Source organism: Trichophyton verrucosum (assembly GCF_000151505.1).
Source record: "Trichophyton verrucosum HKI 0517 chromosome Unknown contig00271_1.f1.exp, whole genome shotgun sequence".
Lineage (NCBI taxonomy): Eukaryota > Fungi > Ascomycota > Eurotiomycetes > Onygenales > Arthrodermataceae > Trichophyton > Trichophyton verrucosum.
The window spans coordinates 1-102,980 of NW_003315474.1; the positions used below are offsets into that span (position 1 = coordinate 1).

The following is a 102,980-nucleotide window of genomic DNA, read 5'->3' on the forward strand; positions in this document are numbered from 1 at the left end:
ACTTTTCTGGGTTATTTTCTTCTTTCTTGTCCCTCTTCATGGGCAACATCCCCCTCGCTGAAAAGGATGTGAAGAACCTGGAAGCCATATCCGATGCTCTGGACTCTCATATTCCTTGAAGGAATCTTCTGCTTATTGCCCGTTAATACCTTCTTTTACCTCTTGTTTTTAATAATGAGTAACTAGTTTTCAGCATACCTTCTTTTTTGTTTCCCTTCTCATCTGCCTGGATGCATATATCAGTTCTCCCAACATTAAACACCACATTTTACGGGCCTTCGTGATACTACTGTTCAGGAGCACGTTAACTAGTTTATCTGATTTGTCTCATCATCAGACACACCAGAAATGAGGCGCCACTCAAAGGGCCGGGAACCCCGCGCAGCTCCATTTGCTTCGAAAGATGGCCTCTCTTCTATGTTTTCTCGAGTCCCGCTCCTTCATGGCGTCTCTTCGGTCGAGGAGTCTCTGCAGAACTTAACAATGGGTGATCATATCCCGGGGCTTCTTATTCCAATTGGTATGCCCCATTGAACTGTGTAAAAGACGATGGTGACCCGCCGTATTTTCGGGCTAACGTTTAGAATGCTAGCTTTCCCTTCTTCTCTAAGGACTAATCTACAAATATCTACTTTTCCGGATGATGCAAGCTATAACCCGTACTCTCCTTATGGTATTTCCATAGAGAGCAATCTTGACGCATCGTGCACCTCCCTTTATGGTTCATCAGGAAGCGAGGAAGGCTTACATTCACCTTCAGCTGTCCAGAGACAGGCACGAAGAAACTCCAGAGCCACAAAGCCTCCGTGTGTTGATTCAGCTGGTACCCTACCTACCGAATGCCACCTCCCTGTATACCCTACGCAGTCCGAGGAAGAAATTACATCTGCCCTTGGGCTAATCTCAGAGAGTGTCTCTCAGCAACGGATACTGGCCGTCAGAGCCATCATTTCACACCCCGCAGTGATTGCGGCTGGAATATTATTTTTCTTATCGAGTTCTAAATTTATTTACTCGGGTTCGCCCGCTGGCCTTATCCTAATCCTCAGCGTTTGGACGTTGAGCCTCCTCGTTCTGATCCTGGTGATCCGCTTTATGGTCAAGGGATATATGGTCCAAATCCGGCAGACTCGGGATACTAAGTGGCTTTCACAAGACTCTGTTCATGGCCTATCACATAGACGCGATGAGGTATTCATTGCTCGGGACCCCAACACTGGCAACGGCGATGAAGGTGGAGATATCGTTGGTGTCCTTGTTATGAGGATCTGTAAGACTGTTACCGACGCCAGTACACCGGGTGTACGACCACGGTCAACTAGACGGAAGAGCTCTGCTAGATGGACGGGTATAATTCGTGCATGGACGGTTCGACAGTCCGCTAGATCAAACGGAGTGGGCACAAGGTTACTGGAAGCAGCCATCGCTAACTGTCGACTTCGGACCCTGGATGGTCCCATGTTTGCTGACGATCATGCCCATTCGAAGCGCTTTTTACCAGGGATGTTTAATATCGGTTTTGATAAGCAAGATGCATGGGCACGGAGCTTTCTGGAGCACACTGTTATAAAGGAAAGGAACAAGTAACACACTATATACTTGTTCTTCCATTCTTTTTTCCCTTTTTTTCTTTCTATTTTATATCTCCTGTCTTGGTGGTGTGGGATCGGGATTATCTTTCCTTATACATTCGCTGGTTAGGCTCTACTCTGGTTTCTATGTTGGATTCGCTATATACCCTCGTTCGTTAGTCACACTTATTGAATTGTCACTATTACTGCCATTCGTTTATATTGTATGCGCGATGTCTGTCTTAACAGCCATTAACTATCGATAACCAACCCGCCCTGCCAACTGAGATAGTAACTTGAATTCTCGGCCACATACCGCCCCTTAAGCACCACTACACTTGCCTATACAACATCTACTCTGTAGCAATGTAGTTATTCAAGTTGACCGTTACATTGAACGCGCGTTCATGCACTGGATGCAAACCATCCAAGAGAGGTAATTATTACACTGCAAAGTGGACCAAAGTCAGCAAGAATGATCAAATCGGCTTCAGGGTTTTCTGCGGGTCAAGCCGCTCGGCCGTGGGCCACGATATCCATTAGTTATCCCTGCTAGATGCGTGCCTAACTCGCTAGCTAACTCTCTCTCCCTTGCTCCATCGACAACCCAATAGCCCCGTCACGCAAAGACGTTAGCAAAGTTACAAAAGGAGGATTCTTGGTCAAAATGTGAAGCCGTAGTGGTCAGAAAATAGACAGTTAGTGATTATCAAAACCGTAAACGGTCGTCCCAAGCTACAAACAGAATGATTAGCTTTTCACTCGGGCATATGTATACTATGTGTCTACTTCGTAGAGAGAGGCTCACCCTCTTTAGGACAAAAACAATCTAGCCATCGGTACGGTGTTAGCTGCCAATGATAACATAGCCAATACGTCTGAATATGAACTCACATCGGAGGTAGTCACTGTCTGTGATAAATGTTAGCTGCTTTACAGAGTATGAAAATAAGAAAACATAGCGATGCTTACCTTGCGAGTCTTAGCAGGCGTGTCAGTAGATTCGAGGAGCATGACCACTTGTTAGCATGTCAGTAAAAGACTTTCATATACAGGGTCGTATTAAGCTGGCTCTTCCTTACCGTCTGGAGACGAGAGACAACAATCTCTCGGACCGTCTTGTAAATCGCCTTTTGTATGCGTACAACGCCCCCACGGCGTGCCAGGCGGCTACAGTTTGGAGGAAGGGTTAGTCCCAGCATAGAATGGTAGTAAGGAGCTATTATATGAGATGCCATGAAAGTCTCCATACCGGATTGCAGGCTTGGCTGTAGTAGATACATTGTTAGTTTTTTCTATAGTAATATCCAGTCTGGGTGTTGACAGGTATAGACTTCTTCGATATACTTACTTATACCCATGATATTGTCTCGTTTGTTCTTTCTGCAGCCACATTGAATGATTGATAAGACTTCCTCGAAGTGTTGGATCTCAATCAAGCTTACCGGTATCTTCTGGGTAAATATTTGGCAGTATGGTTCTTCCTCTTGCTCAACTTGAGTGGTACCTCCATATTTGAGCGGAAGAGGCACGATACTGGCTGTGAAATCGCGGGTAGAAATATAGTTGACTCGATAAGGAGCCAGGAAGGCGGATTTATGGAGGAATGGATTAGTTATGGAGAAAATGCGATGCGGTTTGGAAGGGAGTGTAGATGCAGAGAGTTGCTTTGTGTTGTGTTTTTATGTGTTCTTCAACCTAGCGTTACTGGGACAATGGACAACACAAAGCTGGGCCAGCAAAAAGAAGAAGGAACTCTAGCTTTGGCTGAGTTCTTTTGAGGATTGAATTGGCTCTTGATGGCAGGTATATGTATATTTGTGGCTGCCAGGGTCACTGGTCATAGACTCAGAGAAAGGGAGGGGGATTGTCTTTCGAGCGAGTCCTGAGTCCACAGCTGGAGTTGAGAGGAAGCACACAGTATGTCCCTGGGCCACAAAGCCGGGAATTGGGATTAATGACTATAGATAGGAATTGATGATATGTACGTGCGTGCGTATATATAAACATATATACGTGATGTGATGCCAGAATTTAGAGGCTATTCTGCCATTGACTCATGACATGCCAGTAAATTTTGGCCATTGAGCGAAGGGACAGAAGGGAAATCAAACATATATGCGATAGAGACAAATGAGGGACAGCAGAGTAAAGCAGCAGAACCTTCCGGAGCCACACCTGAGCGAACGCCAGTCGTAGAAAGAAGATAGAAAGACATGACATATCTCACTAGGAGATAAAGGTAGCCTCCATTAAAAGGGTACCTTCTTCTGTGATCTCCTCTTCGTCTCCAACTTTAATCTTGATGGGCAGCTTGTGCGATGGAATGAACTGTTAGGAACATAATGTCAGTTCTGGAGAGACATGCATAGAATAGACGATACAGAAGTCGAAAACTGACCTGATATACATATGGTCGTGTTCCAGCAACACTGCCGACAAGAGACTTGATCAAGCCTGGTACTTCAGCCATAACATCAATTCGGTCCATTCTCTGGCCCAGGGAACCTTCGATTATGGCTGTGAAGGGTTTACCATCTGCCGTTTTGCCAGACCAGGTGATCTTTAGAGCAGTTGGTTCAGGCCAGTCATTCTCAGAATCCTGGGTGGCTTCAGTATGAGTTATGGAATTTGGAGCACCGGCATATATAATTTCTCCATCCTTTGCTACGCCACCCACATTCACGATGGTGGAGCCGTATGAAGGAGGCGTCGTGTATTCCATCATGATAGCAGAGAAGGTGGGTGATTGAAAGTCAACAAAATTCCATCTCGCAGCTATGAAGAGAGATCAGATGGTCAAAATTGGTGTCCATGACTTTTAAGAAACAGGATTAAGTGGTGTGTGTAGCATACCAAGGTGATGGGGCTTCATGCCCTGGAGTGCATGAACGAAAAATCCCTTTCCGGCGAAGTCGATTTCTCTTTCACGGGTAATGATTGAACCTTCAACCTTGCATCGTGGCCAGAAGGCATGTCTCATACTGCCCCATGGATTCATTGGATCGGTTCCAAATGTCGAGATTCCGTCCTTACCTGCGACGAAACCTGGAGCAGTGCGGGTGATGGTAACATTGACTAGACTATCTTCGTTGATAGCCGACTTGATGGTATATGCGGTCCCTTCTTCATTGAGAGTGATGGCAACGTTGTCGCCGCCAAATGAGAGCATGTCTTCAGCAAAAATATGGTTCTGGACGGGGTCGGAGGCCCATAAGTGAGGTTTCGCTGGATCCTTGGAGAACACTTTGCAATTGAACTGGCAAGTTGTATGGAGGCCACTAGAGTGCGAAATATATCAGCGACTCTACTAAATGATGAAAGAGTAGATAAAAAGGAGGGGTGAGTGGCTAAGAAAAAGATGCGCTCCGACATCTTCATCGCCGAACAAGCTCACACGACATTGTTGTAGATCAGCTGGAGTGAGGCAACATCTCCGTTATCCGAGAACAGATAGAAGGTCTGGGTCTCGACGCAAGTCGACTGCATTGCTGCCCATCGTAAATGATCCTTATGCACCTCCGTGTAGGGTATCGTCTTTGCCTGGTCGACCACCGACTGTATAGCCGTGGGGCCATAGATCGGCTCCTGTGTCCCGGCAACGTTGGCCAGGCTATAAAAGTAAACACATCAGTATATGCTAACTACATAGTTGGCCACGGAGAGAGATAGTACATACGTCTGTTTAAACCAGTTCATTGTTGAGTCTGTCAAAGGGCGGTATTCGACTTGGGGATTGTATCTAGACCGGATGGGAGGGGAACCAGCAGGAGGCGCGCGACCAAAGGCCGAAGCAGAAGAGCGGATGTGGCGGATAAACGATGTACCGTACTGGTTGGCCACAGGAGGTAACCTACTGTGCGCGTTAAGTTACAAGAAGACACAGCAGCACAAATGTAAAATGAAGCGTCAAAAGATCTTTCTGGCTTCTGCTTGCTTGCTTGCTCGTCGTCGTTTTTCTTCTTGTCGTCGAAAGGATCGCGGCTATTTTACTATTACGCGCGATTCCGGCGGTTACGACCAGGACCTGCGGCTAGCGCTAATATTGCTACTTTGAGTTTAGCGCACGCTCGGAAGAACTTTTTGATCTTTTGAGAGAAATCGAGAAGAAGAAGAAGAAGAAGAAGAAGCAAACGATTGACGGTGACCTGACGACAGGAGATCTCGAAAGAAGGGGAAAAGAGGACGCCGCTCTATCACTCACTCGGTTTCTGGCTTGTTTCTGCAAGGGCAACCACAACAATGGCCGCCAAAGCTATCCCAAAGGACGTCGTGGTGAAGCTCATCGTGGGCGCCGGGCAGGCCAGTCCCAGCCCTCCAGTTGGCCCAGCGCTGGGAAGTAAAGGTGTGAAGTCGATGGACTTTTGCAAGGTAGGCTGGCTGTTGACTCAATTGTTGTGAATTGGGACTTGTATGTATAACCCGACGAGAGCAGGAATTCAATGCGCGAACGGCACACATCAACGTCGGAACTCCGATACCTGCACGAGTCACCATCCGCCCTGATCGATCCTTTACATTCGACCTCAGAACTCCGGTGACATCCTGGCTCCTCCTGCAAGCGGCGAAGGTTGAACCAAGGAAAGCTCGCATCCGGGGCGGCGAACGGCCGGGCCACGAGACAATCGGGAACGTCTCTTTGAAGCATGTGTACGAGATTGCGAAGATAAAACAGACTGAGCTTCGATTGTCCGGTTTGAGCCTCCAGGGGCTATGTATGAGCATCATAGCCCAGGCAAAGTCCATCGGCATCAAGGTCGTGCCGTGAACGCGATATGTTCTAGAAGAACAGAGGAAAGGGGAAGCATCGAAGAACATGTACCGAGGTAATCTACTTTCTGCAAGAGTTCGACCAGGCTGGGTGGACGGATCGAACGGGTTCTGCGTGGTCATTGCATGGCGTTTTTGCGGGTGGGCAATCCTACTTCTTGGGCTTCTTTCTATATATATTTATTCAGCAGCCTTCCCTTTTTTTTTTTTTTTTTTTTATTTTTTTTGCCTTCCTTTGCAGAGAGCTCCTGGGAATGCCCAGAGAGCAGTGTACAGTATCGTACGGCAGCCACAGTGTATGATAGACCAACGACTTCTTCTCTTCTTCTCTTCTTCTCTTCTTCTCTTCTCCTTCTTCGCTGCTGCTGTCACTCGCTGACTCAGCTACCTCGGCCGCTGCGCTTCTTGGTCGCTTTGAAAACTTCTCGACGGGCTGGAAGACAACAACGTCGTCGGTAAACGTCCAGCCGGGCCAGCAGCAAGTCTCCCGGGGATCAGCTTCCGTCTGCCGTCTAGCGGCTCGCGCAGCGTCATCAGAAGACACAAGCCCGGCATATCAAAACGTCTTCCCGCCGAGTTCCGGAAAAAGTTGAGTTCGAACAAGCTTTGCCTGGCCGAAAATCGATTTCAACCGCAACATTTTCTTCGTCGACCTCGTCCTCCTTCTTTTCCTCACTTCCAAGTACTTCATCTCTCATCTATCATCCTGATATCACCAGCCGATACGGAGTCTTTGGCTCTCTGTCATCTGCTTGACGCCGCCGTCTCTCCCGACCTGCCGCGATTCGCATGCCTGGCGCGCATCCTTCCGACTTCCGTGCCCCTCCTATTTGTTCGCGCCCTCCCTGGCTTGGCCTAGCTAGAAGGCCTCCCCCCCTCCAGCAGGAGCATCCCAACCTGCGCTGCGCCTAAGGACGCTCGCCGTTGCATCTGCGCCAGTAGACCGCCGGATGCGACGCGTTGGGAGGAATGATTCTGTACCCACAAGTCCGTTGAGAGAGCTTGCCCTAGGCCCTTCCCAGTTAACAATCTTGCAACAACACTTCCATATTATAAAATATAAAATAAAAGGATAAACGCAGCCGAGGAAGCATAGCGAGCCAGAAGAGCGCCTGAAGCGTGCTTTGAAAACTGCCTCATCGTCATCATGGCTCCGCTTGCTAGCTCAGGTTCGGCGGAGAAGAAGGCCCAGGAGCCAAATACAGTTCGTTTTGCCGCGCAGAACCAGGAGATCGAGCCACCACAGAACCTGCTATCGTCCAGTGGTTCTCCAGATACAATTGTCAAGGGAAATGCTGACCCTACACCTGCGGGCCCGGGTGGTGAATTCGTACCATTTGATTCTGCGTTCCAGAAATCCAGACTTCAGGAAACTAGGCTACACAACTTTGCATTTGATCCAGTTTCTCTGCCTGCTTCAAGGGTATGTGACCGATAGATCTTTATTGTTCAGATAACAGCTTTGCTTTCATCATATTCTGATCCTATAATTAGACAGCATTGCTAACCCTATGTTTATAGGTTCCTTCTCAAAATTCAAGTATCCGTGATTTCAACAGATCAATAGCGATATCTCCTCCTCCATCTCAACCCCAGTCTCCTGCCTTTGGGCCTATTGACTTGCCGGAACACCCAAAAGATGGACATAACCGTGCATTACTAGAGACTACAGAGATGACACCCGAAGCCTCCTCATCCAGTGAACGACCCTCCAAGCACTACATCAGAAACCAGACCTCCTTTTCTTCATCCCGGCCTTCCTCATCCTCTACAGCACCCTCAACACGTCCGGTTTCGGGCCACAGCAATACACCTCCGCCAAAACTATCAAATTTAAACCGTGGAAAGTTTTTCGTCGGTCCCTCAGAAGAGAGCCCTCCAGGAACTCCTCGGTTTGAAGTCAAACGGCCTGCCTCTCCTCTCCTGGGATCAGGCACAATAACCCCTTTGGGGGACGAAAATGACCCGTATGCCCGGGACAAGAGACCTCCACAAACCAAAAACCTAGCGAATCTTGATCAGAGGTTCATTTTTGGAGGAGTCGATGCCAAACGTCGCCCACATAAATCACATTCCACTACTTCATTATCAACGCACAACATTCCACGCTCTGCCCATTCATCTGAAGCCAAGGATCATCACCATCATAAACATCCCCACCTATTCGGTGGCAAGAAAGATCGACATCATGATGAGAAATTTGATGCCAAACATTCAGGCTCGATGTCTGAACTAAGACGCTTTTTTAGAATAGACCGCAAGCATAAACGTGGAGAATCGCCATCTTCCATGAAGTCTTCCCGGTCCTCCATTAAACATGTTCCCTTCCAGTCTACTGCTCCTAGTGTGCCATTTGCCGATGACCATGGCCTGCAATCAAAATATGGAAAGCTAGGTAAAGTTTTGGGCGCAGGCGCTGGAGGCTCTGTCAGGCTGCTCAAACGTAGCTCAGATGGAGTTACTTTTGCTGTTAAACAGTTCAGGGAAAAGCATTCATGGGAATCAGAGAGGGAGTACGCGAAGAAAGTTACAGCGGAGTTTTGCATTGGCTCTACCTTACACCACGGAAACATCATCGAGACCCTGGATATCATTCGCGAGAACGGCATCTGGTATGAGGTTATGGAATTTGCCCCTTATGATCTTTTTGCCATTGTTATGACCGGGAAAATGACAAGGGAAGAGATTGCGTGCTCGTGGCTTCAGATTGTGAACGGAGTCAGCTATCTCCATAGCATGGGTTTGGCCCATCGAGATCTCAAGCTGGATAATGTCGTTGTCAATGACAAAGGTATTATGAAGTTGATAGATTTCGGTAGCGCTGTAGTATTTAGGTATCCTTTCGAAACAGGGACCGTTCAAGCCACAGGTAAGCTACCACTCCGTTTCGCCATCCTATAAACAAACAAGATGAAGACCGCTAATGAATCATACAGGTGTCGTTGGCTCAGACCCATACTTGGCTCCTGAGGTCTATGATAATAAAAAATATGACCCTTGTGCAGCAGACATGTGGTCACTAGCAATAATATTTTGCTGTATGATCCTTCGTCGATTCCCATGGAAACAGCCCAAGGAAGAGGATAATTCATTCAAACTGTTCATCGCCGAACCATCTCCCAATACCCCACCACCTGAAGAATTTGGCAACCCTTCTAGAGGTCGGCCGAGATCCGTGGCAGGAGAACCAACCAATAGTTCCATACCTAACGGAAACAAAGGTGACGGCCACCATCATCGACGTAGATCAGATCACAAAGAATACCCCAAACATGAGCATGTCGCCAATGACCCTAAGGACGAAGCTTCTGCGAAGGGGACAGCCAGCACAGAGAAACAGCAGGCAACAGGCCAACGTCAAGAACCTATCAAAGGACCTTGGCGGCTATTGCGAGTTCTACCTAGGGAATCCCGTCTACTTATCAGTCGTTTACTGAAGCTCGACCCTAAGGAAAGAGCCACCTTACAGGATGTATTGGACAACGAGTGGGTAAGGAGCTGTGAGGTCTGTAGGCAGGAAGAATCCGGCCAGACTATCAATGCCCCCGGACATACCCACATATCAGAGCCTCCCACACCCCCACCCGCAAAAAAATAACTATTTAATAGATTTTATTGTGAATCACGTAAATGTTTTGGAGGATTTGGTCCCTTGTGGCTTGCTTTGGTTTGTTTGGCTTCATGTTTATTTCCTGTTTCCCTTTTCTAATTCTACTTTGTTTTTCCCGTCCTGCTTTGGCCTGGGATGGAAAAGTCTGCCTCCTTTCGATATGCAATTATAAATGTGGACAGTTATTTGGTAGGAGTTGGGTCTTTGTTTGTTTCCTGGCCACATCTTTCCCCTTTGGCGTTATGCAAAGGAGAAGAGCGTGGATTCTTGATACCTATGACCTACATAATGTACAATCAGATGCCCTATTGTTTTGTTTTATAGTATATATATACCTTGGTCATAGACTTATGCCACGGATCCTAATAATTACAGTTGACATTTTCTATTATGTACTGTGCCATGATCCAATATATACACAAACCTCTAACTGGTTAAAGCATCCGCTAATTTATATGATGCACGACGATATCATTCGCCTACGACGCTACGTCCGATTCAGGTGGTGATTGAGCCAGCGTCGCTCCAGTTGCATCTGTGTCAGTGTGTTTTCCATTCACTTGTGGTCTCTGGTCAGCCCCTGTGGTTTCGGTGCTGGAGAGATCAACTCCGACTTTCTTATCCTTAGCCTCGCCATCTTCTACAGGAACTGGAATCTTTCGCTTTCCGTTTGCCTTGTACACAAGAACCATATCATTTCCTGTTCTCCATAGGTGAGTACGTATGGTGGCAAGGGTCATATCCATAGGTATAAGCTACATAGATATATTGTTAATGTTTTCCATTTCTTTCATTTCATACACATATTCATTTGAGGTGACTTACCGTATTCTGACAGTATAGTTCGAGATACTCCTCGGGTTTTAGAGCATCCTCACTTGGAGTTTCGGCATTCTGCGGATCAATTCGTTCTGCAACATAGGCAAGAATTTTCTTCGCACGGAGCATTCGATTTGCATTGAGGCGAGATGAATTATTTGGGGCGGCTCTGTACTTAATGTCAGTGTGCCCCCCATTGATACCCATTGATAATAAAAACTATGTATTGCAAAACCAACACGTTCCAGGAGATGCACTTACGTATCAGGTTTAACAACCTCTGGAAGAGAATCCTGATATGGTTTCAAGGAGAATGCGATTTTAGGTATCTCTTTAAAAGGGACAATATTCTTCAAGGTATGGCGATCAGCAATGCATCATTGAATCCAGTGGTGAAGAGGAATTATAATAGAAAATCACTTACACGAAGTAGGAGGTCAGCCAGCCAAGCAGGGGCAGCTTTCTCAAATATTTCAATATCTTGACGGACAGTCCCAACAGTACCCCTGTATAGGTCTGCAGCAACGGCTGAATCTGGATTTTCTTCTTGGATAAGGATACCTATATGAGGTGGAATATTCAAAACTGGTGCCTCATTTTCTGGTGTAGGGGTGATCAATGTTTCTATTTCTTTGCAAGGATTTGCTGCCGAATAAGCATCATAGTCGGCATGTATCCTGTCGATAACTCCGCGAAAATTGTCATCAAATGGGCGTTCCTTTTCAGATGATTTATCCGATTCTTCTGTCTTCTCTTCCGCAATTGGTTTTGTTTCCGTAGACGTTTTAGATTTCTTCGGGAACGTCATTTGGAATTTCTTGCCAAAGAGGGTTGTTCCTTTTTTTGATCTCTCTTCCTTTTCTGGCTCTAATGGGCCTGATATGGGTGCAGCAGGTGGTGGCTGTTCGTCAGAGGATCGGGATTTTGCAGTTGAATCTGCTGCATCCGTTGATGGGCGTTTCATCGCATTGGTGAAATAATCAGAAGAACCCGTGGGGTCCTTACCACCGTCATTTGTGAAAGGCCCATTGCTAGAATTATGCAATTCGGGGAAAGGCGAAGTCATGTTTGGTGTACCGATGCCGATTGACATACCTGGAGCCATAGCTGAGCGGGTTGCTCCCGCCCCTTTCATCCCAGGAGAGCTAGGAGGAATTGGTGTCTCAGGCGAACTGGGTGTCGCAACTGTTGGAAGCGCTATATTATCCAAAACATCATAGTCACATTCTCCTTTCTGTTCATATTTTAATTTAAGGGTTTGTCTGTAAACCTCATCCCGCCGGACTTCTTCTTTGACAATTCCATCAAAGAGATACCTCAATATCCATTTCCCAAAATTGACTATGACAACGGTTATTAAAGATTCCTATTTATAGCATGATAGACCATAACTTACTTCTCTGATCTTCTCGATATGCATTGGTATCTGTGTCAGGGAGATTGGCCTGATCAACGTATATTTCCCCATCGAAGCATCTGTTTTGTTCCAGAATTACAGACAGTCTCCCGGTTCTTGTATGTAAAGTACACCAATTCGCAATTGTTTCAGTAGTATTCACTTCTGATGCAACATCATCCAGATGGCGTTTACCGAAAAACTTTATAGGAACACACTATATGCCGTTAGTATTTCGGAATAAGAGAACTACTATGAAAGCTTACCCTAAGTAAATCCCATAGCACCACATCCCCAGCGGTATCTTGGGTCAACGCCCTTTTTCTATCATTCAGAGCGATGTGCTTTATCATGCCATGCTGCCCTTCTATTGTCTCTTGAGGCAATGACTGAAGAGGGGTTGCGAGAGTTATTCCCTCATCCAAGAGAATATCAGTGGGAGCTCGTAAGCTAGAGACGGATAAGCTCACAACATCAGCCTCACGGTGCATAGGGTTAGGGAACGTAGCAGCGTTTGACAAAATCAGGATAGAACTGGCAGGGATTTTCTGGTTTGAAGACAGCGGGTCAATTTTGTTGTCATCCGAGGGTGTTGGGGATGCCACGCTTGGAGTGTGTCGACAGAGTGGCGACGGTGCGGACGCCTCAATCTCCGCAGTTATATCAACATCACTCCAACGATGGATACTAGATTTTGGTGTCGCTGTCCAAATATGACCCCCAGCGGCCACAACTTTGAACACGCCGTCATTTTCCTGCAAGGCAGCGACGCAAATGCCCTGATCAATATCTGGAGCATTTCTGGTATCTGTTTTCGCCACGAGGCCAGATCTATCGCTTGAATAAAAGACAGATAATTGGGGGTGGTCCGAGTATAGTGACCATACACTATCGTTATGCATGGTAAGAGTGTGCATACATCGTCCAGCTGCCATGGACCATACTTTGACGGTTTGGTCAGATGATGCTGTCAAAATTGTATCGGCATCGCGGTTAAGAAGGATACTCCTAACGTTATCTGTGTGGCCGACAAATTTAGTGATTAATTTCCCCGTTTTAGAATCCCAGATTCGAACAATGCTATCCGGGCCGCCACTGGCTAAAATAGACCCTTTCGCGCTCAAAGCATACACTGAGCCTTTAGGTGTCTTGTCATATTCAGAAACATCGATTTTTAAACGTTCCCCGCCGCCATTTATATCCCAAAGGTATATTTTATGGTCCAAGCTACCAGAGGCAACCCAGTCAGCGTCTGGTTGCGGAGTTGCAAGGCATTTAACGTAATCAGTATGCTTTCCAATAACGGCAGGCGCATGGTCATCGGCTGCCGGTCTCCATGCCCTTACTGTGGTATCTGAAGAAGCGGAAACGAGGGTCGAATTATTCCGAGTCAAGATGATATCGTTGATCCAATGTGTGTGCGCTTGGACTTGGCTTCTGAACGAGGTAGCGGTAGAGGAACGGGAGGGTGTATTATTTTGTGTGAAATCGTGTAGGTCATTACGTGTCCGGAGGTTGAGATTCAAATCCCAGGCACATATTACGCCATCTCGCCCAGCAGAATATCTGGAAATGTCAGCAGACTAGTTCTACTCAAAATCGCTGATCATAGTAGAATCGTGGTCCACTGTCGAATCAACAGTTTCACAAGAGTCACTCACAGAGTTGAGCTTGTGGTATCAACAGCAAGGCCATTCACACCCAATCTGTGGCCGCCAGGCGCATCTGGTGGTGACAGCACTAACCGCAATGACAAGTCAATGAAATTGCTCTCGAAAGGCATAAATATATCAAGTTTCAGTGGGGAAGCGCTCACCGTAGCTGACCCGTTGGGTTGACTTCCTAGCCATCCAGAAACCACAACCCGACACTGCACTGCTCGGCCGTTATCACGGTCCGGCGCAGGGAATGTTGGTCGCCCACGGAGTTTCGAAGGTAGTAAGTACTAGTGCGTAAGATAGCTAGACTTCTTCAGTTGGCAAACCGGCCGAAACCCCATGTGGTAGATCCGGAGTACGTCTACCACTGAGATATAGAGTGTAGAGGCTGCCTTGTAATTTTTCACTTCTGTCGGTCTTGAAAGAGTCGTATAATTGTTAAATGTTGGAGTCTTGCGAACATGCGGAGGCTGTCACTAAACACTAAACTTAGCCGCGATAGCTTATCGGGTCACATGATTTTTGAATGGTCTCTCTATAAATAGATATCGATGAGTTGAAAATAAATAATACAGCCAGTCAAGCCTATTAGTCGGGAAGAATGCTGCAGAGCCCCTACAGCAACTCTGACTGGAGCTTCTGCTCGGTGTGATGGCCTTCCATCAAGTTCCACGCTCTCTGGTAGCTCCCAAGAAAAATCGCTCCTCCAATACCAATCCAGGCGACTCGAGGTCCGATCCCTTTCCAAAATGCGCTAGCACCTTCATCTCTCCATATTCCTTTGACTATGTCCCTGACTCTGACTTTTCCCATACCTGACTCAGGATTCCCGCCACGCCGGGCCAGCATCACTCGGGTTTTAACGACATCCAGTGGTGTTGTCAATCCCGCAGATATAGCCCCGGCAATACTTCCAAAAATTGCGCTCGACGTAGCAGATATACCAATTACCTTCGCACCTGGGTTTTTCTCTTTCTTCCAGGAAGCATACGCATCTTTCATCCCTTCCCACATAGTGAACTGTAGTATGGTAAAAGGAATTTCTCGGGCAATTGTTATAGAAGTTCCTCGATATAATTCACGGATAACCAGGAGTGACCCATTCTGACTCCCGTTTCCATGGCGTAGAGAGAGAATGTCCTTGAGGGCTAGCAAAGTCGAGCCTCCAAAGAGACCGGCTTGCGCTCGCTGTTTTATAACCTCCGTCGGTACGCGAACAGCACAAGCAGCAACTTCGCCTAAAGACGATGCAACGGAATGTGTAAGGAATGTGTGCTGCCATGGCACAGTCGAGGGCGAGGTGGTTGGGGGTAGGAAATATCGCTTTACGCCATCATAGACGACGAAGAAGCTCGCAGCTGATGGAGCAGATCCGAGCAGAACGGAGGGCAAACCAGCGTATATTCCGCGAAACGTCTGTCGTAAAACTTTTAGGCCATTGGCACTCCCATTCAATGAGCGCGCAACTGAAGATCCTTGTGTCTTATGTCGGGCTTGCTGAAGTCTAGTCTTGATGGTATCGAGAGGGAAGAGAGAAACGTCTACGGTGAGACCAGCCGCTGCTCCAGCCTATAAAATGAAAATCCAAGTCAGTTGGTTTGATTAGAGAATCGTGGATTAGTTAATATACTCACCAGAAGGGACCTAGTCCACAGAGCCGATTGTGTCGCGTGCGACTCATCCTTCTGACCTGCCATTGAATCTCAGGGCCTTTCAGTGGTCAAATATTACAATAGCAGCCCTGCACAAATGTTCATGTTGCCTACAGCATAGTAAGCCGAGCGAACATGTAAGGTAAACAGCTCTTATCCACTGTTGCGCGCGTTTTGATCCGATTCGATCAATTTCAAAGATTTTTTGTTCTTGAGATTTTGCCAGGATTTAGTTCACTCGTTAACCAGTTAGCCGCGAGCAAAAAGGGGGTCAAAGTCTACAGCCGCCGCACGCCATGAAAAGAAAACATTATCCGGTAAAGCCATGTATTTTATGGTTTGTTCCTAATGATACCCAATAAAGATCTTGGATTATGGGCAGTTACGTTCTCTTATCCGGATTGCCGAAATGAGCGGCTAAAGGTGTTTCCATAAGACTTTTCCTGAACCTTTAAGCGATCAACTATTTTAAGCGCGTGCGGGCTGGCGCTTATTTATCACGTGATATTAACCTACCCGCTTCGTCGCCGACAACAAGCCGTTGGAGATAAAGCGAAAGCGAATCATCTTCCACGCTCTCTGAGAGAGTCGAGAGCCAGATAGAACGATTCTTATACCCTTTTACTCTATGGAGATTCTTTGGCTTGGGATCTAGGCCCTAGGTCTACAATGGCTTCTAGCAGGAGTATAGGGGCGCTTGTGTCATCGCCTGTTAGTCCTCAAGAGTTTTACCGAGCTCTGACTGGACTATGGACAACCTGGCAAGGAGGTAAACATTTACCTTTACAACGAATAGGTGTGTTTCTGTTGTCCATTTGAGGTCCAGTGAAGGATATGCTTCACGGGCTGGTATAGAACGGAAGTTCTAAGAAGCATTATTTAGGTCTTGCCGTCAGTGGTGGAAGTGATTCAATGGCTCTAGCCTACCTTTGCAGTCAGCTAGTCACACAGAATCTTATGCCAGGCCTGGAAGTGAAAGCCTATATTGTGGATCATAAATATAGACCAGAAAGTTCTCAGGAGGCGCAGTCAGTTGCAAAGCGTGTGGAAAATCTAGGTAATCCACGCGTTACATTAGTAAACTTCAAGTCATTGGCATGCTAACATATCCTTTAGGTGTCCAGTCCAAAGTACTTACCTTGCAATGGCCTGAGGGTGGATTATTGACGAAAAAGGGATTTGAAACGCAGGCACGAATGCTTCGTTATCAGATACTAGGCAAAGCTTGTGTAAAAGATGACATCAGGGCCTTGCTATTAGGGCATCATCAAGACGATAATGTAGAGACTGCTCTCATGCGTATATCCAAAGGTCACAGGAAACTTGGTTTGGTTGGCTTCGATGAGATTGCGCCCATTCCAGAGTGCCATGGACTATACGGGGTAAGTAAGAGCGGATTGGCCACATCTCTACAGGGCATCCTAAAGAGCACTAATATGGATGAGACCATATCACACCCATCTTCCGAAATACCCTCTCGCTCCATGAATTTTGCTCCGGGGCAAATGCAAGTTTCTACTGGTGGAATATATCTTTTCCGTCCTTTCCGTTCTTTTTCGAAATCACGACTAGTAGCAACCTGCCAGGAAAACAAAATAGCGTTTGTCTCGGACTCCACGAATGAAGATCGCACATTCACTATCCGTAATACAGTACGACAATTGTTGAATTCGGAAAATTTGCTTCCACGTGCCCTACAGCGGCCATCCATTCTGTCGCTGGTGGATAAGTCGAGAGAACAGACTGAAAAATTCAGAGAGTTATGCGAATCTATCTTAAAGAAAGTAGAGGTCCTCAGCCTTGATACCCGCTTCGGTACCATGGTCGTCAAAATGCCAATGATGTCCGAGCTTCCGAAACATCAGATAAATGCGGTTCAGGCACGCACCCCTCTTCCTGATGGGGTACGAGATGTTTACGCATCAGTTCTGCGAAGCTTATGTGACCTTATATCACCACACCCAGACCGATGGAGCGCATTGTCACAATTCCGCAACCCTGCTTACAGGGCATTTTTCGGGCTAGATCCATCTGGCATGAATGGTACCGTTTTTACTGTAGGCGGAGTTTTGTGGCAAGCCATCAATCAGAAGACGGCATCAAAGTCCAACACTAAATTGCTTCTCTCAGATCTCCCAAGTCTCCAGAACCTCCCCGGTAACCTGCAGCTTCGAGATCAAGATTTTACACCGCTTTCTGCTAAACAAAATAATGTTTGGCTTCTATCAAGGCAGCCTATGCATTCAGGCAAACCACAGCCTACAATAAACTTTGCTTTGACAATACCGGACTACTTAGCAACGAAAACTAAACACGGGGTTATATTGCAGAAGAAAGGGCAAAAAAGCCGGCAGCAGGATGTCGGGAAATTCATATATACCGAATGGACCGATTGGAAACTTTGGGATAATCGATACTGGATCCGCATACGTGGCCGCACTAGCATTCAGCAATACGATCGTTCTCAAGAAAGACTTGGAAGGAGTGACAAACCCTTGGGGAAACAAAAATCAAAGTTCCCCAAATATTCGCCTAATTCTGAAATACCAATCCGTCTCCGCCCCCTTAGTCCAGCTGACTTGGTCAGGATTCGAAAAATACTAGGGGGAGCCGTAAAGAGATCATTAGATAGAGACATGGCAAAGGGTCATTTTATCTTGGATGAGGAACGTGAATCTCGTGCCCGATCCCGTCGCGACTCTCAGGACTCAGCACTTGTAACCTATTTAGCTTCTCAAAACCCAATATCCGCAACTACGACCTTAACGAGACCACAAGGTCCAGTTTTACCCATAGCACCATCTATGTTTCAGAAACTCCTAGCTCTTCTTGCTCCTGGGAAAATTCGGTTTTCTGCCCCTATCTTAACAGATGTGGCGCCAGAAATTAAAGACGATGAAAGTTTTGAGAATATACAAGATCAGCTTTTGGGGATGCCATCCATACCCATGTCCTTCCGGACAAAGATACGAGTAAGAACACCCGTTAGAGACACTGGTGGGGGAAGAGATGATTGTACTTTTGATGTACCTTGGAGTGTGGAATGGGAAGTGAGATACAAATGGATAGACCCGAATACCGTTCAGGCCGTATCTTGGAAAGCATTTGACGTGCCGTGTCAGGGATCGGGTGCTTCATAATGTGGCCTAATTCCGAAACAAGTAGGTTTCGTATGATATACTGCCATAATTAATCGAGAAGAAATGGATTGCTTTTAATAATTCATCCGGGAATAATGCCCCAACGACGATGTTAGTTCATATTAGATCATATGATTTATCATTCATTATGAAGAAAATAAACGTAAAAAAGAACTGAACAACCCCCACACAGTGAGATTTAATCCTAAACCCATATTTTATTACTAGTTCTACCATTGAACGCCAATTCTGACATACCAACTAGTGATGTACAGTAATCTAGGCAATCTTCATGCATATCTGTTGAAGGGTCATGGTCCAGGCTGCTCAACGCATATTAACTCGAGGGATCACCTATTTGTTGCGCTTTCAGCCCGCCGATTTCCCTTTTCAATCGCATGTTCTCCTTTTTCACACGCGCCACTTCATCAAGTGCATCCTTCAATTGACTTCGAAGTGCCTCTTCGCCAACACCAAGTCGAATTTCCCTGGCCATTTTACTTAGTTCGTTATTAAATCGCTCATACAATGCTTCGTTCTCTTTTCCAGCTTCACGATAAAGTTCATCAAGTTTTCGCGCTCGCTTTTCAGAGACCAGGAGGGAGTTCTCCAAATCGTTTTCAAGGCTGGCGGCCCTAGCACCAAGGTTTGAAGTTAATGCAGAGAGTTTGTTTTCAAGCATGCGAACCCTCTGCAGAAGGGCATTGGATGACGTAGAAGCAGGGGGTGAGGTAATAGGCCTTGCCTGGGGGCCAGCAGATGACAATGGCCGTCGTCTAGATGGAGAAGTGGACATTAATTCTTCGGTGACGGATGCAAGTTCGGCCTGCAAGGATGACTCTGCGGAAGCTATGGCCTTTCGTTCATTTAACACACGCTCGCGCAACTTTGGAAATGTTAGAGATACCCTGGACAAAATATAAGTCATGGGAAAAACGTACCTTTTGCGGTGTTTGCATCCGTAACTTTTGCGGTTTGGGGGGTGAATTTGACTGTGCTTGTAGCCTACGGCCGTAGCCATCACTGCTACTTGGTCGAGTGGGTTTCTCGCGCGGTCCAGCAATTTTAGACGGGGTTCCAGCCCGCGTGCTATCTGCTCTCCTCCGAAGTGGCATTGATATCGTTGAAGCATGCTGCCTCGTATTGGTTGATCGATCTGCTAATGTTGTTCGAGGAGACGGAGGAGGCACATTCTCTTTTAGATTCGCAGCTATTTGACGCACCGGCGATGCTATTCTAGTCGGAGGAGTATTTTGAATAGGCGTATGTTGCGCACTATGGATGGGTAAGCCAAGTGATTTTGTCGGCGGTGTTGCTGGTTCCGGAGTTTGAGCGGAAGTGAGAATATTTGGAGGTTTTTTAAACTCCCTGTTAGCAAATAGAGGCGCTATGTCACCCGTTGGGAGATCTTTCAGATCAGAGAGCGAGCTTCTTCTCTTTTTTCTCGAAGTAGTGGTTCGTCCTACAACAGGGTTTTCGACAATGGAAGCGAGGGAAGGCTGTGTACTGCTATTAGAGCTGGTTGGGCGGTTAACTTCTTCATCTTGAGCAAATATTGTCTGCATAAGAGGCCGATCTCGGGATCGAGGTCTTAGAAGACTATGCAGACGGCTGTCTGTATCTGTGGATTTAGATCGCATTAGTGAATTCTTGGAGAGGAGAACATCGTTCTCCGAAGCTCCTTTCGATTTGCTCAAAGATCGAATAATAGAGCTGACTTTGCCCTCCCCGTCTTTAATACTATTTTCCCGGCTCAATCCAAATCCAAATCGCTTTCTGAATGACGATGCATTCGAACCAATTGATCCAGGAGCTAGTAGGCCTCGATTTATTTCGTGAGCAAGATGTCCCTCAGATGCCGTAGGTCCAGATTCATCAAATAATCTTTCAAAGTCTTCAACAAGCCTGTCAAGGAGGGGTATTGTTTTCCTTGCGTCGTTGTCCTCAGTGAGGATTTCGGAGAACACATCCGTTAATGCGCCTCTGTCACCATCGTTCCCAGAGTCATTTAACAACTGTGCAAGCAGCTGTATCAATGCTGTAAGCGCACGGCGGGTTTGTGGACTCATCTCAGACAGAAAGCCATGGAAATAGTCCTCAAAGTCCCCAGGAAACAAGGCATCAAATTTAGCTAGAAGAATCAAGAGGGAAGTTTGGGGTATTATCGGACCAAATTTCTCCTTCCAAGCCTTGTCGAGGAAGGTCTCGAAAGCAACTATCAGCATATCAACAGGGGACTCTGCGGCAGCTTGAAGTTGAGTTGGGTCTTCTAGGAGAATATTGTAAAGCTCATTTACTGCCGCCATATCGACACGGTCTCGGGACCTTAGTACGCGACCGACAATATTTCCACTTCTTGAACGGATCGCAAGTATATAAGCGGTGAATGTCTCTTCCAATTGCTCAAGTGGACTTGCGGTTCCATCGGGAATGCTTATACCCCCATGAGGAAGCTTTTGCGGAGAACCATCGTCTAGGCTGGCATTCGATGATTGGGGTTGCAAAGTTGGCACATTGTTGGACAAAGCTGGGAGTGATGGAAGCGATTTTGAAGGAGCATGACCAAGGTTTTTAGGTTGGCTGGCGCTCCAAAGGGTAGATAACAGCTTTGTTGGGGATGGTGGCCGGAATGCCTTAGATCCCTTGGAAGCACCCAAAATATGTTGAGCAACGACGCGCAGGATGTTGAAGTTGCTTTGTAGAATTATCTCAGTAAGTAGGGGGTTTGGGCTTTGAGAAAGAGGGCAAAGCAGAGTCGTAACTAGGAAAATGGTTTAGTCATTGTATCTCTAACCAGGAGCATTTACTTACTTCGTTTAGACAGGGTAGCAGTAAAATCTTCCGCAGAAAATGTGTCACTGGATGGAGTACCGACGACAGAATCCAAATCCATCCTAAACCTGGAGCCTCCCAGCATAGGGAAAATCGATGCAACGACTTCTATCTGACTAGACTTTAGTTGATCTGCCAGGGTTTCTTTTGTAGCATCCACGATCAATTTGACACTAGATGGAAACTTGGGAATATCCGGCTCCGTTTCGTCATGTTCAAACACACAAATCATTGTTCCCAAATTGCCAAACGCCCCCTTTGAAGTATGGAGCGACCATTTCCCTCGTTCTCTATAATGCTCTGGGAATCTTCCTTCAATCTTGGCCTTGGTGATCTCTTCAATAAGTTTGGTAGCCTTCCCTTCGTACGTTGATGTAAGTTCAAGAGTGAGAATAATATTGTGGGAGCGCAAATGCTCGTTTTGAATAAAATTCCGGGCCGGAACAAGATACAAGATACGTCCACATTTAGACTGTGAGCAACGAATACTGGTAGTGAGAATATGTTGACCAAACATAAGGTCTAATGGGAGTGAAAGCTCCGTGCTATCGGTATCAATATCCGCTCTAGCCTTGTCAATTTCAGCGCAGAGTCCACGGGCCGTCCACTTGCTTTCTGAGTGTTTAGTTAGGAATACTAAACAATCAGCAAAGAGCAACAATATGCCTGGTTGACCTCTTGTGCCTGACGAGCCTGATCGGAAAGGGGGTAGGAGGGTATACACGTCAACAGCGGTAATTAAACGGCCAGCTGGCGCTACAGATTCTGGCCACTCATGGACTATCCTTCGCAAGTGTATCAAAGTCTGGGAATGATCAGAAGCCGAATATGAGTCTAGTGAACATATTTTTGTGACCGTATCGCGCGCCTTTAGAAACGACTTCACAGCTGGGTGCATTGATGGAAGAGATGCAGTCATAGTATCAATTAAGAGGCTGTATCGTGGAAGACGCTGGATTGGCTCCATAAGTAACGAACGCATCCGCTGCTCTCCAGTCTCATAGACCCGTTTAGAAAACGAGGAATTCTGATCGCCCAGAAAAGAATTGAGGAGAGAGTAGAATCCCGTATGGGCATGCATATATTGTCCATACGGCTTGGAGAAACGCGGAAGCCAGTCAAGCAAGCATTGGGCGAAAGCAATTGCGCCCAAAAGATCATTTCGTCGGCCAGTTGTTGGGTCACGAGGGAAAGTTGATGGGTCAAGCATGGTATCTTGGGATAGGTCTTCTAGGGCATCTTTCTCTGTTTCCTCGAGGACAAGGCGTATAGCATCCAGAAATCCCATATTCACTTCAAGTATCTCGTTAAGGCAAGGTGGAAACAGCTTGGCTAACGCTGATTCATCTGGACTTGTACTCGTCGGTGCTTTCGCCCTCGCTTTTTGGCAAAATTCATGCGCAACATTGTGGACGAGGTCATACATTTTATGAACATATCTTTCTTCCGTATCGACAAACTCGCACATGGAAAGCCGAAGGGCTTCTTTTTGAGTAGTGGAAAACAACTTAGACTTGCTGAGGTTAGAAGGTTTCGACGGAGCTCGGCGCAACTTTGAGGTAGGTAAAAAGATAGGTTCACCCAGAGAATCTACTAGTGGTGCAAGTTTACCGAACCGGTCAGCAAACTTCTCATGGATAGGCGACTCGATGCCTGATTCACTATATCCTAGCAGTGACTGGCGTGACGATTCACCCGGTGACATTGGGACCGTTATAGTGCCCGTAGGTACAATTAAATCAATGTCAACCCATGGAACAACCCTATCCGCGAACGCATCTTTCAGGTCGCGAACCACTGCTGCTGGATTCTCCACTTTTTCCATCTTATCTGCGAGATCTGCTGCATGCAGCTCATCAAAGAACTGCAGTGGTTTGGAGCTTGGTCTCCCTGGATGTGCGAGCGCAACCAGCTCACTTTTCACGGAATCTGGAATCTCCGAGAAGTACTTAAATAAACAGACTGCCAGCCCTCGGTAGACTTCGTCACCCTGCCTTTCGCGTGGTAGGTGGTTTACAGCCGCATACAGGGGAGCAGCCGGCGATACAGTGATGCGCGGATAGCTTTGTAGGCCATCTGCAGCGAAAATATGGACTTGGATGCGCGAGCTATTGAGGGTTGAGTTGGCCGTAGTTGCAGGCCCATGGAAGACAAATATCGAAGACAGGACCGGGTCGACCGCGTGGTAAAGAGCGAGCTGCTCGAGTGGAAGGCTCGCGCAGGAGCTCGCCGCGGAAGCCATGGCGACCGATTCGAAGAGATGACGTAGAATCGACGACACAAATACGTCGTTTGTTTGTTCGGCGCGTTATCGCAAACGGTACTCCGTACGAAAGCAAGCACTTCTTCGAATCTTGCCGTTAAAGGGGGGCGAGGGGCCGTCGCTTTTTCCACTCCTTTTATTCAACCAGTGATCTACCAGGCCTCTCCAGCTCTCCTGAAGCATATATGCGGTCTATCGTGTCTTCTGTTCGCCAATCGACGTCTAGCCAGGCGAGGAGGCTTCCCCGAGCGCGGTGTTCTTCCTTTCTCACGTTGTAACTCTGCTGGCCAAGGGGGAGAGGGGGGAGTTTCCCTTCAGAAGCGCGTCATGCTAGCTGATGCACGACAAAGCTTTGTCGCACACAAAATGGGGAACCGAAAAAACCATCCACGGGTCTGCGCTTCGCCAGGAGAGGACGGCCGTCGCGGTTGTTTTGGGCAAGATGCGTGTGCAGCGTGAGATAACTAATTAATCAGCCCATCGGAAAAGGTACGAACCACAAACTGAGATCGATCTGGTTATATTAAGCAGCGCCAGGTTGGCGGCCGCTGATTGGCTGCGGCTGTGTTAAGCGCGTTTCAGCCGAGCTCCACTTGCGAACAACAATGACAATCTACCAATTTCCTCTGCGTCGACAGCTACGGAGTACAAGCAGTTACTTGACACTTTTAACAGACGTTGACGGAGTATTCGTCTTATAAGGATGTACGGGACGCAAGTAAGAGAACCCAGACCAAACCAACAGGTCGACTGAGACGAGTTGGGAGGAATTCTAAGTTGAGTCGATCTGAATTTGGCCAGAAACATAATCAATAAAGACAGGACGAAGAAGATACAAAAAGCAAGCGATATGCCCAGAAAGAAATTCAGCCGGCTTCCAGTGAACGTCTAACCAGATGTGTCGACAGGTGCAAACCCAGCGTCAAGGATGTCAAAAACAGGGAGCGTCATATACCACAACATGCCCGGCCTTGCCGGGGTGGCCGTGTGAATGGAACAGGCAACTCAGGTGCTTGCTAAACTATACTGCACGTCATGGACGAAAATACCTAGCCATATGGTATGGATCGTGCCCTCTCAGGAGCCCCAGCCCTAATTCTCGAGGTTAGCATTGGATCCAACCTAAACACACACAGACCAAACCAACCTTCTCCTTCAACTTGGCATGATATAGGTGATCCCGATCTCTTCTTGTGATATGGCTGTCCCTGGATCCTGCGGTGGAAAAAATGCTCCCTTCCCTTTTTTGAAACCTGGATGGTGGAACTTGTGCCGCATCTTTTTTAAAAAAAGAAAAATCACCGTCAGTGACGCCACTTGAGATGTATGGGATTAGCAATATTTCGACTTACCCCATTCCTTGCTCATCCGTCTGTCTCTTGGTGGCGATGATCCGAGGGATGACCCAAGAGCTGAACCCTCACTTCCCTTACGCTCAGGCGCGGAAGTTGTCTTATCCAAGCTGTCGGAGCCTCGCCTGTCGGCAAAGGGGTCATTGTTGAGACCTTCCATCGGCCTTCCGGTGGTTTGACACGGGTTTGTTTGGTTGGCTATTGCAATTCATAACATAAGCCTCGGGTATTCTTGCTGATTGAAATTGCAGTTATTTACTTACGATCAACGTTCATTTGTTGGTCAGAAGATGCCATGAGGAATGTTTGGCAGGTTGTGAACGTAGGCGAAGACGTTATACACGACAGATGATAACGTTCTTCCAAGTGAAGAGTGAAGGTAGGTTACACGCTGGATGCTGGTGCAATAGATAGGAAGATCTTACTTATATCTGATAATCTGAGGTGAGAGAATATGTGAGATCATAGGGTGGACCAAGTGTTGTCGGTTGGGAACAAAAAGAAGGCAAAAATGCCAACTTTGATGGCGAGTCGAGAGGCCCTTATATAACTATTTCAAAAAACTTTCCTGAACATGAGAGGCGGTAGATCTCACATGTATTCGGACAGTAAGTATGTACTTTCTCCTGGGGCGAGGGGTGCGTACCTCGACGGAAAGTTACTTACTACGACCCGATTCAAGGGGTGAGTAATAATACGCAGATACATTATCGCCGTTTAGCCTCTGTCCCACAACACACGCAAATGACAGTCATCCAGAACACCTGCACAGCCAATATTCTTCAGTTCTTGTGTCCGCGTAGCATGATTGCAGGCTGTGAATATTGCCCTTATCGGGTACGGCCTGTATACATACATCCGCCGGGACTTTGCTTCACTGAGGGGTAGGCTAAGGACAATGTCCAGGAATCGTGGAGCAGCCATGGTCTAGAGTTCAATTCCTCCAATACTTGAACCTTCTCATGCGCTCTATTCCTAGTTAAGTCGGTTAAGTTAGAGCTGAGTTATGGATTCCAAGCATCTTGTATGGATGTGGATCCTGATAACTAATGTAATGCGGAGTAAGGGGTGTCATAAGCAAGGAGCGACCTGCCAATGGCTATGGAATGGCCAAGGCCTGGCGAATCTTGACGAGAACCTTGTCCAACGACGATATTCCCTGTTGCATACGCTTTTAGAGAACAGTCAAGTGTGTGGCTAGTGGTTCGAATGCTGTGAAACTTATCCCCAAAGTGGCGAATTGGGGCAGTGATAGAAGTATCCATGTCCCACCATCTCATTCAACTCTCCTCTGTACCGCAACCGTTTGGCCAGGAGGGAATTGCTAGGCGTTAACTAACAACGCTGCAGAGTTTCTTTCGCTTGTCTTAGCCTAACTACCTGATGATCCAGAAAGAGGCATGTCGTGTGCTCGCATGGCTTGACACTAAGTACTGCCCTAGAAAAGAGGAGAATACTGACAAGAAGTCATCTTTAGTCAGCCACGACCGCGTCTTTGTTCCTTTAACGCATTCAAGCGTATGATTGTCGGGTGATGTGGGACTCTGTTCGCTGGAGATTCGTATAACAAACTCGCTGCATTCCAAGCTAGTAAGCCACGCGAAAGACAAGGGCGAATCTCCACCTTTGTTGAGAATATGCCTGCGAAAAGTTGACTCTTATGCAAGCATTCGATCGACAATTTGCAGGGCCTTCTCTCCAGACGGAGCACAAGGAGGGAACGAAGAATGGCGTATCGTAACCGCTGACCCTGGCCCCTGCATCATCGTCATCATAACGATGATGATACGTCGATACGTTATCGTCCTTTCGTGAGATAATGCGAGTGCATACTGTCATCTCTGGCCATCCAAGACGGTTCAAGGCCGTCATCTCTTAGACGATAAACAATATCGTGCTGTCATAGGCAGAGGAGAGGAAGGCTTACTGATGACTCAACGGTCCTCGAGAGGAGACAACTGCCCCATGACGCCTTCCAACATCGTGTTCTAGCCTTCTAGGCCACAGCTCGGTCATACCTATGATAGACTATTCTGCGACTGAGCAGCCATCCAACAGTTGCTTCTAGCACTCGCGGAATGGCGACGTTGTCCGTCTTCGCTATGGCCGACATCAAAAGGAGAAAATACTGAACAAGGAAGGAAGGAGCAAGGAAGATAGGACTTTCCCTTTCTGGCGGATGTGGGGCGGGGCCATCAGGTGGCCTATGCATATTATGGGGTAAACTTTATATATAGTTCTTATCTAATAAATATTCACGTGATGTCACGGGGCTGGACTGGCCCATCGCCGAGACCGCATCTCTTGGCATGACTTCGTTCTCCTCCAGACCTTGTCCTTGAAATGGAACATACACCGAGAAGTTGTATACTAGTACAAGAATACTTATGCAATACCAGGGACCACAAGGAAGCAAGCTTTTTAGGGCCATGTCCATAGAGCTACCGAGCATTTCATAACGTCGGCGAAAGTGCCCTTGACCCTGCGTCGTTTTTGACAACCAAAGGTCGTGTGGCCTTTCCGGCACAGCCACGGTCAATCACCTAACTAGTCAGCGCTGAAACGGCTGCTTTCAGGTGAAGTTTAACTATAAATCTGGTTTGCTGGCAGGGCATGTGATCGCTGTCATGCTTGACACGCCCTTGCTGGCCATGGGGATCTGGGCTACCGTGTTAGACCTGCGGGTGTGTCAAGCTTCATTAGCCATGGTAATGGTTACGACCCCGGTTAGGGCTGAAGGAATACGCAATCCTCGCACAGGGCCTGGAAAGATAAAAAAAATAAAACATAAAACATAAAATGAAAGATATGCTTCCATGCTAATTATCTAACTACCAGTATACAGAAAAGATGCACATATTTTCAACTGAAGTCATTAATGAGCCTTTTTTTTTACTCCACCTCATCGGCAGGTTCAGCTGCCGTTGGCTCAGCCTGTCCCACTTCCGCTTTCTCTGTGTCTGCGGTGCTGCCCGTATCGTTTGGCATATCAACCCTTTGATCCTTGCTATCAACGGGATCCGGATTACTCTGCTGTTTTGCCTCGGGCCGCATTGTGCGACTACCCCCATGTCTGGAAGACGGTGCGTCTGCAGGAGTAGTGGGAAATATCTCTCCAAAAAGATTGGGGAGGAAGCGGTCAAGCCGCTTTTGCGTTTCGGTCCATATCCTTTCCTTTCCAGGATCATTATTCGGTGGTGCGACTAGATAACCCCCATTTGCCATTACTAGGAGAATGTTTTTCAAACTCTCAGGCACAGCCTCTTCCTGTAAGTTATGCCAAATACGTTAGCCAACGTTGTACAAAGTTGATGAGCGACAGTCAAAGGAGATGTAGGACTACGCGTTATGACCCGGCAGCCTTCCCATCTCAAAATAAAAAAGTGAGGAAAACAACGCAGAAAGAGCCAAAATGCACTTCAAAGTCAAAAAGATAGGGAAAGAGGATGTCTTACAAGGCTGTCTCCTTGCCCGCTATTCATCATTCGATCCAAGATATCCAGAATTCTCAGCCACAGATCCAGCATACCTTCACCCCATTCGGAGAGTAAGACGAGGTAATGGAGGAATATTTTGCAGAGAAGTGTGGCAGCCTGAACTCGCGTCTCGCTCATGCCTAAGGGGTCTGACTGATAGACCTCAGGTTTGAGCAGCTCTAAGATCAGTGGGAACAACACTTTCTTGAATATTGTAACCCATTTGGTATGGTCTGTCGACGCAAGCTCTGAAGATAACAAGGATCTTTGAAGTGCCGACATGGTTTGATTGCGAATATCACGGCACGGATTGAGGCCTTGAGTTGTGAGTGAATTGAAGATCGGAGACCAATATGCCGCCCATGCTATTGTGGTAATGTATTAGCTTTGTAGAATATATATGGGACACCTATATACCAGACATGAAGAAGTGTACCTTCGTTTTTCTCCAGGTGAGAGTGTTGAATGAGTGCAGGTATCCGGCCTGTAACTCGGTATATTACCCCGATAGCTTTAGTTCCGCGGATTACATAAGGATTATCCCTATCACACAGGATTAGCACGGATAGTCTGGTAATATATCATATAATGTAACACATTCTTACCGAACTCTCACTTGTCTCACTGGCTTGGGTCGACGTAGAGCCATTTCCCGCTTTATCTCCCTAACCGTAGCAATCCCTCCAGCTGTTGCGAAATAATTGAGGAGGTTTACAGCAGCTTCATAGTTATCCGCTGTGATCACTGGGACGGCTGACTCGACAATGCTCTGTAGCAATTCGAAGGCCATTTGCGCCGCTTCTTGATGTTGGTGTAACCTTTGAAGTATAGACCAGAAATCTGGTGACATACTAAGTTCGTTTTTTAGTGCCTCGGATTCATTAATACACTGTAGCAAACCAGTAACAACTGGCGCTGCTACTACTTCAAGAACGGGTTGGTCAAAGCTGGAAATTATATGCAGCACTACTGGAGGCCGCATGAATGAGTGTTCCTAGAAGCTGAATTAGTATCCACAACATATTACGCAAAGAAGAAGCCATAACATACATAGCTGTGGCGAAGGAGAGTTAAAAGATAATATACTGCTCGAGACAGGGTAAGTGGATGTATGTTTTTGGCATCCCGTACTATATCCTGGAGAACACTGGTCAATTTATCCCCGAGTCTTTCTATTGTATCTGTATCTCGGAGGGTGAGAACAGTTGCAAGCTCGAGAATGTATAAAACCCCCGGTTTGTAAGCGGGCTTATTCTTGTCAACCTTGCTACCCTCAGACCTATGAGGGTTGGGTGCGGGGCGTTCAGGTTTTACAACAATGACTGCGGCACCGGTGTCTGGGAGCTCAGACAGCAAGGATTCAACAAATATTACCACAGAGTCAAGAGGCATAGTCCTAAAAAAGTTAGAGAGTCCTGCGTATATGTACCGTGGTAAGGGGTAGCTCACTTCAGATTGTTGAAAAGTTGCGCTATATCACACGCATTAATGCAATCAACAGTGCAGAGTGTGTTCTCAAGTTCTTCATCGGATGGCTCCGGTGGATCGTCGGCAGCGTAGCTTGAGAGATAAGACGTGAATGCAGAGAGCAAGCTGGTGTCATTTTCTCGGTTATCTCGATCGATAACTTGGGACGGTGGTTGAAGGGGTATAGGGGGCATATCAAGTACTTTGAAAAAAGAATCGAACTGGGGGACAAGGGAGTTGATGAATAAGTTGTGGAGAATTTGAATGATATGTTCCCATCCATTCTGTTGTATTATAGCTTCATTGCCGACAATAACACGGAAGAGAACCGCAGTTGCAAGCTGTGCTCTAAAGTCCCTGCCCAGTCGCACAGCAAGCTCGCTCACCATGACACTCTTTTTTCCAGCCTGGATCTCAGTATTGAGACTAGTATTGGAAGGCGTTGCTGAAGCCAACGTGCTGATGGAGCTGAGGCAGTAGATTATGCGATCCATGACGTCTTTCAGTTTATATTTCGCTGCAATCTGAGCGCATTGATCGAAGCCGATGACCACCCTCGAGAAGACGGCGTCATCTGATGCGGACATAAAAACATAAGAGAGAGTCGCGATGACCGGTTGCCAGGTTGCTTCAAACATATCTGCATCGAAAGCGTTGGTCTCACAAAGTGATAGATTACCTGCTGTTTTTGCTTTCACAAGAAGCTCTTTCCAAGCAAAGTCGAAAGCCTGTTTGTTCTCATGCTCATCTGGCAGGATAATTTCACTATTCCGGATGGATGAGTAGATATCCTGAAGGTACTCAGTTGAAAAATCCTTTCCGTTGTTGACGCCGCGAAGGTTTCTCGCGAATCCCTCATATGACATCTTATTTTGGGGTTTGATGTTCGGGTTATACATATCGGTATTGAGGAGAATGATGGCATACGTCAAGACAAAGAGTGAGTCTTTATCCGCTATCTCTTCAGGATGAACAGCATCGAGGTATTTCTCAGAGAAAACGGTAACGATCCTCGCTATGAGCGGAGCTTCACCGGGCAAACGCAAAGACCCTAGTAACTCTCTCAAGGCTTCGACGACATTCTTTCCCTTGAAATCCTGCAGCCCGATGAATGCATCCAGTAATGCTTCATTAGATCTGTGGGAAAGGAAGTCGCCTAGTTCTTTTTTAGACACTCTTGTGGTTCCCTTCAAAAATTTGGCGACAGCCAAGGGGTCATCGGGGTTTTGTATTATGCCCTTGGAAGCAAGGAACGCAATACCTGCCTTGGGTTTTTCATTAAACTTTGCAGTTCCCTGAATAATTATTTTCTTCTTCTCACGTTGGCTTCGTAGCCGCTTGAGGTCTGGATCATCGGCGCTTGGTGGTTCTTGATCAAGCCTGTCTGCCAGGAATTGGACATATCCCAAAAGCGCATCAAGACAGAGAGGCGGGACATTAGTGGTGCTCCAAGTGGCAGAGTCTGGGAATGCATTCCTGGATAATAAACCAACCATATCTTCGCAAAGGTCCGCCTGATCAACATCACAGTCGTAGTTCATGAAAAGCTCAGCCATGAAATTAGGAATCCTAACAAGAGCTCCGATGCTCTCGACCATCGCTTCTCTAGCTTCTGGCTTTCTAGAACCTCCTTCCATGCCTAGCTTCTGACGATCCTTAACGGGAACAGGTGTAGATCTACCACTTCCAGCCTGTGAGGGTGAGGGCTTCACCAATTTTGGAGCTCGTGGAACCCCAGCGTAAAGAGATGGATCTATACCTTCTTCTTTAGGTATCTCAACCCTCGGATGTAGGCAGGCAACAAGGTAAGAAAGGAATAACTCCTGCTGTAGCTTCAAAACGCGGCGGCATGTTGCAAGTAATGTCCCAGCTACTCTCAACGAGCTATTCAAAATGACAATGTTGTCTGACCTAATCAATTGGAACAAGTGCCGACATAGATCATCCTTTGCAAGCTGAGCGAGACTTGGATGCCTTGCTATTGACGGGCCTGAAACTTCCAAGGCTACATCTATAATCCTGAGAGACATTACTCTCATTGCGTCGGTGTGCTGAAGGCTATGTGGGTCCAACAAATCAATAAGAACACGGAACAGCTCACGGATCGAGGGCAGCCCGTAGGGTGCTATCTCCTTTTCTACATCTTCGTATGAGTCTGCTTGCACAGCAGGGTTTACTGCTTCCATGGTGGGTATAGTTGTCGAGCTATCACCGCTCACACGTTCCTCTTTTTCGGGATTGGTGGTATCGGTTCCTAAACTTGATGCATGCTGGGATGCCACAGTCTCCCCATCCACGGAGGGATCCATTTTGAGATTGCTCGGAGTTTCCTCTGTGTTCTCATTGCTGGGTTCCCCCTCTGGCTGCTCACTGTCGACATCAAGGCGTGCAAGTCTCTGGAAAATTATTTGGCACATGTTCACCATTGACATCTCAGCCGACCTTCGAAGGACTTCTGACAAACGAACTTGGCAACACATACTCAGCCCGGTTTCCATCATCTCGCACACACTCTCGTCACCTAATAATTCACCCTCCGGTCGAGACAACATGCCTTCCATGAGTTTCAGTATCCGAAGAAGAACGATCTCATCAGCAGCAGAATCACTAGCCTCGAAACGGCAGTGTGTAATGGCAGCAGACAGGAGTTGCAATGCCACTGACAGGCGTGGAGAGTCATGGTTGATGATATTGTAGGCGAAGAATTTTGTTATAGCCGAAAGGGCTAGCGATGTTATAGGCGCCGACGTCGATGAAGAGCGGATAACTTGCAAAAATGGATGTAATAGACTCGGTGTATCGAACAAACGTATATCTTTACAGTCCTTCAAGTCGATCCGGAGTCGAGTAAATGCTGACATCAGAGGATTATCCTGGATGCTTTTGCCTCTCCTTCCCCTCAACCCCCATCTACCCGCAAGCGAATAATCACCTTCTGCGTCTGGTGTACCAGACTTCGAAGCAGCATGATTCTGGGCAGGCTTTGGGCCGAGCGAGATGTTCCCAGTGCCTAAAGGAATTGGAGTGTCCCGGTCCATGCTCCTTGAGCTCACACCTCCGCCCAAGATTGCTGCCACGGAGGAGTGGGCCCATCGAGCATGCTTCCGCATAGCGGACGTAACGGCAATGCATTCTGTCGTAACTAATGCAATGGGGTTAATGGCGATTGGTGCAGCCGCCCTCAGCGGTGCCATGTTGCGGTCACCGTTAATTCGTGCGCCGCGGAGCGGAGACGAAGTAGGTTGCCCGAGCGGCAGGTTATGTAGTGTATGCTGGCCGTCATTGTTATCTCCCTGTAATTCAAGGCTCATATTTACCCTATGGCGACTTCTCCGGTGATTTGCAGTTGGGACCAAAACAATCTATATGCAGACAGTACGTCAGTATTTAGATGGAGGATAAGAAGGCAGTAACTAGAATCTCACATATATCAACTTTTAGAAATGGCGGCTAATATAACATGCTCCACGCGTTGAGTCTACTGGCAGCCGCTATATCCACCGGATTTCTTCATGAACGAGCAAGCAGACTAGAAGGAATGTGCTGTTGTTGGTTGTCTTTTCCACCGCGCCCCAGAAGTTAACAGGTAACAAACGTCTTGGAAGCTCTGGATTGGTTTCTCCATTCGGCTTAGCGTGCAGCGCACCCCATTGGACAGGCTGCCGCACCATAATAATTAAGCGCCAGACAGAGAGTACGACTCAAAAATACCAACAGTTAAATATCAGAAGGCGAATTTGATATATCGACGAGAATTGGTTTCTTTCCCTGCCATGGGACCTAGATGGACTAACTCCTTTAGAAGGTGTAGCTAATTGCGTTGATATTTGAATTATAAAATGTCGAGAAAATCAAAGACCACCGCACCAAACACCAGAAAACCCGACTAAACACCATTTTCCCAGGCTCTCAAAAGGAGATACTCGAAATTGTAGTAATACAACTAAACAGGGGAGCAAGTGTAGTAATGCATAGGTATGATAGGGAAGGCCAGAAGCGAAAGCGGAAGGGAGGACAATCATCGGGCGGGTTACCAAGCTGCGCCAAAAGTTTATGGAAAACTAGCGGAAAGAAAGAGCAATAGTAGAGCACCGACTGTAAAGAAAGTGAGAGGAGGTGAGGAGCATGCTATTATAAACGTAGGCTGGACTCGCGAGGCGTAAATGGGAGTTGGTGAAAGTGTCCAGATATTTCTAGAAATAGGCCATTGCGGGGTTGATTTACCAGGGAAAGGAAATGTCGACCGGTTATATCTCGTCGTCAATGTCAATTGCATCGGGATTCGCAGCAGGGACAGCAGGTTCTGCCGTCCGGTTACCGCCTTCTGGGCCTGTACTGGCTGCAACGAAGCCTATTGGCGCCTGTGCTTGACGTTCTAACGCTGCCATAGCATCGGCTGCTCCTTCTCCCTGGCCGGCAGCTTCGCTTATAGTGTCTTTCGTGATCTGCTTACTGCGAGCAATTGCCTGAGAAGCGATAAAGTTGACATCGGTACTGTAATTCTGTGATTAGTTGTGCCTCGAAAAGTATATAGAATCCAGTTAAAGTGGACTTACTTGTACTGTGCCTGTACACTTCGTTTAATACGAAGCATCTCCTTAAAAGTATCCTCGTTACCATGTTGAACCTCAAACGCTTCCCATTTTTGCCAGAACTCAGCATTGGTCCGAGGATCGCAGAATTGAGAAGCATGTCCATAGATGGCTCTTGCGCGATCAATCTCGCCCAACCTGCGCTCCATCTCAGCAAATTTAAGACACATGTCCTTGGCTTCTTTGTCAGGTAAAGCCGCAATGGCTCTCTCATAGATGGGCCGAGTAGACGTAAGTCCAAAGTTGGAAGCAGACTTGGTGATGTAGAAGTTGAACATCTCAGATCGATCCTCATCAGAGACAGCGCGAGTAGCGCGCTCGTATATTCTCATTGCATGGCGTGCCAATCCTCGCTCCTCTTCAAGGTTCCCATACATGAGGTACAGAACTTTCGCAAATTTAGGCGGGCATCCATCCACAGCTTGCTCAAACAAGTCTCGTAGTCGCTCAATGCCGATCTTGCGGTCCACAGCCTTCGTCAGGTACAGGTTCCAAAGTTCGAAAGCAACCGGATAATTAAAAAGGTCAAGGCCCCGTTCGTATATCTTGAAGGAATCTTCAAAATACTTATGCTCCTCCAAAAGATTGGCATAGTTAACAACCGTTTGGGGAGTAGCGATACGTAGCTCAAAAATTCGTTCGTATACTTGTGTAGTTTCTTCGAGACTTCGTACACTTTCAACCAGGTCAACATAGAAACTCCATAACTTCCAGCTTTTGTGAATGCGCTGTTGTGGAGAGAGAGTTTCATCAAAGTAGTCAACGGTAGATCGCTTGGGTGCCTGGGTTGCCTTTGCCATGATGTCAACAGCGCGGTCAAAGTTCTCATTTCGTAACTCCATTTCGGCCCATTCACACCAAACCTCAGCAAGCTCTGAGACAGTTTTGAAAGGCACCTTGACAGCCTTATCCATGATTACTCTGGCTGTGTCGAGATCCCCGCCTTGCTCGTAGAATTTGGCATAGTTGACCCAGAGCTCATAAAATTTTCCATGTGCCTTCTTAGGGTTAATAGTAGCGATTGCATCAGTATAGGTACGCACAACCTCTGTTTTGTTATCACCCCATAGAACCACTCGCTTTTCCCATTCAATAACATTGTTAGGATTTTGTCTTAGAAGGACATCATTAACAAGAAAGGGTCGACGATCCATGAGCTGTTCGAACCTCATCATGCGTAGGTCCAGGTCGAAATCAGCAGCCTCATCTACCTTGCTGTTCTCCGATCGAGCAGCGGCTTTCTCCATGAGGGCACCAATGATTGACTCTTCAAATTCGACATAAGAATCAAATATCATAGTGAAATCTCGGATAGTCATGACCGTGGTTATTCCTTCTTCAAAGACATCACGGGCCTTTTCGAGATTTCCTTTCGTTATCCAGTATGTAGCCAAACCGGCCCATAACCTACCCCGCTGGTCAGGAAATTTCTCAACACCGCTTCGAATTATCAGGTCGACATTGATGCCTATATGAGGCCCAGTTTCAATTTCTTTCGCTTTGTTGACAAGCAACTCAACCATCTCAGTCCAGAGCTGAAAGTGACTTAACCCTTTCTTTGATTGAAACCGAGGATCATCTAAAATCCGGATGTACCATTTAATTGCCTCATTGTATTGGTTCATTTGGACCAAAATCGAGATGTAATCTTCGGCATCTTCAGGATGGATTTGCATATATCGATTCCAAACCTTAACTGCCGTATCACCGGATGCCGAGATAGCAAAGGACTTGTAAATTTTCCATAAACGATTATGTTGCGTGATAGGAAGCGCACGAAGAGCACGATCAAACGTCCGCCGGGTCTGAGTTATTAGTGGTTGCTCAAGTAAAAAGTTGAGATACATTTCCCAAATGCGTGGCATTTTGTTCAGTAAGACAACTGCTCGTTCGAAAAGCGCGTTGACCTTGTTGTATTCGGCTTGATGGGTGGAAGGGTTTCTCCCATGAATATGGTTGATTCGAAGTTCAAGATACTATATATAAAATGAGTGGTCAACGAATTGTCCCAGTGGTGACATAAGGAATGAGTTCGCATCCATGAGGCTCACCATCTTCCAGAGCTTGTATGATCGGGGCAATTGTCTACAGGCTCGCTCCATAACCTTCACCGGCAGTTAGCACCCATCTTTGTTCATTGAACGAGCTGACATTCTTACAAAAGACTGCTCGTAGAGTGTTCCATTCTTCTTCTTGTGTTCGATATATGATAGCCACGGCTTGATGCTTCCCGGGTCCCGGAGGATGTCCTGTTCATAGACAGCATCGTCATTCGCCTATGGTAATTAGTACTCTAAATCACTCATAATCGGACGTAAGTACGCGCCTGCAAGAGGGTAACCCACGATCAAAAAGAGATCTCGACGGGGAGAAGAGTCCATCTTGTCCCGCTCAGACGACAGCTCCTGAGGCCGTGAGCCAACAAGAGTCCCAGGCATCCTCCCGCTCGCCACTAGTGGGACCTACACAAGGCCACCACTGAGTATATGCACAAGTGTGCTGCCAGTGATATACTCTGCCGCACGGTTGGGTCGTCCCGGGTCTTCTGTTGTCGTCCGTCGTCTCACCTCCCAGCGCATTGAGTAGTTATAAATTCTTATTTAAACCAGCGGTTGCCCAAGGTTGAGTGGGGATCACGTGTTACGCGTGGGACCCCAGGGAGCTTGTTTGGGACTTTCATTATTGTGATGACATCGTTTGTTTCTTCTTTACCATACCAAGAGGGAGGCCCGAGGAAGACAAAAATTTGATTGAGCTCTGTTCTTCATATGAGAAATCCTCTTTAAGTGTTAAAATAGCTAAAATCCGCAATGTCAGGCTCAGCGGTAAGCTCCGTCCATTTCACCGTGTCAGAGTAACTAGAACTGACCGCAAGGGCCAAACCAGGATCGCGAGGCGGTGTTTCCCACCAGGCAGTCTCTGGGTTTGATGAAAGGGAAGCTTAAGGGAGCTGAACAAGGCCACAGTCTACTCAAGAGAAAGAGTGAAGCGCTGACGAAGTATGTTCTCCTGAACTGGTGACCTGGGCACCTAAAGCTAACCACCCTCTGTACACCTTAAGGCGGTTTCGAGGTACGCAGTTCCAGCTATCGCCTGTAGACGGAACTCTGATTTTTCTTTCTTACTAGAGATCACACGGCGAATCGATGATGCTAAACGGAAGATGGGCCGAGTGATGCAGATTGCTGCCTTCTCCCTCGCCGAAGTAACGTACGCGGTTGGTGGTGATATCGGCTTTCAGGTTCAGGAGTCTGCCAAACAAGCTCACTTCCGAATCAGGACAAAACAGGAGAACGTTTCTGGTGTCTTGCTTCCTCAGTTTGAGAGCCTGACTACAGATGGTAACAATGATTTTGGCTTGACAGGCCTTGGAAAGGGCGGGCAGCAAGTTCAGCGATGCCGTGAAACTTATGCAAGGGCTGTTGAGACACTCGTGGAGCTTGCAAGTTTACAAGTTAGTCCTCGTATACTTCTTGCTGATGGTATACATTCTGTTAACGCCGATTCCTTAACAGACCGCTTTCGTGATTCTGGATGAAGTCATCAAGGTGGTGAATAGACGAGGTATGTTACTTCCATCTTAATTACTACTCTTTGTTCTGAAAACTGACAGTGTGATACAGTTAATGCAATGTATGGATGTGATTTAACCAGCAAATGTCTTGAAAGTACTAACGCCCTCCTTTCACTAGCGAGCACGTTATCATACCTCGAACGGAGAACACAATTAAGTGTATGTAGACTGAGAATCAAGTTCAAGTGGCTATTTTGACTAATATACATGCAGATATCAACTCAGAACTTGATGAACTGGACCGTGAAGAGTTCTACAGACTCAAAAAGGTAATTTATCCTCTTTTGGCTAAGATGCAACAGTTACTGAATTATGCTATCCAGGTTTCCAACAAGAAACAGAGGGACACTGCGGCTTTAGATGCCGAGATTAAGGCCAAGCAGCAGAAGCAAGGGGCCAGAAACAAAGAAGATGGAGCAGAACCAAGTGACATGCTGGCAGATGCCGATGAAGATGTTATATTTTAGGTTTTTATATATTTTTTTTCGATAGTAGTGAGAATTTAGGAAGGAGCTATATATATGTTGTGATATGCTTGAAATAAAGTATACTTTAATAGATTACTAAATTGAATACCTTTAAGCCGACGTCTGGATACTTAGGTGGCTACTGAACGAACCAACGCCTGAACGACCGTGGGGATCCCCGTAAGAACAAACAGCACTCACTATGATGCCTTGCCCTGCTCCAATTATTGCCTCTGATAGGTGACTTTGATCGGCTTTTCGTTCTCCCCGAGAGCCATGCCAGACGTAGCCTCCTTTGCGCTGATCGCCCCAGATTCATTTTCATATTCAACGAATGCAATACCCTTTCTCCCTGGAACCATACGAACTTCTTTAAAGCCGGGAAACCTTCCAAATATAGCACTCAAACCATCTGCATCGTATGTCTCGGGTAGCTCTCTTAAGAACAAAATCTTGTTTGGGGGCAAATATTCGTCAGGAATGACTGGTGCAGCAGCCGCTCCTGTAGGTTTGAGTCCAGCTCCCTTTTGCGCCTTTGCCGGGCGAGAATCTGGTCCGCCAGCTGTGCCAGCAGCACCAGCAGGTCGTTTTAGCTTCTTCTGGGCTTCCAGGGCCTCCTGTGCTTGCTTGCGTTCTGTTGATGGATAAAACCAATGTCAGTCCCAATTCAAAAGTATAATAGGTATAAACCTCTCCATTTAAGCCAGAGTGCGCACCTTTCTCAGCTAATCTCCTCCGCTTGTGAGCCTCTAGTTCCTCGTCACCTCCTTCTCTCATCACCGTTGCATCACTTTTTGTTTTCGCATACTCCAAAACCATCGGTTTTTCAAAGAGCTCAAAGCCGTTAACCTCATCAATGGCGCGGGTAGCAGAGTCAACATTATCAAACACAATGAATGCTTGACCTTTCGCCTTTAAGTTGGTTTTCGCAACAATCTCGAGGATTGAACCGTACTCGGAGAAGATTTCGGTTAGCGCTTCTTTTAGTTGCTCGACTTTAATTCTTTCTTCTAAATTCCGGACCTATTGGGAGAGAAACAAGCCCACAAGCATCACGGTGTAGGTGGTTAGCGGATGGCTAGAGGTATCCAAAAGGGCAAAAGGTACGTGTGCAAGGCGAGACTAACATAGACACTTCAACGAGTTAGCACATATGATGTCCATTTTTTCAGGGGAAAGGAGAAAACAAACGTTGGATTTGGGGGTATCAATGACCCTGACGCAACTGCAGTGGCCATTTTCCCAGAGCGTAAAGCTTTATTCTCCGTTGTTATCCTCTAAATTATATTGAATATTTGAATCGCCAGTAAACTGGAATGTAGCAATACCGTCGACCGAAGGGCTGTCACGTGATGATAAGAAATTGGATCCACCAGTTAGATCAGCCATGGAACCTACCTATATGATTCACGTGACATGGCCTGACACCCTCTCGGGTATTGTGACTAAGCCATCAGTTGCAATTAGGTAATGCCCGGCGGGTGAGACGATGTAAATAAAGACCTTAGCTATATGCAGCCCGGCTTAGTATAATCTCGTGACTCAGTTGAAGTTTAATAGTTATACGCCAAATAGTTATTAATAGAAAATTAGGCGCTTGCTCGAATATTTCTCACCTCTAACGCTTGCTCAAGCAAATAACTCAGATTATATGATGTCCAGAGGCTTTATCTTGAACATGGTTATTAGTTATTACTCGAATAATTATATAGGTTATGTAGATAATTATATGGAACTGCCTCTCAACTTGAATCACAAGATAGCCTGAACTATGTTATCTACCGTCGCCTTTAGCTGTATCGGCGGCTGCATCCAGTTCTCAGTCTTCAGGGGCTTGTTTCCAGTCTGAATAAATAGGTATTCGCTTGTAAGAGCTCGAATCTTTGCATTCGTCAGTATATTATTAGAATATGGGAAGATAAAATAATTCATACCTTGGGGTAAGGGTGTAGCAGCATTTTTGTCATCTTCGACACTATATTCTTTCTCAGGAGCTCATAGTTAAACAAGCAGTAATAGGCCTTGAGTGCAGATTCAATTCTTGGAATGTTAGCCGACTTAAAATGAAACTTCTGGACGAGGCGGAAGAGCTTCCTCATGGAGCTAGATGAAAGTAGACGTTAGTATGAAATCAAATACTGGCAACAAGAGTTTAATGCAATACATACTCAGGATCCAGCTCCAGTATTTCCGGATTGAAGCAATTTTCAATTAAAAACGCAAGGCTCTCAACGGTGGGTATAGCATAACGATCATCTGTTATATTCTCTTCCAAAACTATAAGCAAGCTCATGAAGATATCCCTCTGCATGCGATATCTAGTGTTGTCATTTTGACTGTTGATGAATTCCACAACAGCAGTACGGGACGAGATGATAAGACTGTCGGCGCCAGCGGTGAGGGAAGTGACGAGCCCCTTTATCAGTGGTAAACGAAGCCATTCGACTTGAACCAGGGTGATAAGCTGTGAAAAGTAAGCAACAGTTGAAACTTCACTGAAATGATCAAACCTCGTTTCCAGAGGAGGAAGGCCCGTATCTGATTCCCAATAAACCTCGAAGCATTTCCAGGCCTTAAATCTGACTTTGTCTAACTTCTCAGCTGCTAGCCTTATGATATGCTTCATCAGATGATGCACGTTTGAATGGCCTATCGGATTTCCCAAGCGAGACGCTAAGATCATGTGTACGCCATTGATTGCTTCAGTCCGTATTAGGGATCCAACGTCACCTCGATTGTCAGTAGTGTAATCATTAAGTAATACACCGATATGACTCTCAAGTTGATCTGTGTTATCTATTTCCAGTTTTTGTAAGCATGCATCTTTAAAGGTGAGAATAAGTACTTACCGAGATACGGGAGTACCCCAGTCAGAATACATCTCACAGCGGAGACACGTTTCACAATTACAGCTTCTTCCGGCCCACTGCAGCGCATTAGTTCGTCAAGAATAAGTTTCCTCTCTCTTTCATCACTTGAAGAGTGCCGATAAACTGCACCCAATGCGGCTATTTGACCACTACCAGTTGTTTTTTTCCGGTTTGATTGGACCTCGCTAAGCCATTCCTGAATGATGGCAGACTTCCTTTCTACAGATAAAATAGCGAATATATCCACTGCAGCCTGGGAACTGGCAGCAACAGCTTCATCGTCACTACGTTGAACACATAGCAACAATATAGTGACTGTCATTTCTAGAGAATCATTATTAAGTTGTAGCCCAAAGCGTGGCACATCGCTTCCAAAGAGAGTGTATGAGCGAGCAAGCGAGGATATCAAGCGCGAGCAAGCCTCTGCTGTTAGGTCTGGCCGATATTCTTGGAGAGTCAAACCTTCCACTGAGGGTCCCGATGAAGAGCTAAATATGCCCCAGAGCTGATGGATTCGTCGAGACAATTCAATCACAGGGCCAGGATCTTCAGGGGTATCGTCTTTAGAGGATTCATAGCGAAGAAATGCGTCAACTGTGGCTGAAAGCGCCAGAAATCCTCCATGTCTAGCTTCAACGGAGTTCGAGGATGTCAAAGACAAGGTATGTAGAATCCTATCCAACACGGTACCTATCCCAGCGTATGACATTTGCAAGCTTAACTCTCCAATAGCAAGAGCTGCCGCTCTTCTTGATTTTGGATCTGGAGCACCAATCCCTCTCCACCGTAAAAGCCCTCCTATGAGTGGTGACCAGTACACTTTATCAAGTTTGGAAGCGGCTATAGCCACTTCTGTCATAGCAAATTCCCTTCGCGCCACGGAGTGATAGTCCACAACCTGAACGATTGATATCCCTTCCGAGATTGAGTCAGGGTGGCGCCCAATCAACTCCTGCAGGGCGGCGGATGAGCCCCTCCGAATATTCCCAGAGGGATCAAGGCAAGCTGAGGAGATAAGTTCTATTGCCAAGCTCCGTAAGAGGCATTTATTTCTGTTTTCAGTTGTGCTGATTTCAACAGAGTCCAGCTCTTTCGTGGAATACTTCCTAGCAAGTGACCAGATTCCAAAACAGGATGCATCCCGAACGGTGACACCAATGGAGGCACCGGTCGACGATCTTTGTTCAAAGGTTAAGCCCGAAACGAGGCATTCAAACAGCTGAAATAACCGATCAAGCGGAGGCGATCTCCGGAATAGTAAGTGTCCAAGTGTGAGCATAAGGCCGTGCCATTTTTGGGCATCAACAGATTTGAAACTCCTCAATATAAGTCTACCCATCATGGACCGGGCCTTTTCTTTAGGTATCAATTCACCGCTCTCTTCCTCATAGAGAACGTCTTCGTCCAATGCACTGATCACTGCATCTAATATATCCGCGCCAAGGTCCGGCTCGAGTTTCAAAGCAATCATGCTCAAAGCTTTGCTAGCTGCAAATCGAACTGGCGTATCTTTGTCACCAACGGCAAGGAGAAAATAATCAATTGTATCTTCTAAGATTGTAGAGACTTCGTTTGAAGAGATCTGTAAAAGGTCCGGCCGCTTCTCTAGTGTTAACGAGAGGGTATTCATTTCACGAAGTATTTTGGTCAATAGTTTTCGAGTGGAGGCTGAGGATTGCACAGTGGCAGACATATCGCAACTCCCTCTAGACAGATCAAGAGCTTGGCTAAATATTGGTCTCACAAACGGTGCAATGTCCTCAACCTGAGCAAGGGTTCCAAGTTTCGCTATGAAAGACAGAAGTCCAATGCATGCAAATGTCGAAGGAGGAGTTATTTCTAAACCGGGCTTCAAATGTCCCAAAGCCCACTCGACAAGTGATTTCAACATTCCAAGCTGTTGCATATCCTTCCTTAATGCAAGCCTCGATAGTAGGAGGACGGCTCCCTCTCGCTCTTTTCCCGGTAAAACTAGGTACTTTAGTGAAATAGATAGGATTGCAAGTGCAAGCTTTGGGGTCTTGGAAGAGAGATCCGAGAACGGTGATAGGTTCTGGTAAGGAATTGAAATATTTTCTGACGAAATGGAGGTCAAGTCAAAGGGTGCCAACAAAAGATGAGACAGCCATAGAAGCATAACATATCGTTCTTCCCAGTTAAGCGGCAGGCCCTGTCCGGTCGTAGTTGACCTGTTTATGTCTGCGCTGACAATGCTATCCCACTCAATAAACATTGAAAGCATGGGTTCGAGATACTTCGGTTCATTGCTGAACAAACGAGATATTACCTTCGGGCCTCGAACCTTGCATAGGGTATATATAATTTTGCATATCGCCCGTGCTAGCGGGTAGATCATTTCTGGCTCTTTAATTTTAGTGACAGAACCATAACTATGACCATGGCCAAGAAGGTATGATAAAAAAGCATCCGTCAGGTGCGTGAGTATCCAGTTAAGGTGAGGATCTAACAGTTGTGGCCACTCTTGGAACGGGTCCAACTATCGATGTTAAATTAGAATTGTTCGCGCAAATATATACAACTAAGATGTCAAGGAGCAACTAACTAGGAGGATCAACTTCTCTACTTTCGCTGCCCTTGCCCAACGGTGAACTACTCGTTTTCCGGAATTAGGGTGTTTCCACAGTAATGGAGGAAGTTTCGTCCTAAATTCTTCAATCAGCTCGCCAGACGCTCGCTGAAGCTCAATGTCACGATCATGCACAGCATCCATTTTTGATATCCAGATGATGTTTGTAACACTGGAGCTTGCAACTTGCAGCTGGGTTTTGTTAGGCACTTTTGGCCTTTAGCGGCTAACTCGTCGTTAACTGCTTAGTCATTGGTTTTAGCGTCGGGTCCGCTGCCGACTTGTCAGGTGACCACCAATTTTAGGTTAAAGCTTATGTAATGGGGTATCATCCTTGGATTGGATTGGTGGAGTCAATCGTTTAATCGAAGCATGAACCTAGCCGCGCGGTAATTAAGGAACTTCCTACAGAAATGAGGGGCCTTAAAAGTAAATTTTATTAATATTCAGCTGATATTGTTGTCCAATCATCAACAAAGAGTTCTATAGTGCGGGGGTTATAACTACATGAAATTAGAACTCTAGCATCCCAGAAGCAGTACTGTACCTTTTAGAGCTGAGTATTGTTGGTTGTTGTCTATGCGCTCTCGAATATGCCTCAATTATATGAATATTATATGAGATAACTAACTAGGTAATATTGCGGTCTGGGAAGCAACAAAGAGCGTAATTGAGGATTTACAGTCATGAATAATCCTGGTAAAGGACCACTCGAATTACCATTTGAGGCCAATTCATAAATCTTCATCTGGTGGATCAGATACTGAATCAGCCATCCACATCACGTCCCCTGTGCCCTCTTGTTCACACTGAGCTATTGTCTTCCTCATCCGTGCCGCCGCAATCGCAATAGCTAATGCGTTCCAGACATCTTGGCCGTATTCAGAGAAATCGAAGCGGGACATCAGTCGCCCGCTTACTTTGGCGTCAAGTGTAGGAAAGGTCTCGGGGTCAGAGTCAAGTGTCATCAACACCACCACTGGCCCACAGATTAGATACCCTGTGATCACTGGGAAGGTGCGGTCTTGGTATTGTGGGCAAGCCTCAATATGGTCATCGGCTCCGTCATCGCTTTCTATGCTTGGGGTCAGGCGCCAGGCATTTTGATAATTCTTAGCCACGGCAACAAGTTTTGAGTTCATGATATTAACTGCATCTCTGGTGGTCTGATTGGGTTTGAGGGTATATACGGAATAAGGGGGTGTAAATCGTGGCCGCTTCTGCATGTCAATGTCGCGTAGAGTCCACTGAAGATAAGTGCACAAGTATTGCTTGACCACTTTCTCTGGGGGAAGATGGCAAGTGATGCGGTCCCTGACACGTCCACCCAAGGTAATAAGATTGTTAAAGTATTTCATACCTAAAATCTTATCAGTCATTATAGTAGCATTCTGACGGGTTGTCCGTACCTCGAAAGTCGTTCCTGCTAGATATATATGCAGTATGATCGTTTACAGGCTTGAAAAGCGAGCCTGGTAGGGTCATGAAATCCATCTTCCAGCTGTGAGGTAGTACTGGCTCAAACCCACGCATTGCCAGCCGGAAATACATATCTCTCTCTGCGTCAGCCCAATTCCCAGACGGACCCTCTACTGCAGCAGCCCATCTCCTTGCTTTCTCCATGCAAAATTCAATGTCCAAGTCACGCTTTATCTCCCTTTTGGTTGAATATTTGGAACCATATATCTCTTCTTCACTGAGATCACTTTCATGGGCATCGCGGCGAACAATTTGCTTTAAAAGATTTTTGTCGACAATCTTGGGGGATGGGCGATAAACTTCCGCGTTAGATAAACGTTGAGACGGATTCCTTTTTCGATGCTGTTTGGAACGTGGTGTCTGTAACACTGGTGTGTCTGTCTTATCTTTTTCTACTTCAGTCGCCTCATCAAAGACTCGTTGATGGTCCTCGAGAGACACTGAAGACTCAATATCCTCACTTCCAGAGGAGGTATCAGAAGCAGAGGTTGAAAGATCGTCTCTGCTTAGACTGGACTTGGCCTTGCTGCCCTGTCCATCTTCAATGAGTGTGCTACCATCCAGTTCACTATCATAGCCAGAAGACGGGCAAAAACCCTTCTGTAATGAGGGCTTAGGAGGTCGTAGATATATCCTCAATCGTTTTGAAGGTCGTTCCCTGTCGATAAGAGACGAGCCACCATCATCTGAGTTAGCAGTCCTTCCATGGTTTTGGCCGAATTCCCCTTTCTGCACGGTCCTACGCTTCCGTCCAGCACTAGGCGTTTCTGGTGTTAATGGCACGAGACTTTGGTACTTATTTACCTTAGCCTTGAGAGGCTGTCGGTTGCGTCGTAGTCTGCCAGAACTTGGAGGAGATAGCATGGTATGAATAAGGCGATTTCTGGGTATTGCTTCACAGACAGTGTTTATCTTCTGGTTTTGATAGGGTATATTCTGCAGGGTAATAAAAGCAGTGAAATTTCGACATATGCTGGACAGGTAGTCCATTTTTGCGACAGTCTGAGAATCAATTCTTTATAGATGGAGAATTGATCAATTTGCAACAAAGGGCTTGATTCTTTCAAGGTCTGCCGGGGAAATCTTGGATCTATGGCCCTTGTTTCTACTACGGTAGAACCCGCAGAAGACGAGAGTGCCAGCAGTTAGCCAACCAGGAGGATGAAGAACGAAACAGACGTGAAGTGTAGTCAAAATAGCCGAATCGGGTAAGTGGGACTTCATCCGTATAAAAACTGCCTGACTTCCTTTATTTCTGACATGTCGAAGGAAAATGGAGAGTTCACAGGCTTTCTGAGCCATTAGTAAATAGTTAAGGAGCTCACTTTGATTCCTCGGCATCTCGCTGCATCCAAGATGCCAGGATGGCTGAGTTGTCTATGATATAGTGAGACTTCGGATGTTTGTACTGCTCACTTCGAGTGTTCAAAGAAACACTAGATAGCAAAATCAAGTTAAGAACATTCAAGCTATCATTGGTTAGTTCAGCTCCAACATTTTCATGAACAGAGGTAGAAAAGAGGATATGTACGGGTCGAAATGAGGTGAAAAGAAAACAACTAGAGTACTCCCACAAATCTCGCTTTTCTTCTCAGTCTTGTCACTGCAAGAATGACAACTTTATCCTCCTTACATAGTGATCGATCACATAATAATGGGTATATCGGACAATTAACTTTACTATACTACTGACCAAGGGTATTATGAAGATAGGAAACAAGAATGAGGAGAAATAGCATCATTATAGAAAAGTTCGAGGAAACGGAGCAGGAGAAAGAGGAAGTGTGTTGATGCCGCATGAAGACCATTTGAAAGCGGCTACATACCCCCAAACCTCAAGTATGCGCGAGAAAGAGTAAAAGGCAGAAGACAAAGAAGTGTGTACACACGCTTAGTCACAGTCTACAAAATATGAAAAGCCACGGAATTCTTCTTGCATCGCTTGAGTGAGAACTATTACGAACATGTTAGCTTGAGTTACGCTAGAGCCGAAGGACAAAGGGCACTTACCAGACTGAACTGGAGTGAGAACAGGAGTGACACTTGTGAACTCTTGGTCGAAGTTACTCGTATCAGTAGGGCTGGTGATCTTGGGGAAGAAGGGCGGCGGAACACGCTTATGGTAAATGTCATCCCAGTTAATATTCCGGAAGAAGGGGTGGGACATGATTTCCTGGGCATCAGTTGGTCCGGATCCCAATCTTAGTTCTGGCTCACGCGTCAACAGCTTCTGAAGAATTGAGACAGAGTCCCGCGGCATGTGGATGGGGTAAAGAGGTTCATCAGCAAGAATTGCGTCGTAGATTTCGTCCTCATCCTCTCCTCGGAAGGGCGACTGCTGAAGCAACATCTGGTAGATTAGAACGCCAAAGGCCCACCAGTCAACGGCTCTACCATATTTCTTGTCCAGGAGAATCTAAAAGTGGTCCATTAGCGATGATCCAGTGACTGAGAATGAGTTAGAAGGGATAACATACCTCTGGCGCCATGAACTCGGGAGTTCCACAGAATGTACTCGTGGTACTACCATACCACATCTCCTCCTTACACAGACCGTAATCGGCAATTTTAAGATGCCCATCTAGCGATAATAGGATGTTATCGAGCTTAAGATCTCGATAAATGACACCATTTTCATGGAAATACTTCAAAGCCAAACAAACTTCGGCAGCATAGAATCTAGTAAGAAGTGGTTAGTTAGGACTCATTTATGTAACTGGGGTTAGAGGACACTCACTGAGCTCGTTTAAGACCAAATTGACCACGTTGAATATGCAACATTAGATCACCACCACTGATATACTCCATAACGAAGTAGACACGAGTCTCTGTTTGGAAACAGGCGTGGAGATTAAGCAGAAACGGGTGACGTTCCTTGTTGGCAATCAAAAACACTCGTTTCTCTGACTTGGTGCTTTCCACTTCGTCATTTTCAATGATGAATTCCTTCTTCAGGACCTTGATAGCATAAAGCTTTTTGCTCGTCTTCGATTCTGCAAGCATGACTTTTCCAAAGTTTCCTTTACCAAGAACTGCAAGGAAGTTGAAATGATCCAATCCAATCATAGCACCAGCCTTCTTTTGGGGGTGTGCAGAAGTGGGTGGTGGCACTTGATCCTTCGTAGCAAGAGCTGATGGGTGGCCAGCAACAGGGGCTGGCTGCTGGTGTTGCTGCTGATGCTGCGGGTGCGGTGGGTGCTGTGGATGTTGCTGCTGTTGCTGCTGCTGATGCTGCTGGTGAGGTGGTACCATAGGATACTGGTGTCCTGCGGGCTGGTGACCGACTTGGATTGGAGGGAGTTGGGGTGCTTGGACACGCGCATAGGCTCCAGGGTCGTAGTGAGAATGTGGTGGTGGCTGCGGCTGTTGCTGCTGGGGCAACCTAGATTCGCAGTTAGTACATGAGGGCTCTTCAGCGATGACTCTGGGATGGTTTGAAAGCGGTTTATCATACCCTGTCTGCTGTGGCATTGGGCGCATGCCTGTCGCCGCCGCCGCCGCGGCAGCAGCGGCAGCGCTTGAAGGGCTATGTGGAGAGGCAACGGGGCGTCCTGGAGAAGTTGGAGATTGTGGAGGCATGTATGAAGAGCTGGCTGCACTGACAGCTTCTGCTGAAGGAGACATCATTGGTGCGCCGTAACTGTCTTGAGATTGCCGATGTCCACCTTCAATAGGTGCAGGCTTGGGACGAGGGGGTTTGGTTGAACCACCACTTGTCCTATTGGTATTTCTTGCTTTGATAATAGTCTCCAGGATTTGGTTAGCTACCTCCATGGACATCCCGCAGAAGTCAGGCACCAGGTGAGCACAGTTAGCATGACAGGTAAGGGAGCATTCTATTTATACTAGTTAGTACACCTGTCTTGTAGATAGGTGAGAAGAAATGGTGATACATACCGGAACATCGTTTGGCATTCTTCCTTCCGAAAGGCAACAAATAACCGCAGTGGCAGCACCAATTAGCAGAGATGTTGGAGTATCCCTCGAACCTATGAGGAATGCGGTGGTTGATCTTCTCCTCATCCGGATCGGTCTCATAGTTTGCCTTGCTAATACACTTGGTCACAACTTTAGGGTAGCACTTTCGGTGACAGGTATACTTGCAGTCAGAGCACTGCATACCCGCTGCATATTTGAGAAAATCACCACAAAGAGCGCACCGCATAATGTTGTAGAACTGCTGGGTAATGAATTTGTGACCTTGCTTCTCATGGACCTCTTCTTTCTTTTGACGGACGGCTCCTTGACGGTTGAGACCGATATCAAACGGTCGCCTATCCTTGAGTTGTTTGGCTATTAGGCTTACTGTTAGTATAGTTCCCATTAAATAAAGGGTTTCATGTGCTTTGATATATGAGAAGTAGAGGCAAGGACAGTATTTCAACAAAGAAATTCTTACCAAAGCTCATCGTAAGGTGTATCCTCCCCACGGGCTCCAAAGCAAACCATGAGTCAACCATGACTGTGGCATTTTGACCGATAGGAGCTTGCCCTGGAGGTTGAGTTCTGGCGGGCTGGCTAGGTTGGAACGAGCTTCCCTGGAACTGCGTATCTGGCCTGATGGCTCCATGATCCATTTTATCAGCAGAAACCCATCCGGAGGCATTGAATTCTGTCTCGATCTTTTTGCGGCGCATCTCTTCCGCAATATCCGAAATCCGTATCCAGAGCATACCAATAGGCGTTGGTCGGTCACCGGACTTATCATACACAGTGAGTTCAATCTCGTTTGCCTTGTCAATGTCCACGTTAAAGGTTTCTTCAGTCCATTTATCTGACCTAGTAGCCCGGGTTTTGGCTTTTACTGCATCTTCAACTTTCATGATCACAAACGTTTCCGGGCCCCGTGAAAATCTAGATCCAGCAGCATGGTCAACGTCTCTAACAGCATGGATTTTCATAGTTAGATGACCGGTCAGAGGCTTGCGCATGTTGGGGGCATTCAAACTGTCATCTAAGCAGTGGGTTAGTAAAGTCCAGAACGGAAAAAGTGACCATAACGCATTGAGGAATATTCTAACCATCCGGATGATCTGATGCACTCTCAATATCAACATGAAGGTCCTCATATCGTTTCAAGGCCTGTTTTAGCAGCTGGATCTTCTGGTTGCTCTCGATACGCCTGCCTTCTGCATCTGCTCGGCTTTTTCGATCACCCTCGTCTTGATAAAGCCGCACCATCTTCTCGATACCAGCCTTGTACTGTTTCTCAACACTTAATTTGAACTCGAGCTGTGACAGCATAAGCTGAATCTTAGGTCCCAAATATGGAGTATCATATTTGATCAAATCTACAAAACCAGCACCAGTCAGCAAAAGATCATATATATTATAAAGTGCAATAGCAAAGCCGGAGCTGGGTAGCAAGAAACGAACCTAACTTGCTAAAATTTGGGCGTGCTTTGGGCATGGCGGAGTCCGGACGGGGGTCGTGGAAAGGTGCTCGGGGAGGCATCATGCCCGTTCCACCCTGGCTGTAACCTCCTGGGCCAACATCTCCATAGCCACCCTGGTCACTGCCACGGTATGAGGAGCCGACGTCCTTTGGGGGTAAAGGCGGGCCGTCACCAGGGCCTCGCGTCGCGGTAGGAGAAGTATTTCCACGGCCCATCTTTCGAAGCTGCAGCTCTTGCATCTTCTCCTCGAGATAAGCAATGTTCTTCCGTCCATCCCGTATATTGGCGTCCACTCGCTGCTGTACGAGTGGGTTATCAGTAGACTGTCTCATATTTGTTGCGGCAGCAATGAGGGCCTTCTCGCGATCGATTTTGCGATACACGGTGGCGATGAGCTCGTCGTCGCCCTCCATGTTTGCGGTATTGGAGGAGGAGACGGCTTTATAGTCGCGTCTAATAGGTTTGTAGGACTCGTCTGAGTTGCCGGTTCAGCTAAGATAAGACGAGCGTATTCCCGCAGTGTGTGTTGTGGTCTTGTGTCTCGGGGTGCGGGGGGGCTAGGAGAGCGAACAGGGTCTCCGAAAGGCCCGGGGCGGCAACGCAAGCGAGCTGTTCAGCCAGATCAGCGAGAGATCGTGAAGAAGGGAAGACTGTGCAATTGTATGGAGGAGAGAGTCTGTGCTTGGGACGGAGATCATGCGCTTCTGGCAGGCGTCATGTACCTCCCGCTGTCGTGCAAGATGGGTGCTTGAGTGACGTTTTGTATGTAACTGGACAACACCAACCGAGCGACTGGCCACTACGACAGCACCGCGAGAGAAGAGCGTTGTGCAGCGATGCCAGCTGCCGTTCCCGCGTCCGAGGAGCGATGAAGAAAGCAAAGGGAAGTTGAGGTGCGCCCGTTGGTGGCTCTTAGGCGGTCATCTCGGGGTCGCGAGCCAGCTGAGGGTGGTTTGACGTTGGGTGGTTTTTTCTCGCTCTTCTTGGGACTAACTTACAACTTAGTTTTAACTAACTAGTCAGCTAGGGAGGGGGAAGGGAAAGAGCCGCAATATTTTCGTGGTGGGGAGTGTATAACTATTATCTGCGCTGGGCCCACGCACGAAACAGAGCAGAGAGCAGCAGCAGCAGAAGAAGAAGAACGTTGTGAGGTAGAGAGTAGCAGGTACATGTAGTCAGTGGTCTCTGGGCATCTGACTGTAGAAGATGGCCGCCCAGCGGTAGTGGTGGGTGGTTTTTGTTATGGCTTCGACGCGGTAGGGCTGCCCAACCCCTGAATCGCTGCATAAACAGTTAGGTGTCCTGTCTAGTTATCTACTGGCCCCGAAGGGAAACAAACACACATCGGATATTGAACGAGCCCTGGAATAGTAAAAAGCGCCTCGCCGTCTATACTCCTGGTACTATGTAGACACACGATGCCCAAAGACAGCCGCCTGCTATCCAAGGCTCAAATGGCAGGCGAATAAGTTAGTTACTGCTTAACTACTCCGTACGGAGTATACATAGAGAGCTTGGTTCCATTTTAGCAAGAACAAAGATCAGCGGGCTAGTTAGCGAGGCTTCGGCAGCTTCACCCTCGCCGAAGCAAGACCCTCTCCTTTTCTGTCTTCCATATCGGCGTGCATTATAGTACAGTTACCCGAGGTTTGTCAGGAGGAGAATCGCAGGAGTAAAGAACCTGCTTCCGACAAGCTCACTGGCATGGTCTCGGAGCTTGTGCCGTAGGAGAGAGCTAGATAAGTGATCTTCCGAAAGCCCTTGTTGACCATATAGTCCAACCCAACGGGGAAAGGGTACCGAGATGCCATCCGCACGGATAGCGCTATCTATCACATCACTGCCCAGCGTCGCCTTAGTCTGTCCTTCTCTTTCGAACACAACCGCCTATCATCAACTTTTATCTTCGTCTTCGTCCTTTTATCTCGATATAAAAGGGGGGTTGGTCTCAGGGTCGAAGATTGTCTATGCACGTGACCACTAGGGCGCCCGGGCGGGTGTTGCCGGCCAAAAGAGTCCGTGGAAGCCGCAAAAGCTCGAAGATCAAAATTGAAAGTTATCTGGTCGTTCACTAACTAGCGAACCGACTGACTGACAGTGACGGGCTCGGTATTTCAGAAATATGGGTAAGCCGAGGAGAAAGATGCTGGCCACGGCCGAAGAGACGCTCTACCCACCACCAGCACTCGAGGAAGGACAGTCAATCGCCCGAGTCGTCAAGGCAACAGGAAACAACATATACTCCGTCGAACTGCCATCCAAGGAGTCAATACTGGTTGAACTCCCAGCACGTTTCCGTTCTACTATCTGGATGAAACGAGGCACTTTTGTCGTCGTAGATTCCACAGCGTTAGAAGAGCGAGATAACAAGCTGTCTGGAGAGATTGTGAATATAGTTAGGGACGACAAGGCATGGAGAAAGGCAGATTTCTGGTTCGTCTCAAGCTTGTAATCCATTATAGATCAAGTAGAGTGCTAATATAGTGTCTTTCGTAGGCCAAAGGAGTTTGTGAAGAAAGTCGTCGAGGACAGTGATGACGAAGAGTCCACCGTTGGAAAACTCCCTCCCTCAGACGACGACGAGGTGTGATCGACCGTTAATTTTGATTGTCGATAACGTCTTTTGTTTCAGCCTTGAGCTTAGCTGGCCTTTGTTCTTCACATTGCACCCCCCAGAACACACCTAGGACCTGAATTGCGAGACAACCCACTACCATCGTCGAGCTCGCGTTTGTGCTAGGATAGACGTTCCATGCCCATTCCTGCGCAGCCCATAGGATGAGCACAAGAACTGGGTGGAAACTGCTTTTCCACAGTATCAGGGGGGTTGTCCACACGAGATACGCATAGAATTGGTAGTGCAAACTCCGTGCACAGAGCAGGCCGATAACCACGGATGTCATCATGGTTGTAGCAATGTAGGAGTTCGATATATTGCGTTGCAGGTTTCGTCCACGGAATGCTTGTTGTACCAAAGAACCAAGGTCCATTTTTGCGGGACGAGTCCAGACAAAGGCCAGGAAAGTCACCAGCAAAGATATGTGCACTGCTAGCAATGCAACTGAGAAAGGTCTAGACAAGAATACATCTTCCCCGATAAACCGCCAGTTCACTGTCCACTTGAACAGGAACTGTCGAGTAAACTCAAACGCCCTTGTCATGTAGCCTGTTGGGTTCTCTAGAAGGAAAGGCAGGCCAAGTAAGATCTAGAATAGAATAAATTTAATTATCTTCTTCAATAATAATTTATTCCCCATGTGCAGAGGGTAACGAAAAATAACATACCTGTACCAATACGAAGAACACACCCATCCCCAACGCCTGCCCAAATCCTACAGCAAATGTAAGGATAACCGCGATTGCAGGAGCAGCAAGCAATCCTGTCATTTTTATACTTACACTCAGCGTCCATAGCAGGACAGCGGCATACCACTGTCGTTTAAGCATCATATACATCGCTAGCCAGATAAAACCTGCAGCGGGGCCATCATTAAACATCCGCAGCATGAAAATACTGTGCAATCTTTTCGAAAGCACGAGAAGAGGGTATATATATGGCGGAGCATGTACTGCTCTATAGCATGCCATAACAATTGCCAGGAATATAAGATATAGGGCCGCAAACAGCGTCTGCGCAAGCGGGATATCACGTCCCTCGTCTGTCACATTATATAAAGCGGTATATGCATAGACATGGCCGGCAGGGTAGACGAGACGTCCCGTAGACCCTTTAATCGCCGTGTAGTCTCTTTCACCGGAAAGGAACAAGTGTATGTGTTGCATGTAGGTAGACCAGTCGATTTCGGTGTCTGATTTGAGCAATCTGTCAGCTAATGGGGCACCTTGAGGGGGCGTAAATCCTACCGGTAGCGATAAACTCAGGACTCACATGGCACTTTAAGTATGATAGCAGCACATAGGCATGCATCGAACGCTAGCAGCAGCGGACAAATCCATCTTGAGTGTTTGGGGTTCGTGAGAAGGTCTAGCACGGCAGTATATAACCGGCTCATAGCGAGAGCAATCGGAAGTTTTGGTATGTGTAAACTGTTCGACGTTAGAATAGGCTGACCGTTTTCATAGCTTCTAAGTCAACGAGGTTCCAATTGATATGGTAGCACCGAGTCTTGCTGTGGTAAATCAACAGTCAATATTTTCTTTTGGGTTGGTTGGTAACTAGTTAGTGAGCTCAACAACGAACCGACCGCGTCAAGACGGAAGCTCGAAGCTTAACTAACTAGTTTAACCTGGAGTTAGCACCTTTTTATACTTAACATTTAGGTATCTACTGTGAGCCGAATACCACGAACACTACGGAGTAGGACCACCAGTTATAGATTCACTGTGGCTTCTGATAGTAGCAGTGCATCTTTAACCATACCGTTTAGTTGATAGAAGCTCTGCCGCGTTTATTACAATTTAATAAGCGATGGTAACGTTTCTTATAACAATAGGATCTTGTGCAATAAAATAGTAATTAGTATAGATACGGGTATATTTCTGGACATGTAAACAACGTAAACATAAGCTCATAAAATGGGAACCATGGAAAAGAGTCTCATATTAGTATGTTCAGGCAAGTTCATGAACGATTGTTTGGGGCTCCGCTGGGAGTTCGACCACCCTGCCACCCCCTTCAAGCTCTGCAGAAGGCCCATAACTAACACCGTCCAGTTCTACTCTCCGATTAGTAAAAGTTGGCTCAAGTTCTGCTGGGTGCGAGCCGCTTCTATACGGGGGTGTGCCTCGGGGAGTATATTCGGGAACTGTATTATGTCCATCGTCGCCATTCAATTCCAGTATACCCTTGGGCAGAGGGATATTATTGTCGTGTTCTTTCCAGGACTTTTGCTTTGGTTCAACACCCACAACCTCAATGATCAGCCGATATCGCTTATGCAACTTCTTCTCTTCCTTCTTGTCGATTTCCCCTCCACCTTCACCATCTTGTGAGCGATCTTTCCCTTTTGCCTTTTTCTTTGCACCAAAGGACATGAAATCAAAAGTTCCGCTGCCAGATTTAGAGCCTTCTTTTGTCTTTTTCCTGGGAAGAGCCAGTCTGACGTATATTCCTCTATTTTTAAAGGCGGTATTATTCCAGCGTTTCAAGACAGTGACCAATTCCCCTTCTTCTTGCAAGTAATCCTTGACTTTGGTCTCGATGGACATGGCATTCACGGCCTTTCCAGCATAGTAGCCTGGCGCAGCACCAAAGACCAGCAAGGGCACGGCGCTTACGAGGCCAACGCTTATTCCAACAGTCCAGGCAGCGATTTTCTCTGCTGTCGTAAGCGCAAACGCCTCTACCATCTCATCACTGAACTGCTTCCATTCGGCAGGGGGGACATTGTTCTCAAATAAGCGCTGGTGGTATAGGAACCCGGACTCGACGGTAGCTTTGATTGTTGGGACTTCAAATATGTTTGGATTTGATTCCAAGAGCGTTCCCGGGGTAGACGTTGAAGGTGACGTTGGCGATGACGAAGACCAAGACGTTGGCGATATGGGCTTGGGTGAGTGACACCGGCGTGGCTGAGCTTTACCACTCTGGGACTCGTCACTTCACAGAAGCATTGTTAATCTCGTAGTCAAAGAATTGACTGACACGTTTATCAAATGCTAAGGGCGTCACTAACTCCGAAGACTCTCGATATGGCCGCGAAGTGGAAATTCCCACCTCCTACCATCCGTAAGTTCCCGCATTAGCGATATCCTCCATATAACTATGTTACTCACAGTGGGATGACATTAAGCCTACCTTCTGCTCCATTGTGTATGAGTTGGCTCCTCGTTACTCGTCTCACGAGTTGAACAACGAGCTAACGAATATGTATTGTGGTAGGTATAATCCGTTTCCTCAGAGGACAATGACCAATTCAGAGAGCCAAAGTCCAGCCTTGCCAGGTCAGAAGGCCGAATTTCATATCGTCTCAGAAGTTAGGGAAGATGGGAATTCTTTGTCCCCCGAAGGAGCCGGCGCAACTCTTCTTATTGTTGGCCTGAGCCTTAGCTTGACGGCATGATTTTTAAGCCCAGTACGTCACGGACGATAATCCCAAGGGTGATGGAAAAAAGAAAAATAATCCGCACGGCATGGCTATCTTGTGTCAAGCTGCTGTTTGATATATCCCCTATCATCATCGTTACTAATTCTGTACGTAGGCCGGCGAAATAACTATCCATGTCGAGCCGGACAAGGCTAGAAAGCAGTGCTCTGGCGTGGAGGAGTACATACTTGCTGCATCTCGAAGAAGTTAACTGATACTCAAATTGTCCATTTTGTCCAGAGTAAGTTGATCCTTCAAGAAACAACTTCCTTGGCTTCTTTGTCCTTAATCTGCCAATTTTGGCTGGATTGGATCGTATTTGAAGACTGGGGAATGAATCTGGTTGCTGGGATTGGCTGATGAAACAGCCGAGACGCAGGCCAGAGCTGCAAGGCTGGCTGGCTTAACTAGGTGTTCCGTAGTTACGTTTATCAGATTGAAGACGGAGAGTCTGTACAGCCAAACTGCAGGCAGGCTGTCTCTTCTTCCTTGCATCGTATCTCCTGGATGATGCTATATACGGAGTACACGGACGGGGGTCGTGGTATTACTAGGACTGCGCGGAGTTGTTGGTGTTGCTCATTGGGAAGGCTTCCGCTTCCGGCCCGCGCGCGCGTGACACAAAGGCCACCACCGGCCGCTCCACTCCCAGCAGTCCTTGATGGTCTAGTGGTCATGATTTCCGCTTGTCAATTCTCGCTGAGAATAACAAGCGCGGGAGACCGGGGTTCGATTCCCCGTCAGGGAGTTCTTTTTTGCCTTTTTTTTTTTTTTTTTTTTTTCCCATCATTCTTGCCGTGACAAGGAAAAAAATAGAGTGGTGTGATAAATTACCGTAGTTATTCCCGATATCATTCTTCGAGTCGACTACTCGGGCAGCCTCTTCAACTATAAGGCGTTAAAAACATAGAGCCAAAGCAGGCGGGTGTAATAGAGACCTTTTTCCTTATAGACTTTGTAAAAAATAATGGCGCTCCTTCAGGGACTTGAATAATATTATAAGGGCTTAAGGACATTTAGCAAGCTTGATATCAATGGACTAGCCTGGATCTATTGAATTTAACCACTTTAGGTTCCTGAAAGAGGGCAGAAACCGATTAATAGGGAAAGGGTACTTGGTTGCAATGATTTAAAGGGTTCTCAAGGCGAAGTCAAGGAAGGGGAAGTGAAAATGCTACCAGTGCATCAAACCATGAACAGCCGAGATCTATTCGCGCTTCTTCATTGTGTGGGTTGCATAGGACAGACACTAGCAGGGAAACGCAAGCCAGAGGAGGTTACTCGATCCAAGTTGGCTGAAGAGGATAAACTGATTAACAGACAGCGACCGTAGATGAAATATATTCTAGGTAATATACATAGATACCTATCAAACTAGTTAGTGAACTCTCACTTGCGTTGTCAAACATAGTTGAGTATTGGGTTGGCCATAAGTATAACATATATCACTTACTTTATAATTTAACGCCAACCTCTGGACAACTTTGGTATTTAGTGCCCTTCAACCGTTATATGACGTTAAAGATATAAGCTGACCACATCACTCTGTGTTTCTCTTCCACTGGATATCAGTATGGGGGGGCTCTGCTTTCAATTGATCACTTTTATCCGCACCGAACCCGAGAAGTTGGCCGAGGATTCCCTTTGGCTTCGGTACTGGACACTCTCGCGCAGTTTTCCCAAGCTCTTTCGCCTCTGCCTCCATGTGCCTGAACTCCGCTGCTTGTTCCCGTAGTTCTCGTCCAACTGCGGGTGTCTGATCCATGATATTCGTGGCTGCAGAGCCGAGTACCGAATGTCCGGCCAATTGATCTGACGATGATAATCCAGTTTCATCGGGGGAGGAGACTGGTTCCTTCCGTCTTCTCTTACGCCTTATCTGCTGTCCATCTGCGGTGACTATAATCTCCGAGTCGGCCAGTGCTCGTCGTGGAGCAGGACAAGGAAAGACATGTGGTACGCCAACTATTAGAAGGGATGCGAGGAGTGTTGCTGTGAAGAGGGACATGGTCGACCGCGACCGCGGGTGGAGATGTGAAGACATTCTTGATCGGAGGAGTTTAGCAAGAGCGTAGGTACTGTTATATGGTGGTATATGTCTTCGAATGCTCCATAGTCTTTGACTCCTTGCGCGATGAGGGTGTGGTGGATGGAGGTTCTTGGAGGCGTCCTGCACCGGTCAATTGCGAGGATAAAACAGCCAACCGGCTTAGTAAAGGCTCGTATATTCAGTCAAGCGTGTTCAGATGGCCGTGCAGGTCCTGCTGATGGGACAATGGCTGATGGCTGGGTGTCTTCCTGGTGTTCAGACGCCTGGAAGCCTTTCAAGTTGGAACTTTTTTCGCTGCAGCCAACCACAAGCCAAGTAAAAGTGAGCAGCACTCACGTGATCATACCCTGTCGCCCGCCGGCGGGTGAGCGTGGAGGGTGGGCTCTGGAGGGCGCTTAACAAAGCCCTTTGATTGAAGACAAAAAAAATATATGGTAAAAGACGAGAAAAGGCATGATATGAGGAGAAATTAAGAGTACCCGTTCGTAGTACGCCGAATGTCCAGGAGTGCGCGAGCCTTGTTCCGTCGTCTTCTTTCAAGCAAGAGGCAGGCGTTTCTGTCTGGGTCCAGATGTACGAGCATTACCGCTCCTCCTAAACAGCATTCACTTGCAAGCAGCTTGGTGAGAAGTATGACTCTTCTGCAGACCGCTGAACGCCCTATGCGTCGCTTATCATACGCAGGGCCATGTCTGGCGGGCGTGTTGATCTCCTAAGCGGCGCTTGGTAGGTTTGCCGGGAAGCCTTGGGTCTTAGTTATCTTATCAATCGCGCCAGCCGCCTGACTAACTAACAGGAAAAGCGGCTAGTGAGCTCGTTAAACCACGGATCCCAAACCAACCTCGCGTTTTTCTTCGCGCCACCGATGCTGCGTAACTGGCCTGCCTACCCCAGATCAACCAGCAGATGCACATTCCCTGCATTTCGTGCCAAATTAGGTTCCATAAGCTTCGTGTGCGTACCGAGCATCCGTTTATCCCGTTTCCCTGCGATAGAAAGATGAGGTCCACGGCTCTCCCGACATAGCAAAATTCAAGTCCGGAAACCACCCCTCGTGATATCGTCACCCACCCCCTACAGGGCACAATAACAGGGGACGAGGATCGGAAAGCCTTCAGCGCTAGAGCAGCTGTCAGAAAACAAATAGACGCCGTTGGATAGTCACACGGGGGGTGTTTGTGCGGTCCTCGCCTGACAGATGAGCGACCTAGACAAGTATATCGGCCTTTTACCCGTCCTACCGCCTTGCTCACCTCTACTGACTTTGCTTTTCTCTTTTTTACCCCTTCTAGAGCCATTGCGCAGCTGCGCTCCTGTCGCCCTATCCCCGAATACCAAGTGCGAGAGCTCTGCTACAAAGCTAGAGAGATATTAATTGAAGAGGGAAATGTCGTTTCAGTGGATGCACCCGTTACCATCTGTGGGGATATCCATGGCCAATTCCATGACTTAATGGAACTTTTCCGGGTTGGAGGCGATGTACCCGACACCAACTACTTATTCATGGGCGACTTTGTCGACCGTGGCTTCTACTCTCTCGAATCTTTCCTCCTCCTCCTCTGCCTCAAGGTTCGATACCCAGACCGCATGACACTCATCCGAGGTAACCACGAATCGAGACAAATCACGACAGTTTACGGATTTTATGACGAATGCATTAGAAAATACGGCAATGCCAATGTCTGGCGGTACTGTTGTGAAGTATTTGATTATTTAGCGTTGGGTGCCTTGGTTTTGGGAGCAAGCACAGAGTTGTCGTCTTCGGGCCCAGTGGTGGCTCAGCCTGGCGCTGTAGGAGAACATCAAGATACCCAGCCTTCTTCGAATGCGGCAATAGATGATGATGATGAACTGGAGATCGAAGTGTTGAACTCAAAGGGTGAAGTCACGTTGGCCTCCTACAGAAAGAGGAGTCGGGGATCCAATAATATTGCACATGATATCAGAGACGTCTCACCGCCGAGAGACATATCATCCATTCCTAGCAATACGCCTACTCGTACTGGGCCTGCGGGGACTGGTGCTACCGGAGACAGTCTGGGCAGCATGTCCAGCAATACCGGAGCAGTACTCTGTGTTCATGGTGGCCTTTCCCCTCTAGTAGATAGTGTTGATAAAATTCGGCTCATTGACCGAAAACAGGAAGTTCCTCATGAAGGGGCCATGTGTGACCTCCTCTGGTCAGATCCAGATGAAATCGAAGGCTGGGGCCTAAGTCCCCGCGGAGCAGGCTTCTTATTCGGAGCAGATATCGTTAAGCATTTCAGCTACAAGAACGATCTATCCCTAATCGCGCGTGCTCACCAACTTGTCATGGAAGGCTTCAAAGAAATGTTTGACGGCGGTATCGTCACCGTTTGGTCAGCTCCGAACTATTGCTACAGATGTGGAAATGTGGCAGCTATACTTGAGCTAGGCGAAGATGCAAGTAATGGAGGCACCATTGCACGGAGCAATGGTGATTATGGGCGCAGCCTCGGTGGCCGCGCTGGGATGCTTGATGCGAAGAGAGTTCCTGGCCCTGGGAGACGGTACAGGGTGTTCGATGCTGCTCCTCAGGATACCCGTGGAATGCCGGCTAAGAAACCTGTTGCTGATTACTTCTTGGTATGGATACGTTTTATTATTACCCCACTTTGGACATTGGAGACCACTAGCTAACATGCACATTCTTCTGTTGGATAGTGATTAATACCTTTTCATTGATTACATTGATGCAGTCTGTTTTATAGCGTTTATAGTTTTAAAGGAGCATGCCAATTGACTAATGAATTCATCGCCTCAGAGTACATAATGTAAAATAAGTATGCAAACATAATGCTGAGCTATGCAAAAACTTAGAGGGAACAGTCTTACCATTCTTTATCTAAGTCAATCAACGCATTAGAACTATGATGCCGTCTGTAACTATTTAGACTTAAAATTTTCTAAACGAGGTAGAAACCAGACAGTTTAAAAGGCCTCGCCAGTAACTTAATGGATAGAATATTTAAGTGAGATACCCACCCTTATCAAAAACTCCTAGTTATGCGGTAGATAACAGGTATAATTCAGCCAGATGCACTATACTGGTGATTAGACATGGCAATAATGAGGAAAAGTACCTGCAGAATTTCCTGGGTGTAATGTAGAGGGAAGGAAAGAATAGCGAATACGCTATACGCAGGGAGAGTGAGTTATAAGCAAATGCAAAAGGGAAAAATAGGGGTATAGATGCTGAAAATCAAGTTTAGGGTATATGATGTATGTATATATATTCAAAAAGCTATATATGCGACAGTGGATAAATCATAAGATGCCCTCATCAAATGGAGATCATCGCCAACAGTTAGTAGAACATGTCGCTTTGCTCAGAATATTCCCCGTCACCCCGTTGAGACATGTAGTTTGCGATATTTGGGTGGGTGGGGTTGTTTTGAGATGCAAGGAATTCCGAATTATAGTTCCCAGTGGAAGTGATTGGATGAGAGAGTCCAAGAGCCGCGGCAGTTGGAAGGAGTCCTTCGATATGCATGGGTTGCTGGGCGTGGGTTGTGTAAGCATCAGTGGCCTCTATTGGGGGGATAGAGTTGCTGCCTGAGGTTGGATAGTCCATGGTGTTACCAGTACCTTCGTTCGGAGTACCCCAGCTACTAGACCAATTGTCCATACCTAGAGCCAGGGCGTTCTGGTCCTTCAGCCACCAGTTTTGGCTGGCTTGGAGCAGCTTGTCGGAGTCAATAAACGTTGGAGATTGAGGGAGACCTATAGGAATATCATTACCAATGCTTGGGGTAGTGTTCATACGAGGTTGCGGCACTGTTGGTAGTTTCTGTTTGGTTGAAGATTCGTTACTCTTGGAGGACACTTCATGTTCCGCAGGGAGTTGTTCGGTGGAAACAGAGGATTGAAGTTGGGTAACATCTTCTTGAGGAATCTGAACTGGTGCGGAATATGTAGAAGTGTGGGATGTAGCTTGGGTATTCATCACCGCAGACACCGTTGATGATTTGGCGGCTTCATGTGTTGGGGTATGCATTGGTTGTTCTGATGCCTGAACACGGTCATGCAGTTTCGGTGATGCTCCCGATGACGAAGGCGATTGCATCTGTTCCCAAGAACTGGTGGACCCGAATCTGGCATGAGATCGCTCGATTACAGATAACGCTTCCTCCGGAAGTTCAACTTTCCACCTCTTCGATAGCAAATCCAGGATCCGTAGAGTTCTTCGTGCACAAAGCCAACTTTCGGCAATCTCTTCCAAATGCTTGAGCCCATGTGCGATGTCCCGCCTGGCGGACTTATCGGGTAGGTTAAGGAGATGAATTGTGCATGCCGAATGGGCGATGTATACTGCAATGTTGCAAATCTGACGTAACCCGTACGTACGTTTGTATAGGCGTAACAATTTTGATATAACAGAGGCCCCTTGGGTACATAATTTCCTAGGAGAAACATGAGCTGGCAATGGGGAAGTGGACTTGGTATATTTCAAAAATGGACGGTAAAGGTGTATAAATAGTAATTGGAAGAACATACTATTGAAACCGTCAGTAGATGAACAGGGAAAAATTTCTGGGAGTTTGTGGATAACATACTGCATAAGGAGGACCTGGGGTAATTGGCCATCTTTTGGTTCCATTTCCGGAGGAAGTGCTTTACGCCATGCCTCCAAACGAGTGTGCAGCTGGGTCAACCGCCTCAGCTCCTCTTGCTTAGAAATCTGCTTTGAGGGTCCCGTATTGTAAAATGCACCTAGCAGGTCATTACTGATCTCACAAAGTTTGGATATTTGCAGGGCTACGGCTCTTGTTCTCGAGGGTTGACTGTAGTCATCTGAAATGCCGGAATCCGTATATGGTGACCAGATTTCCGAGTCTTCCTTAGGGAATACATCAAATTTTGGAACAGTGATATGGGGTCCACAAAGTTGTGGTTGGCGTCCAAGGTAGTTAGACCAGCATCTGCATATGTCAATGTATGCTCTCTCATGAAGGAGAAAAACAGGGGGCTTAAAAAAGACGTACTTATCAAACAAGAAACAGCCCCAGAATGTAATCCTACGGGCATCGATATCCTCTGCTGTAAGGTTATATGAGCCCATGCCAGCTGAGTCCACATTTAGCCCAAGGTCATAGGCCATACGAAAGCTCATTCCACTATAAACCCACCCAGAGCCCTCTCGGCCACATCCAGCCTCCCTGACTGACATAAGGGCAAGAGCTTGGACCGTACATAGTTTTGCTTTCGTATGCTCATCGTTCTCTAGAATTAACCGTTTTGCTTCCTTGAAAAAGTGGTCTCCGGCAGTGGACGAGTCGTTCGGGTCCTCTCGAGAGGCTGGCCAGGCACTGAAATGGCATCCCAGTGCTAGCATTGCATTGACAAGCAATGCAGAACAATACTGACTGGGGCGGCCTGCTATGAAGTCACGGTAAAACAGCTCCTTGGACAGAGTTGTGAAATAGGCATAATGCCAGGTGAAATACATGGTGAGAAGATGCCGGATAAGCTCCTTGTTTTCCGTTACAGTCGTCCACGAGCTGATACCGTCCTCCATATCTGGTTTGCCCCCCGGGGATTCTGCTTCTGAGTATACTTCATCATCTTCTGAGAGTTCAGGCAGGAATATCAGGTTTGATGTTCCCCCCACATACTTCACAGCACCATCAAGCCTCAGTTCACTTATCTTGCCAATAAGTTCAGACTCAAATTGGGGAACGTCACTGAAGGGGGATTCTGCTCCAGTAGACGTAGTTGTATTATCGCTTGCCGCAGAGCCCAGCTGCTTTTGCCGTTTCAATATAGATTCGGCAACCACTTCGAGGTCCTCTGCAGCGCGTATCTGCCGCACGAGATCGGGAACATCTTCTTCATCGTATGTTAGAATCGCCTGCACCAACGTCTGTAGGGTGGTGTTGCGGTTCCTAAGGTTGTCGATGTCTTGTTTGTATACTCCTTTGCGCCGGTGGTCCGAATTTGGGTCATATACGCCTTTAGTTATTTAAAAGACGTCAATAACTGCAACTAGATAAACAAGTAGCTCCGTGAAGGAAAATGCGTACATGGAGTATGGTAGACAGAAGAGCAAGCAGCACAGCTGGGAGTGTTTCCATCACACTATTAATGACCGAAAGACAAAGCGCAGGTCAGTATATCGAATTCATCAGCTTGATGCGATGATAGGTAGACAGACCTTTGATTTCCGTTTGCGACACGCAATACATGCAGTCGATACGCACCGTCTCTTGACCGGGGGAGTGCTATCATCTTTATCCTTCTTCTCCTTGTCCTTTCCCTTCCCTCGCTTCGGTTTCGAAGCCTGATACGGCTGGGGTTGCAATGCTGACGCTTCTGCAGCCCCCTCTGCAACAGTATCTTCCGCCATGTGAAGGTAACAGTATGAATGAAGCCGTATATCCAGGCAGATAACCTGTGGAGAGATAAAAGAAAAAAACCTGAAACCGAAGGGGATATAACTCTCGTGAAGGGAGGGTTTGAAGGACGAGGAGGGACCTTTTCTATACAGCAATGTCAAGCCACGGCGCGTGAGGGATGAAGAGCATAGTTAAACACAGTCAACTTGCTATCCGGAACAGTTCGACTACAAGCGACCTCCGTCGATGTCAGCACTCAAGTCAGATATAACGGGTGGAGAGCGTCTAGCAGTTTGAAGAGCCGAGCAGAAGACTATGGCCGCAAGACGGGAGTCTTCTTCTGCCTTCTTATGCCCGTATGTCAAATCAGCACCCCTGGCTCAGAAACTCACATTCAGTCAGAGTCCCCCAGCAATTGGCTACCAGAGACGAGGCCAAGCGAAAAGCAAAGCCTGCCAGTCTGTCATTAATGGCACACTAGAGAGCGGGCGAGGAAGAGGGGAGAGAAGAGATGTAGAGGAGCGGTTAACTAGTTGCATGCTATATCAGCGGACCTTTATATGGGGAGCAAAGACGGCCGGGCGGATTAGGGTCGATGCAAGAGAAACAACGCCACCTCGACTACTGCGGCTTCGCACGAATGAAAGGCCAAAGATGGGCTTTCGTTGAGCTTGCTATTATCGGATCTGAGGCACGAGTCCCTGAGCTTCCTTGGGAATAGCCCTGTGTTAGGTACCTCTGCCAGGGCCAGGTTCCGCACTTCTCTCAGACGGTGCCGGTCGATATCAAAAGCGACGAGCCAGCCGGGCAGTTATATGCAACTACATCACAACCTTAGACATATCCGAGGGCTGGGCGGGTTAGAAGAGGAGGACTGGCCCGTCTGCGAGGCTGTCGTGGTGAGCTAACTCTCTCCCCCCTCAGCCGCCAGGTTGTCCGAGGATACGACGGTCAGGGATATGGCTCTGCGATCAAACGGTAGCCAATCATCGGGTTCATTATGGCAATTGTGCGCAGCAACGGAAGATCAGGAGTATGCAGAATGGATGCAGGGACTCTCGGTTACGGGAGAAACGTTGATATCAGATTCCTAGCGCTGCACGTTGGCCATCCTGGACTGGCTTTTGATACGAACGTGATGCTAATGGTACTGACTCTATGGAACAGTAATAGATAAAAACACCTTTGTGACTCAGTGCCTGAGCAGTCTTCTGTCTGTCCCCAACAGGCGTTGATTTGGGCAATCAAGGGGCAAAGTTACGAGCCCAGTGAAACATAGTGCGTGGGAAAAATAATAACTGCAGAGCACCCAAATTTCACATCAATTTCATGTTTTCCCTCATTAATCCTTTCATAGTTATAATCCGCATACTTTAAAGATCGATTCGAAGTGTTCTGTAAAGGTAAGAAACTCGTAACTGCCATAACCATTGGCTTATTTTGGTGCACAAAATCCTATATAGACTTATTAGCAGAGCCCTGGCAGAGCAATGGCTAGCATGGAATACGTACGCTCTTCATCAACCAGTGTCTTTTCTTTCCAACATTCTTCAACCCACTGAACAGTCACGAAATGAGGAATGGTGCGGCGGGTTGCAAACTCTGACCTCAGAGTAGTATAGTTTTTGGTTTTGCCAGTCTCCAGATCCCTATCCTCCGAGGGATCAACAATAACGTGGGTGATCCGATTGTTCTTCTGCTGGTCCGTCACTGTGGCTCCCGTAAAAGTGGTGATGTTTCGAGCCAATTGCTGACGTATCGACAACCCATCGACACAGGGCTCTCCGGGGACACTGGACAGATGGCCGCAGGGGGCAAAGAATATTGTCAGATTTTTGAAAAGCCACCCTTGATCTCCATCTAGAGTAAGATCAGACATGATGTCTAGTCGTTCTTCTCCAGATATATCTGATATCACATCCATCTTGTGTAGTATCTAAAGGAAACTTAGTATTGCTGGGAGCCAAAGACACTCTAATGAGGAAAGTTACCTCTGTAAGTTCCGCTATATTGGTGTCTCTGGCAAAGCTGTCGTCATATTTGTCGACATTATTGCTGATTTCCTCCTTTTGATCTTCTTTAGTGAAGAACATATGTCTGCACATAATGTTAGCAACGCTGACCTCTATAAAACATATTGATATAAAGCAACTTACCGTGGCTCTAGAGGAAGCAAAATGCTGCTTTCCCCAGTATCGTGTTCGTTTTGGCTGATACAGTCAGAAATCCAGCAAGGTCGAATGACATTCTCAAGGCCAGATTTTTGCAATGATGCCACCTTTACGGTTCCTGGACCATATCAGCATTGATAGAAAATTGAGTGACAAAGGATCATTTACATACTTCTGTCTGCGATACAATAGGTGTCCTTTGCTGCGTTATTTGTTTGGTATATCTTTCCTCCGTTTGCCTTGATCAGCTGTTCCAGGTCAGCTTTGGATTTCTTCATTGGCTTCACGGACTCGGTCATGACAACTATAGGAATATCAGCATAATTCACCTCAAGAGCCTGTATTTTTAACCCACAGAACGAAAGCCCATCAAAAATATGAGTTTTGCTCCCAACATAGGCAACATTTGGCTCGCCGGAGCCGACAACAGTGAGTTCTTTCTTCTTACTCCTTTTGGTCTTCTTCCTGCGGGAGTTATCCACTTGAAAGTCCTTTTCTTTCTTCTCCTGCTCAGCCCCGGCCTTTAGGTCTATAAATTCCTGGACGGACAACGCACTCTGCCAGTCCTTGTCCATCCTTAGCCGTTTAAACCGAGGGAATCGAACTGTTAGTCCCAGTCGAAATTGATCACTAGGTGTAACAGCTGCAGCCTTGACGCATACAACAACTGAATCATCGGGTTTGATCCAGACATCAGGTCGTTCATGTTGTGCATCACCACCTGCAAGTTCTATATATTCAGTAGGCGGCTTTTTTGGATTCCAGTCATGCCATTTGCCATCGGTATGGTGACGAATGTTTGCATAATCTGCTGCTGTAAATCCCCCTCCAACTTTACAGAAGGAATAGCACTTCATCGGATTAGTCCCGTCCTCGGCATGCGTATCGTCAACCCTCAGGCCGCAGAGGTAACTTGATATATTTCCGCCTCTTTTGCCAGAGCCATAATAGCCGCCCACTACAATACAATCCAGCGATTCTCCAAATTCAGTCATGTAATCTGGCTTCACCTTCATCCAGTCATCATTGCGTTCGTTGAGGCGATATGGTGAGTTCGGGTTCTTCAAGACAAGTCCCTCGGACGCCTCTGCTACTACTTTCCGAAGTAGAGGTTCAATATCACTCGCACTTTTGCCAACTTCATAGGGGTGAATCTCAAAACGCCGGTGAACCGGAATCACACTCGCTTCTAGCGCTCGACGCCTGTCCCGAAGTGTATATCTCGTTAGGGGTTTACCATTGAGGTAAACGATATCAAATATCCTGAATAGGGGCCGATGGCCACTTGCAGAAAATGGATTTCGTTGCTCTGCTAAGGCCGCCGTCTTAAGCGTACCAAATGGTACGGGGGCGTCTTGTTCTGGATCCCAGGTAATCATCTCTCCATCAAGGATAATACTTTCAACTCCATCAGCAAAAGCATTTTTCAAATGTCTCGTTAGAGATCCATTATCATCATAGAAACCATTTCCATATAGATACGTGTATTCTTTAGCTTTTCTTGACCAAAATTCAAACCTCTTTCCGCCGGGTATAGAGCTGTTCGTCTCCATATGAAGCTGCATGCGCTCGCCGTCGAGCTTCTCTTCAATCCAAAATTCAGGATCATCTTCAGCCAACCTCATCCTTTCAATTATCTTTTGAAAGGAGTGCATTTGAAATTGAGCCAGCTGCGGCTGGAAGCATTGCATTAGAGTGACACGAGCTTCATCCGCCTCAAGGCGAATACTTGGTAGGTATAACTCCCAGCATACTCGGCGAAGACTACTAGAAATATTGAAAAGACTTTCCGCATCTGGATGCCATATTTCGAAGAATGTACGCTCGGTAGCACCAACTTTCATTTGCCGTAAAATAATTCTGATCAACCACATCATCTCTTCCGGGTTCATCCGCCGATAAAATTCATCTAGGATGGGTAGCTGCGCGTCCTCCTTAGAAGCGACAGCCAAATCATCAAGCCGGGAGTTAACATCAGCTATAGACATATCACCCACCTCCGTTCTCAAGGGCCTCTTGGAGATGACTTCGAAGCAGCGACCGGCAAAATCACCTGTCATTGCGGTTGCAGCCCTTTGGCCTGGAAGTTTCCAGTTTAGAAGATTGTAGCCATCTTCAGAATTTTTGTCAATCTTCATGACTTTGACTAGCAATTTGCCAATGGCCTTTTCTTTTAATCCATACATGGCACGATCACGATCTTTCTCGGGGACAATAAGCCGGAATGCTGGGAAAAAGTCATTACCGACTTGTTGTCGCCATCGCGAGATGAAGCGTTCAATCACATTACGACGCAACTCATGTGGTGAGAGGTTGTTACGCCCAGTAGGCCCTGCCTTCCTTCGAGCCGCGGGGGGTCCTGCAGGCTTCTTTTTGAGATCGTTGAGAGGGTTAAAGAGTGATATGAACAAATCATGAAAGGGAAGGGTTTGTCCGTGGTTACGTGGTCTATTTGGATATCTTATTCAAGAGTAAAATTAGTATCATTATAGGATCATTAGCTCTTCGATATTATGGCTTGACGGGTATCATACTTCTCGTCAAGTTCCCTCTCCGTCTCCCTAATGGCACCACCTGGGTTCGGCTCCATGGTATATCAGGGTATCAAAGTGACTAAATATACGCGCAAAAAGAGGGGGAATAGAGTCAATACCACCACTCATCAGGCTGGTAGAGCCCAGAAAGGGATGTTTTGGGCTTTCTTTCTTCTTCAATGTTGGACTCTCCAGATTCTAGGCAGACACGAACGGCACGCCTTTTCACGTGACCTGACGTCATCGCTAAAAATAACTCATTATCAATGGTGCTTTCGGAGGTCAAAAACGCTGCGGCAAACACCTGAATTCAACAACATTCATAGGACGAGTTAAAATGACAATTTCAGGTACAAATGAGTAGTCGTTTTTCAGCAAAAGCCAAAAAGAAAAAAAAGGCAAGGGCGATATAGTTGGTCACTAGTGCCAAAAAAGACTGATATGCTGAATGTGCTACTGCATCTAAAATACGAAATGTTAAGATATGACCGACCAGTGCCATGTCCAGTACAAATGAAACACCATTTAAACAGTGCAAATGAACTTTAGTCTTGCACATTGTCTATAAACGAAGGGTCTTTTATACTGCCACCCGCGTCGTTTAAGCCGGCAACAGGCCGGTTATAACTGAACCCAGCGAACTGGTTTTGCATCGTTTGGGAGAGAACGGGATCATCCACGAAGGAGTCCTGGGCTGGTTCGGATGTGAATTGAACATCGAAGTTGGCGGTATCAAGAGCGTCGGCCTTTGAGAAATAGTTAGATATGATGATATAGGGCAAACCCGGGGTAAGGGTGGAACTTACTACATTGGGTTTAAAAGCCGGTTCATACTTTCGTTGTAGCAACTTCCTCCAGTCAATTGCGTGGAAGAACGGGTGAGCTTTAATTTCAGCCGACCCGTTGGCACCCAGTCGCTCAGAGGGTTCTCGGTTAAGAAGTTTAGTTAGGAGATCTTTTGCAGTGGCAGGAACAATATCATGGCTTGGGAAGGTGAGAGGATCGGATAGAATCTTGCGGTACATCTCGTTCGTATCTTCAGCGTAGAATGGTGGAAGACCAGTAAGCATTTCATACAATAAGACGCCTAGGGTCCACCAGTCAACAGTCTTGTTGTATCCGTGACCAGTGAGAAGCTCCGGGGCCAAATATTCTGGTGTTCCGCAGAAGGTGTGTGTCTCATCTTCGTCTTTCATCTCAAGCTTGCAGAGCCCGAAATCACAAAGAGCAATATGGCCTTGGTAGTCCAGAAGGATGTTCTCAGGCTTCAAGTCGCGGTAGATAACGTTGAAGCCGTGAAGACATTCGAGAGCACATAGTAGCTCGGCAGTATAGAAGCGGGAACGGTTAATGTCAAAACGCTGCTCCTTGGTTAGATGGTAGAATAATTCTCCTCCGTTGACAAAGGCCAAAATAAAATAGAGCTTCTCAGGGGATTGGAAAGTAAATTTAAGGGGCACAATGAATGGGTTGTTTATCTGGGCAAGGACTGAACGCTCAGCAAGAGTATGTGTCACTTCCTGGCGGGATATGATCTTTGCTTTTCGGATAATCTTCATGGCGTAAATACGATGGGTATCTTTCTTTCGAACCTGCATGACTTTACCAAAACTACCCTTCCCTACGACCTTGAGCAATTCAAAATCGTCAACGTTCAGCTTATTCGTTTGCGTTTCAACATATTCCCAGCCGATCTGAAGCTTGCCGGTACCGTACTGCAAATCGATCCATTCAACCTCACGGTAAGGCCCGTCGAATTGCGGGCTAATCTGAGCAACACCTAGGAAAATATCCTGGCTCCGGCCAGATCCCGGTGCAGCATTGGGGTTTCGAAGGTACATGTGCACAGTGAGCTGAGCAATACGTGAGACGTCAAACTTGTACTGAGTGCTGGAACCAGCCCAAACGGGATTCTCAGGACTGCCGTCTATGGAGTTGATGAAGACCTGGAGCTTATCAAAGTCTAGCAGTGCGTATGGCATGTATTTTCGGGATATCCTTCCGTGGTTCGTTGGGATGCCCGTAAAGCCACCTCCAGATGTCTGTGGCCTGGTAGAGCCATTACCACGGCCTACTGCAAGTGAGCTCTGTTGTGTAGAACCAGCCACGCCTCCGGTGCTGCTGTTGGTACGGTGGTGTGAAGCGAAGGCCTCCCGATACTGTTCTGGCAGGGAAAAACCACGTCCTTCGTAGAGGGTGACGACGAGAATACCTGGCTTCGACGTATTCGTATCTGGAGCCGGACCACCTTCCTTGGTAGAGCTGGCACTGCTCACCGTAGGCGTTGTAGGAGCATCTTTGTCCTTACTCGAAGCTAGGGAGCTGGAGAGGTTGGAGAGGGCGCTCAGATGGGTCTCTTTCAGCTCTAAAGGGACAGCGGATTAGCATCGCCAGAAAAGACAGGGGGGACGGACTGTTCCCGTACTCTTTGTGATATTCCAGGACATCTTGCAAGCACGACTTCTCCGGGGTGTTAATTATGGGATGCTCTGGTTGCTCTTGTTTTTCTTTTCGCTGACGTTGAAACCCCAAGATTTGCCCGTCTCCTCGCTCTGCTCTGGCTCTCTAACATGTGTTTGTTAAATAGTAATCCTCCAACTCGCTGCCCTTGCCGACCCCCCACTTATTTAACTAAGTCAAAAGGCAAAAAAGAGACAACAGAGCAAAAAAGGGGGGTGAGAAAGACGAGGACTTCGCGTTGGCCGCTGTTCTTTTTCTTCCCCAACGAGTTGTTCAGGAGAACAGACGAAGAAGAGGCGTTTGGCTCAGGGATCGCCGACTAGTCGACTAGCTGGCCAGCGATGAACTTACAGTAGTTATGGCTGTTTATTCAGTTATATATCTACACTGACTGCTTGGTGTCCGCTAAACTACATGTTCAAGGATCAGTGGCATCTATTTACCCTGTCGTAGATGGCCACTTGCCATCAGGCTGGTGGCAAACCCACGTCGACATCGAAAGCGAATTCAAACGAGACGAATACTTATGACAGCATGGGGTCAAAGTGTTTATTTGGTTGATATCTGTTTTGCGGCGTTAACGCCTTGTCTTTAAATGGTACAGAGACGGTAGACACGGCAAAAGAGGGCTCTATGAGAAGCAAGTCATCATTCCTGGCCACTGTATGATACCTTTGGCTCTGACCTACTCTGAGCAACCCAACCATTGGCACCCTGCATAGAGCATGTCAGCACTGTACGTTCCCGATGGAACCGTGGCAGGAGACGCCAGAGCGAGACGTACCCGATGATGGTAATAAAACTACCTAGTCGAGGTTGCACTCCATGACGAACCGGGGTTTCTGTTTCCCCTGATAATGACGTCTAGGTAGCTTGTGGTGTGTACCCCATGGATCTCTCAACTGGCGGCCACAAAGTGCTTTCCCCTGTCTCCGCCCTGCCACGAACTGGCCAAAAACCACAGGTTCTCACCCCAAGGGCTCGAGTGATAATACATTATATTTGGGGTTCCCTCTTTGAGATACACTCAAGCCCTATGCAGAGGCTTTCCTATTGTCATTCCATCATGCCTGATCAACTTGACGACGGCTTCTACCGTAGTCTTTAGTTTGCTCTGTTTGGAATTCAATGAGGCCCGGTGTCCACATTCCCTTGGTCCTCGCAAACATATATACATCTTTTCTTTGGAAGAACGTAGAGCTTCTAGAGAAAGATCCTGCCATGTCCATGAGTCCACCTCCGGTGGTATGGCTAAATTTCATAGGAGGGGAGCTGGTATGGAGGTATAGAGCATTGCTCTCAGGCTCACGCTATTAGAAAAAACCCACCTAGGAGAAGCATGATACCCAGTTACCAAACTTCACAGGATTTCACAGAAAAAAACCAAGCCGGTGTGCAACCTCCAGATGATTCTGGCAAGAACCAGCTCTATCATTCGAGTAACGCAGCGTCTATAAGGAACATATGAGGGTTATCGGATCGAGCAACTGGCAGCCCTTGTCCTATATAATATTTTCACCACCAGACAGCCTCCACATTATACTCTGCCTTGTCCCTATTCCGATATTTCACCTAAGCATACCTGGGGAACGTGAGTTGCAATCTTGCATCACAGGGAGATCCGTCAAAAATGGTCAATTCTTACACTCAGTGGCTATTAATACATAAGAGGAGTACCTTTAGTCTCACTGCCTCTCTGTACTTTTCACTCGGAAGGTTTCTCCCTTACAATGATGCGGCCATGGGGCGTGGCGGGGACAAGGCCTACGGAAATTCTGGAAAGTCCTGGGTTGCTCTTCTAGCACTGTCGAAGTGTCATGCTGACAGGCTAATGAGATGAAAGAGACTGTGGAGGGGAGAGCTTCGTGTTAAGAAAATTGAACAATCAGAGGGAGAAAATATAATGGTGTCATTCGTTCCTTTACTTCCAATGTTAACGATCCTCAGTATATTTCGAATTAAAATGCAATAACATGGCCATTGGACAACGAACACTTCATAGACAGCATACCGCTGTTAAGCGTTCTTGAAATTGTGGCCGTAGAGTCGGAAGTGAGAGCGCTGGACTGTAGTTACATTTGCTCTTTTAGGAAATTGTTAACTTCAACCTCAGCCGCCTAACAACGACATCAACTTTTGCACTGTCAACGACTTCAACAACTTCCTCTTCATTGACTTATCATCAGAGCTACCCTCAGATACGAGGCCTTCGTCGACAGTTCGTATCTCAAGAAGGGCAGTCAATTTCTGGCTGCAGTGTATCTGTCACATCCATTCCCCAGTTTAGAGCAACCCAACGCTCCAAGCTCATTAAACCAAGTAGGCATTAAACCAAGTAGGTTAACAGGCTGAAATACCATTTGCTACTCCGTGGGTGGCATTAAAATAACAAAAAGCTACGCAGCATTAACTAGTTACTCAGTAGTCTACTGGATTGCTGACTTGTCTTGAGCAGATTAATGATACGAAGTGCCATCTCACTCCATCCTTTCCAATGACATATCACTGGAATAACTTCCAGATATTAACTTCCTTGCAAAGTTATGTGGAGACGTGCTTTCTTTTTCTTTTCCCCTTGGTTATAAGTTTTGAACTCTCGACGCGGGCCGCTTGCTAGTCAACTAGCGTTTCATGTCTGGGGTAACTAACTTGACTGTTAACTTGTTTGCTAGTTGTCCGGCAGCAGACGAGAGGAAAAGCTCTTCTTCCACTGCCATGCGTGTTAAAAAGAGGTCGGCAAAGAAAGAAAGACAGGGAAATAACGGCTGCAAGTCAGAAACTTAATACAGGGGGGTGGCCTCGAGTAGTCGCTCATACTGGCAAGGCAGATTGGCCAGGTGGAGGGTCCCTCGACATCAGGCTTCAGTCACAGGGACAGTTTATCGCATGGGGAGATTTCGTATCCGATAATGGATATACCAAGAGTCCTTTGATAATCCATCACCGCTTTTTGCCTGTTGGCTGTCGTCTTTGTGCAGAAACGGGAAACAGCTATAATCGCCATTACGATTGTCATGCCAACACACACTTCGAAACGACTTGATCCAACGCATTAGACTAACTAAAGCTGCGCCGAACAATGAAGGGAGAAAATACATGAAAAATCTACAAGGCCCGGCCCGGAATTTAGTGACTTATGCTCCGTACAGTAATACTTTCTTTCATACTGTTTCTTTTCCCATTCAAGTGACCAGCTTATTTTTTCCGTTGACTTTCCACTCATTAACTACAGAGCTAGGCACATAACTACCACGATTTGATACTATCGGCCGTTAGCTGGCAAGAATGGAAGCACTTTGCACCCTTGACCAATGAACTTGAAGAGACATGACAGCATGCGTATCTGCGACACAATGAGTGTCTGTTTTGGGGACAGCTAACTCTCATCCGAGATAACTCCAACGTATCAACCAAAATGTTCATGCTTGAAGTTATGTTCGGCGATGTTTGGGTTCTGACTGCGGGACCATGGATGGCAGGTTGGCCAAGAGATTGATCTCTCCCCACTTAACAAACTAACTACTTCGACAAGCTAGTTACAAGAATGCTTGGTGACCATTATTTGCAAAGGACGTGTGAGGCAGCAAGCGCCGTCTGATCGCCTCCGCGAATAGAGCTGTCATATCATATTTTGAGAACAGACACTTGGGAAGTCCAGAGTAAACCCGACCTGACAGCTCATCTTTGCTTTTTCTCTCGTTTTGCTTCCATACTAGTGTTTCTTCGCCAAATTTGGTCTCAAATTCCGACTTTCTTCTCTTTCTGTCCATTCGATTAGCCAGAGGCACCGAATTCCAATGGCTTCAAGTCCTGCGGCCAGGCATGGTTCAAATTCAAATTCCGATAATGGGGACTACAGGAAAAAGACAACGAACACTTCCGCTGCCCTTCAAGGAGCAACTCTGGCGTTCGCATCACAAACACGCCAAAAACAGCCACGCAACAGCGGGAGCCCAGAGAGAAGGATACCAGAGCCCAGGCAGCCAGCGGGGCGAGCTATCCATGATGGAGCTCGAAAAGCAGCTCTGATTGCGGACGCCGCTGCAATCCACAATCGGACCGGTGCTGGTGCTGACGAGGGTGATGATGAACATCTGGTTACAACAGGCACTGGGACAGCTGTGAAGGACAGGATTCAGCTCTTTGCTCATCCAACTAGTAGTGGTGGTGGCGGAGGAGGAGGAGGAGGAGGAGGTTCTACCACAGGAGAAACTCGAGTTCCACAACTTGCCGAGTCTATGGAGACTGTAACCTCGGCCCAGAACAACGACCCAACGGCCTATAGAAAAGCCAGCATAAATGCTACCATAGTGACGCAGCCAAAAATAGGGCCAGAATACAACACGCAGCGCATTGCAGCTAAACTTGCTGTGGATAGATCTGCTGCGGGCTCCAAAGCAAGATCAGGGTCCCCGTCCCGGGCCGCCTCTGCTGCTACGATAAGCTCGCCGCGAGCCAGGGAATATCAAGAGTTTATTACACATGAGGCCCAGCGTGTCCCAAATTCGCCAGCTATCCGTGAAGAAGTCGATATAGGTACTATCGTTATGAGCTCGAGGAGGGACAAAGGCAATGTACCTCCAGATTCGGATGTGACCGATGCAGGACAGCTCTCAGCTGCACAAAACATGCCAACGCAGCAGAAATATGGAGTCAATACCCCTCCTCCGCTTCCGAACAGGTCAGTAATGACCAGAGATAATCCATTGTCAAGAAAGATGGATTCAGAACCTGACCAAGGGTCTCATCCACGACCTCCTCCTCTACCGCGGCGTGATAGAACCATCACTCCACCTCCAGCTCTACCCCCAAGATCCTCTACAGCTCCTCAGGGCAAGGAGAAACCACCGCCTCCAGCACCACGGCAATCGATAACGACTGCGTCTTCAACCATTGATAGGCCTCTGACTCCACGTAAACCGCTCCCTTCCTTGCCTTACCAGAATCCGCGACCAAATACGCTCCCCCATGCTCGCGCAAGCCCACTACGATCCCAGCACTCTGGGGTTTCCGAGAGTGCGTTGGCCGATGCAATCGCAGCTTCAACGCTGGCATCCCGTCGCACTCCGTCACCGTCCAAAGGCCATAGCAGCAACAGTAGCAACCCTCCTCCGCTACCGCCTAGTCGACGATCAAGATCTCGCTCGTTTCTGCAAGTTAGCCACAGTGGCAACCGCAGCGACCGGCCAGACAGGGGAGACAATAATGGCAAAAGCAGAAGGACACCCAGCCCCAACAAGACGACGACCATGAAACGGACAATGCGAGCCCCCGCCCTGCCTGAGCCGGACTTTGCAGCCGGCGAGATACATCGAAGCAAGGAACATGGCCGGAAAATCATCCGAACGCACCCGCATAAGCATCGAGAAGGCGATCGCAAGCGTTGGCGTGACAGGGTGACTGCAGCGGAGAGGAAGCGCTACGAGGGGGTGTGGGCAGCGAACAAAGGCCTGTTTGTAGGCGTGCATGAACAGGTCAATATCAAGGATAGATCTGTTATCCTGGAGGAGACTGTATCGAGCATGGTGGTCCGGGACATCTGGACTCGGAGCAGGCTACCGACGCAGATGCTGGAACAAATCTGGAATATTGTTAGCCACCATGCATATGGGCTGCTGTCTCGGGAGGAATTTGTCGTAGGGATGTGGTTGATCGACCAGTGTCTGAAAGGGCATAAGCTGCCCGTCAAGGTATCACAGAGCGTCTGGGACAGCGTGAGAGTGGTATCTTCAGGGGCAGCTAGAGGCCACTGACCAGAGACACTACCTCCGTATTTTCATATTCTTCCACTGAGAAATAGCATGAACAGCGGTTAGATGAAGCCTTGGGGTGCTCTTTGCAGAGAATAATCACCAAAGCAAAGACAGCCTGGACAGCAAGCAGGGAATCGATCGAACTTTTCTTCGGAGTACTTCACTCCCTCCAAGGCCAGAACTCACGATCACTAGTTAACCAGCCACACACCACTTAAAATACCCGGAAGGAACATCAAACGTCAACGTCGATGCGTTTGCCTTGTGGGGAAGGCAGCACAACAGATTCTATTCTATTATTGGGCCTCTCCTGGTAACTCTCCCACCAGAAGACTTTGCCTTATTTTTCATCCATGCACCCAAGCTGGCGCCCATCGAACGAGGAGAACAGTCGGAAAAACAGCTTCTTCTCCGCCATCCGCCCAGGCTACCTACGGGAGATCCCAGTGGCTTGCTCCATCATCATCATCATTATCACTTGCTCCCCCCGGTCACGGTCCCAGGCTCCATCCCCGTCCCCAGGCATGGCATGGCCCATCCAGCATCTTGCCCCATAACTAATATAACCAAGAGAAAGAAAAGAAAATTAATGTTAGCGAAGACATCCCCATCCTTGCAGTTTGTAATATGTCGCAGGTTCGTGAAGCTTATTTGGGCTCTCTTTCGCTCAGCTGCAGCTTCATCCCAGATTTTCTTTTCTCTCTCTTCTCATCATTTTTCGTATCGATGTATGGGCTAACTAGTCGGATATGTTTTCTTCTTCCTCCTGTGTGCACGATCTCTCGAGAGATCGAGCAGCCGGCAGTCGTAGCTTATATATATGTAGTTAGTAGTTGCATGTACATCTCCTGGTAGCACAGGAGAAAGAAAGCATGCATAACAAGTACATATCAAACCAACAGCCCAAGGCGGAAAAAGGAACAAGAAGGCTGTTCTCCTTATATGTAAGTAGAAGAGAGAGAAAAGAAAAGAAAGGAAAGCAGGTCAGCCAGTCAAGCTAGTCAAGGGTCCTGTCCGTCCGCCTGTCCGTCAGTCTATCTCTCTATCTCTCTCTCGCATGTTCTTCCACCAGCTTCTTGTTACTTTTTTGCCTGTTTTATTTGCAAGGAGCGGAGGGATATCTGATAGGACATCCATTAGTTACATCCATCAGCTACCACTGTTATATATAAAAAGGTGCAGACGAGAGGAGGGAGTCCCCCCTGAAGCCGCTCGCCGTTCTCCGGATCAGCTCGTTTCTCTCGTACGGGAAAGACAAGAACAGCTGTCTGGGTAGCTAGTTAGTTCATATGCATCGAACGGTCAACCGCAAACCATCGGCCAGCCATACGAACAGCATCGACGGGACTCCGGCTCTCTGTTGATGGTGTATATATATATATATATATACACACAGATTATACATATATACATATTATTATGACGGGACGGAGAAGAAGCATCTTAGACATCTCCCCGCGCCCAGTGCCAGTCTCAAGTCTCTCTCCTTGTCTTCCGTCTCGTCTCACCAGTTCCGACCCGTTCGACCGGCCAATCCCTTAAGTCAGCCAACGAGGACGTCGCCTTGCTGGCTGCTCTTCCTGCTGCTCTCTTCCTTGTCTTGCAAGTCACTGCCGCTCATCTAACTTCCCCGAGAGACAATCAGACAATCAGACAACCAGACAACCAGACAGACAGCCACAGACAGACAGACAGACAGACAGAGAGGGAGCTGGACTCTCTCCCCCTGACCTCCCAACGACGCTGCAACTCCGTACTTAGCCAAACTGCCTTGACTTTGCGCCTGCTCCATGGTGGATATCTTGCTTGCTCTCTCTGCTGCTGCTTGCTGGCTAGTCACAGCTCGTCTGCCAACCAGCTAACCTGACCGGCCAGGCCATCCAACTTAGCCTCCAGCCTCGTTCCATACATCACATTTTTTCCCTTCCCTTTCTCCCCGTCACCATCCTCTAGTTCTTCTCTCTCTCTCGCCTTGTTCCCTTGAGCATATATCCGGACAAACTTTTAGCGCCTCTTTTTATCTCGAAGGCCCAGGCAAGGGGGGGTGGTTTTGGAAGAAGGGCCCTCCTTTTTTGTCTTCTTTCTTCCTCTCTCCCGCTGTTCGGCCTCTGCCATCTGCCTCTACGACAGCCATATACTCCGTACATCACTCCCGCCCGGACAGATGCTGTCAGCCGGCGCCATGGAAGATGATAGGCGCCCGTCCGCCATTGATAACCCGTCTATTACCAAAGTAGCTCGGAAGAAGTTCGCAAAGCCGCCGGTCAAGGTCGCCTGTCTCTCATGGTATGTTTTTTCTTCTCCTTCATGTTAGTTTCTTCTTCCCGTTATTATTATTATTATTATGATTATTTTTTTTTTCCTTCTCTCGTTCCTCCCGTTCACCTAGTTTATATATCTGGATTATATATATCTATATCGGCTGTTATCCACCTTGACCGTCCCTTTCCCCGTTGTTTGCTCCTTTGCTCCTGTCTAACTATAGCTCTGCTTTATTTTTATGTTTTATGTTTTATTTTATTTTTATTTTATTTTTCAATCTTTATATATCTGCTGTTTGAATATATCAAGACGGGCTATATCTAACCAGGGAGACCCTTCTAGTCGGGCATCAAGAATCAGATGCGATGGAAAGAATCCATGCTCCTGCGTACGTGCAAAAACATAGCATCAATCAGCTCCGGATTGTCCTCTTTTACTCTTAATCTACTCCTTCCTCTGCAGTATCATACCATCAGCGTATGCGCAGAGGGAAAGAGGAACAAGAGAGAGAAAGAGAAAGTCCTCCATCTTTACTTTTTTTTTTTTTTTTTTTTTTTTTGTTGAAAGGCATCATACCAATTACGTTCAATGTTGTCATCTCTAGTGCGCCCTCAAGGGAAAAGAATGCTCCTATCTGCCGAGCAAGCGAGGAGGTCCTCGGAAGAAGAGGGCTGATCCTCCTTCGTCCCTGGGCGATACGATGATGCAAAGCAGAGTCTGGTCTGCTGTGCATCCAGTTCCCCGAATAGACGAAGGTTTGTCCTACATGCAAGCGTTTTTATACCATCGTTATAGTCAATATCATTCTCTCAGTATTCTCTTCTGGCTGACCCTGGCTAGTAGAGATATTCGCCCAGGTAGACGACCTCGCCGTCCCGGGTGCCGGGTTAAGGCATCTCGATTTCCCGGTCGATGTACAATCGATGTTTGAAGGCCTCTTTGTGCCTCCAAATGCTCAGCAGCAAGTTCCGGTTCATTCGACGCCCGCTCACCCACCAGCTGTGCCTCCCGCTGAGCCGCCAAGGGTGAGGCTATATGGGAATGAACAAGACATGTGAGTAGTTATCCTAGTATATTTTATACCTTTTTTACCTTGACTATAGTCATTAGTTATCTGTGCCGTTACGCAACACTAACAATGATAACACAGACTAAATGCTTACTATATTTATATCCACTACTACTTTCCCATCTTCCCCCCACCACACGCACCAATAACTGTTGACCGGCCATTGAACACACCAATCAAAGCTCCAGCTACCCCTACCTCAGACCCTGTCCTTCCATACAAGCCCAAATCTCCTGTCACTCTGGCTATCTCGGCCATACTAGCGTTGATCCCTCACCCCCGGGATCCGAACTCATTTGCACCCGAATCAGTACTCCTTCGAAGAGCCTATGCTCATGCTTTTGCCCGAGAAGCTGTTACAAGTATCGAAGCAGAATCAGACCTTCAAGAATCTGTCACCAGTCCATCAGAAGCTCTGACCCATAATTCAACCGTACCTACCAGGCTGATGGTCCACCCACTCACCCCAACCGACCTCGAAGGCATCCTTGCCCTTTTGATTTTAAGTATATACGAATATACTCAAAGGGGGAACCTGATCAAAATGCGGCATAGAGCGGGCCAGGCGTACATCATGGCAATGAACCTTTCGTTACATGCCATCACGCACGACGACAGCCCGTTCGCCGAAGCCAGAAGAAGAGCATGGTGGATGACTGTACGAGAAGATTCCATTTCATGCATAAGATTCCATAAAATAATACAACTTTCTAACTGGCTTCATAGTTCTACTGCGTTTGTCAAGGATCCATTGTGGGTACTGTGGTAAGTATAGTTACCCCTTTCATCAATTAAACAATGTAGAAGGGGCTAATGTATATACATAGCCGATAACGATATTGACACATGACCCCCGATTTACAACACCATATCCGCGATTTACATCCGATTCTAGAGTATGTCTACCCACTATCTTTTTCCACTATCTCATTTCCATTTTTGTGCTGACCAATTTCGTTAACTTCTATTCTCTCCCTAGGCATGGTCTATTTTAATTCAAGCACAGCAGGCGCTGGTCGCCGCCACCCAGTATATCATCGACTTTAATCAAGCATTGAGGGCAAAAGCGAACCTGGCTGTCATCTTTGAACGGATGGGAAAGCTTACGGCTTGGACTTCATCTGTACTAGCACAAATAGATGCACCACTCCAGGAATCCTCGGTTGCTTCCCCTCAAGATATAGAAAGTATCACGGCTCAAAGTATTCAATATATTTCAAGAATAAAGCTGTGCAGGTGAGAACAGGGAACATCCTTTTCATCAAACTCTATAATGACTTTATACCTTTCTTACAATATTTGGCAATAGTGCGCGAATAAAGACGCATCGATTCCGCGCCTTTCTCGACATACCAATATTCATCAAAAAGCACTGTGACTTGACTTGTGCCAGCATAGGCAGTCCGACCACAGAGAGCTCTCCAAGCGTACTGGAATATCAGGATACTATACAGCCGATAGCCTGCTGTTCCAGTAACTTCAGCCAACTCCCAGCTGCGCCTCCTGCAAATACTCAGTTAGAAAGCCCCATCTCTTCCAGCTCCCCAATATCCGATACTTCCGGATCTCGATGGATACCCGAGGATTCGTTTCCTTTCTCGAATTATACATCGACGAGCATATGTCTGGAGGCTGCACTATCCATTGCTCAGATGTTCGACAGTCTACCGTATCCCAAGCCAACATACGATAAAGAGTACTCGTCCCTGGGATTCACGCCCGTTGTTCCCCGGACAATGCCTTCGTTTGCCTGTTGCGCGATGCAGAGCAGTTACGCTATGCTTATGCTTTACTATAAGTCTCGTGCAATTAATCCGGGGATGGTCGAAAGCCCACTAAGCGACACAGACCAGCTTGGTGACGAGCTACAACATGGCCTAGAGTGCGTTATTGGTGCTGTACGGAATTATTCTATGGCTTTTGAAGCACTAGGGGGGATGAGAGGTAAGCATGGCCATCCCACGTCAAGTTAGGTGTACTAGGAAACTAACAGGACTACATAGATGAAATTGAGGGAGCATTTCTCACGGCATTCCCGCAAGATTAGCCGTACTTAACTACTCGGCTCTCTTTTACTGCTTTCAGGAACTCTCTTCATTATGATATATTGCTAGCTTCATACATCTTCCTACCTGTAATGAATCTATCTGTCAGATGCGTTCCGGCCTAACGATACAGAATCAATGTTGCCTGAATACTCTGGCCATTTTTCTCCTTACACCTGTTTCCCCATACCCAAGCCCACTATAAATTTCCAGGTGCTTTTTAAAGTGGGCGACAATCTATACACTGGCTTGCGTGGTATATCAAATTTGATAGGAAGATATATGTTCTTTATTAGAAATTTTCATGCGATTAAAACTCCTCGCTAATATGAGTGAGATAATCGCTAACCTTCTATAAACCAAATAAATACAAGCCGCTTAAACGCATTAGGTTATAGTCAATAGTCAATAATATATATATCGCGAGGAAAGACAAATGGTATCAAAGTTTAGACCTTATCCCCTCTAACCGGAATTTAACGTCTTTCAATGTTTTTGTGGATGGCTTCCAGTCTTCAAACTGTTTTAACAGTTCCATGGTTTCATCTGACAATTCATGTCGAACATACTCTTCTTCCAGGACTCCGCGCATCGCAAACGGAAGTATGTATGGGTTGGCAGTTGAAGTTGATGCCGTGGGCGCAATCATCTTATGAAATTGGATGGCTGCGTTGCTGATCACAGTCGTTTCTAAGGTAAACCTTATTGCTAGTCTAGAAGCGGTCAGCCCATTAGTAAATTGCACATATATGGTTTTGGGTTCTGTGGAGGCAAAAAAAGAGGGGGTGAAGTACTTATAGACGTCCTTGTCTTCATATAGACGGGAGTGACCTTCTCCCGTGTATAAACTCCCAGCGAGAGGCGAACTGAGTTCTCGAATCAGGCCGTGGTCAGAGACTCCTAGGTTCCGCAACTTCATAGTGAAGCCAACCAGATGCGAAAGGCTAGAAAGATACGCGTAAGTATGATACTTTGGTTTAACATGTCATGGGAGGAGGTTTCATCATGATATTTAACTCACAAGCTGGGAGCATGCACCCGTCCATCGACAAACACAGCACGATAGATATGAGGATGTGAAACGGTTGTAAATGTAGAAGACTAGGAACTAGCGGTAAGCGCATGTCGAGACCAAAGTATACTTGAATAGTCACCTGGTGTATGATTACTCACCTCCAAAGATACAAGTTGATCGTCTATACTTCCAACATAAGTAACCTTTACGCCAAAATCCAGAGCAGCCTTCAAAGCGGCCCGGTAATCCTTCGAGACTTTGCTTTCAGCGTCTGTAAAATCAAACAACTCTCCGGCTGACCCGCTGATCCAACGGGACCTATAGTCAGCGAATGGTCCTAGGTTGATACCTGCCATTGCGCATATGCCGATCCGAGCGCAGCTCACACAGCCAAAGGCTATTAGCTTCGAGACCAGCATCGTTGCAACCGGGACACCTTGGCTGTGGCAAGAGACTAGGACAAAGTCAGCTTCCCGAATATGCTCAATCCAGTTGAGAAGCAGCTTCCAAAGCAAGTCGACCCGTTCAGAAATGCGCCCTTCGCCCTCGAGCGCAATCTTTTCTATGTGACAGGGTGAGTTATTTTCATCGGCCCATTCTTGAATTGCATTAGCGGCCATAGATGCAAACTTAACAGAAGTTCCTGTCGGCTGGCCAATAACTGTCCGTATCAAAGGTGTAGGGAAGTACCCATGTATACCGATCGCGATGGCCTTTTTTATCTGTGGAGTGGTTTGGCTCCGTAAGACATGTCTTGGTTCCGAGCCCTTCTTATAGAGCAGGCGGCTGAGCTGCTCGATGAAACTAGGTTTGCTCTCGAGGGGGAAGCTCGTGTGGAAGGATGGGAGAACCTGATTTGGTGGTGTTCGCTCCCCTTTCTTTGTTGATGGAGCTACAGGGACATTTGCTGGTTGAAGTGGGGGCTCTTTGGGGACGGTTTGCGAAGAGGGTTCTGGGGGAGTTGCAGCTTGAGGTATAGCGGTAGATGGTTTGACACGAGAGTTCTTGGAAGACGGGATATTTTGTGTCTCTGCAGCCAGTGAAGCCCCCTTCATCTGTTCCTTCGTGTTTTCGTCAGGTGGTACATTCTCAGATGCATTTTCTCCTTTCTTAGCGGAGGAACCTATATCTGCTTGCTGTCTCGGCCAAAACAGCCATCCTGATGCCGATTCTCCACGTTTGTGCGTAGCATCTTCGGCAGGTTGATTTTTATCACTTACACCTTCTGGTTGTGATTGGCTAATACTCTCTTCTTGAGGATTGGATTGTGGTGTAGTGGTGGTGTTCTCAGCGCTTTGGGGATTCGATATCGGCTCAAGTGGTTTTGCTTGAGTAGCATTAGATCCACCCCATAGCTGAAGCCACGACCTTGACTGTGAAGCCCGGACTTCTTTGAGTCCAGAGGTATCATGTTGGTTGATATCTTCTTTAATCGTACTGCATGTGTCTTCAAGTCCAACCTTTGGCGTAGACGAACCGTCCTCCTTCACAATGGCAGGGTCTGATGACTGCGGAGTAGGTTCATTTGTGTTCTTTGCCATTGAGAGCCACTCAAACCAGCCTATCGAGCGAGGTTTTTCGTTATTTATTTCCTTCTGTGGCAGATCAACTGTTGTTTCTGATGGCGCATTTGGTGAACCCTTTTTTTGCTCAATGGCTTGGGTTTCTTGTGGTGTTTCGTCCTCCTTTGGCTCGCCTTCCACCTTATCCGTACCTTCAGACGGCTTTAAGCCGTTATGAACGTTCCTGGCGATATTATTCGAGATGTTTGGTGTTGGCATAGATGGGGCCTCTGTGGATGCGATATTCACTTTTGTGGTGGCAACTTCCGCTGGAAGTGACCGGGCGGATATTCCAACCCCTTTCGTAAACTGGATGGAAGGAGGCCGGGAGGATATGGCTGTGCTTCGTAAAGACGAGGATGATCGCGAGCGTTGAGAGGCTGCTGAACTAGCTGCCGATATGCTCTCACGGGCGACCTCGGTAACGGCCGCCGCTTTGGACTGAGTGGGCCAAGATCTAAGGTACCAGCTCTATGGGAAAAGGGGGGTCAGTAGAGGCAGACCTAACTATAGCATAACAAAAAACATCCTCACCATTCCATCTCCTGGTAGTTCCTTGATGGTGTCTTCGTTGGTAGTCGCACTGCTCGTACTTGGTGGATGTGAACTGCTGCCTTTCTGGCCCTTTGATGCTCGTGCGGCACGCGCTGCGGGAGCCATCGAGGCCGATGATAGAGCATCACCACGCAGTTTGGCGGTCCAGAGAAGCGTCTATCATGTTCTCCTGGTCAATACAAGGCCCCTCCAAGCGTGTAGGTAGTATTTGCAGAGGTTCAATAATATGTTGTCTCTCTTTCGTTGCTTCGATGCGCCTCGTCGTGGTCAGTAGCTCAAGTAACGTGATGTCATTGATTATATAATAGAGAATCTGATAAGGGACTGATTAGGGCGGTGAGGCTCGGCAGAAAAGTTGCTTTTGCAGAGCTTTTTTTTTTCTGTGCTGAACCTGGACATAACGTGCAGACAGCCAGACACTGTCATTTTTTATATATCCAGGGGGGAGAAGTTGAGTGCTCGGGGCCGGGCCATTAGAGTGCACCATGGCGATCCAGAAGAAGGTAGGTTATTCACTGCTATCTTCTCTTGTGCTGTGAATGGGAGGTTGCTGACTGTTTGGTCACCCAGCACGGAAAAGGTCGTTTAGATAAGTGGTATCGATTGGCAAAGGAGAAGGGATACCGCGCGCGAGCTGCCTTCAAATTGATCCAGCTGAACAAGAAATATGGCTTCCTCGAGAAGAGTAAAGTCCTTTTGGATCTTTGCGCAGCCCCAGGCGTAAGACAATGCTACCCTTCTTTAATATCCCACTGGTATACTTAAAGTCCGATGACATCCTAACGCCATCTTCTGAATGTTTTAGTCGTGGTGTCAAGTTGCAGCCGAATGCATGCCATCGCAGAGCCTTATAGTTGGCGTTGATCTCTCCCCTATCAAGCCGATCCCTAAAGTTATCACGTTCCAAAGCGACATCACAACGGATAAGTGCAGGGCCACAATTCGACAACATTTCAAGACTTGGAAGGCAGACACAGTACTTCACGATGGTGCGCCAAATGTCGGTACTGCCTGGGTTCAAGATGCTTTCTCCCAGGCAGAATTAGTTTTACAGTCATTGAAGCTAGCAACTGAATTCCTAGTACCCGGAGGAACTTTTGTCACGAAGGTTTTCAGATCGAAAGATTACAATCCTCTTCTTTGGGTTTTCAAACAACTCTTCACCACAGTGGAAGCGACCAAACCACCGTCTTCTCGAAATGTGTCGGCCGAAATTTTCGTTGTCTGCCTCGGATTTAAAGCACCCAAGCACATCGACCCCAAGTTCCTGGACCCCAAGCATGTCTTTGCAGAATTGCAAGATCCAAACCCGAACAATGAGGCCAAAGTTTTCAATCCAGAAAAGAAGAAGAGAAAGAGAGATGGATACGAAGAAAATGACTGGACCCAGCACAAAGAATTACCAGCGACGGAGTTCATAAACACCACAGATCCTATATCAATTTTGGGTTCGTATAACAAACTCACATTTACTCAATCGCCGGGCGGGGATCTTGCACTTGCAACTCTGCAGCGATTACCAGAGACTACCAACGAAATACGGATGTGCTGTGAGGATCTCAAAGTTCTTGGTAAAAAGGATTTCCGACAACTTTTGCGATGGAGGATCAAAGTGCGCGAGAAATTTGGACTAGCGGTGAAAAAGGGGCCAAAGAATGAGGAGGAAACCGAAGAGGTTGCCGAAGTAGAACCCATGGACGAAGAACTTGCCCTCCAAGAAGACCTTAGGCGTATGCATGAGCGCGAGACTTCCAAAAACAAACGAGAACGGCGGAAAGAGAATGAGCGAAAACGAAAGGACATTGTCAGATTGCAGATGAATATGACGACGCCCAAGGAAATAGGAATGGAGCAGGCTGGCCCCCTGGGAGAGGGAGCAATGTTCAGATTACAGACAGCAGAGAAACTTCCCGCTGCGCGCTCGGTATCTGCTAGTAGTATGGCGGCTGCGGTAGAAAGCAGTAGCGAAGAGGAAGAAGATTCCAGTGAAGAGGATTCAGATGAGGACGGTGACCGATTAGAGCGTCAGCTTGATGAACTTTACTCCCAGTACCAAGAAGCACGCGACAGTCGAGATGCCAAATTACGCGCCAAAAAGTCTCGCAAGGATTACGAAACAGAGGAGTGGGAAGGCTTCTCTGACGAGAGAGGAGAGGAATCAGACAACCAATCTCCTCAAACATTCCCTGCAGCACCTGTGGGGGACCATGTCAACGGTCTTTCCAACAAGGCCGCTATGTTTTTCGATCAAGATATATTCCAGGATCTTGGAGCCGTTGAAGATGGAGAAGCAAGCGATGACCCCAGCGCCGCAAAGACAAATGGTGTGACCAAAGAACAATCTACTGTCACTAATAAAGAGGCAACTAAAAATAAACGAAAAGCTGCTTCACCCTCTCCGTCTATATCCAGTGACTCCAGCTACCAGGAGGTCGAGCTAGAGAAGTCAGAAACCTTTGAAGACGACGACGACCCCAATTTAAACGATGACCCACGGAAGAAAAATGGGCAACTGGGTAGGTTTCTCCAACCACTTATTTCTAAGTTTACAATAGACAATTACTAACTTGGTCATGACAGATGTCGACATAATAACAGCCGAAGCCATGGCTTTAGCCCATCAAATGGCCAGGGGCGAGAAAACCACTGAAGACTTTGTTGACGATGGTTTCCATAGATATTCATTCCGCGATGTTGACGGTCTCCCGCAGTGGTTCCTCGATGACGAGAATCAACATTCGAAAATACAAAGGCCGATAACTGCCGCAGCAGCGGCAGCTATCCGAGAGAAGATGCGCGCTATCAATGCCCGACCGATCAAGAAAGTCCGTGAAGCCAAGAGCAGGAAGAAATTCAAACAAGCTCAAAAGCTGGAAAAACTACGCAAGAAGTCATCGCTGTTAGCCGAGGATGAAGGCATCAGTGAAAGAGATAAGGCCCAGTCAATTGCGAAAATGATAAGCAAGGCCACTAAGAAAAAGCCAAAGCAGAGCGTCAAGCTTGTAGTAGCTAGAGGAGGGAATAAAGGCATTTCAGGTCGTCCTCGGGGAGTCAAGGGACGCTACAAGATTGTCGATGCTCGGATGAAAAAAGATATCAGAGCAGAAAAGAGATTGGCGAAGAAAAAGAGCAAATGAAATATAATTATATAGAGAGAAGAATAGATTCGCCAATACGTGCCTGCTATTCTTCAACCTTCAACAAAGGAATTCCCGAAAAATATCTATCGCTATGCTATTAAACAACCAGCGTAATGCTTGCCGAAATAATGGCATTTTAATCACCACATAAACATGAAGTAAGCCGAAATAACCAAGTCGATGTTAAATGCAACGACCACCCGTCAAGCTGGGGTTTCATAGTTCACAACTATGAAGGAAACAAATACAAGGGTAGCACCGAACCAATACATTCCAGTTGCATATTTGTGTTGGATAATAATTTGACCAAGCAACGATAACGGAATATTGAGACTCAGTCCAATTGTCACGATAACCGGACTCGTGAGCAATAGCGAGAATGCCCAACATATATCAGACGCGAAAGATATGATTGCATTAACCTCTCAGAAGTCAGCATAAAAATCCAGCTCTCACTTCAACACCAGTCGCTATAATACTTACCAAAACGATCAAGAAGACAAGTTTGGTTGGCGGAAAGGCAAATGGCTCGACCCCAGTATAATGCAATACTACGAACCCAGGCCAGAGGATTATAGAAGCGAAAACTCCGACCAGACCAAAAAAGAGGCGCATGTCAACTCGTGACTCGTCTTCAACCCGTCTCTTCATCAAAGTGGTATAAACTCCGTATAACACAGCACTAAATGCGGCCATGAAGTTACCAAGAATAACTTCCCCAGGCGGCTTATTGGGGAAAGTACCATTCTTCGAGCCAGATGAGCTAGAGATATCCACTCTGGATATTAAAAATATGCCGATGAGGGACGTAAGAACTCCGATACATTTGCGGAGTGTGAACTTCTCAACCTTGATCATTGCTCCGAATATAAGTGTCCATACACCTAGAATAGAATGTTAATAACTATATTCTCTATTTCACCACGGAGAGCTTACCACTTGTAGAAGTCAAGACAGTGGTACTGGCAACACTTGTGTACTGAAGACATGCCATGGCAAAGTAGTTTGCCTTTGAGCTCGTAGTTAGACTAACATGCTTCCTAAGAGATATATTTTTGAACACCAGTGTATAGATATTCTTACCGCAAACTTCACATGAGTTAGTACCTATTAGCAGAAAATAATTGAGAAGGCCCTGCTTACCCATATTATGCAAAACTCCAAGCTCAACTTAGCTGTTTCTTTGAATCCCAGCTTGGTTCCGGTGGTCGCATGTTGCTCCTGTACACCTGCATCTCTTGTCTCTTGTGGCAGTCCTTCATCTTTATCGGAGCGTAAAATTGGCTGTGTCTCTTCTCCCGACGCAGGACGCTCAAACTCCCGAATTAGTGCTTGAAATGATCTGATATCTCGTAATTTTCCCGTCTTCCAGAGCCTGTGAATTCGCCCACCAACGAAGGGCACCAGCATGAAGACGAAGGAGCCGCTGTTGAGATATGTTACCAGGTATGGCTTGGAATAAGTGTTATCGGCGAATATAGTCTGTTATTATTATGCAGCATCGATATTAGTAAATAACTACAAGTCATGCAATCATAACTACCGTTATTATTGTATCATTGATGGCAGGAATATGCAGCGTTTAGCTTAGCCGTGAGGAAGCTGTTGGGAACCTACGCTGGCAAGGAAGTTCGACGTCGTCCAGAGCACCACGACTATCAGGAGGAGAAAAGTGCCCAGGGTCCGCCGACCGCGTCTGCCCATGCTGGTTGGGGCCATCGGGCTACCTTGATCTCCGCCCAAGAGTGCAGTGGTCGATGTTGGGTGTGGTTGATGGTTGTCGGATGGCCCTTGGTGCTCGTATCGCTGGTTGGCGCTATCAACGCCGTCAGAGACATCGTGACCAGCCACCATATTTACTAAAGACAGACTGACATGGATATCTCATATACAGACCGAGTAATACATGTAAAATGAAGGGTAAACGAAGGACAGAGGCTCTTCCCCAGTGTTCCCGTCCTACTTTCTGTGGCTGGCTACCGTATGCTTTGGTGTAACGCTCCGGCCTTGCCGCTGGTCTACCGATTTTAGTTATGCCAGAGTGAAGGTGCAACGAAGTATAGAAAGGACACTGTGTGAAGGCAAATAACCGAAGGAAAATGATGGAGAAGTCCAAATAGGTAACAGCTGCTGGGAGAAGGGATAATATAGGTCAAATGGCTATATATATACACTCCTGTATTAAAGGAAAACCGAGTGCAAGAAATAGGGATGGCATCTGAATTCAGTACAGCTGAACTTCATTGAACGCGCAATGGGCCGTCTCCCTGAATGATGACTCCGGCAAAGTGAAAATTCGGCAAGGAAACAGTAATATGCAAGGGTCAATATCCTATATCCCAGACGAGAGGGCAAAAGGTTGCGATATTAAACGGAGTGTGATGTAAACGCCGAAAAGAAAGTCCCATGATAATTAAGTGAAGGAGGGGGTTCTAAAAGGATCAGTCGAAGGTTGTCATTAACAGGCACAGGCGTCTCGATCACTGTCGTGGTTGACGTTGATAACATCATCGAAGTCCCCGTTGAACTCCTCAGACTCTTCTTGCATGAGGGCACTCTTAGCAATCACTGTTGTTCATAAACATATTAGTATATCGCTTTAAAGGCGTTAAAGAGGTGTTAAAGACCGACCTTCAAACGCTTGCTCTACATTAATAGCCTCCTTGGCACTGGTTTCGAAGTAGGGAATGTTGCCCTTCGATTGACAGTATGTAGAGGCTCTCTTCGAGGATATCATTCTTTTGCTCTCTTCGACATCAATCTTGTTCCCGAGCACAACCTATACTTTGCATTAGTTTTTCTCAGGTTCAAGCAGTACAAGTGAAGATATGCTGCTCACAAAGGGAAAGCTTTCGGGATCTCTCAAGTTGGCTTGAATGAGGAACTCATCTCTCCAACTATCCAAAGTCTCGAAACTCTTAGAGTTATTGACGTCGTATACAAGGACACAGCAATCGGCGCCTCGGTAGAAGGCAACTCCCAGCGACTGGAATCTCTCTTGCCCAGCAGTATCCCATATCTGGAAGAAACATTTAGTTTATTGTATGCCCAAGTGATGCTTTGTGTAAGGTCCAGTATGTACCTGCATCGTGACCAGTCGTCCATCTACCATGACTTCCTTGGTAAGGTAGTCAGCTCCGATGGTGGCTTTGTAGCTGGCACTGTATTTTTTGTTGACCTAGCCATCAAGGAAGAAATATTAGCAGGGCGATTCTCCCAAGGAGCAGTATAACTCAGTATAGGATGAAAGAGCCACTAACATATTGGTTCATCAAGCTCGTCTTGCCCACACCGCTATCACCAAGGATGATAACCTGTATTTGAAGAAGGAAAGCATCAGTGACCCATCTTCCATCAGACAGAGAGGCCGTTTTTTTATCTATTGCAAGTAGCCCACCTTCAATAGAACCTTCTTGCGGGACGCCATGGCTGCAGGGTAGTATGTATGACAGCAAAGGCAAGCTCAGGTTGCCAGGAAGTCGGTCGGAGAGCGGGAGGGCGCCGTCAGGGAACACCACGCAGAGCCGAGCTGCGAAAGAGTCGTTTTGCGGTAATCTGTCGGTGAGTATAGGGCACTGTGTACACTGTACAGCTCTACTCTGGCTATATCTGTATAACCAGAGCTCTCTGCGGGCGATGAGGGGGTGAAGAGGGTCGTTGGTTATATTTGGTGTTTTGGAGCTTCCAGCGAAAGTTGAAGTTGCATAACATCATAACACGGGCGCCAAGACCGTGACCCTTATTTTCCCCTGGTAGCGTCACATGATGGACACAACCCGCCCGTGTATAAAAAGAATGAAAAGAGGAAGATATGGGAATGATGCAGGCAGAGACAGGAATGCACGGCGATGGAGACATGGCTATCCTGAGCTTTGATTGCTTTGTAAAGGGGAACATGCTACGGCTGTTGACTGGAACACTCTGAGACAACAGGAGAAACTAGATACTGCAACAGGACATATGGGCTTACCTTGGGAGAATCAAGACGTAAACAGTAACAGGCACCCCCAGTATCTAGTTAATATTGACGGCCGCCTGGTTGCAAACTGTTAGTTGCATACGGAGTACGGAGTAGTTAGAGGCTCATTTTACAGTAGTAGCAGTGCCAAGACCCGCCGCTTCTTAGCCGCAAGTTACCGCGATGACATGCAGGTTGCGAGATAGACACACTACGGGTGACAGGCCTCTCTGCAGCAGAGGAAGATATGGCCATGCCGCACATAGAGGGATAGGCTGCTGAGCGCTTCGAGTGTTCCTTCAGAAGCAACGCTGCAGGGAATATAGAGACCGCTTAGGTACCAATAACTGCCTGCATCGGAAGGGCTCCGGTTCCCCGTTGTCTCCCACCTTATCCAATAATATCTCTTTTTTTATAATTACGTAATTAGAATACCACCTCTCTGCTTGTTTTTATATATGTACGTTGGTTTTAAACCCGAATTTTGGCCCGATGGCACAAATAGTCCGCCGTACCCACTTAGTCCACCTCATTACTGCCTGACAATTTCTTGAGCTTCTGACCCAATAGTCCCTGCTCTCTCTCCATCACTGTCCCTACACATAGTGATCTTCACCCTCAGGTACAACAAGCTTGCCTCGGCCAGGTTGCACGGTCAGTATGTCAAGCTGGAGGCAGGACTACTCTGCAGCCTTGCGTATCAGGGACCAGCAAGAAAAGGCATATGTTTCCGTTCTGGAGGCCTGTATGTCCTTCTATAGCATTTCGCCATAACCTTGTCTATGCTTTTTTACTAAATGACGGCATAGATACCCGCTTAGCTGATCGCTCAGGCAGCCTGGAAAAGGAACGAGCTGAAGCCGTTCGATATGCCCAAAACCTTTCAGGGTCCAAAGAGAATGATACCCCCCAAGACAAAAAATACCAGAGCCCGCATGATAGCCCTGCCGTTATACCAGGGCTAGACCCCCTGCTTACTGCGAATCAAGACTTGGCTGCTGCACAAAAGGCGCGAGAAGAACTCTCAAATAAGCTTGAGAAAGCCACGGGGAAGATAGATACACTTTTAAGAAAATTGAATACAGAGTCACAGAGGGTAGCGGATTTGGCCGTAGAAAGAACACAGCTACAGATCCGTCTAAGGGATAGGGACGAGGAATTAAGGGGGAAGGCTAAGCTACTTGACGTTCGTTCCGACTCGATACCTTTATTTTGATAGAAAAAAAATAACTTATAAGGTTATAGGATGTCCAAGATGAGCTTGTAACCCTAAATCTACAATTTAACATGGCCGAAGAGCGGGCTAAGAGGTTTGAAGAAGAGAATCAACAGCTCGTAGATAGATGGATGGCAAGAATGGGACAGGAAGCTGAAGCAATGAACAAAGCATCCAGGTTTTCATAATTTAGATTTGTACGCCCCGAGGAAGAAGGATAGAACAGCTTGTCGATAGGTGATACAGCCTCATTATGCAGTCTTAGATAAATTAAATAAATAGGATACTAAATGTACATCAATTTTCAATTTCTTTGTCTAATAACCACAAAGTTCTCTAAATACGAAAAGCGCCAGATCACCTGTCACTGTCAAGCTTGCTCAAACGATAACACAAACCCGAACCCAACCATTCCAGCCGTCCGGGTATAAACCGCCAAAGTACCGCCAATCCAACGAGTGTTGTCCAGAGAAATAAGTGAGTTTAACAACACTTCGACAAATTTATAGAGAATGACCAATCTATAGGGAAAGGAAAAAATAACGGGGTATGCATGGCTCGCGAGAGCTCTGGAAGGTGACCAAAAAAAGCAGAGGAACCAAAACGTCTAATAATTGCGGCAATCTCCATCTATAATCGTCAGCAACGTTTCGAAAGGGATAGAAACGAAGTAGCTGTCTAGGTCGTTGCATTTAAAAAAAAAGAAGAAAGAAAAGAGAAGAGTGTAGGATCACTCAGTTATAAAGAGAGTCTGAAAAGGCTCTTAGCCTGGAGCTATCCTTTTTCGCAATGAAATAGGTGCCTCCAGCATTGGTCCAGCTAACAGAGTCAGACCAGTAATTATGTCTCTCAACTGAAAGCAGGTTGATAGGTGAGTTGAGGTTTCGGGCTTGCATCTTGTGTCCTGTCGGAACAAAGGATTTGAGTGATACAATCTGGCAACCTTCTTTCAGGTCAAGCAAAAGATTGATTATCCTGTTGTTCGTTTCCGGGGTGAAAGCCTGATTATTGATAAGAACGACGTCAGCCCGCCGTAGAGCCTTAGCTATGCGTTCGTTGTCCAAGAAGTCACCCTGGACTAAATGCACTTTGCCCGATGACAGGCCCCATAAACGGCATCTAGCTTTGAATTCAGCCTGCTGCAGACGAGCCAAGTCGCAGGCATTTTGCATCATCTCACAACCCCAGCTCTCACAACCAACCTCCAGGGCGGCCTGGAGGACAACGTTGCCCACACCGGAACCCAGATCAACGAATACCTGGTCAGATTTTAAATGCGTCTTTTGGAATATATCTGAGATAAAGCGGGGTAGGAGCTCTCCATAGACGTTATCAGTTCCGTTTTCGTACTTCTTGAGCGATTCCACACGCAGAGAGACAGTTCGGCTATACACCTGGGTTAGAATTCTCTCAACCCACGGCAGCGAGAGTGAATGCATCGCATCGAGATGTTTGGCAATAACGCCTTCGTCCCGGAGCCGTCTGATGGTTTCATTATACGCCTTCACCGCGTTCCAAAAGTCCTTTGGCGATTCCTGTTTGATGGCACGCCGCAAAAGACGGATATAGCCGGTGGAGTCGTCGGTGAAAGCAGATATCTGGTCCTCAGGGATATAGTTGTGTGATACAGTTTCGACTACCTGCACAATATCTTCCAACGGCTTGAACCCATCGTTTTCTCGCGGTATGACCAGCTGATACCTTTCCCTCTGTGAGTATGTGGGATACTGAAGAGCTATTGTTGTGCACCCGCTGGGCTCTTTAAAAGCACTGCTGAATCCTGGCGTCTTCTTCTCGATGGATGCTATGTCCATGGCATGGACCATCGGGAATGAGTGTTCAGCAGTCTCAGAAAACGCAATCTCGGAGCGTAACTGGCGTTTTAAATCTGGCTCCGCGCTCGCGCTCACCTTAGTCCTTTTCGATAACCGGATATCCAGAGACTCGTCGGTCTCGCTGCCATCGCTACTGCTAAGGAGTTGTTGGACTGCGGGGGACGATCGCTTGCGGGACACGGATCTTGAACGGGGCGGGTTAACGGCCAGATGATCGGACTTGCTAGCAACAGCAACCTTCTTCTTCACAGTTCCGGTAGAGTCGGATAAGGTCGATTTCCGTGGGGATGTGACGGTACGTTTGGCGGATGATTCGGAGTGCGCGCGCTGGGAGGGGGGTTTCACGGGGTGTGATGGGGCCGATGAAGACCGGACGATGGGCGGCTTGCATTCGACTCTCCGTATCTGAGCCTTTTGGGCCTGTATCACACCTGTCCCTTTCTTCTGAAGGTGGTCGAAAAAACCCATCGTCGGTCACAAGGCTGCAGGCAGACCCTGTTGCCCTCGCAGCTTATTCAGTGTGAAGTAAAGAATGTGGGTGGTTAAAGAATAGGCGTGCGAAGGAGAAATCAATGAATAGAGGATATTTATAAAGAGCGAAAGGTATGTTAAGGATATCTTCACGTCAAACCCGTGAAGCCTGGCTGTATTTGCTTCCCTTTGCGTCTTCTCTTCTTCTTCTTCCGCTTTCTTTATTGTCGAAAAAGCGCGGCGGATAACGATGTCACGGGACCTTGGTCACGAGGGCTGATGAGGCTGAAAAGCTTAAGCTTACTAAGAAAGTATCTTCGTAATCGACCACACCTTAATTCTACGCACGGAAAGTCTAGAAAGGCGAAGGAAAAAATCGATAGCAAGGGGCAGGTTTTCCAAGTTGTGGCAATAGTTGGACGTTGTACGGAGTAAGACTCGGTTTAATTGGCAGATGAAAGGTGGATTGCACCTATGTTGATTGATTGGCCCTTAGGATGAGATGGGATCGTTTGTAGTAGTATATGATAGGGACAGGACAAATCTCCATCGTCAAGGTAGATATTAAATAAATTAATTTGTTTAAAGAGACATGGCCAATAACAGCCAGGAAATGGCCCCAGCTCGACAGGGTAGTATGTCCAGAAAGTGTCGTCCGGGTTGAGTCGATCAAACGCGAGACAAATGAAAGGGATAGAAGATGGTGTTTGAGGGAGGGAATGCATCTGCAGCAGCCTCACATTTCATTAGTAGTCCAAGAGGAGGCAAAAGGGAGAAAAGGCTTAAAAGAAAGAGCGAAAAGAAAGAATATACAGATGGCTTTGATGTGTAGAATAATCAGATATGCATGGTTAATGCATTGACTTTAGGCCTGCTGGTCGCTTGGAATGTGGGATGCAGAAGGGTATTAACATTATAAGTAGGGATATGCTCCAAAATAAAGGGGGGGGGGGGGGATTTAGTTTGAGGAGCGCGGCCGCAGAAAAATTAGAATAAGAGAGCTTTGGTTTTAGCAACGAGTGTTCAAGGAACCGCTCAGAGCTCCTGTTGAAGGGTAAATGGACGAGTCTTGCAGTCTCATCAGCACGCTTTTGACCGACCCGAGCCACTTGTCGACAGACTCTTCGTCGTAGGCGCAGAAACGGTAGGTGACGTCTTCGGTGATGAGCTGAAAACAGAATATTTTTGACCTTGAGAGGGGGTCAACCTCTGCCGCATTGATGACCTCGGTCATTGGTATGATCTTGACAGCCGAGTATTCGTGTTGGTCCTTGTAGAAGGAGAGGCTCTGGACTCGGAGAACCGTCCATAGCTTTTTCCATTTGCGGACGCCCTTCCGGCCTTTCAAACATTGCAGATAGCCCTGGAATATGACGCCCTCTGGATCTGGCTGGCTAGGAGCAGCTTCACTTTGGCCACTGGCCAGGCGGCGTAGACTCTGTTGCTGTTGCTGTTGCGGTGGCTGTTGATTGTCTCTATGAGAGCAGGATTTCCGGTTGAGCGCTGGTTGAGATCTCGAAGCAGGCAAAGACTGGCCGGCAGCATCAGAGAATTCGGAGCAAGAGGTGATTTCATTGCCTGAATAGTCCTGGGTAGTTCGGCGCTTCACTCGACTAGGTTGTGCGGGTGCCGTCAAGAGAGAAGGAGTCCGTCCCAGAGCCGCCGTGCCTCCTCTGCCTTCAACCTCGGACATCTCAGCCGCACTCTCATCTGCCTCTGCGATGGTCTGCTTCCGGCCGTGTATCTGTTCGTAGTAGTTTACGACCGAGTCTGGATAGTCGACCGAGCACTCACGGTGCAGCTGCTCAACCCATGAATCCGCCTCCTCTGTCGACGTAGCCTGGAAGCGGTAGTTCTTCGAGGGCGAGAAGACGCCAAAAAGGTTCGGCCTGTTCGACCTAGGCGTTGACTTGACGTGGGCAACGGCCGAGACGTCGGAGAGGGAGAGGGCGAGCTGCAGCTGGGCCTCTTCCTTGTCTTTGTATAGCGAGAGCAGGTTCGGCCGCAGAACGAGGTATCCAGGCTTCCACGATGACTTGAACGCCTACTCGCACAAACGGTCAGTCAGTCAGTCAGTCCGCCAGCCAGCCAGTTCAATCGATCGATCAGCCAGCCGACGATGGCGTATCTCAATGAGTGGTAAAGCGTACATGCTTGCTCTTCGACCGCCGCAGCACCTTGCCTCGCTTCAGCACCCGGTCGAACTCGAAGCTCCCGTTCTCGTTGACCGGTGAAAAGGCGTCCAGTATCTGGCTCCGACGGACTCCAGCTCTCTCTGTGTGTCCCTCCGCGGCGATCGCATCCATCGCAGTCGATCGATCTTCCGCTGCTGGGAGTTGTAGGTGCAATGTCATCTCGTAAAAAAAAACTACCTAGGCAAGGAAAATAGAAAAAAAAAAAAAAAAAGGCGATATCAAGTAGGATTATAGAAGACGCCACCCCTCGGTCTTTAGAAGAGGAGAGTCCTCAACTTGACGGGATTCAGGGAGAACTGCAGAGGTCCTTTTAATGCCATTATTGCCATTCATCTATCTCACGTAGTTATTTATGGCCCCTGTGAAGCAGGAGAAGGGCGTCTCTTCTCCAGGTCCACAGGCGGTGGCCTCGAACAGTTTCAGGTCCGCTCCCCCGGCCCTCCAACGAGCAGAGCGAGAGCGCTAGCTAGACGGCGGGATACGAGAGAAGCAGCGAGGAAGAAGAGGCTTAACATCATATTATTACCAAGAGACACTCAGGGCCTTCTGATACGCTGGCTCAGTCTTCAGTCAACTCAACCGCCCGCAGGATCCTTCAGGGGCTTCGCCGTGTGCGTTTTTGATATCTGCCCTCCGCCCGCCATCGCCAGCGCCTGCAAGGCTGATTCCTTTGCAGCAGCAGAGCGGCGCTTCCTGCGAGTCCATCAGTGCCCGTAACAGCCATCCACCTCGCCTGCTTGCTGTCCTGCTGGCGATATTCAAATCTCTGCTTCCACTTGACTGCTCTTTATTTTATTTTTTCTTTTCTCTCCCTTTTTTTTTCCCGGTTGGTCAGGAAGTCTTGGCGTGTTTCTTCTCTTTCAACTTTCTTTTCGCTTTCGAAGACGAGGAAAAGACAGAAAAGACAAGCAGAACCAACCACCAGCCCAGCGAAGCCTGCGAGGACGACGAAGAAGAAGAAGAAGAAGAGCGTCGTCGACTGTCTTCCTGTCTCGCCTGCGGTTTCTCATGCTCTCGATGGCTCTGCGTTAGTCGGTACCCCCCCCCCCCCCGTCTGCCGTCCGCTCATCCCCATCGTGCTTCGTCACCGTTCGCCATCCGCGGCCAGTCTTGTCGACTCCAAGCCAACAACCAACACATTACTGTGACCCCGTCGCTCGTTTTTGAACTCCCTCGCTGTCTGCAGCGTCTTTCTCCTCCTTAGACTGCAAGCTCTGAGACGTCCTCGAGCTTTGCTGCGTCGAATTCGGCTCCTTTTCTTCAAACAAGCAGCAACAAAAGACACAGCAACAGCAAAGGAAAGGGAAAAAAAAAAAAAAAAAAAAAGAAACCCGCCTCAATTCTGCGCTGATATACACAAACCCTCGCCGTCATGGGGATTATGAAGCGACTCACGAAGAGTGTGCCCGGCATGCTTTCCCCTTCGCCGCTAGATGGCAGTCTTACCAATGAAAAGGGGACGATAATATCGAGATTCGCTTTTTTTAAACGCCGCATACGACTACGGAGGAACTCTTCTATTTCGATCCCTCTGGGCCTTGTTTTACTATTTCCATGCATTGTAATAATCCTTATTGTCCTCCTCTTCGTTACTCACCCTTCTTCTCCCGGTGGGATGCTGATGCCCACTGGTACTCCTCCTTCTATACGGTATGTTCTCCTTAACACGTAAGCTACATCCGATTTTTGTACGAATTGTATACTGACGGCTATACTCCCGGAAATCAGAAAAATCAGCGAGAAATATGACAAAGTGTTTGAAGTAGGCTGCAGAGAAATTGACACCAGTCAGCCTAGAGCAAACGCCGCCTTCGTCGTCCTGGCCAGAAACAAGGAGCTGGAGGGTGTAATCCAGTCTATGAAGTCGATCGAGCGCCACTTCAACCGATACTACAACTACCCGTATGTATTCCTGAACGATGGAGACTTCGACGATAACTTCAAGGATACTGTCACCAATTACACCAAATCCAGCGTGGAGTTTGGCAAGATCGACTCGTCAATGTGGGGATACCCTGACTGGACCGATGCTGAGGTAGCCAAAGAGGGTATCCGCAAACAGGGAGACGCTGCTATCATGTACGGAGGAATGGAGAGCTATCACCACATGTGTCGATTCTACTCTGGGTTCGTCGTCGTCTTGTCTTACACCCATGCTTCCCTGGATATTAACGTCTGTCTAGGTTCTTCTATAAACATGAGCTGCTAATGAAGTATGAGTGGTACTGGCGCCTGGAGCCAGAGATCAAGTACTTCTGCGATATCACCTAGTTCGTTGCCCTGGATCCCTCTCGTTTAGACAATTAGCTGACCTTCATTCAGTGACCCTTTCCTGGAGATGGCTAAGAACAACAAGACGTATGGCTTCACAATTGCCGTCAAGGAACTTAAAGAGACCGTGCCGAATATCTTCCGCTATGCGTCTGCCTACAAACGAACGAACAACATCACTTCCCAAGGTCTATGGGAAATGTTTCTCGAGGACCCCGTCGAGGAGGAAAAACCGGCAGAAGAGAACAATGCCCTCCCAGACGAGATTCTACAGACGCAGCCCGGTGCTGCCGGCCTCAAAGACGTTGATCCTGAAGCAATGGAAGGCGAGACGTACAATATGTGCCATTTCTGGAGTAACTTCGAGATCGCACGGTTGGATTTCTTCCGTAGCAAGGCTTACGAAGACTTCTTCACGATGATGGATAGGAGTGGTGGCTTTTGGAATGAAAGAGTACGTCTTTGTCTACCCATATTCTATATATATATGAATTTCTTGCTACAGATGCTAACGAAACCCTTGTTTCATCAGTGGGGAGATGCACCTATCCACTCTCTTGCTGCCGGCGCACTTCTGTCTCCAGCCGACATTCACTACTTCAGAGATTTTGGATATCGTCACACCACCATCCAGCACTGCCCCGCCAATGCTCCAGCCAGACAACGCGTTCGAGATCCATATCTCGAACAAACCACTCTGGACCCGAAGCTCCGCCAAGAAGAGGACGAATACTGGGACTCTCCAGATCCACCCAAGGAGAACGGCGTTGGCTGCCGATGTCGCTGTGATACCGACATCGTCGACGTGGAAGGCAAGCATGGCAGTTGTCTAGCGGATTGGGTTAAAGTCGCAGGAGGATGGGCGTCGCCGTAGATCATCAACCACTACGCAACGACCACCTTCTCTTGCTTCTTTCTCTATTTTTCCCCCTGTTTTCTTTTCTGTTTCTCTCTGCCGGCGCGACATTGGCTATACCCTTTTGCACACACCTACACCATCGGGTCCGCAACGCCGTGCCACGAAGATATATCATGACTTGTCCT

At 47.3% G+C, this 102,980-nt stretch overlaps 32 protein-coding genes across 32 annotated transcripts; 10 read left to right on the forward strand and 22 right to left on the reverse strand.

Annotated features, from left to right (window-relative positions):
* Positions 1-348: 348 nt before the first annotated feature.
* Positions 349-1,587, forward strand: TRV_03152 (acetyltransferase, GNAT family; the record flags this gene model as incomplete). Its single annotated transcript, XM_003022645.1, has 2 exons — positions 349-520; positions 593-1,587. 2 exons carry the CDS (start codon positions 349-351, stop codon positions 1,585-1,587), a joined length of 1,167 nt encoding a protein of 388 aa, XP_003022691.1.
* Positions 1,588-3,800: 2,213 nt separating this feature from the next.
* TRV_03153 (uncharacterized protein) lies at positions 3,801-5,270 on the reverse strand (the record flags this gene model as incomplete). The annotated part of the gene is made up of 5 exons (XM_003022646.1): positions 3,801-3,902; positions 3,973-4,349; positions 4,428-4,852; positions 4,969-5,184; positions 5,251-5,270. The coding sequence occupies 5 exons, from the start codon at positions 5,268-5,270 to the stop codon at positions 3,801-3,803; spliced, it is 1,140 nt and encodes a 379-aa protein (XP_003022692.1).
* Positions 5,271-6,492: 1,222 nt separating this feature from the next.
* On the reverse strand, positions 6,493-7,039 carry TRV_03154 (uncharacterized protein; the record flags this gene model as incomplete). The annotated part of the gene is made up of 3 exons (XM_003022647.1): positions 6,493-6,511; positions 6,626-6,839; positions 6,943-7,039. The coding sequence occupies 3 exons, from the start codon at positions 7,037-7,039 to the stop codon at positions 6,493-6,495; spliced, it is 330 nt and encodes a 109-aa protein (XP_003022693.1).
* A 449-nt stretch (positions 7,040-7,488) lies between these two features.
* TRV_03155 (uncharacterized protein) lies at positions 7,489-9,939 on the forward strand (the record flags this gene model as incomplete). Its single annotated transcript, XM_003022648.1, has 3 exons — positions 7,489-7,764; positions 7,863-9,210; positions 9,278-9,939. The coding sequence occupies 3 exons, from the start codon at positions 7,489-7,491 to the stop codon at positions 9,937-9,939; spliced, it is 2,286 nt and encodes a 761-aa protein (XP_003022694.1).
* Positions 9,940-10,430: 491 nt separating this feature from the next.
* TRV_03156 (uncharacterized protein) lies at positions 10,431-13,949 on the reverse strand (the record flags this gene model as incomplete). Its single annotated transcript, XM_003022649.1, has 7 exons — positions 10,431-10,706; positions 10,777-10,939; positions 11,032-11,120; positions 11,195-12,111; positions 12,167-12,383; positions 12,433-13,732; positions 13,828-13,949. The coding sequence occupies 7 exons, from the start codon at positions 13,947-13,949 to the stop codon at positions 10,431-10,433; spliced, it is 3,084 nt and encodes a 1,027-aa protein (XP_003022695.1).
* A 490-nt stretch (positions 13,950-14,439) lies between these two features.
* On the reverse strand, positions 14,440-15,521 carry TRV_03157 (mitochondrial carrier protein (Pet8), putative; the record flags this gene model as incomplete). The annotated part of the gene is made up of 2 exons (XM_003022650.1): positions 14,440-15,393; positions 15,459-15,521. 2 exons carry the CDS (start codon positions 15,519-15,521, stop codon positions 14,440-14,442), a joined length of 1,017 nt encoding a protein of 338 aa, XP_003022696.1.
* Positions 15,522-16,573: 1,052 nt separating this feature from the next.
* On the forward strand, positions 16,574-18,616 carry TRV_03158 (PP-loop family protein; the record flags this gene model as incomplete). The annotated part of the gene is made up of 1 exon (XM_003022651.1): positions 16,574-18,616. One exon carries the CDS (start codon positions 16,574-16,576, stop codon positions 18,614-18,616), a length of 2,043 nt encoding a protein of 680 aa, XP_003022697.1.
* Positions 18,617-18,953: 337 nt separating this feature from the next.
* TRV_03159 (Rho guanyl nucleotide exchange factor, putative) lies at positions 18,954-23,690 on the reverse strand (the record flags this gene model as incomplete). The annotated part of the gene is made up of 3 exons (XM_003022652.1): positions 18,954-19,502; positions 19,558-21,377; positions 21,428-23,690. The coding sequence occupies 3 exons, from the start codon at positions 23,688-23,690 to the stop codon at positions 18,954-18,956; spliced, it is 4,632 nt and encodes a 1,543-aa protein (XP_003022698.1).
* A 4,265-nt stretch (positions 23,691-27,955) lies between these two features.
* TRV_03160 (uncharacterized protein) lies at positions 27,956-33,317 on the reverse strand (the record flags this gene model as incomplete). Its single annotated transcript, XM_003022653.1, has 6 exons — positions 27,956-28,330; positions 28,519-28,787; positions 28,957-29,023; positions 29,156-29,533; positions 29,590-29,935; positions 29,989-33,317. 6 exons carry the CDS (start codon positions 33,315-33,317, stop codon positions 27,956-27,958), a joined length of 4,764 nt encoding a protein of 1,587 aa, XP_003022699.1.
* A 936-nt stretch (positions 33,318-34,253) lies between these two features.
* Positions 34,254-37,036, reverse strand: TRV_03161 (uncharacterized protein; the record flags this gene model as incomplete). The annotated part of the gene is made up of 4 exons (XM_003022654.1): positions 34,254-34,500; positions 34,563-36,574; positions 36,758-36,874; positions 36,944-37,036. 4 exons carry the CDS (start codon positions 37,034-37,036, stop codon positions 34,254-34,256), a joined length of 2,469 nt encoding a protein of 822 aa, XP_003022700.1.
* A 490-nt stretch (positions 37,037-37,526) lies between these two features.
* Positions 37,527-38,639, forward strand: TRV_03162 (uncharacterized protein; the record flags this gene model as incomplete). Its single annotated transcript, XM_003022655.1, has 4 exons — positions 37,527-37,597; positions 37,698-38,052; positions 38,114-38,162; positions 38,359-38,639. The coding sequence occupies 4 exons, from the start codon at positions 37,527-37,529 to the stop codon at positions 38,637-38,639; spliced, it is 756 nt and encodes a 251-aa protein (XP_003022701.1).
* A 224-nt stretch (positions 38,640-38,863) lies between these two features.
* Positions 38,864-39,877, reverse strand: TRV_03163 (uncharacterized protein; the record flags this gene model as incomplete). The annotated part of the gene is made up of 3 exons (XM_003022656.1): positions 38,864-39,273; positions 39,356-39,662; positions 39,791-39,877. The coding sequence occupies 3 exons, from the start codon at positions 39,875-39,877 to the stop codon at positions 38,864-38,866; spliced, it is 804 nt and encodes a 267-aa protein (XP_003022702.1).
* A 514-nt stretch (positions 39,878-40,391) lies between these two features.
* On the reverse strand, positions 40,392-44,240 carry TRV_03164 (tubulin-specific chaperone D, putative; the record flags this gene model as incomplete). The annotated part of the gene is made up of 4 exons (XM_003022657.1): positions 40,392-40,614; positions 40,808-41,435; positions 41,489-44,006; positions 44,073-44,240. The coding sequence occupies 4 exons, from the start codon at positions 44,238-44,240 to the stop codon at positions 40,392-40,394; spliced, it is 3,537 nt and encodes a 1,178-aa protein (XP_003022703.1).
* Positions 44,241-44,830: 590 nt separating this feature from the next.
* Positions 44,831-46,565, reverse strand: TRV_03165 (uncharacterized protein; the record flags this gene model as incomplete). Its single annotated transcript, XM_003022658.1, has 2 exons — positions 44,831-45,456; positions 45,506-46,565. The coding sequence occupies 2 exons, from the start codon at positions 46,563-46,565 to the stop codon at positions 44,831-44,833; spliced, it is 1,686 nt and encodes a 561-aa protein (XP_003022704.1).
* A 751-nt stretch (positions 46,566-47,316) lies between these two features.
* TRV_03166 (uncharacterized protein) lies at positions 47,317-51,384 on the reverse strand (the record flags this gene model as incomplete). The annotated part of the gene is made up of 8 exons (XM_003022659.1): positions 47,317-47,393; positions 47,586-47,991; positions 48,053-48,254; positions 48,313-49,411; positions 49,473-49,868; positions 49,975-50,529; positions 50,597-50,931; positions 50,957-51,384. The coding sequence occupies 8 exons, from the start codon at positions 51,382-51,384 to the stop codon at positions 47,317-47,319; spliced, it is 3,498 nt and encodes a 1,165-aa protein (XP_003022705.1).
* A 1,730-nt stretch (positions 51,385-53,114) lies between these two features.
* On the forward strand, positions 53,115-53,423 carry TRV_03167 (uncharacterized protein; the record flags this gene model as incomplete). Its single annotated transcript, XM_003022660.1, has 1 exon — positions 53,115-53,423. The coding sequence occupies one exon, from the start codon at positions 53,115-53,117 to the stop codon at positions 53,421-53,423; it is 309 nt and encodes a 102-aa protein (XP_003022706.1).
* Positions 53,424-53,568: 145 nt separating this feature from the next.
* Positions 53,569-54,754, reverse strand: TRV_03168 (uncharacterized protein; the record flags this gene model as incomplete). Its single annotated transcript, XM_003022661.1, has 2 exons — positions 53,569-54,177; positions 54,257-54,754. 2 exons carry the CDS (start codon positions 54,752-54,754, stop codon positions 53,569-53,571), a joined length of 1,107 nt encoding a protein of 368 aa, XP_003022707.1.
* Positions 54,755-55,543: 789 nt separating this feature from the next.
* TRV_03169 (uncharacterized protein) lies at positions 55,544-56,741 on the reverse strand (the record flags this gene model as incomplete). Its single annotated transcript, XM_003022662.1, has 2 exons — positions 55,544-56,508; positions 56,708-56,741. 2 exons carry the CDS (start codon positions 56,739-56,741, stop codon positions 55,544-55,546), a joined length of 999 nt encoding a protein of 332 aa, XP_003022708.1.
* A 1,817-nt stretch (positions 56,742-58,558) lies between these two features.
* TRV_03170 (uncharacterized protein) lies at positions 58,559-59,026 on the reverse strand (the record flags this gene model as incomplete). Its single annotated transcript, XM_003022663.1, has 1 exon — positions 58,559-59,026. One exon carries the CDS (start codon positions 59,024-59,026, stop codon positions 58,559-58,561), a length of 468 nt encoding a protein of 155 aa, XP_003022709.1.
* Positions 59,027-60,266: 1,240 nt separating this feature from the next.
* On the forward strand, positions 60,267-61,729 carry TRV_03171 (uncharacterized protein; the record flags this gene model as incomplete). Its single annotated transcript, XM_003022664.1, has 2 exons — positions 60,267-60,283; positions 60,361-61,729. The coding sequence occupies 2 exons, from the start codon at positions 60,267-60,269 to the stop codon at positions 61,727-61,729; spliced, it is 1,386 nt and encodes a 461-aa protein (XP_003022710.1).
* A 667-nt stretch (positions 61,730-62,396) lies between these two features.
* On the reverse strand, positions 62,397-65,435 carry TRV_03172 (C6 transcription factor, putative; the record flags this gene model as incomplete). Its single annotated transcript, XM_003022665.1, has 3 exons — positions 62,397-64,952; positions 65,113-65,167; positions 65,290-65,435. The coding sequence occupies 3 exons, from the start codon at positions 65,433-65,435 to the stop codon at positions 62,397-62,399; spliced, it is 2,757 nt and encodes a 918-aa protein (XP_003022711.1).
* A 1,457-nt stretch (positions 65,436-66,892) lies between these two features.
* On the reverse strand, positions 66,893-70,185 carry TRV_03173 (uncharacterized protein; the record flags this gene model as incomplete). The annotated part of the gene is made up of 5 exons (XM_003022666.1): positions 66,893-67,360; positions 67,416-67,521; positions 67,581-67,713; positions 67,768-70,043; positions 70,130-70,185. 5 exons carry the CDS (start codon positions 70,183-70,185, stop codon positions 66,893-66,895), a joined length of 3,039 nt encoding a protein of 1,012 aa, XP_003022712.1.
* Positions 70,186-70,674: 489 nt separating this feature from the next.
* On the reverse strand, positions 70,675-72,576 carry TRV_03174 (protein kinase, putative; the record flags this gene model as incomplete). Its single annotated transcript, XM_003022667.1, has 2 exons — positions 70,675-72,494; positions 72,555-72,576. 2 exons carry the CDS (start codon positions 72,574-72,576, stop codon positions 70,675-70,677), a joined length of 1,842 nt encoding a protein of 613 aa, XP_003022713.1.
* A 3,810-nt stretch (positions 72,577-76,386) lies between these two features.
* On the forward strand, positions 76,387-78,342 carry TRV_03175 (uncharacterized protein; the record flags this gene model as incomplete). Its single annotated transcript, XM_003022668.1, has 1 exon — positions 76,387-78,342. The coding sequence occupies one exon, from the start codon at positions 76,387-76,389 to the stop codon at positions 78,340-78,342; it is 1,956 nt and encodes a 651-aa protein (XP_003022714.1).
* A 5,818-nt stretch (positions 78,343-84,160) lies between these two features.
* On the reverse strand, positions 84,161-86,955 carry TRV_03176 (uncharacterized protein; the record flags this gene model as incomplete). Its single annotated transcript, XM_003022669.1, has 4 exons — positions 84,161-84,662; positions 84,740-84,819; positions 84,892-86,736; positions 86,830-86,955. The coding sequence occupies 4 exons, from the start codon at positions 86,953-86,955 to the stop codon at positions 84,161-84,163; spliced, it is 2,553 nt and encodes an 850-aa protein (XP_003022715.1).
* A 380-nt stretch (positions 86,956-87,335) lies between these two features.
* On the forward strand, positions 87,336-89,987 carry TRV_03177 (uncharacterized protein; the record flags this gene model as incomplete). Its single annotated transcript, XM_003022670.1, has 4 exons — positions 87,336-87,353; positions 87,421-87,535; positions 87,705-89,366; positions 89,431-89,987. The coding sequence occupies 4 exons, from the start codon at positions 87,336-87,338 to the stop codon at positions 89,985-89,987; spliced, it is 2,352 nt and encodes a 783-aa protein (XP_003022716.1).
* Positions 89,988-90,422: 435 nt separating this feature from the next.
* On the reverse strand, positions 90,423-91,844 carry TRV_03178 (uncharacterized protein; the record flags this gene model as incomplete). The annotated part of the gene is made up of 4 exons (XM_003022671.1): positions 90,423-90,874; positions 90,927-90,999; positions 91,134-91,472; positions 91,608-91,844. 4 exons carry the CDS (start codon positions 91,842-91,844, stop codon positions 90,423-90,425), a joined length of 1,101 nt encoding a protein of 366 aa, XP_003022717.1.
* Positions 91,845-92,448: 604 nt separating this feature from the next.
* On the reverse strand, positions 92,449-93,701 carry TRV_03179 (uncharacterized protein; the record flags this gene model as incomplete). The annotated part of the gene is made up of 6 exons (XM_003022672.1): positions 92,449-92,558; positions 92,622-92,769; positions 92,830-93,009; positions 93,073-93,168; positions 93,251-93,574; positions 93,609-93,701. 6 exons carry the CDS (start codon positions 93,699-93,701, stop codon positions 92,449-92,451), a joined length of 951 nt encoding a protein of 316 aa, XP_003022718.1.
* Positions 93,702-94,608: 907 nt separating this feature from the next.
* Positions 94,609-95,352, forward strand: TRV_03180 (autophagy protein Apg16, putative; the record flags this gene model as incomplete). Its single annotated transcript, XM_003022673.1, has 3 exons — positions 94,609-94,693; positions 94,770-95,134; positions 95,194-95,352. The coding sequence occupies 3 exons, from the start codon at positions 94,609-94,611 to the stop codon at positions 95,350-95,352; spliced, it is 609 nt and encodes a 202-aa protein (XP_003022719.1).
* A 546-nt stretch (positions 95,353-95,898) lies between these two features.
* Positions 95,899-97,467, reverse strand: TRV_03181 (uncharacterized protein; the record flags this gene model as incomplete). The annotated part of the gene is made up of 1 exon (XM_003022674.1): positions 95,899-97,467. One exon carries the CDS (start codon positions 97,465-97,467, stop codon positions 95,899-95,901), a length of 1,569 nt encoding a protein of 522 aa, XP_003022720.1.
* A 1,012-nt stretch (positions 97,468-98,479) lies between these two features.
* On the reverse strand, positions 98,480-99,824 carry TRV_03182 (uncharacterized protein; the record flags this gene model as incomplete). Its single annotated transcript, XM_003022675.1, has 2 exons — positions 98,480-99,514; positions 99,621-99,824. The coding sequence occupies 2 exons, from the start codon at positions 99,822-99,824 to the stop codon at positions 98,480-98,482; spliced, it is 1,239 nt and encodes a 412-aa protein (XP_003022721.1).
* A 1,252-nt stretch (positions 99,825-101,076) lies between these two features.
* TRV_03183 (uncharacterized protein) lies at positions 101,077-102,810 on the forward strand (the record flags this gene model as incomplete). The annotated part of the gene is made up of 3 exons (XM_003022676.1): positions 101,077-101,315; positions 101,394-101,792; positions 101,988-102,810. 3 exons carry the CDS (start codon positions 101,077-101,079, stop codon positions 102,808-102,810), a joined length of 1,461 nt encoding a protein of 486 aa, XP_003022722.1.
* Between the last annotated feature and the right edge of the window lie 170 nt (positions 102,811-102,980).